Here is a 144,179-nt window from a genome sequence, read left to right as displayed (position 1 = left end):
ACCAACTGGCGATCGACATCGCCTTCCATATAATGCTTCATATGGAGCCATCTGAATGCTCGACTGGTAGCTATTATTATAAGCAAACTCCGCAAGTTGCAAGAAATGATCCCAAGAACCTCCAAAGTCTATAACACAAGCGCGGAGCATATCTGCCAATGTCTGAATAGTGCGCTATGACTGGCCGTCTGTCTGTGGATGAAATATTGTACTCAACTCCACCCGCGTGCCTAACTCATGCTGTGCAGCCCTCCAGAAATGTGAGGTAAACTACGTACCTTGATCTGAAATAATAGACACGGGCACACCGTGAAGGCGGACAATCTACCACTGGAATGAAATGTGCTGATTTGGTAAACCTGTCCACAATGACCCAAACTGCGTCAAATTTTCTTTGAGTCTGTGGAAGCCCAACAACAAAATCCATAGTGATACGCTCCCACTTCCACTCAAGAATTTCTAACTTCTGAAGCAAACCACCAGGTCTCTGATGCTCGTAATTAACTAGCTGACAATTCAGACACCGAGCTACATATGTAACTATATCCTTTTTCATTCTCCTCCACCAATAATGTTGCCGCAAATCTTGATACATTTTGGCGGTACCTAGATGAATAGAGTACCTGGAACTGTGTGCCTCTTCAAGAATTAATTCACGAAGCACATCTACATTAGGCACACAAATACGACCCTGCATTCGCAGAACTCCGTCTTCCCCCACAGCAACCTGTTTAGCATTATTGTGTCACACCGTGTCCTTAAGGACAAGTAAATGAGGATCATCATACTGCCTCTCTTTGATGCGCTCATATAAAGAAGACCAAGCGACTGTGCAAGCTAAAACCCGACTGGGTTCTGAAACATCTAACCTCATGAACTGATTAACCAAAGTCTAAACATCTGCAGCTAATGGCCTCTCACCAACTGGAATATACACAAGGCTGCCCATACTCACAACCTTTCTACTCAAAGCATCGGCCACCACATTGGCCTTTCTGGGGTGATACAAAATAGTGATATCATAGTCTTTCAACAACTCCAACCATCTTCTCTGCCTCAAATTAAGATCTTTTTGTTTGAACAGATACTGAAGGCTGTGATGATCAGTAAATACCTCACACAAGACACCGTAGAGGTAATGCCTCCAAATCTTCAGCGCATGAATAATGGCGGCCAATTCTAAGTCATGAACAGGGTAATTCTTCTCGTGAACTTTCAACTGCCGCGATGCATATGCAATTACCTTGCCATCTTGCATTAATACTGCACCAAGCCCAATGTGAGATGCGTCACAATATATCGTATATGATCCTGAACCTGTGGGTAATACCAACACTGGCGCCGTAGTCAAAGCGGTCTTGAGCTTCTGAAAGCTCAACTCATACTCGTCTAACCATCTGAATGGGACACCTTTCTGGGTCAATCTGGTCAATGGGCTTGCTATAGATGAAAACCCTTCTACGAACCGACGATAATAACCTGCTAAACCAAGGAAACTCTAGATCTCTGTAACTGAAGTAGGTCCAGGCCAATTTTGAACATCCTCAATCTTCTTAGGATCCACCTTTATGCCTTCTACCGATACAACATGCCCCAAAAAAGGCAACTGAGTCTAACCAAAACTCATATTTTGTAAATTTGGCATATAACTGATTATTCTTCAAGGTGTGAAGCACACTTCGAAGATGTTGCTCATGTTCCTCTCGACTGCTGGAGTAAATCAAGATATCGTCAATGAATACAACCACAAAAGAATCCAAATAAGGCTTGAACACCCGATTCATCAAATCCATAAATGTTGTTGGGGCATTTGTCAACCCAAATGACATCACTAGGAATTCGTAATGCCCATACCGAGTTCGAAAAGCTGTTTTAGGGACATCAGATGCCCTAATCTTCAACTGATGGTAACCAGACCTCAAATCAATCTTCGAAAATACCTTGACACCCTGAAGCTGATCAAATAAATCATCAATTCTTGGCAACGGATATTTGTTTTTGATAGTGGCCTTGTTCAACTACCGATAATCTATACACATCCGCATAGAGCCATCTTTCTTCTTTACAAATAATACTGGTGCACCCCAAGACGAGACACTGGGTCTAATGAATCCCTGATCAAGCAAGTCTTGTAACTGTTCTTTTAATTCTTTCAACTCCGGTGGGGCCAAACGGTATGGTGGCATAGAAATGGGCTAAGTGCACGGAGCCAAACCAATACAGAAATCAATATCTCTGTCGGGTGGCATCCCCGGCAAATCTACATGAAATACTTCTGGAAATTCACGAACAATTGGTACTGAATCCATAGAAGGAACATCTGCACTGGGATCGCGAATATAAGCCAAATAGGCTTGACACTGTTTCTCTACCATACGCCTAGCTTTCATATAAGAAATGACCCTGCTGGCAGAATGACCAGGAGTTCCTTTCCACTCTAACCAAGGTAACCCCGGCATAGCTAGGGTCACTGTCTTGGCATGACAATCCAATATAGCATGATAAGGGGACAGCCAATCCATACCCAAGATGACATCAAAATCTACCATATCAAGAAGTAAAAGATCCACACTAGTCTCAAGATTACCAATAGTAACCACACACGAATGATAGACATGATCTACTACAACAGAGTCTCCCACCGGTGTAGATACACATACAGAAACACTCAGAGAATCACAGGGCACAACCAAATATGAAGCAAAATAGGAGGACACGTAGGAATAAGTAGATCCTGGATCAAATAGAACTGAAGCATCTCTATGGCAAACTGGAATAATACCTGTGATCACAGCATCAGATGACTCGGCCTCAGGCCTAGCTGGAAAAGCATAAAATAGAGGCTGGGCCCCACCACTCTAAACTGCATCCGTGGGACGGCCTCTAACTGGCTGGCCTCTACCTCTAAGGCTGGCCTCCACCTCTAGCGGCATGACCTCTACCTCTAATGGCCTAACCTCCACCCTCTAGCTGCCTGACCCTTACCTCTAGCTGGCTGAGCAGAAGGTGAAGCAACCGGTGCTGGTATGATGGCACGTGAATCCTGCCGAGATCTGTTACTCGCCAATCTAGGGCAATACCTCCTGATGTGACCAATGTTCCCATACTCATAACACCCATCCTGATGTCGTGGCTGCTGAAGATGACCCAAATGGGTCGGATAACCATTGTAGTAACTCTGGAGTGGCGGTGCACTGATAGGAGCTGAATGTGCACTGAATACTGGCTGCCCAGAGTAAGGCATAATAGGATCTTGACTCCCTAAAGCACTGGGCGATGCATGAAGTGCTGAATGAAACGGTCTGGGAGGATGGCCCCTAGCAAAATTACCCCTTCCTCCAGACGAGGCACCACTGAAACCACCGAACTCACGAGGCCTCTTATCAGACCTCTGCCCTTTCTCCTGTGCAAGAACTATCTCGATCCTCCTTGCAACGTTAGCAGCCGCCTGAAAAGAAATCTCACTTCTGGTCTCCTTGTCCATCTAAAGTCTGATAGGGTGAGTGAGTCCCTCAATAAACCTCCTCACTCTCTCTCCCTCCGTAGGTAGTAAAAGGAGAGCATGACGGGCCAAATTCACAAAACGGGACTCATACTGAGTAACAGTCATACTGTCTTGCTGTAGACGCTCAAATTGCTTGCAGAATTCCTCTCGCAGTGTGATAGGAAGGAACTTCTCCAGAAATAGCTGAGAGAACTGCTCCTAGGAAAGTGTAGGCGATCCAACTGGTTTGGTCAATGAATAATCTCTCCACCATCTCTTGGCGGAACCCGTCATCTGAAATATAACAAAATCAACCTTATTGGTCTCAACTATACCCATGTTCTACAGCACCTCGTGGCAGTGTTCAAGATAATCATATGGGTCCTCAGAAGGTGTACCACTGAAGTGAACTGGAAAAAGCTTAGTAAACTTATCCAGTCTCAATAAGGCCTCAAAAGACATGGCGGGCCTATCACTGGTCTGTGCCGCAACAACTGGATGAACTACCCCAACTGGCGGGGCTGCTGGAGCCTAATTCTGGGGAGCCATCTGCTCTGGAGCGGGAGTAGTGGGAGTTTGTGCTCCTCTCCCAGCCTGTGAGACGGCTGGTGCCACTGGAAATATACCATTCTGGGCCACGCCCTCCATAAGACTCACCAATCGGACTAGAGCGTCCTGAAGCACTGGAATGGCTATGAATCCTTCCGGGACCTGAACTGATCCAACTGGTACATTCTGAACTGGAACCTCCTCCTGAAGGTTTACCTGAGGTTCTACAACAGGTGCAGCTGCTCGAGCTCTGGACTGAGCTCTACCTCGGCCTCTAGCACGACCTCGGCCTCGACCTCTACCCCTGGCCATAGTTGCCACCAGTGGTTCTGATCCCTGTCCATCGGTAGAGGTATTACGTGTTCACATCATCTGCGAGATAATAAGAGTATAATGTTTCAATTTTCGATAATAGAGTAATATCACACGATAGAATAAGAAAAAAGTGATATTGTTCCTAAACTTCATAGCCTCTGAGAGATAAGTACAGATGTCTCCGTACCGATCCTTCAAACTATACTAAGCTTGCTCGTGACTCGTGAGACCTATGTAACCTAGTGCTCTGATACCAACTATCACACCCCGAAATTCTCACCCCATGTACGGGTAAGTGTTAAGCCTAACCTCGATGAAGTAGTGCCGAGGCTAAGGCGGGTCACTTACATTAACCTGTACGCAATTTTAGTAACAACAACAAATAATAGAAATAAATCGGGTAACTCATTTATAATAATTGAAGCCAACTCAGCAGTCATAACCAATTAACATTTCCATCAATTTCCGTTGCAGCGTGCAACCCGCTCTCACAATATATTCATATTCCATTCTGTTGTGGCATGCAACCCGCTCCTCCAATATACTCATTTTAATCAAGTCTGTCATATATTTATTTCAATCAAGTATATATAGACTTTTAATTAAGTCTGTTGCGGCGTGCAACCCGATCTAATATTGACTTTTAAATAAGTCTATTGTATATTTATTTCAATCAAGTATATATAGACTTTTAAATAAGTCTGTTGCGGCGTGCAACCCGATCCCCCAATATTGATTTTTAAATAAGTCTATTGTATATTTATTCCAATCAAGTATATATAGACTTTTAAATAAGTCTGTTGCGCCGTGCAACCCGATCCCCCTATATTGACTTTTAAATAAGTCTATTGTATATTTATTTCAATCAAGTATATATATACTTTTAAATAAGTCTGTTGCGGCGTGCTCTATTATATATTTATTTCAATCAAGTATATATATATATACTTTTAAATAAGTCTGTTGCGGCGTGCAACCCGATCCTTCAATATGGACTTTTTAATAAGTCTGATGCGGGGTGCAACCCGATCCCCCAATATATCCATTTCAATCAATTTTGTTGCAGCGTGCAACCCGATCCTCCAATATATCCATTTACCAATTCTTATAGAAGAAGTTTTCCCAATAAATGTAACAATTAATATAAGATTATAAGACAACAAGCATACAATAATTATGATTTAATTATAAAACAAACAATGACAAATAGCAAATTATTATGAAAATCAGGGAGAAAATAGGCAGTTTAATATTTAATATGCTAGATGTCAAATAACAATTAAGACACATAATTCAAATAGCATGTAACAATTAATGCAGGAATTCAAGAATTAATATTTGACAAAGAATAGGAGAGAAATAATTATTATAATAATTAATTCATGATTTAAAATAATTTATAAAATTTTTTCAAGTAATTATGCAAACAATTAATTTGATGACGTATAGACACTCGTCACCTCGCCTATACGTTGTTCACATGCATTTCAAAATGAGAGTAAAAATCATAAATATTTTAATCTCGTAATTAAGTAGAAAGTCACAAAAACTTTAGTCTCAACCAAGGAGTAGAAAATGCGAAGATTTTAGTCTCCAAAATGAGAGTAAAAATCACTAGGATTTAGTCTCCCACAAACAAATTATAAGTTGAATACAAAAAAATTAAGTTCCTTAAGCTTGTTAGCAATTTGTATTCGAAAATATATTAAAAAACCAGAAGCAAATAAAATCAGAAATGAAAAAAAATAGAAAATTAATCCGAGCCCACTGAATTCATAGTGTTTCTTTAAGTAACTTAATCCCTTCCTAGTACCCAAGGTTTAGGATTATTTCATCTCAAGATAGAACAGAATACCCTCACCGGTATAGCGGTACTTCAAACCCTAGTGACCAACGAACTCAAAGATCGGTAGCAATTTTTGTAAGAAAAATCTATGGGAAAGATCATATATTTATAGCCAAAAAATTGGTATTACCGAAGAGTTACTCTTCATTTAAAGGCTGCAACTCAAAATGGATGTTTTATAAAACGACCATTTACGCAAACCGCCAAATTTAAATTCTAACGGGAAAGTTCAAAAAATGAATCAATCAAGTCATCCGAAGCCGAGTGACGACGACGCTAGACTTGTCTTCTTCTCAACTCTTTAAGAGCTAGAAGAAGTGTAATTGTATATATACCCATCAAACATCTTTTCCTCTCCAATATGGGACAATGTCCTTTGTCAAAAGATGAAAATTTAAATATTTTATTTTTTCTTCCATTTTTCACTCACTCTATTTTAAGCTATAACAAGCTTAAACCTAACAAAGAAATCATTTTATTCCTAAAGTGGAACTTTCCAATGCACATCCGGATTAATCGATCCTCAAAATGAACACCAAACGTTGACGGATCGACAAAAGAAAAATTAAAAAGAGTTTACTATATAAGTGTTCCTTACCCTATTAATCAATTTTCTTTACCGTTGTCTCATTTAGAAAAAACAACTAAAAAGATATATGCAGATGACCAATTTGAAATTTCAAAATTTTATTGGTTTAGACTTTAAAACAAAAATCAGTAAAATCAACTGATAACACGAAGTTATAAATTATCATTAGGATTAAATCGTTGAAAATTCTAAACTGAAAATATCCTTTTCACCCATATTCCTAAGGAAAAAGTCCATAAAATGAATGGCGCAGAATGAAGCACTCACTGGTTGACTTGAAGACGAATATTTATGCATGGTTATTAAAAAGCCTAATCATTTCTAAAAATATTTTTCTTCTTTTTTATAGGAAAGTCATTTTCTTAAAATTGGATGAAACCGAGTTCATAAAGAAAACAGTTTCAATCATTTAATTGAATTAAACATGAAAAAAATAAATTCTGAAAATATTTTCCTCCGTATCAAACGCACGGTTAAACACAAAAAAATATATCTTACAGAACATCTCTCATTTGTTTTGATAAATTAGTTAAAGTCTCTATGTTCTTTGTTAATCCCTAAATGTATTTCATCATTTGGAGATGAAATACATGTACCTCAATAAGAAATGGATTATATCCAAACAGTCAAAAAGCAAAAAAAAGGTAATATAAGATGCTCTCAAGCTATATAAGGACAAAATCTATTGTCTATAATGGTTGGTGGTGAGGATTTTTAAACGATAACTCCAAAATGTATTGTTATTTTTTTTTTTTTTCGGTATCTGATATTCATTTTATAATCTTGTATGTTTCGTTTTTGCATTGCGTGAGAGGAAAATGTAATACTCTATAAATAATATTTTTTAAACTTAAACCCGATAATTCTATCCTTTTACTATTGAACATCAAGAAAACTCTCATTTGATGACAAGGACCTGACCTTGTCTCTTCCAAGTTTCCCACATTTAATTTATTCAATATTAATAAAACATGCATCCAGCACTAATCCTCATAAAAAACAAAACAAATAATTGTACGTACATGAATTCTTTAGGTCTAGGTCCCCACTCCCTAGCAAATCTTATGCCATCCTAACCCAACCCAACCCAAAATCCCTCGTCATCATCCTCTTCGAGTATATATAATTTTTTTCGTCTTAATTTTTATGACGGTGTTCAGTTTAGTAAAATTTTAAAATTATTTTGATTTATGTATTATGCCAATAGTAGTGAAATAAAATAATAAAGTAACATTCAAGCAGCTAATTTGTAAGTAAAACATCACATTGATATGGTGCAAAAGTTGTGAAAATTAATGAAAAAGAATTGTGTTAGATATTTCAGAACGTCATATTCTTAGGAAACCATGGTTTAAATTCAAACAGACACAAAAGGGATTGAATTATTTCTTTCTATATGTTTAAGCATTAGTGAACAACATAGTAAGTCAATACGTCTAACGGTGAAAAATAACAAGGATTATATAATAGAATAATTAAAGTGTGCACAAATCCATCCTATCACTGGTATATGAGCAAGGGAACTATCATTTTTAGCCCGCGACAGAAATTATTTATATCTAGTAGTCGCAAAATTGTATAAAATTTATCTATTTTTATATATAACATACATAAATGTATATCTCTATCTATCTATCTATCTATCTATCTATCTATCTATCTATCTATCTATCTATATTATTATAAAAGCACGAATAATTTATGTTAAATGTTGAACGACTAAAATATTGCCGAAATATTGATCGACTTTTATGCCCTTAAATATTTGTGTAATTTAATAATTTAATTATAAATTACCTAATGATGGAATTCTTTTTTATTTAAACTACACATACACCGACCCTACAAAGTTGATCATACTTGTATTAGAAAGATATGTCCATAATTGTTGTTATTGCTTGTAAGGTTGTGTTTGTTTCTATTCATATTGTGATGACATCATAGATGTATAAGAACTATCTTATGAAATATAAAGTACGAAAAATATAGACTTTTGGATGTCCTTTGGTGTTCAAATTTTAAGGTATTCAAGGGAACAATTTCTATTATATGATCTTTAATTCTATCTGATTTGGCGAAAGGTCTATTGCTTAATTTGGTTCTCCAAATTTCAAACATAACCAACTGATTATGCGTCAAGGTATTCTCTCTCTACTTGAGAAATTATCTTTCTTTTGCACTTTCTATGTTATTTATCTAATTAATAATCAAAATTATAGTATATGTCCTTTTCTTTTTTATAGTATTTCTTGCGCATAAAAGAAAGAAACCCTTAAATTGTGTGGGACTAAATATTGTTGGCTCATTAGAGTGAGGGTCAAGGTATGTGTTATTTCTAATATTAAAGCTCATGTAATATTCTCTTTGATGTTAATTATATTATCTTTTTATTTTATGGAAGATGAGAAAGTTCGCTTTAATTTGCTTAATGATTCATATATTTAGGGCACTCTATTTATTTTGACATATTTTCTTTGCTTATTTTATTATGTAACATCTGTGTCCGGTGAAATTCTCTCACGATTCTCATCGAACATAGCAGTTAATTTTTCTTTTGAATTTTCAATCTTCTTAAAAGATGACTTCTTTTTTTTTTTATTAAAGTCAGTAATATTGTAGATATGCTTTCAATAAATCTTGAGTGTATATAATATTTTAGCGGAAGGGCAGTAACAACTAAAGTTTCTTCTTTAAAGATATCGGATAATTAGAAGTAACAAATTTAAGATATATATATATATATGCTTATTATACGGGATGATGTAGTTATCGGGAGTTTGTTCTAGCTGCATGTTGAAACCAAAAACAGGTAAAAAAAATAGAAGGTTAACGATACAAACATAGTTGATTAATAAAATCATGATTGATGCAAATATGAGGTAAAAGAATTTGGAGTGACGTAAAACATGTGATGATGAATATGGTGTCTGCAAACGCACATTAATTTGTTATATTAATTGGAGTAGTATTGTATAAGATAAAAATTAAAATGTTCTGTCAGATAAATAATTGACTTAAGACTTACGTGCAACGCACGTACATAGAGACTAGTATTATTATAAAAGCATGAATACAATGTCGGTTTACAAAAATAACCTTATAATATTAAGCATAATAACTCATAATAAAATGACATAACCAAAATTCTAGATATTAACCTTATAATCATATTAGTTTTAGGACATAATACTACACATTAGGAATCCTATTAGTATAATTACTTTCCGGTTGTCTAATTCATATAAAATTAAATAAATAAATATCTTTAGTCATGTAATCCTATTTCTTTTAGGATATACTTCTTAAAAATTCCTATTAATAATTTAATTTAAAAACGAATTATAATGTTCTATTACTAATTTAATTTGATAATGTATTATATTGTCCAAATCCATTTAGAAAAAGGAGAGCTTATATTATTATATAAGCATAAATGCAATATTAATATACCAAAATAGCCATTAAATGGAAGAACTCATTGGGAAAGGACATAATTGCAATAACTTATTTTTTGGACTACAATACCTTCTATGCTAATTTTTAATATTTAATACTTTAAAATTAATAAAATTTTATCTATTAAATTCTTATTAAAAATATGTAGGAAGATTTAATAAAGTCAATTTCATAAGAATCCTCCGTATTGGAAATACATTGTCATTCCATAATGACCAATACCAAAACAAATAAAAGCAATATTGAATAGACTGCATAAAGAGCTGAAATTGAGGGGGGGGGGGGAAAAATACCCCAACAATAATATATTTTTATATTATATTTAAACTATTTTCATACTCAAATAATATTTTTTAATTAATTTTTCGTGTAATATTAAAAAATACCCAATTATTAACAACAACTAAGAAAATATTTAAGAATATAAATATGTGAGAAAGAGAAAAATAATGGTTGGTAAGAGTCAATACCACTAATGATTCTACAGACATAAAAATCTAAAAGCGAAATGTGTGATGACCCAAAATGTCATCTTTAAATTTAGTAATTAATTATGTGTTCTAAAACCTCAAAAAGTACTTTTTATCATTCCTCGACTTGCGTGCGCAATCCGTAAAGATTTTTGGAAAGTCTTTATGTGAAAAATGGATTAAAATGTGAATTAGAGCTTTAAAACTCAATTGAGTTGACTTTGGTCAATATTTTGAGCAAACGGACTCAGATCAGTATTTTGACAGTTCCGGTAGGTCCGTATTGTGATTTGGGACTCGGGCGTATGCCCGGAAATAAATTCCGAGGTCCCAAGCCCGAGATATAGAATTTTGATGAAAAAATTAAAAGTTTAAGTTCAAATAGTGACCGGATGTCTAATTATATGCAAATCCCCGAAATAGAATTTTGATAATTCCAACAGCTCTGTATGTTGATTTTAGACTTAGGAGCGTGATCGGAATTTTATTTGGAAGTCCGTAGTGAAATTAGGCTTGAAATGGCTACAATAGGAATTTAAAGTTTGAAAGTTTGACCGGGGAGTTGAGTTTTTGATATCAGGGTCGGAATCCAGTTCTGAAAATTTTCATAACTCTGTTATGTCATTTATGACTTGTGTGTAAAATTTGAGGTCAATCGAAGTTGATTTGATAGGTTTCGACATCAAGTGTAGAAGTTAGAAATTTTAAGTTTCATGAAGCTTGAATGGGAGCATAATTCGTGGTTTTAGCATCGTTTTATGTGATTCGAGTTTTCAAATAAGTTCATATGATATTTTAGGACTTTTTGGTATATTTGGTTGAGGTCCCGAGGGCCTCTGGTGAGTTTCGGATGGTTAACGGATCAAAAGTTAGACTTAAAACAGCTGCTGCAATTTTTCCTTTCTGTTGGAAATTCTGGCCCAAAATCGAGGTTCAAAAATCGATCTCCCAAAAATCGAGGCCGAGGATCGATGCCGAGGATCGAGGCTGAGGATCGAGGCCGAGGATCGAGGGCTGCCTAGGCAGAATTATATAAGAGGGCATTCGTCCCATTCGCCATTTTTAACAAATTGGAGCTTGAGCAGAGGCGATTTTTGATAGATTTTCAAGGAAACGACATTGGGGTAAGTGATTCTAACTTGAATTTGCTCTATAAACATAAATATATCAATGTTCTCATCATTTAATTAGTGTTTTGAGATGGAAATTTGGGAAATTTTTAGAAATCTTATACAAACAAATTTTTGAGATTTCGGTATCGATTCGGAGTCGGATTTGAGTGAAACTGGTATGGTTGGACTCGTAATTTAATGGGTTGTCGGATTTCGTAACTTTCGCCGGATTCCGAGACTTGGGCCCCGCGGACAATATTTTAATTAATTTCGAGATTTTTATTAAAAATGTAGTATTTTCTTATAGAATTGATTCGTATAATTTTTAGTGATTGTATCGAATTATTTTGGCTAGATTCGAGCCAGACAGAGTTAGATAATCGTGAAAAAGGCCTTCTAGTGGATTAAATTGGAGCAAGACGAGGTAAGTCTCTTGTCTAATCTTGTGAGGGGCAAATTACCTCATAGGTGATTAAAATTAAATAATTGTTGCAATTTGTGGGGACTACGTACGCACGAGGTTACGAGAGTCCATGCGTAGTTACTATTAATGCTAAAGTCCGGGTAGTTTAGGACTCAAAGTATGAATTAATTGTGTAAATTGTATTCTTTGTTTAATTAATATTATTTGACATATATATACATATATTATGAATTGTAAGATAAAAATATTAGAGGATGGAAATCTCATATACTTGATTTTTTTTGTTCTGTTTAAGTTTATTTAATTATTAAGAGAAACTGTTCTTCCTCCTGAATTTATCTTATAACAAATATACTCTCATTCCGGAGGTACATAAGAAAATGTCCTCCTTTCTTGTGGAGCGAGCCGAACGCCTCGGCATGATAGATGCATCTATGGATCGTGCCGCACGTCCCTCGACAGTGTACACAATATTCTGGATCGGACCGAACGACCTCGGCAGAAATCGTGCTTAATAATAATAAGAATTACATGATACTTTGACGGTTTATTGCAGCTTGTAAAGCTATTTGATAATTTGGAAATTCATTGAAATTGAATTGCAGCTTGTAAAGCTATTTGATATATTGGAATTTTATTGAAATTGAAGGATATATATATATATATATATACGGAGAATTGTTGCATTTTGAAGGAATTTAATTATTTCTGCTGGTTAAATAAATTATTGTTATATTCTGGGAATCATGCTGATTTAAATATTCTAGTCTTATTTCAATTATTATTATTGACCCATAGTGAGTGTCAAAGTTGGCCATCTCGTCTCTACCACTTCGAGATTAGGCTTGATACTTACTGGGTACACGGTGTTTACGTACTCATACTACACTTGCTGTACTTTTTGTGCAGGATCTGAGACAGGTACTAGTGGAGGACCTATCATCACATATCCACGTCATCCCGAGGCATAGTGGTGAGCTGCCTTTCTAAGCCGTTCTGCAGCTACCAGTATCTCTTCTTATATTTACATTCTGTCTATTTCATTTCAGACAGTATTCGGAGTTTTGTATAATCTATTAGATGCTCATGCACTTGTGACACCGGGTCTTGACACACACATTGGTAGAATTTGGTATTTTATAATTTTTTGGATTAAAAGTTTAACCAATGTACGTTTAATTTATCAATTGGCTTGCCTAGCTGTAGTGTTGGGCGTCATCACGACCTATAGGTGAAATTAGGTCGTGACAACATGGTATCAAAGCACTTGGTTCACGTAGGTCTCACAAGTTATGAGCAGACCTAATAGAGTTTTGCGGATCGGTACGGAGACGTCTATACTTATCTTTGAGAGGCTATATGGTGTTAGGAAACTACCTTTCTTCATATTCCATCGTCCAATTGATGTAGTACTAAATATCCTTCTCTTATTCTCTCACAGATGGTGAGAACACGCTCTAATGAGATTCCAAACCAGGGAAGAGCTACTCCCCCAGTTGCTAGAGGCCGAGGGAGGGCTCCAGGCGTGGTAGAGGGCGAGGACGTCCCATTATGCCGCCAGTGGGTCCAGCAGAGAATCCCATTATTGAGGAGCAGGGTGAGGTGCCTGTGGTAGAGCCAGCTCTGATGGATTTCACATCTGCACTAGGATTTCAGGACGTCATGGGTCGTATGCTGCGGTTCATCGACAATATAACTCAGGCCGGTTTATTTTCGGCAAACCCTGCCACATCTCAGGTGGGCGGGGGAGCACAGATCCCAACTGCACAGGCTCATAGACAGGCAGCTGCTGTATATCATACCCAGGGTGCACTACCCGTGGGTGGAGCCCAGCGAGTGGCAGCAGCTACACCTGAGCCCAGGCCAGCTGTAGCCTCCGATCCTCAAAAATTATTGGACCGATGGACTAGACTACATCCTCGTGTCTTTGGGGGTGAGCGACATGAGGATTCACAGGACTTCATTGATCATTGCAGGGACAGACTACATAACATGAGGATATTGAAATCTCATGAGGTAGACTTTGCTACTTTTCAGCTAGAGGGCAGAGCCCGTGGATGGTGGCAGTCTTATGTTCTTGGCAGACCAGCAGATTTTCCTCCCATAACTTGGGACAGATTCACCCGTATCTTCCTGGACAGGTATATTTCACCCTCCTAGAGGGAAGAGTTGAGGTTTCAGTTTGAGCAGCTCCAGCAGGGTCAGATGTCAGTGACCGATTATGAGGCGAGGTTTTCTGAGTTATCTCGCCATGCACTTATGATACTCCCTACTGAGGCGGAGAGAGTGCGGAGGTTTGTTGCGGCTTTACATACTGGCATTCAGGCCACTATAGCTCGAGAGATTGAGATGGGTACTTCTTACGAGCTAGTCGTGGAGATAGCCCGGAGGATTGAGGGTGTACGTCAGCGTAGCCGAGAGCAGGTTACTAGAGATAAGCGGTTTAGGTATTCTGGAGAGTTATGAGGTGCTCCGTCAAGGGGCAGAGGTCAGTTCGTGAGAGGGAAGTCCAGCAGGCCCCCAAATCCAGCACCCCCGCCTCCTCGGGGTGCTCCAGTACGACCTTATTTCAGTGCTATACCAGAGAGTTCTTATCTCCTACCAACTATTCAGGGTTTTTCCCATGGGTATTCAGGTCCCCAGGGCCAGACACTTAGTCAGTAGCCCATCTCATCGAAGAGTTGTTATGAGTGCGGGGATCCCAGTCACATGCGGAGGTTTTGCCCCAGGCTTCGGGGTAGATCAGTACAGCAGGGTCAACAGCCTATGCTTACCGGACCAGTTGCTCCACCAGTAGTCCGACCACCGAGAGGTAGAGGACAGGTGGGTAGGGGTCATCCTAGAGGTGGAGGTCAGCCAGGCGGAGGCCAGCCAGTTGGCGCTCCAGCTCGGTTCTATGCTTTTCCAGCTAAACCAGATGCAGAGGCCTTAGATGCCGTGATTACAGGTATTATTTCTGTTTGTGGCAAAGATGCCTCAGTATTATTTGATCCACGATCTACATATTCATATATGTCATCTCTATTTGCTCCATTCCTGGGTGTTTCTCGCGAGTCCTTGAGTACTCCTGTTTATGTATCCACTCCTGTGGGCGATTCTATTGTTGTGAACCGGATCTACCAGTCATGTATTATTACATTCTGTGGTTATGAAACTAGAGCAGATCTCTTATTGCTTGAGATGGCCGATTTTGAAATTATTCTAGGTATGGACTGGTTATCTCCATATCATGCTATTCTAGATTGTCATGCCAAGACTGTTACCTTGGCTATTCCAGGATTGCCTAAGCTGGAGTGGAAGGGTTCGCCTGTTAGTTCATTTAATTGAGTTATTTCTTTTATAAAGGCTCAACACATATGGTTGAGAAGGGTTGTTTGGCTTATCTAGCCTATGTTCGGGATACTACTGCAGAGACTTCGGCTATTGATTCAGTGCCTGTAGTTTGGGAGTTCTCCGATGTATTTTTGTCAGATCTTCCAGGTATGCCACCTGATCGTGATATTGATTTCTGTATTAACTTGGCTTCAGATACCCAGCCTATATCAATCCCACTGTATCGCATGGCTCCGAAAAAATTGAAAGAATTGAAAGAACAGCTTGAAGAGTTACTAGCCAAAGGGTTCGTCAGACCGAGTGTATCGCCTTAGGGTGCACCAGCATTATTTGTGAAAAAGAAGGATGGAACAATGCGAATATGTATTGATTATCGCCAATTGAACAAAGTCACTATTAAGAACAAGTACCCGTTGCTGCGTATTGATGATCTATTTGACCAGTTGCAGGGTGCTAGGGTATAGACTTGAGGTCGGGGTACCATCAGTTGAAGAATCGGGATTCGGATGTTCCGAAGACTGCTTTTCGGACTAGATATGGTCATTATGAGTTTTTAGTGATGTCTTTCGGCTTAACTAATGCCCCGACAGCGTTTATGGATCTGATGAACAGGGTATTCATGCCATATATTGATTCATTTGTCATTGTCTTCATTGATGACATATTAATCTATTCGCGCAGTAAGGAGGAACATGAGCAGCATATGAGAGTAGTGCTTCAGACATTGCGGGAACAAAAGTTATATGCTAAGTTCTCTAAATGTGAGTTTTGGCTAGAGTCTGTAGCATTTTTGGGACATATTGTATCGGGCGAAGGTATTAAAGTTGATCCCAAAAAGATTGAGGCAGTTCAGAATTGGCATCGTCCCAGCTTCGGTGACTGAGATCAGGAGTTTTCTGGGTTTAGCAGGTTATTATCGTCGATTCGTGGAAGGTTTTTCATCTATTACATCACCTTTGACCAAATTAACCCAGAATGGTGTTCAGTTCCGATGGTCCGATGATTGTGAGTCAAGCTTTCAGAAGCTCAAGACATCACTGACTACAGCACCCGTGTTAGTGTTACTATCTGGTTCGGGAATATATACAGTGTATTGCGACACGTTACGCGTTAGCTTGGGTTGTGTATTGATGCAGGAAAGGCGAGTTATTGCATATGCTTCACGTCAGCTGAAGCCCCACGAGAAGAATTATCCAGTACATGATTTGGAGTTAGCTGCGATTATTTACGCTCTAAAGATTTGGAGGCATTATCTTTATGGGGTGTCTTGTGAAGTTTACACTGATCATCGCAGTTTGCAGCATTTGTTCAAGCAGAGGGATCTAAATTTGAGGCAGCGCAGATGGCTGGAGTTACTAAAAGATTATGATATTACTATCTTGTATCATCCGGGCAAAGCAAATGTGGCTGCAGATGCCTTGAGCAGGAAGGCGGAGAGTATGGGTAGTTTGGCTTTCATTTCAGCAAAGGAAAGGCCATTAGCCTCGGATATTGAGTCCTTGGCTAACAAACTTGTGAGGCTGGATATTTCAGAGCCCAGCCGAGTTCTTGCATGTGTGGTGGCCCAATCTTCACTATTTGAGCAGATCAAGGCTCGCCAGTATGATGACCTATACTTGATGGTTCTTTGTGAAACGGTACTACGAGGTGGTGCCAAAGAAGTTACTATTAGAGCGGATGGTGTTCTGCTACTCTAGGATCGTCTATATGTTCCTAATGTGGATGGACTGAGGAAAAAGATCCTGGAGGAGGCACATAGTTCTTGGTATTCTATTCATCCAGGCGCTACTAAGATGTATCGTGACTTGAGGCAACATTATTGGTGGCGACGAATGAAAAAGGACATAGTTGAGTATGTATCTAGGTGTCTAAATTGCCAGCAAGTTAAATATGAGCACCAGAGACAAAATGGCCAACTTCAGCAAATGACTATACCAGAGTGGAAATGGGAACGAATTACTATGGACTTTGTAGTTGGGTTGTCGCGGACCTTGAGGAAGTTTGATGCAGTTTGGATGATTATTGACAGGTTGACCAAGTCGGCACATTTTATTCCTGTTGTGACTACGTATACTTCAGAGAGATTGGCCCAGATTTATATTCAGGAGATAGTTCGGTTTCACGGTGTGCCAATTTCTATCATATCAGATAGAGGCCCTCAGTTTAATTCACATTTCTGGAGAGCAGTACAGAGTGAATTGGGGACCCGTGTAGAGCTCAGCACAGCTTTTCATCCGCAGACCGACGGGCAGTCAGAACGGACAATTCAGATTTTGGAGGATATGCTCAGGGCATGTGTGATCGAATTTGGAGGTCAGTGGGATCGTTTCCTGCCTTTGGCCGAGTTTGCTTATAATAATAGTTACCAATCCAGCATCGAGATGGCTCCATTTGAGGCTTTATATGGTCGGCGATGTTGTTCACCTATCGGATAGTTTGAGCCACGTGAGGCTAAGTTATATGGTACTGATTTGGTAAGGGATGCCTTGGAAAAGGTAAAGTTGATTCAGGAGCGACTTCGTACAGCACAGTCCAGACAAAAGAGTTACGCAGATCAGAAAGCGCGTGATATATCATTTATGGTAGGTGAAAAAGTTCTCTTGAAGGTTTCGCCGATGAAGGGAATTATGAGATTCGGGAAAAAGGGCAAGTTGAACCCAAGGTTTATAGGCCCATTTGAGGTGTTGAAACGAATTGGGGAGGTTGCTTATGAGCTTGCATTGCCTCCCAACCTATCGGGAGTTCATCCGATTTTCCATGTATCTATGCTCCGAAAGTATCATGCCGACCTATCACATGTGTTAGACTTCAGCACAGTTCAGCTAGATAATAGCTTGGGTTATGAAGAGGAGCCAATCGCCATTGTTGATAAACAGGTTCGCCACTTGAGGTCCAAGAGGATTTCTGCAGTAAAAGTCCAGTGGAGGGGCCAACCAGTCGAGGAAGCGACTTGGGAGGCCGAGGAAAACATGCGGAACAGATATCCACACTTATTCAGCACTTCAAGTATAATTCTAAACATGTTCGAGGACGAACGTTTGTTTAAGAGGTGGAGAATGTGATGACCCAAAATATCATCTTTAAATTTAATAATTAATCATGTTTTCTAAGACCTCGAAAAGTACTATTTATCATTATCGACTTGCGTGCGCAATCCGTAAAGATTTCTGGAAAGTTTTTATGTGGAAAAATGGATTAAAATGTGAATTAGAGCTTAAAACTCAATTAAATTGACTTTGGTCAACATTTTGAGCAAACGGACTCGGATCAGTGTTTTGACAGTTTCGGTAGGTCCGTATAGTGATTTGGGACTCAAGCGTATGCTCGGAATCAAATTCCAAGGTCCTAGCCCGAAATATGGAATTTTGATGAAAACATTAAAAGTTTAAGTTTAAATAGTGACCGGATATCTAATTATGTGCAAACGACCCCTGAATAGAATTTTGATGATTCCAACAGCTCCGTATGTTGATTTTGGACTTAGGAGCATGATCGGAATTTTATTTGGAAGTCCGTAGTGAAATAAGGCTTGAAATGACTATAATAGGAATTTAAAGTTTGGAAGTTTGACCGGGGAGTTGGCTTTTTGATATCAAGGTCGGAATCCAGTTCTGAAAATTTTTGTAGTTCTATTATGTCATTTATGACTTGTGTGTAAAATTTGAGATCAATCGGAGTTGATTTGATAGGTTTCGATATCAAGTGTAGAAGTTAAAAATTTTAAGTTTCATGAAGCTTGAATGGGAGCATAATTCGTGGTTTTAGCGTCGTTTTATGTTATTCGAGTTTTTTAATAAGTTCGTATGATATTTTAGGACTTTTTGGTATATTTGGTTGAGGTCCCGAAGGCCTCGGGTGAGTTTTGGATGGTTAACGGATCAAAAGTTGGACTTAAAATAGCTGGTGCAATTTTTCCTTTCTGTTGGAAATTCTGGCCCAAAATCGAGGCCCAAAAATCGATCTCCCAAAAATCGAGGCTAAGGATCGAGGTCGAGGATCGAGGCCGAGGCCGAGGATCGAGGCCGAGAATCGAGGGCTGCCTGGGCAGAATTATATAAGAGGGCATTCGTCTCATTCGCCATTTTTAACAAATTGGAGCTTGAGCATAGGCGATTTTTGATAGATTTTCAAGGAAAAGACATTGGGGTAAGTGATTCTAACTTGGATTTGGTCTATAAACATAAATATATCATTGTTCTCATCATTTAATTAGTGTTTTGAGATGAAAATTTGGGAAATGTTTAGAAATCTTATACAAACGAATTATTGAGATTTCGGTATCGATTCGGAGTCGGATTTGAGTGAAACTGGTATGGTTGAACTCGTAATTTAATGGGTTGTCGGATTTCGTAACTTTCGTCGGATTTCGAGACTTGAGCCCCATAGATGAATTTTTAATTAATTTCGGGATTTTTATTAAAAATGTAGTATTTTCTTATAGAATTGATTCGTATAATTTTTAGTGATTGTATCGAATTATTTTGGCTAGATTCGAGCCAGACAGAGTTGGATAATCGTGAAAAAGGCCTTCTAGTGGATTAAATTGGAGCAAGACAAGGTAAGTCTCTTGTCTAATCTTGTGAGGGGGAAATTACCTCATAGGTGATTAAAATTAAATAATTATTGCTAATCGTGGGGACTACGTACGCACGAGGTTACGAGAGTCCGTGCGTAGTTATTATTAATGCTAAAGTCCGGGTAGTTTAGGACTCAAAGCATGAATTAATTGTGTAAATTGTATTCTTTGTTTAATTAATATTATTTGACATATATATACATATATATTATGAATTGTAAGATAAAAATATTAGAGGATGAAAATCTCATATACTTGATTTTTTTGTTCTTTTTAAGTTTATTTAATTGTTAAGAGAATTTGTTCTTCCTCCTGAATTTATCTTATAACAAATATACTCTCATTCCGGAGGTACATAAGAAAATGTCCTCATTTCTTGTGGAGCGAGCCGAACGCCTCGGCAGGATAGATGCATCTATGGATCGTGCCGCACGTCCCTCGGCAGTGTACACAATATTCTGGATCGGGCCGAACGACCTCGGCAGAAATCGTGCTTAATAATAATAAGAATTACACGATACTTTGACGGTTTATTGCAGCTTGTAAAGCTATTTGATAATTTGGAAATTCATTGAAATTGAATTGCAGCTTGTAAAGCTATTTGATATATTAAAATTTTATTGAAATTGAAGGATTTGTTTGTATATATATATATATACACAAATCCTTATTGCATTTTGAAGGAATTTAATTATTTCTGCACGGAGAATTATTGCATTTTGAAGGAATTTAATTATTTCTGCTGGTTAAATAAATTATTGTTATATTCTGGGAATCATGCTGATTTAAATATTCTAGTCTTATTTCAATTATTATTATTGACCCATAGTGAGTGTCAAAGTTGGCCATCTCGTCTCTACCACTTCGAGATTAGGCTTGATACTTACTGAGTACACGTTGTTTACGTACTCATACTATACTTGCTGCACTTTTTGTGCAGGATCTGAGACAGGTACTAGTAGAGGACCTATCATCACATATCCACGTCATCCCGAGGCATAGTGGTGAGCTGCCTTTCTGAGCCGTTCTGCAGCTACAAGTATCTCTTCTTATATTTACATTCTGTCTATTTCATTTCAGACAGTATTCGGAGTTTTGTATAATATATTAGATGCTCATGCATTTGTGACATCGGGTCTTGGCACACACATTGGTAGAATTTGGTATTTTATTATTTTTTTGGATTAAAAGTTTAACCAATGTACGTTTGATTTATCAATTGGCTTGCCTAGCTGTAGTGTTGGGCGCCATCACGACCTATAGGTGAAATTGGGTCGTGACAAAATGTCACATCAATCGTTTACTCTTTAAAAATAAAATTTATGGTGGATAAAGTTATAGTTAAGATTAACTATTCAAAAGAAGATATGAAGTAATATTAAGATCTGAATCAGCATAGAATAAATTATTTTTTATGTTAAAATAAAATAATTAAATCTTTTAATTAATTATTTAGTGAGAGAATCCAATTCAATTATTTTTTAAATTCATCATATGAGTAAAATTCTTATTCAAGTTTAAAAACAAAATTTAGGGTACACCAATTTATTCCATAAAAAGAGCGTTAGAACACAAAGTAAAAAGATTAGTATATTATTAAGAATCAAAATGCTATACAAGTGTCTGAGTAAGCACAATCGAAGTTAAATCCTAAACAAGAACACGTTTTCAAAACTATATTATAAAGAGTCGACTCTGCTATAATGGGATTATTCTTTGTAGATGCCTCCGGCGAAATCGAAATAATATTTATATGTCATGCATTACTTGCAAATATCATATCAAGAGGCATGACACTGTTAGCAATAATAGCAAGTGGTGTACCAACAACGATTTTATTGTGAGACCACCCACTTCAGATTTGATATACCTCTTCAAACAACTAAAATAACCCTCACAAATATATCAAAGCAGAGCAATGGTGCTAAATTTATAAGAAAAGCAAAATCGATAATATAGGATGAAGCACTTATGACTAAGTGTCAAACGATCGAAATAATTACCCATAGTTCTAGACATATATTGGATATTAATGAACCGTTTGGTGGAAAATTAATGGTTTGGGAGGTAATTTATGTCAAGTTCCAAAATCGACAAAAGTAGAGACCGTAAAAACTAGCTTGCCAAAGTTATACTTCTGGCCTCAAATGAAAAATATTCAACTAACAAGAAATATAAAGTAAGAACAGATTCATTATTCAGTATCTTCTTACTTCGTGTTGGAAATGAAGAAGAGTATCTAATAAAAGATGATTTAGTTCTTCCTGAACACTTGGTTATCGATCTCAATAGTAATAGTAGTGCATTTAATAAGAGAAATATTTGCATCATTAAATTAAAATACAATTTGTGCAAATCGCATGATACAATTAAAAAGATATCTTAGCTAGCAGAAATGAATATGTTGATCAACTAAATAAAAGGTTGATTGCAAATTTTTATAGTAAAAATAAAATATTTTTCTGTTTTTTACTTTAACAGAAAATGATACCAATAATTACTACTAAGAAAAATACTTAAATACTTGAATACTAAATGGTCTTCTACCACACATGTTTGTTGTCGAGTTTATTATTTCTTACGTATATTAGTGTCACAGCATATATAATAAACTAAACTAAAATTGATCTTCCATTGTATATAGGTTGATTTTGAAGAAAAATATGCATGTCATGCTACTGAAAGACTTAGATACGCCAAATAGCTTATGTAATAGCACACAAATGGTATATAGAAGTTTTGACAATAACGTCATACATGCAAAAATTATGATACTGGTCAATGTCCCGCTAAGTATATTCTTATCCGTGAATTCAACTTTCGTCTTTTGAAACTAAAGAATATCCTTTTAAATTTGTGTGAAAATAATTTTTAATATATTTATGTTTTGCAAATATAATAAATAAAGCACAAGGACCCTAAATATTGGACTATACTTACCGCAATATATTTTCTTGCACGAACAACTATATGTTGCACTTTCATAGGGATATCAAGATCGACAACAAGAGTTCTGGTTAAGGCAGAGTAACCAAAGCATTAGGAAGAAACATACACAAAAGAATATTATCCACAAAGAAGTGTTCGTTAAGATACCATTACATTAAACTCTTTTAAACTATAATACATAATTATTTAACTAACATGATAAAATTGATCATTTGTATATGTTTTGATGATGTCCTTTTATTTTAAATTCATGTATTATGCTGATGTAATAATATTTTTCGATAATTAGATTATTGTTGTATTATTATACATAAAATTTCTCTCATTAATTAAATTTGATTGTTTCTTCATATAAATAAATCTTTAAATCACCACATGCCATTATTAACGTGCAACGCACGTTCATAGATACTACTATATAACACATATACCAACAATATACATTATTAACTATTATTTTAAGAGCGGCTATATATTTTCCCGTAAGTAAGTAACCTTAAGAGCCTATTTGGAAAATCACCTAGGAATTGGATTTGGGTGTAATTTGGTGTAATTACACAGTTTGGCATGTTTGTCTGGCCAAGTAATTACTTGGTCAGCATGAAATTTGGTGTAATTGGAGGGGAGTAATTACACTCACTAATTCTCAAGGGGGGTGAAAATTGGTGGTGATTACACTGTGTAATTACAATGTTGCTTTTTAATTCCTTAATTTTTTGTTTTTATTTTAATTTAATTTCTTTATAACTTTTTATTTCTATTATTATAATTTTTTATTTTATTTTTACTTCTTAATTTCTTTTGAAATTTTAAAAAATATTTTTTTATACATTATTTATCTTTTATTTCTCTATCTTTACTTCTTGTGATTCCATGTAATTGCTTATATTTTATTTTTTTTATTTTTTTTATTATTCTAGTTTTCGAAACTACATCTCCTAATATTAGAAATAATGAGTCAGTAACAAACTTGGCATATAATGAGTGATGCAATTAAAGTAGAATTTCATTGTTGAATGTGGTTATAAACTTATTATGTTTCATAATCTTAAGTTATGTTGGAATTTGACATATGTTAAACTATTTTTTTTTGTTGGAATTTTGAAATTGTGTTATATTCTTTGTTCCAATTTACTTATTTTAGTAGCATCGGCTCACATTGCATGTTGTTCATTTTTTTAGTTAGAATTGATATATTAGTTTGGTCAAATATTTGAATAATGTTATGACATTATATTTATAAATATTAATTTATTTTATCAAACATGCATTTCATGATATTCTTGCAAAACGTATGTTTTTAGTTTTTGTAAGCAACTAAACCAAATATTTATTAATTTGAAAAATATATAAAAATTATTTTTACAATATTAGTTATAAATATATGATTAATAATTAATGTATATTCACGAAAAAATATACATCTTAAATACCCAATCTAATATCATTTATACTTATAAAAATTATTTATAGGCATATATTTATTATATTAACTTTTAAGTCTTGATAATTAGTTTATTTAGAATTTAATTTAATTGTATAATTACACTTGTGCAATCAAACAGTAAATTTGTAATTACACTATAATTACACTATGACAAACAAATAAGTCATCGTAATTATAATACTATATAATTACTAGATTGTGTAATTACTATCCTAGTAATTCTACCGATTCTAATTACTTTGGCTCCTAAAGCAAGCAACCAAGCATTGCTAAATGAAGTACAAAGTCGAGTAAATACAATGAGGCCATTATACAGTCTTTGTCTATCTTTTTCTACTATCCCAAATTCCAAAAGAAGACCCCCCAAGAGCTGACAAAGAAGTATATATCAAATCAGCTACAATGATTACCTAATTGACAATTATGTATATAAATGATAATGATGATTCGTACTCACTCTCTATGTCCAATCATTCTTTTGAGATCTCTCTTTAATTTTCTTGGGTGGACAGAGTTTTGGCATTGGCCTTTTGGGCAGAGGATTGTGACATTTGGGATTCCTCTTTATGGTCCAGGCCTATTCACGAATTCTACGCCTTGGTTACACCAATTTTTTAAGAAGAATTAGCGTAAATAGAAGAAAAAAAAAATAATTTGGTGCACAAAATATCTCGTATTTATACAGGATATGGCGAAGAACCGTACCCTGAAGGGGTGTGATATAGACAAATTACCCTAATGATAGCATTAACGTCTGTTTCTACGCAGGCCAACTCTAACATTGTTCCAAGTAAGGCTTTTTGCCTTTGTTCCCAATTTTTTTTTTTTTTTGGGGGGTGGGGCATTTTTTTTAATAGAAATAATAGGTTTATAAGTATTTTAAAAAAGTAATATTTAATATTTCTCATCAAAAAGTAGAGTTTTTCTATAACAGTTGCATCAAAGGAAAAAAGTTTTTCAAGATTATAATTAATATTACCTAAAATTAACAATGTCTTAAGATATATTAAATGGGTTGGCTATATTGTTAATTGAAAAAGAATTATCAGAGAAAATCGATTATAAAAAAGTTATTAACAACTTTGCATCTCGAAAAGATAGAAAAATGATCAAATAAAAAAATATATATCTGGCCTTACTTTTAAAAATTTAGGTCTCACATTAAACTTTGGCTTTAGGTCACACATGTGTTTGAGCCGCCCCTGTTTCTACGGCTCGAACCGGTGACCGATAAGTCACACAGCCGATTAAACTAAAAAACTGCCATCAGGATGTATTATATATATATATATATATATATATATATATATATATATATATATATATATATATATATATAAAACATACTCGCTAAGAATAAGTAAATCATAAACCCAATCGGCAGATCATTTTTTTTTAATTTTTCATCCAGTGATCGATACCCCTATTAGGGTTTGATTAATCTAAATTAATGCCAAAAAGTTTATTGGATAAAACGCTCCCTAACAAAAGTAACAACACATCCCAGGCTCGAACACAAGATTTCTAGTTAAAGATTAATGAGTATTTATTGATCACCACAACCCTTGTTGGTTTTATACCATCATTGTATATAAGTTAAATCCTAGTATATGAACTTATGTATACTCCAATTATTGCATTTTTTTTTCACCCGATATTTGGTGTCCAGATTGGGATCCGATTAAATTCATATTCGATACGAGAAGTACTACATTGGTGGGTAAAATATTCCCTAACAAAAGTGAATTCATACCTAGGGCTTGAATCCGAAACCTCTGATTAAGGATGAAAGAGTATTTATCACTCTAACACATCCCATGTTGATTGCTACCGGATACCTTTATATTAGGCACGGTAGCATTTTAACAGGTGACTTATTTTAACATTTTTGTAGAATAAAGGGAAACCCAATTGTTGGCTGTCGCCTTTAAGCTACACGATAATGAACTTAAAATCCACAGTGGGATACAAAAAGGAAAGTCTTTTAGGAAAAAAGTAAAAAAAAAAAAAAAAAAAATATCACTATCCATTACAGTAATAAATCCACTCAGTTGCTTAAATTGAATTTTGGAGACAACTTTTGTGGATGATATATAAAAGAGTGAAAGATGTAGACATTGATTCTTGGACTTTCCATTAAAACCAAGGATGTCTAATCAATATGCCAATGTTTTGCATAGACTGCCTTATTTGGTTTTAACGAGGACGAGGATTGTTAGACCTATGGAAAAGTAGTTAGCACCAAAATTTCTGAAGTCTCATTTTCTATGAATAAAGGAAAAGAAAAAATGATCAAATTTGTCTATATACTATCCGAACTACGGAAATTTTGTCCTTTGTTAAATTTTTTGTTGCGTTAAGAAAAGTTTTGTTCTTGCTTTTGACTCGTGATGGAGCTCTAAAGTGAAGGTAATTTTAAGGCATAGTCAAAAGTTTAGGTGTAAATTTGAAACTTTTTTCCTCCAAGAATTTGGACACGTGAAGATTACTTGTTTAACGTTGGAGTCTGTTAAAAACAACGGCTAATATAAGATATTTTATGACAACAAGGATATAAATGAACCAAATGTGTGATAAAGGGACCAAACGTCTGATTGTTCTTCCTCAAGATCAATTCGTAGTGCGGCCGGACACTTCTTGATAATCATATACTTCAAGAAGAAGATCCACATAATGCTCGACTTCTATGGAGATCAAATACATCTCAGAGAGGTCTGTGTCATTCAACATTCGAGAAATACACTAATCCAACCAACCCTCGAATCACGAAGAACAAATAGAGTTGTACCCACAAAGATTCATTAATTAAATTTTGAACTTTTTCTGTAAAAGTAATAAAAACCAATGTATTAAAGGAGATCATTCAGAAAATCAAACTAGATAATTCAATCGTTAGAGTAACAAGTTAAAGTGAAAATACTCGCGTATTACTAACCATGATTAGTGAAGATTTATATACAAAACACGTCTTGTATGAAAACAAAATGAGCAGTTAGAAATGTTAGCGGTCTAGGAAATACTTGCATAAAATTTATAAGTAACATCCAACCAACATCATCTTAACAGTGAGCAGTTGATAAAATCTCTTCTCAACCCCTTAAAAGGAGAGTAGGAAGATCAAAATATAAGCTCATAACTAGGGGGAAAAGAAAGAAAAGCAGAATGCAAACAAAGCAGAGTTCAGTTCTTGGGAGAAAATGAACAGACAAAATCTTTATATATGTATAGTATTTCTTAAGCACAACATACAAATCAAGTAAGTAAACAACAACATCATATTCTGATATATTATTCCTCTCAAAGGTAGATAAACTCCCCTAGCTAAAGCTCATAACAAGATGCTTCTGCCAATTTCCAGAAGTTACAATTCTCAGGCACCAAGAGAGCCAACTACCCCTCAGAAAAACACATTAAAACGGCTTTATATCAAGAAGATCAAACGAGTGATTGCCAGATGGATAAAGATACTCGTATTACCACACGTAATATGCTGACGAGTAAGAGTGAAGTAATTCTAGATAACTACACACCAATCTATTCACTACAGAGAACGAAAAAAAACCCGAGTGAGATGTCAAGCTTCTGTTATGTATAGCTGAAGTTAACTAAAATCTAAGAACAGTTAGCATGGATGAAGCTCGTTATCTCCTCCATTAGGCAAGGAAAGTGATCGTTGTTAGGCAAAAAGTAAAAACCGATTGTTGCCTGTTCTAGAAATAGGAGCTTCACCTCATGCCCGGATTTTTCCAAACCTTCGACGTATGCCAATTGCCAATCTTGACTAAGATCCAAACCAGCTACGACAACTAAACTCTTTGGAAACCTTAGTCCTTCAAGACTACTACTCCTCGGGCCAAATATATTACAAGCTGGATGATCTCTATCTTCTCCTTCTGGTAGATATGCTCTCCAGTACCAATCCCTGTCTTGAACCGTTACAAAGTATTTCCCGTCCAATCTTTTCTCGGATTCTGTCCTCTTTTGCCCACCAAACATTGGATGAAGATGGATATTACCTAATACTTCGACACCTGCTTCAGCAGCCCTTACTGCAACGTGGTGAGCGATATTACCACCAGAACTATCACCAGCTAAGTAGACGTGAACTTTCAAGTCCTTCCCACTTTGAAGCCATGTTCTTGATTGGACCCATTTTAGAGCAGCCCATCCATCGTCATATGCACATGGATATCGATGTTCTGGCGATCGTCGATAGTTCACAGAAACAACAACAGCCTTGCAAATCTTAACAAGGCGACGACAAAACGTATCATAAATAGCACTATTGGCCGAGGAATGAGTAAAACTCCCGCCGTGGAAATAAATTATAACGGGAACGATTTCAGTGGTGCTCAAAGGTTTCTCGAGTTCTAGTTTACCCCAATCAGCCTCATTCTCAGGAGCAGATCGATACACTCGATTAAGAAGGCTCGTCACCCGATCAAATACATCAAAAGAATAAACCCCATCGACTGGAATGGAGTTTGTAGGGACCTTCCGATCTAGGAACTCAGCTAAATCACGGTCAAACGTGCCATCAGGCCGACGAAGCATGTTGTAAGAAAGCTTGAAATTGGATATAAGTATCCATGTATTAAGTGGAACCACCCTCTGCCAAAAGGAACAAAATGCAAAGTTATTATAGAAGTTTACTGATTCAAGATACTAATAGCCAACTCCTCATAGCACTAGAAGAAAACTGATAATAGCCAAATGCATCTTATGATAATCCAAATATAGTTATTTCCAACGAAGGTAAAAATCTGTAGATTTTTTGCACAGCCAGAAAAAAAATGTAGTAAATGGAAAAGAAAGAAACAACCCCAAAACAGCAACAGAAAAGCAAAAGAGGATTTCACAAGGAGGTTGAATCAAACAACAACAACAGCAAACACAGTCCCACTAATAGGGTCCGGAGAGGATAGTGTGTACGCAGACCTTTCCCTTACCCTTAACCTTGGGAGGTAGAGAGGCTGCTTCCGATAGACCTCGGCTCAGGAAGGAGGTTGAATCAGTATAGGCAAAGAAACACTAGTATGACAAATCATATATATTAGGAAAGGTCTTATCATAAAACTAGAGGTAAAGATTCATCCTTTGTCCAAACTCAGAGTTTGGTTTCTCAATAAAAAATATTTTTACATACATAAAGTAACCCCTGTAATATGTTATGAAACTATAAGAAAAATCAAACAAAGCATATACATAAGCAAAGCTCATGTCCTAATTAATACTTAGTAAAAGATTATCCTTTGCCCTGAATCAGATTTTGGATTCTCCAAAAATTCAGCCCTCCTTACACACTTAAAGTCAAACCCCTATATCTGATTAAGAGACTATGCTAAAAATCAAACAAAGCATGACAAATCACATACATAAAATTAGTCCTTTGTCCTAAATCATAATTTGAGTTCTCAAAAAAAAAAAAAAAAAATTATTTAGACACCTAAAGTCAACCCCCTATATTAGATTATGACAAAGCAAATACATAAGCAGAGCTCAAATCCTATAATTAATGCAAAAAAGATTAATTTTTGCCCTTAAATTTTGGGTCCTAAAAAAACTAAATCTTTCTTACAACACCTAAAGTCAAACCCCTATAATAGATTTAAAAACCATGAATTAACAAGCAAAATGATCCCATGATTAGCAAAAAAACCAACAAATTAACACAAAAAACAAAATGATAAAAGGGGTACCTTAGATTCATTAGCATTAATTTCATTACTGCCAGCCATGACTATTTGCTCAAATAAAAATCAAATCTTGGGACAAAACTCAAAAGAATGGGCCACTGATCTTGAAAAAGATCAGTTTTTTAGCTTTCATACTTCACTTTTGACTGAATATGGGATAAAGGGTATGCAAAAAATAGTGAATTCTATTCCTAGTTTTTTGGGGTTTTCAGAAAGAAAGAAGAAAAGACAGTTTTCTGAAACAAGAAATATAGCAGTAGTAAGACAAAGGGGGGTTGCTAAAAGGGAAGAAGAAGAAAGGGGGAGAGAAAATAAAAGAAGAAAGTGAAATTTAAAGCAAAGAGATGGATATGAAGAGGGAATAGAAAGAGGAGAAAAAGACAAAGGGGAGAGAGAGAAAAAAGAGTCAAGAAGAAAGGGACAACAAGGGTGGAAGAAAAATGAGAGAGAGACGACAAAGCAGGCGGCCGAAATAAACTGTTCAAGTAGGACCCACTTTTTATTTAGAAAATACAAACAAAAATAAAGAATTTTTAGCTTCTCACGTCTTTTCTTTTTTAAGTTGAAATGTTTGGCTAAATTTTTGAAAGGAAAAAAAATGTTTTGAGTACAAGTAGAATCAGTTTTGGAAAAGTAAAAAAAAATAACTTCTCTTCGAAAGTACTTTTGAGAAAAATACGTTTAGAATTAGTTTTTAAAAAATTGGTTAAATACTAATTGCTATTCAGAAGTATTTTTTAAATTAATTAGTCAAACACAACTGTTTCTCACCAAAAATGCTTTTGAGAAAAAAATATTTCTCAAAATAAACTGATTTTTGCAGCTTGGCCTAACAACTATTAGTCCGAAAAGCATTGGCCCGACTAATTAAAATTGAAATTTGGAAACGATTACGTGACACAACAAACATATATACTGTATTTACTATTTGTAGCTTTACTTTCAGAAAATTACCAATTGCAGCTATATTTATATTTTATAGCAAATCCATATCTTATACTGAAACAATAGATCAATTGTTTTAAACTGGAAAAAGAAGAAGCAATAAGCTCTCGTAATTCAGTTGGTTAGAACACTCACTTCGTAAGCGGAGCTCTTGACTCTCGATGAGTGCATTCTATTTTTATGTATTTTTATATTTCGCCTTGGTTTTATTTGCTGCGAGAACGAATACAATCGATACAGGTTGTATCCTTTGTAAAATCCCCCGTATATTTCCTTGATTGTATTTGTTGTGCGAATAAATACAGTTGATACAAGTTATACTTGTTGTTTGAACGAATGTAACTGCGCAAACGAATACAGTTGATACAAGTTGTATTCGTTGTGCGAACGAATACAGTCGACACACGGTGTATTCGTTGCGAGTCTAAACACAAATGATATAAGCCTGTAACAATTAACAGTAATTATGTATGATAATTAGGCAAACTATAGTTAACGTATTGTAATACTTTATGAAATTTTCTCTTGAAAATTTTACATAATAACTAATTATAAATTATACACATACATATTTTAATTGGTGGTCTCTAATTTTCATTAATAGTAAATTCTTAATTGCAGTGGGCAGGTGGTGTGTATACACTTTTTTTGTACTGTATTTTCCTTTTTTTCTTTGTCAAGAAACTCATTTTTAATTTAATGTTAATAAAAAAAAGTTGATAAAGCTAACCCAGACCTTTTTATTGTTTCATGAGAAAAGCTAATCAAGAACTTACTTTACCAAAATGGCCAAATCCATGAACTTAAGTTGCGTTTTGGATTATATCTTACTATGTGACTTTATGAAAAGGAGGCTGAAATTTGAAATACTACTATACTAGTGTTATTGTATAGTATTATTTTTTGTGTGAGTTAAGATATTGATATTTTTTTTTAACAAAACAACTTTATATATTTATAGACTTCATAAAAATATTGTAAATCAGGTTCTTTTAGAGATTTTATGGTAAGAATTCCATAATCTTTTGCATTAATAAATGGTTTCTTTCCTTCTTTTTTTTTTTTTAAATATTACATACATGAAACATCTCCGTATCATTACATTTTTATGTGCTTTTATTTTGCACATTTCTGTAAAATCGATACAAGAAAAGTTAGAATAAGTAAGATTGAGTTTAACTGAGCTCAGTTGAACTCGTCTTAGCTCGGGTTGGAACCCAAGCCTATGCAAAAATAATAGAAAAATCAAGAACAAAAGAAAAATAGGACGAATAAGAACTTAGTTTCCTAATCAAAGCTCATATAGGAATAAGATTCCTTCACTTATAATATACTAAAAATCTCGACCTAAACCCTTTGAATGAAAAAAAACCCTGATAGCAAATATTTTCATTATTTCGGGGATATAGCGGGGAGAAAAAATAGAAGACCAAAGCTCATATGTATCAAAAACACATGTCATAGCCCAAGTATAAGAATAAGAAACGTGTATACGAGAATTAATTAAGATGTAAGCTCATTGATTAGATATTTATCACAAGGTCCAAAATGATGAAGTAGGACCATCCAGATTTGAAGGAAATTGTGTTCGCCCTTTGGTTTTACCAATTCTGTGGGTAATGAAATGAGAAAAAGAAAATCGAAAAGAGTTTACGTTCTATTTCTATGTACTGATAAAAGCGAATTTTAAATTTAACTTTTATAATAACTATAATATTATAATAGTAGAAAAAAAGATTCAAATTTGTCTTTTAACTCTGTGAAAATATTTAAATTAGCAGTCCGTTCATATGCCCCATGTCGTTGCAAGACTGGCATACATTTGCTCTGAGTTGCTAAGTCAGCTAACGAAATATCATTAAAGTATAAAGAAAAATAATTAAAAAAAATACGAGAAAATAGATAATGAAATTAGAAAGATAAAAAAGAAGTAGCTTTGTTTCATATCAGAAATAACCTCTCTAAGTATGATCAGTCAGAGTTCTTAATATGCATTAAAATTAAACAATCATAATTTAATCCCAAAATAATAGTCACATCACCACCGTAGTATTAGTAGTACTATTTTTAACACCACATACAAAAAGTACAAGTGCCATCCCTTTCCTTCTCACAATCCTCCAACTGTTATTTTTTGTCAATTTGTCCTGTCCTTATTATATAGATCATTATTCCTCAACATCTTCTTCTTTTTTATTAATAATCATGATGTCCCGTATTATATTACGCAAATCTTAATTAATCTTATGCAATATCTGTTATATCACACCAGTATAGGTAGCACATAATTTTGAAATCACATAGTAATATTTAGGAAAAATAATATAAGTATATATATTAGCTTTGATATTATTAACCCTCTTTTGACAGTATATTTTAATCTATGTATAACTAATACAAGTATTAGTTATACATCTTATTCAATTCTATTTTTATATATAGCAAATTATAGCCTCAACAATATCATAATTTTTAATACATGAATAAAGATAGAATTGGTCTTTTAAAACCTTTAATACACCAAACTAAAGAGTCTATAAGGTCGAAAATTATTAATTCCAATATTACTAATAAAACGTATTTAGTACTATTCTTATACAGGCGACTAATGCTTAACCTCTTTGTCTTTTTCCCTGCGCCTTCTTAAGATATAGAATTTTTTGTGACATCGGACAACTACAAGGTATATATAAACAATTAACAGTCATAGACTTTTAGCAATGAAGCGATGAGTGGGTACAAGTCTTCCTTTAAAACTATATATATTTGGTGATTAGATTTTCCTACTTTTTAATATTTTTTCTCCTCTCTTTTGGTAAACTACACAAAAGCATTTCCAAAGACCCCTTCCCTTTAACGATGACTTTCAGACTGTTTTATTAAGTACTTGCTATTTTCACACATGAAGGGTGTTTGGTACGAAGAAAAATATTTCTAAAAAGTGCTTTCATGGAAAATGAGTGATTTTATCACTTGTTTTTCCTTGTTTGGTTAGTGAGTAAAAACTTTTTTTCGGAAAATATTTTTTAGTCTTTGGTTAGAGAGTAGAAAATATTTTTTAGGAAAATAATTTTTTATGCTACTCTCCTCACCCCCCTTCCCCCAAGTCCTTATGTTTCCTGTGCTCTCTCCCCACTCCTCCCCCCCCCCAAAAAAAAATACCCAACAGTTTCATGACTCTATTTTCTTCAAAAATCTAATTATTCTTCTAAAAGTTCACACAAACCCAAAGGAACTAATGTGTTGCTTTACTTTTTTACGCAAAAATAACGTTAAAATTTGTGCTCCATAACTAAAAAATACTCTCTTTTTTTGGTTGAAAAAGAAAGTATTATTCTACAACATGAAAATAAAGTACTTATTTTATTGAAATGAAAGAAAATAATTTTTCTACATCATGAAAAAAAAATATTTTTTTTGTTGAAATAAAAAAAAATACTTTTTACTACACCATTTTGTTGAAATGAAAGAAAATACTTTTTACTACATCATTTTGTTGAAATAAAAGAAAATACTCATTTGTTGAAATGAAAAAAAAATACTCTATTTATAACATGAAAAGAAACTACTATTAATAATATTTCTATTTAGGGTGGGGGCGGGGCGAGGGTTGGTGGGTGTGTTGGGGGGTTGGTGGGGATGGGGAATGAGAGGAAGGTTGGAAAAGAGTTTTGAAAAATGTTTCTCCTTCTCTTGATAGGGAAAATATTTTCCTCCAAGGAAAATATTTTCCAAAACACTTAAGCCAACCAAACATTAAAAAATGGGAAAATATTTCCTTCGTACTAAAGACACCCTAAATGTATTGGATAATTCTGTTTTGACTAAGACTGAAACAAATTTGTATAGGTCGAAATCTGTCTCAGTACTTAGGGCAAAATAACATCGAGAAAAGAGTCATTTGAGGTCGACAGGAGATTGCGAGGCTCGTGGTCGAGATGCAAATGATGATCGATGTCGAGCATCGCAAAAAGAGTTGTAACGGCTAGTTTATTAGAATAGGGAATTAAGGAGAATATTCCATTGAATATTCTCTGTACTTGTACTACTAGGGTTTACCGGGGGTATGTCCCATATAAATAGGAAAAAAGTTAATGAAAGAAGCATGTGATATTCATTGTGATAAGAGCAGACCTTGCTAAAAGATTCTCTCTCTCTCTCTCTCTCTCTCTCTCTCTCTCTCTCTCTCTCTCTCGTAATGATACAAAGACTACCTTTTTATCAAGATTTTTGCTCATATTATTCCACACTTTTCCATCAGATCCGAGAATATTTCGAATGTTCTAAGATCTGTCCATCACTCGTCATTGTCAGAAGGAATAATCTCCTAGCTCATTATTTATTGGGTGAACCACTTCTCCTATTTACCTAATGGCATTTATTGTTATTTATTGCTAGTTACTTCTCCATTAATACAGGTCTCTTTCGAAACACATATTGAATACTATTGTTGATTCTCTACTAGACCGGTCTAAGCGTTAGCTATTTTGTTAGAATCCACATCTAGAGATATTATTATTAATGAGGTTTAACCCGTTATTGTATAAATATAATTGTTTTAACCAGAAGTTGATCTTCTTGGTCAAATAATTTGGCGCCTTCTGTGGGAATTTCCTAGTTAAATTTTTAGTTTCCTCTAGATCTATAACTATCACGAATCACTAACGTAAAAACAAAAAGGGAAGAAAAAACAAGAACAAGATCCTTTTCTCTTTGTATACACAGATCTAATATGACAGGTAACAGAGAAGAAAGAATGAGAATAATAAGTGACCTCCCGACCAACCCAATGAACATCATCAATGAGAGCTCTGAAGCAGTGGATGAGGACGCAACGCCCAATGCCTCCCCCAGGCGAGGTAGGTCACCCCTCTCCACTGCAACATCACAAAATCTCTCGGTAAGGGAGCCTCCACATCCGTGAGGGAGGAGGCGCCACCGACTGTAAAAAAGCTCCTTGAGGCCTGGCTTACTGACACGCTAACCAGCGTCCTCCATAAGCCCGTTCGGGACACGGCTACAGAAAACGCAAGGACTTGCGTTATACCATCAGCGGACGAGCAACATGATCAATTCCCTCCTCATCCAACGGCAGGTATTACTCACAATGTCACTAATAGTGCAGGTGACGACACTCTCACAACCATTTTGAAAAGGATGGAGGAAAATGGAAAATGAAAACAAAGCACTTTGGGACCAAATGAGAAAACACCAAGAAAGGGTCGATAAGATACCGGGCGCCCCTAAGCTCTTACCGAAGAGAGATGCCAGTCAGTTCGTCGAGCAGCCATACAGTGATGATGCCGCCCCACATGCCATATCAAAGACCTTTAAAATGCCGCCCTATCTAAAAATATATGATGGTACGACTGACCCCGAAGACCACGTGACTCACTACGTCACCGCCGTGAAAGGCAATGACCTCGCCAAGGAACACGTATCCTCCATTTTGTTAAAATAATTCGTCGAGACCCTCATGGGAGGAGCATTAACATGGTATTCACAACTGCCTGCGCATTCTATTAAAACCTTCGAAGAAATGGCCGATAAGTTCGTAACGGTCAATGATGGGGCCAAAAAGGCAGAGGCGAGAGTAAATGACATATTTGCTATTAAACAATCTCTGGGAGAGGTATTGAGAGATTTCCTCACCCGGTTCAACCGAGTAAGAATGACCTTGCCGAATATATCGGAGGGATGGCAGTCGCAGTTTTTCAAAACGGGCTGAGCAGAAATGGTTCGAGGGAAACAAGAAAATTACTAAGTCAGCTTATGAATTACCCCCCAACTACTTGGGATGAAATACACAATGCATATTGCGCCGAAGTCCGAGCAAACGAGGACGACCTCAATGGAATGACCCATCGACTAACCCCGGTGCAAGCCGAATCCATAAAAGATCAAAGAAATGATATGAAGAGATACCTCGCAGCCTCGCGACCTAACCGGGAATGGCATCTACCATATGTTAGAACCGCCATTGCGTCCTTCTCCCACCATAAAGAGGGCCCGCTCCGATCAAGAACAGAGACTCACCGGAATGAAAGAGGTATGCCCATTTATTATCCGCTCACAATTTATTTTGTATCACCTATAGAAATAGTCTACGCCTTGGAGAAGCTCGGACCGAAGGTGAAGTGTCCACAAAAGATGAGGTCAGACCCAAATACCAGGAAATCAGACGCCCTTTGCGAGTTCCATCAAGAGCGAGGACACAAAACCAAGGATTGCATCACCCTAAGGCATGAGGTCGTAAACATGCTACGATAGGGACACCTCAAAGAGTTGTTGAGCGATCGGAGAAGGAATAACTTTGCTAGAGGACGTGAACAACATCAAAGAATGCCGAAACTGCCCTCGCCAACCCGCACCGTCCATATGATAATTGGCGACAGCGACGATACTTCTATTAACAGTGTGAAGTTCAGCACAACCCACATTCTCTGTCGATCACCCACGAATGGTATGATAAACTCGAAGAAAGTATCACCTTTGATAAGTCAGATACCAACGGTTTGGCTTTCCCTCACTATGATGCCCTTGTTATCACTTTACAAATTTTAGATACCGACGTGAGACGCATTATGGTAGACGATAGAAGCGGTGCATGCATTATCCACCATCGACTATTTGCACAAATGAAACTCGAGGATAAGATAGTATCGCGCTGCATCATACTAACGGGTTTTAACAATGCAGCTGAGCGAACATCCGGCGAGATCACACTCCCCGTCCTAGCCGGTGGCGTTACTCTGGAAACCACATTCCATATCATGGGCCAAGACACAGCATACAACACCATAATAGGGCGACCATGGATACACACCATGAGAGCCATCCCCTCCAGCTTGTACAAAGTCATCAAATTCCCAACTCCATAGGGAATATTCAGTCTACGAGGGGAACAATGCACATCCTAGGAATGTTACCGCATCGTTCTAGACTGTATGGTCACTCAACAAACAAAGGGCAAAGAAACAAAGGCATAACAATCAACATGGTCGAGGTCGATATGTGATGACAATGAGGACGTCATCAGAGACCCCGATACAGTCGAAGATGCAGGATCGACCATAGATGACCTCGACCCCGTTCATTTAGACAGTAATGACAACAACAAGAAAGCTTACATCGGTTGCAAACTTCAGGAACCGGGTAAGTTTCGTCAATTCTTAACTGTTAACATGGATTTGTTTACTTTTAGCCATGCAGATATGCCAGGTATCCCAAAGGAAATCGCCACCGGTCCATTCCACCCCCGGTGAGGCAGGTTAGGTGTAAGTTTAACTCCGCAATTAATGATGTAGTATGCGAAGAGGTGGAAAAATTGTTGGAAAATGGCTCTGTCAGGGAGTCAAAATATCCCCAATAGGTCGCCAACGTGGTTATGGTGAAAAAGAAGAATGGAAAATGGTGGATGTGCATAGATTTCACAGATCTGAACAAAGCATGCCCCAATGATTCATTTCCATTACCACATATCGACCAACTCATCGACGCAACGGTCGGGCATGAACTACTGAGCTTCTTGGACGCCTACTCGGGCTATAATCAGATCCTCATGGAAGAAGAGAATCAAAAAAAAACCACATTCATCACCCATCAGGGGACGTACTGCTATAGGGTCATGCCCTTACCTTCATCACCCATCAGGGGACGTACTTCTACAAAGGACGTACTTCTTGTACTGCTACATAGGGGTAACTTACCAAAGGTTAGTGACGAGGATGTTCAAAGAACAACTCGGTAAAATGATGAAAGTCTATATAGACGACATGCTGGTCAAGTCCAAAAGGAAAGAACATCACATCGACCACTTGAGAGAAACCTTCGACATACTCAAGCAATACAGAATGAAACTAAACCCCGAAAAGTGTGCACTCGGCGTGGCCTCAGGAAAATTCTTAGGTTTCCTAGTGTCACAACGAGGTATCGAGGTCAATCCCGACCAAATCAAAGCCATCGAAAGGATACTAGAGTACTTGACCACCAAAAAGCAGGTTCAGAGGTTGACTGTGTCACGACCCAAACCGATGGGCCATGACGAGTGCTCGGGTCCTACCTGTCAAACACCCCTCCCTAAGCATGCGTCTAAGATATAAACATGAATTAAGGGTAGGTCATGAATAACCTCTGTCAATAAACTGCTGAATCATGCGAATAACATACTTGAGGAAAACATGTCCAAATGACATATATACATATACATGCAGAATACAGTAGGGCGAGCCGACCAAGCTGCTATAGACAACTATATATCCAAAACTAGAAGCCGACAAGGCCACATACTATCCAACTATACATAACTGTCTACATACCTCTAATAGATTGTACAATTATATGAAGGACGGGACTGGGCCTTGTCATACCCATATCTACATACAAAATCAGCGTACCAAAACTAATAATAGCTCCGGATCAAGTGGAGCACACCAACTCTCGCTGATCAAGGATCCTCAAAAGGGGGACCGTCAGTCTGTTACCTCCACCTACGAGCATGAAACACATGCCCTGGGAAATAGAGGTGTCATTACGGATAATGTACCGAGTATGTAAGGTATGAAAATTTGTACATAAAAGATATAAAAGAAACATGAGTAAAGGAATCCGCCTGTAAGTCTAAATAACTTTGTGAATCCTGAAATATTTATAAAGTCATGCATGTGCATATAAATTTCGTACCATGCATAGGTATATGTGTACATAACATCATCAAGCCTCTGAGGGCATCCCATCATATCATCTCGGCCTCTGTGAGCGAAATCATCAACGTATACCAACTGATCAGGTGGTGGTGCGTATATAACATCGTAACCTTTTCCCATATCCCATTTACATATAATATACGCGTATATAACGCCATCTGGTCATGGTTCAATGTACATGTATAAATGAATGAAATGCATAAGAAGTAAGTTAATAAGACTTCACAGAATGTCATAAGATCAATATGCCTTCAGATAATCTTTATCAACTACCTATTTTTCTGAGACCCATGAACAGAAGATATAATAATAAGACACATGGGAATTCACGAACATAGGCACCCTAGTGCTTCTACGAATATAGACATTTATGAAAGTTGTGCGTTTGCTCGTTTCGTTTGTATCATATGGATCATGCCAAAAGGAAAGAAGGGATAGCCTTAACATACCTGAGTCGATTCTCTTGACAATCCTCGTAACACACGTCAGTCACGACAAAACACATAACGACGAGATCGAAGTAGGGAAAAATTCGTATGATATTCTTGAGAAAGGTTATACCGGGCTCCCATAGAATTACAAATCATGTTGCTATTACATTATGTAGTCTCGTATGAATTTTTTTGTAGCTTCATCCGTTACTTTGTTGAAGCTTTCACCATCTCCCTTTAATGAATTAGGGAGGTTTCTTATTTTATTGGTTGTGGGGCCCACTTGATAAAGATTAATTTGCCAACATCCCCCAAATAATGCCACCTAGCCAAAGAGTCACTATTAGGTTTTTGATCCATATTTTCACTTGCTGCCACGTAGGGGTAGTGATTCCACCAAATATTTATCCACAAATTTCTAATTAATTTGTTAACTTCCCACTCAAAGTAATAATTAACCAATTACCCACATAATTAAGAATTATCTCAAATTACTTAAAATACCAATCACCTTTAACACACTTTATATACCTTACTATTATGATCATGTGGTACCTTGTATGGCACTAGTCCATAAATACGGGGTATTATAGCTTGGACCATATTTTATCCCAAATCGACAAATTTCAATGAATACTCATTCTTTGATTTGTTTACCCTCTAATCTTCACGGCACTTACTTATCACTTGTTACAAATAACATAAATACTTATAACCTCAAAAATAATCTCATTCCCGAGCTTACGTCGATTAACTTACGGCGAAACTTTAACGTACGAAATGCGGGATGTAACATGCTTTCCCCCTTAGAAATATTCGTCCTCGAATATTTACCTCCCCAGGATCTATATAAATTTTTGGCAGAGTCGTCTTTGTAACAGTTCTATTACCAACCCTTCCTATAGAAAAATCAATAATTCAATGCCACATAGGGGCACAATCATCAATAACGACAATAGCCTCACACGACCAATGATAATAACTAACACAAGAATCCATACATGAACCTTAAGGCTGTGATGTCTCAGTTGGATCTTCCTCTGGAAGAGGAAACAAGTGAGGATACCTAGACTTCATGTATTCTTCAGCTTCCCAAGTCATTTCTTCCACATTATTATTTCTCCAAAGTACTTTCACCGAAGCTACGTCTTTAGTCCTCAATCTCCGAACCTGTCTATCTAGTATAGCAATGGTAGCTTCCTTGTATGATTACTGCTCTGTGACCTGAACATCATCAACTGGCACAATTCTAGAAAGATCTCTAATACATTTACGGAGCATAGACACATGAAAGGCTGGATGTACAGACTCCAAGTCAGAAGGCAAGTCTAACTCATATGCTACCTGGCCTACCTTGCGTATGATATTATATGGTCCAATGTACAGAGGGCTAAGTTTTCCTTTCTTACCGAACCTCATAACGCCTTTCATCGGTGATACCTTTAGGAATACCCAGTTGTCAACCAGAAACTCCAAGCCTCGTCGTCGATTATCCGCATAAGACTTCTGACGACTTTGAGCTACTAAAAGCCTTTCCTGTATAAGCTTAATCTTCTCGATTGCCTGTTGTACCAGCTCTAGTCCTACTAACTTAGTTTCCCCAACATCGAATTAGGCGACCTACACTTCCGTCCGTAAAGAGCTTCGTATGTAGCCATCTGAATGCTGGAATAATAGCTATTATTATAGGCGAACTCAATAAGCGGCAGATAATCATCCCAACTACCCCTGAAGTCTATCACACATACCCGTAACATATCCTCAAGTGTCTGAATAGTACGTTCAGCCTGTCCGTTTGTTTGGGGATGAAATGATGTACTAAGACTTACCTGAGTTCCCAATCCTTTTTGGAAGGACCTCCATAAATTGGCTGTAAATTGAGCTCCTCTATCCGAGATAGTAGATATATGGACACCATGAAGTCGTACTATCTCCTTGATGTAAAGCCTTGCATAATCCTTTGCGGAATATGTAGTCCTAACAGGCAGAAAATGGGCTGATTTTGTAAGTCTATCAACAATCACCCATATAGAAGCGAACTTATGCTAGGTATGAGGTAAGCCTATGATGAAATCCATATTAATTACTTCCCATTTCCAAGTCGGAATCTCTATAGCTTGCAATAATCCACCGGGTTTTTGATGCTCAATCTTAACCTGCTAGCAGGTAGGGCACTGAGCAACAAACTCCGCTATATCCTTTTTCATTTAGTCCCACCAATGTATTTCCCTGATATCATGATACATCTTTGTTGCTCCTGGATTGACAGAATAACGAGAATAGTGTCTCTCCAATAACCTGTCGGCACAGCCTTGCAATATTAGGGACACATAATCGTCCTCGATATCTAAGGACTCCATCTCTTATAATCTTAAATGGTGTCTTCTCCTTCTGAGGGGTTGTATCCCTATAATGAACTAACACAAGATCCTCGTACTAGCATTCCTTCACTTCAGTTACTAAAGAGGATGTTGTTGTGTCCTGAATAGTAACTCCGGTATCACCTGAGTCCAATAATCGAACTCTAAGACTAGCTAGCTGATAAATCTCATGGGCTATCCCCCTCTTCTCTGGCTATAAATATGATAGGCTACCCATAGATCTACGGCTGAGGGCATCTACTACTACATTCGCCTTCCCTGGATAGTATAAAATATCAACGTCATAGTCTTTCAGTAGCTCCAACCATCTCTTTTGACATAAGTTCAATTCCTTTTGCTTGAAGATATACTGAAGGCTTTTATGATCCGTATAGATATCAACATGAATGTCATACAAATAGTGCCTCCACATCTTTAGTGCATGAATCACCGTGGCTAACTCTAGATCGTGGGTCGGGTAATTCTTCTCATGCTTTCTTAGTTGTCTAGAAGCATAAGCTACAACCTTACCATGCTGCATCAGTACACAACCCAATCCAACGCCTGAATCATCACAATAGATAGCATAACCATCGGTTCCCTCTGGGAGTGTTAGAACCAGTGCTGAAGTTAGTCTGTCCTTTAATGCCTGGAAACTCTGTTCGCAAGCATCGGTCCACTACAACTTAGCTCCTTTCTGAGTCAACTTTGTCAATGCTACTGAAAGAGAAGAAAATCCCTTTACAAATCTCCTGTAATAACCTGCCAAACCGAGAAAGCTACAAAACTCCGTCGGTGTCGTAGGTCTAGGCCAAGTCTTTACTGCCTCAGTCTTTTGTGTATCAATCCAGATACCTTCACTTGAAATAATATGCCCAAGGAAAGCTACATAATTCAACCAGAATTCACATTTAGAGAATTTTGCATATAACTTCCCATTTTGTAGAACTCTGAGCACAGTACGCAAATGATCTGCATCCTCAGTATCTGAACGAGAATACACCAATATATCGTCAATAAATACAATCACGAACATATCTAGAAAGGTTCTGAACATACGGTTCATCAAATCCATGAATACTATTAGGGCATTGGTCAAAACGAATGACATAACATGACACTCAAAGTGTTTGTATCTGGTCTTGAATGTTGTCTTTGGAATATCTTTCTCCTTAACTCTTACCTGATGGTACCCGCACCTCAAGTCTATCTTCGAGAAATACTTGACACTTTGTAACTGATCAAATAAATCATCAATCCTCGGGAGCGGGTATTTATTCTTGATCGTCACCTTATTCAACTGTCTATAATCAATACACATCCATAAGGAACCATCTTTCTTCCTCACAAATAACACAGCTGCTCCCCATGGTGATGTACTAGGTCTGATAAAGCCTTTTTCAAGCAAGTCCCTTAGTTGTTCCTTTAACTCTCTCAGCTCTGCAGGTGTCATTATATAGGGAGGAATGGATATTGGCTGAGTATCTGGTAATATGTCAATAGAAAACTCAATTTCTCGCTCTAGCAGAAGACCCAAAAGCTCATCGAGAAAAACGTCGGGAAACTCATTAACCACAGGGATATATTGAATGGTTGGTGACTCTACTTTCATATCCCGTACCCGAACTAAGTGATAAATATAACCCTTTCTAATCATCTTCCCTGCCTTAAAATAGGAAATAAACCTACCTCTCGGCGATGCCGTATTACCTTTCCACTCCAAAACAAGCTCCCCTGGAAATTAGGATCGAACCATCTTTGATCTACAATCAATGTGCCAACCAATCCATACCTAGTATAACATAAAATTCTACCATATCTAACTCAGTTAGGTCTGCTACTGTAGATCGACTATGAACTACTACTCTACAATCTCTAATATACTCGCCTAGCTATCACTGGATCCCCAACAGGTGTGGACACCTCAAAAGGTTTAACCAACTCAGGTTCTATTCCAAACTTACTAGCAACCAACAGAGTAACATATGATAAGGTGGAACGTGAGTCAATCAATGCATATACATCATATGAGGAGACTAATAATATACCTGTAACAACATCAGGTGACGACTCCTGATCATGTCGACCTGCTAATGCATAAATGCGGTTCTGAGGACCACTCGAGCTAGATGCTCCACCTCTGCCTCTACCACGACTGACTGGTGCTTGTGAACCTTTCCCAGGGGGGTGTACTAATGATGACGAACCAGCTACAGATCCCGCTGGCTGAACTATGCTTGCTCCACTTCTCATCGGATAATCTCTCATAACGTGGCCTGGATAACCACAAGTATAACAAACACCCAACCCCATACGGCACTGCCCGACATGCTGCTTACCATACTGAGCACATCGTGGCAAGGGGGACCTTATCTGACTTGACTCACCCCTATACTGAGAACTTGAGGCCCTGGAATTCTGACTAGGACCTAAATATGTGGAACGATCAAATCTCCTATCGACAAACTAAGGTGTGTGCTAGTTGATGGCTGGGTTGGACACCTCGGGTATTGTTGTCTCTAACCACCTCGAAACTCACTAGAAGGACCCAAAGATATCGCTCTCTAACTCTGGCCCCTATCATGCTCATGATCGGCCCTCTACTTCTGCTTACGCTCCTCTACACCCTGAGCGTATGCCTGAATACGAGAAATATCCATGCCTGGCTGAAGTGAGACTAACATACAGTCGTTAACCAGGTGCGGCTCCAACCCCATCACGAACCGGTGAACCCGATCCTCCATCTTAGCTACAATAGTGGGAGCATACCTAGCCAAACAATCAAACACAAGATTGTACTCCCGAACACTCCTATTACCCTGTCGAAGGGTCAAGAACCTATCAACTCTGGCCCGTCTAAGTTCTGGTGGTAGACAATGACGAAGAAAGCCTCTGTACACTCATGCCATACCGTTAGAGGGGCATCCTCACCTCTGGAAAATTCCCAAGACTCGTATCAATTAACTGCAACATCCTGAAGCCTATAGGAAGATAGCTCAAATGACTCAGTCATAGTGGCCTTCATTACCCTCAAAGTCCTCTGCATCCTATCGATAAATACCCGAGGGTCCTCGTTTGGATCTGCTCCAGTGAATACCAGAGGGTCCAAATTAATGAAATCACGAACCCTCGCACTGATGGCCCTATCTGCATAACCAATACCTACTTCCTGACGCCGAGATTGTACGACTACTAATCGAGTCAATAGCTGAATAGCATCCCTCATCTCCTGCCCCGGTGCATCTGGCTGAGGAGCTGGGTGTACAGGGGCAGGTGCTGGATTTGGTGCCCCTCGGAGCTCCTTTGGAGAGGGCGGGGTATGTGAAGTCTAAGATGGAATCTCACTATGAGACTCTCCCCAAGCCCTGGTAACTCGTGGCACTCGACTAGTAGTCTCATCAGCCACAGACTTGCCCTTCTGGGCGGCTGTAGCCTTCTTAGGCTTGGCTGAAAACATAACATATCGTTAGGGAAATGAATCCTTATATCGCACGATCTAAGATAAGAAAGGAGGATAACATCCTATATGTCTTGTAGCCTCATGTTTATAAATGTGGTGCATAACACACTCATAAACAAGACTCTACTAGACACGATCTGTAGACAACCCTAGGACAGAACTACTCTGATACCACTTTTGTCACGACCCAAACCGATGGGCCATGACGAGTGCCCGGGTTCTACCTGTCGTACACCCCTAAGCATACGTCTAAGATATAAACATGAATAAAGGGTAGGTCATGAATAACCTCTGTCAATAAACTGCTGAATCATGTGAATAACATACTTGAGGAAAACATGTCCAAAAGATATATATAAATATACATGCGGAATACGGTAGGGCGAGCCGACCAAGCTGCTATAGACAACTATATATCCAAAACTAGAAGCCGACAAGGCCACATACTATCCAACTATACATGATTGTCTACATACCTCTAATAGATTGTACAATTATATGAAGGACGGGACTGGGCCTCGTCATACCTATATCTACATACAAAATTAGCGTACCAAAACTAATAATAGCTCCGGATCAAGTGGAGCACACCAACTCTCGCTGATCAAGGATCCTCAAAAGGGGGACCGTCAGTCTGTTACCTGCACCTACGAGCATGAAACACATGCCCTAGGAAATAGAGGTGTCAGTACGAATAATGTACCGAGTATGTAAGGCATAAAAATTTATACATAAAAGATATAAAAGAAACATGAGTAAAGGAATCTGCCTGTAAGTCTAAATAACTTTGTGAATCCTGAAATATTTATAAAGTCATGCATGTGCGTATAAATGTCGTATCATGCGTAGGTATATGTGTACATAACATCATCAAGCCTCTGAGGGCATCCCATCATATCATCTCGGCCTCTGTGGGCGAAATCATCAACGTATACCAACTGATCATGTGGTGGTGCGTATATAACATCGTAATCTTTTCCCATATCCTATTTACATATAATATACGCGTATATAACGCCATCTGGTCATGGTTCAATGTACATGTATAAATGAATGAAATGCATAAGAAGTAAGATAATAAGACTTCACAGAATGTCATAAGATCAATATGCCTTCAGATTAAACTTTATCAACTACGTATTTTTCTGAGACCCATGAACAGAAGATATAATAATAAGACACATGGGAATTCACGAACATAGGCACCCTAGTGCTTCTACGAATAGAGACATTTATGAAAGTTGTGCGTTTGCTTGTTTCGTTTGTATCATATGGATCATGCCAAAAGGAAAGAAGGGATAGCCTTAACATACCTGAGTTGATTCTCTTGACAATCCTCCTAACATACGTCAGTCACGACTAAACACGTAACGGCGAGATCGAAGTAGGGAAAAATCCGTATGATATTCTTGAGAAAGGTTATACCGGGCTTCCTTATAATTGCAAATCATGTTGATATTAAATTATGTAGTTTCGTATAAATTTTGTTGTAGCTTCATCCGTTACTTTGTTGAATCTCTCATCCATCTCCCTTTAATGAATTAGGGAGGTTTTTTATTATAGTGGTTGTGGGCCCCACTTGATAAAGATTAATTTGCCAACATCCCCCAAATAATGCCACCTAGCCACCTAGACAAAGAGTCACCATTAGGTTTTCGATCCATATTTTCACTTGTTACCACGTAGGGTAGTGATTCCACCAAATATTTATCCACAAATTTCTAATTAATTTGTTAACTTCCCACTCAAAGTAATAATTAACCAATTACCCACATAATTAAGAATTATCTTAAATTACTTAAAATACTAATCACTTTTAACACACTTTATATATCTTACTATTATAGTCATGTGGTACCTTGTATGGCACTAGTCCATAAATACGGGGTATTATAGCTTGGACCGTACTTTATCCCAAATTGATAAACTTCAACGAATACTCATTCTTTGATTTGTTTACCCTCTAATCTTCACGTCACTCACTTATCACTTGTTACAAATAACATAAATACTTATAACCTCAAAAATAATCTCACTCCCGAGCTTACGTCGATTAACTTATGGCGAAACTTTAACGTACGAAATGCGGGATGTAACAGACTGCTGTATCGCCGCCCTTTCAAGGTTCATTTCCCGATCGTCTGATAGGTTCCGTAAATTCTCTGGCATACTCAAAAAGGATAACGACCTCCAATGGACCTCTGAGTGCATCCAAGCCCTGAAGGAGTTAAAGGTGAACTTGGCATCGCCACCATTGCTCTCAAAATCAGAACCGGGGGAGTGTCTCCTCGTCTACCTCGCCGTATCCGAAGTAGCTGTGAGCGCGGTCCTTGTCTGAGAAAATAAAGGTACGCAGTCTCCCATCTATTACATTGGCAAAACACCAGTCGACGCCGAGAGCTCTCCCCACCTCAAAGAACTGGCTCTGGCCTTAGTTGTAGCTTCACGAAAGCTTAGACCATATTTCCAATGCCACCCCATACCGGTCATGACGACTTTCCCCCTAAGAAGCATTTTTCATAATCCCGAGCTATCGGGCAGGTTGGCCAAATGGGCTATCGAATTAAGCGAGCACAATATCACATATCGGCCACGAACAACGATAAAGTCACAAGTCCTTGCAGATTTCGTCGCCGACTTCAGCGCAAAAATAATGCCCGAAGTCGAAAAAGAAGTCGTCCATGCTTCTCCCCAAACGCAAGACCTCTAGATCCTGTACACTGATGGTGCGTCTAACACGTCAGGGTCCGGACTGGGACTCATACTCGAAGTCCCAACAGGCGAAGTGATTTGTCAGTCCATAAGATGCCCGGACATGACTAACAACGAGGCCAGGTATGAGTCCGTAATTGTAGGATTACGACTAGCACTCAAATACGGGGCGAAACGGCTAAGACTGCGCTGTGATTGTCAACTCGTAGTCAACCAAGTCACATAGACTTTCCAGATCAAGGAACAAAGGTTGCAAAAGTACCAGACCAAAATCTGCAAGCTGCTACCCGAGTTTGACGAATGTCAACTCGACCAGATCCCCCGAGCATAGAATACCGAGGCGGACGGCCTTGCCAAATTAGCCGCAACCACCAAAAACATTGCAACCGGAGACAGAAGTGTAGTCCACCTTCTCAATTCATCGATAAACCTAATCGAGGTAAGAACTATAAACCTAACTTGGGACTGGCGCAACCATATTGTTACATACTTGAAGGATGGAATACTCCCAGTTGATAAAAAAGAAGCCAAGAAATTGCGAATGCAAGTAGCCAGGTACAACATCATTCACAACAACATGTACAAGAGGACATCTGACGGCCCTCTGGCGAAATCCTTGGGCCCAAATCAAACGCGGCGCGTCCTTGAGAAGGTCCACGAAGGCCACTGTGGAGATCATTCTGGCAATCAGACTTTAGTTAGATGCCTCATACGGGCAGGGTATTATTGGACCACCATGAAAAAGGAGGCCGCAGATTTCGTGAAAAGGTGTGAGTAATGCCAGAAGTATGCCCCAATGATTCACCAATCAGGCGAACACCTACACTCAGTGACTTCCCCTTGGCCATTCATCAAATGGGGAATGGACATCGTGGGCTCCCTCCCGGCAGGACGAGGCAACGTACGATTTCTTTTGGTTTTACTATTTCTCTAAGTGGGTAGAAGCAGGAGCATTTGCCCAAATACGCGAACATGAAGTTATCGCCTTCATATGGAAAATCATCATATGTCGTTTCGGTCTCCCCAAAGAGATCACTTGCGACAACGGACCCCAATTTGCAGGAAAAAAGGTCGCGGAATGCTTTGAAAAATGGCATGTCAAAAGAATACTTTCAACGCCATACCACCCTGCGGGCAACGGACAAGCGGAATCCTCCAACAAGTCGATAATGAACATCATGAAGTACTCTAGGCCTACCGAACAACGTCGAAGGCGAGCACATGAGAGACGCCTTACTCATTGGTCTATGGGACTGATGCAGTAATACCGGTCAAAGTCGGGGATCCCAGTTTAAGATACTCCCACGAATGCGAACCTAATAACGATGAAAGCAGAAGGCAAGACCTCGATGAAGTCGAAAAGCAAAGAGATATGGCCAACGTAAGGATGATCGCCCAAAAGCAACAAGCAAAACGCTATTATAACAAAAAGGCAAAGATCATGCCACTCAAAGTCGGGGACTACGTGCTTAAAGCTAAAACACAAGCGAGCAAAGACCCACGGGAAGGTAAACTAGGAACAAATTGGGACGACCCGTACAAAATTACGGCAACAACAAACAAAGGGTCATTCTAACTAGAAACAATGGAAGGAAAGCTACTACCAAACAACTGGAATATTGCACACCTCAAGTACTTCAACTTTTAAGAGATAAAGCGTCCCCAAAGTCGAACTCTGTTTCCCTCACTTGAGTTTTGTCCCAATTGGATTTTCTCAAGGAGGTTTTTAACGAGGCGACGGAGGAGACACTTCAGGTTGAAGTGTGCACAGACGAAAACACAGGACGGCTAATTCATTGCTCGACCTCTCAAGACTTCTCTAGATCGACCAATGAATGGACTAGATAGACTGGGACTAGGAATGGAACGCTAGCCAATGCAAAAAAAATTATATAAATTTCTCCAAGTGTATGAACAAAGCATAAATGCGTGAAGTTTATTTCTATTTCTCCAAATGTACAACCAAGGAAACGTTGCCTTAAAGTTCACAATGTCGATAAATGTCGCACCTAGAGGCATGCATAACTAAGTATAGGTTATATTCGACCTCATTCGAATCAACACCTAACTGGCCCTTTGCCATAACTAAATATAGGTTATATTCGACCTCGTTTGAATTAACACCTAACTAGCCCTCAACCGTAACTAAATAGAGGTTATATTCGACCTCGTTCGAATTAATACCTCACCGGCCCTCGGCCATAAATAAACATATATGTTCGACCTCATTCAAACTAACATCTACTGGCCCTCGGCCATGATCAAACTTAGGTTTTGCTTCGACCTCGTTCGAACTAACACCTGCTAACCCTCAGCTAAGGATATGTTCAACCCTATTCGAGCTAAGTGATCACGGCTAAGAAAACCAAACGACAAAATCAAAAAGCATACAAGCACGAACCAAAGAAAAATGAATCAGGTACAAATAACAAAACTAGCATTTCATACTTAGAATATTTTTTACAAAGGCTCGTAAAGACGCACACAAAAATGTACAAGTTTACGGCCAAACAAAAAGAGGGAAAAAGAAAAACTACTGGTTGTCGGGACCAGTAGTGCCATCGGCTTGATCACCTAAACCATCCCCATCTTCCCTTTCACTATCACCATCGCCCTCAGGATACGCGTCCTCATACCAGACGTCCTCTTCAATTCGATCCACGCCCACATCTCCCTCATCTTCACCGGCCTCCGGTGTAGCAGGATTATAACCACAGGTGACACCTAGCTTCACATGCCTTAACATGAGCATCTTCAAAGACGGCTTCTGAAATGGTGCCCTCCCTCATCAAATCTCTAAATATATCCAGCCGGGCCTCGGCGTGAATCTACTCCTCATACAAATCTCGAGGAACATCAGGAAAATCAGAAGTGCGGGAAGAGAATGGTCGAGCCAGTAGTTGGGCCTTCTCGGCCTCAAGAGCAGTGACTCGATCACAAAGTCCAGAAGCCTCTTTCTCTAACTCTCCAATTTGTTCATCAAGTCGCTCTTCTTTGAGCCTGGCCGTCTCCAAAGCACTCTGTTGCTCGAAACGAAGAATACAGATCACGATCTCCAAAGCCTCTGTCTTCCTCATAGCCCCCGACCGAGCCAACTCCGCCTTCTCGAGGTCCGCTGCCTTCTCCGCAACCTCGCCAATTAAAGCATCTGCTTTCAATTGACATTCCTCAAGCTCGGCGCACAGTGAGACCACCTGAGCTTGGAGATCGCCACACTGGGCTTAGACCCCCCTGCTAACCTTAAGCTCTTCTTCTTTATTCCTTAGCGTCCCCTCAAGAACGATGCATTTTTTGATGACCCTCACCATCCCATCATCTTTCTCCTTCAGTTCATCTCGAAGAGCCTGGAAATTTCTGCTCTCGCCAAACCGCCTATAAATTTCTTGGTGCTTATCGCGGTACTCGCGGTACTTTCGCTTCAACTTCATAAAAATAGCCTTGTGCCTCTCCTCTCTTCGAGCTCTTTTAATTTCCAAAATTACGGTCTGCAATTACAAAAAGACAGTCAAACACAAGAACCTCTCCGCCGATAAAGGCAAAGCACTAAGACATATCAAAAATCTGAATAAAGCAGGTAAGAAAAAAAAGCCTTGAAAAACTTTACCCTCGGAGCGAGGCCGGCTATGCTCCTCGATAAGGTGATATCATCCAGCTCTGCAAGGGTTACATCCTCCACGTCGGAACAAAGGGGACAAAGAGCAGAGACCAAGTTCTCCGTGTTTTTTAGTAGATCACGGTCCAATGGTATTGCGATGGTCCGTGTAGACCTCTCTAGGCTCACCTTGAGCTGGGTGAACCCCTCCTCCATCATCCTCATTTCATCAGCATCGAGATCAGAACCTGTCACGTAACCACCCTCGGCAACGTCTTTGCATTTCCTGTCGGCCGACGAAGGAGCATCGTTTGCCGGCCGCGAAGTCGACGACCCGTCCTTCTGCAAATTATCAGAAGCCACAACAGCCGACCCTTCAGCTCGTCCATTATCGAATCTACAGCCCGGGAAACCCCATCACCAAGGTCCACCGACCTTCTCTTGCGGGGCACCAAATTCCCATCGCTTGGCAGAAATTCCTCTTCCTCATCCACCAAACGGTACAAAGGGGAAGTCGGAAGCCCCCCTGTTAAGATATTTGCAGACGGATAAGAAGCCGATGATGAGTTAGCGGTAGCCGGGGTCGAAGACCAAATAGACCTAGACGCTATCAAGCAGGGAACGGAAATGGAGGAGCGAGTAGTTCTAACCTCGACTGCAGAAGGAATAGATGCCAAAGAAGAGGCCGCCTTCTTCTTGCGGAATGAAGGAGGGGAGCTCTCGGCCTCCTCGAAGGTCCCCGGCCTGAAGAAGAAATAACCAAAAAAGTTTATCACCATCGGCGGAAGCAAACTAAAAGTAATAAACGACTAAAGACCAAAGAACAAAAATGAACTAGCTCACCGGTCGAGGAAGGAGTAGGCCCAAACTTCTTAAGAAAGCTCGGCCACTCGCGAATTCCCACGATGCGAGGGAGAACTCGACCAACCCAATCAGAAATATCCCCAACCAAAGGAGGGGGCGTAGTCTTGGCTGCATAAGAAGAGAACCTGAGTTCAGGATCTACGACCAAAACAAGCAAATTGAATGTTGTAACGGAGAAAGGATCAAACGCTTACGAGTGTAATTCCAGGTCTTGGGATAGCCGTCCGTGTTCGCCACCACGTCTTCGCTTCTGACAAAGAAGAAATTGTGCCAAAACTAGCAATTCGCCTTGTCATCCATTTTAACCACCAAGCATTTGCCCCCTCGATAGCGAAGATTTAACATTGTCCCCCCTGTAGAAACTAGGGGCGAAGAGATACATCAGATGCCGAAGCGTGACCTCAACCCCGACCAGTTTCGCATAGTTAGTAAACATCCTAATAAGCTTGTAGATATATAGAGAAAGCTGGATCGGGCAAACGCCATAACTCCTCCGGTGGAATAAGGGGAAGAGTGTAGCCAACACGAAAAGGGTAAGCGTAGAACGCACAATACCCGGGAATCAAATCAACATGAGCGGGAATGTTGAATTTAACCCTAAGCTCTACTAGATTGGCCTCTTTCATCGCCGACTCCAAACCTCGGGCTCATCTTCAGGATCTTTTGAGAAGTCAAACCTAACTTTCTCGCCACGAGGAACTATCTCCTCCACTGTGAGGAAGTTCGTATCCTCAATAGCAGCCGAAACGCCCACGACATGAGGAGGCATAATCACCGCCAAAGGGACCGGTTTACTTCCCTCACGAGGACCAGAAAACACGTTGGCCATAGTTCCAATAAAAGAGAGGATATTTAAGTGCATGAGGGTTGGAAGCAACTAGGATTGCCGAAACCAGGAGAGTAGACACACAATAATGAAGTAAGGAGAAAAAGACACAGGGATTCGATATGAAGAATATGCAAAACATGAATGAATGCCCTCGTCTCCCTATTTATAATAATTAAAGCGTCAGAATCAAGAAATCAGGCCATCATTACCCAGTGCTGGTATTGAAATGGCAGATGCACAAGAAACGACGCAAAACATTGGGAAAATACACCATAATGACGTATGATGTCATGACATCATTCTGAAGTAGAAACGATATGACCTCGAAAGTCGCGGCTCACGAAAGGTCATGTCCTCATCTCATCTAAAACACTACTCGGCCTGCTCGCCCAATTTTGCCAACCACGATAAACAAAATCCGCTCAACAAGGTCATCTAGGGTCGGCCTTAATAAGCGAAGGGACTAACTATATAGGTCGAAATCTATCTCAATACTTAGGGCAAAATAACATCGAGAAAAGAGACATCTGAGGTCGACCAGGGGAGAGCAAGGCTCGTGGTTGAGATGTAAATGATGGTCGATGTCGAGCATCGCAAAAAGAGCTGTAACAACTAGTTTATTAGAATAGGGAATTAAGGAGAATATTCCATTGGATATTCTCTACACTTGTACTACTAGGATTTACTGGGGGTATGTCCCATATAAATTGGAAAAAAGTTAATGAATAGAGGCATGTGATATTTATTGTGATAAGAGCAGACCTTGCTAAAAAATTCTCTCTCTCTCTCTCTCTCTCTTGTAAAGATACAAATACTACTTTTTTTATCAAGATTCTTGCTCATATTATTTCACACTTTTCCATTATATCCGAGAATATTTCGAATGTTCTAAGATCTGTCTGTCACTCGTCATTGTCGGGAGGAATAATCACCTAGCTCATTGTTTATTGGGTGAACCACTTCTCCTATTTACCTAAATGCCATGTATTGTTATTTATTGCTAGTTACTTCTCCATTAATACAGGTATCTTTCGAAACACATATTGAATGCTACTGTCGATTCTCTACTAGACCGGTCTAAGCGTTAGCTATTTTGTTAGAATCCACATCTAGAGATATTATTATTAACCAGGTTTAATCCGTTATTGTATAAATATAATCGTTTTAACCAAAAGTTGATCTTCTTGGTCAAACAAAATTCACTTAGCAATTTTTTCTCTTATTGTGAATTGAATTCTATTATTCAAGATTCCACTCATATCATTAATCATTATATCACACTCTTAACGTGACGCACCAAAATTTGTAGTCCCTTTTCCCTTGCAAATTCACCCAATATCATTTATACATAATTCTATATGATATATTCTTCTTAATTTACTCAATTGGTACTCGTACAACAATGTAAAACAAGACTTCTGCAAATCACATGATAAGTTATGTATCCTGTTATGTTTTGATGATCTGACAAACTTAATGTTAAGAACCAGATGGGGAACCTGTTCCACATCCTCTGAGTACTCAAAGATCAACAAGTCTCAAGTCCGGGACATGCTCCAACTTTCAAAGTCCAAGAAACAACAGAGGAAACAGATCGACATCAGTTCCCTTGCTGACAGTACCAGTCAACCCCCCACAACTATAAAGTGACTGCAATTGTTCCTCTGCACACGCAATAGTGTAAACAGTGGAGCAGTCACTTTATGGGGAATGCCTTTGTGCCAAACATGCTTATATCATTCAAGTGATGACACTTATGCAATATTAACATGAAGGAAAAGGCAAAACAACACTCGCACACTCCAGAATTCATCAAGCTTTCTCTCAAGTGTATTGCTAACCTGCAAGTGACATCAAAGGCGTCAAGAACAAAGAGCAACATAACAAAGGACCAGTTTCCTGTATTGAGTCACCATATGTCCTTAGTTGTGTAGCATCTTTGTCAAAGTGATTTACTAGTAGTTCCTACTTAGCTTATTTAGAAGCATGTTGTAGGAAACTGGAAACCTTTGTAAAATCATAAACCATAGGTTTGTGTCTTGGCTAGAGTTAGTCGAGTTGTAAGCTTTGTAATAGCGTTATTACAAAGGGGCTTGTAATAGAGTTATTACAAGTTAGTGAGGGATTAAGAGGTTAATTCCTAGGTTACAATAGTTTGTAATCTGAAATTTGCTTAGTAGTGAAGTTGAAATCCTACAAGGGTAGGTCGTGGTTTTTAATCCCGTGAGTTAGGAGTTTTCCACGTAAAACTTTATTGTGTTATTTACTTAGAGCTGTGTGAGTATGTTCTGTGGGAACTAATAGAGAACCTGGTTTTCTATATAAGTTTGGTGGACCCTTAGTTTCTATCAATTGGTATCAGAGCAGGTTCTTTCTATCAGGCTAACACCTAGAAAGGATCCCCATGGCTACTCTACCAAACTTCGAAGAAGGTCAATCCACCTACATACCACCAAGATTCAATGGCCAATACTATGGATGGTGGAAAACAAGGATGCATAATTTTATCATGGCTAAAGATTCAGAGCTCTGGGATGTTATCTGTGATGGTCCCTTCATTCCTATGAAAACCATTGGAGAACCAGCAGTGACTGTTCCCAAGTCTAGGAAGGAATACAGCGATGCTGACCGCAAGGCTATAGAGAAGAACTTTCGAGCAAGGAAAATCCTCATCCGTGGAATTGGGCCAGATGAATACAACATGATTTCGGCATGTCAATCTGCCAAGGAGATCTGGGAAGCTCTCCAAACAGCACACGAAGGGACAACTCAAGTCAAGTAGTCGAAGATTGATATGCTAACCACTGAGTATGAACTCTTCAGGATGAAGGACGATGAGTCCATTCAGGACATGCACACTCGTTTCACCTCTATCATCAATGAGCTCCATTCCCTAGGAGAAATCATTCCAAGAAACAAACTTTTCAGGAAAATACTCAGCGTATTACCTAGATCCTGGGAAAGCAAAGTAAATGCTATCACGGAGGCAAAGGATCTTCAGAAGCTAACCATTGATGAACTCATTAGTAATTTGAAAAATTATGAAATGAAGAAGAAAAAGGATCATGAGAGAAGAGAGCCCAAAAAGGAGAAGAACCTAATCCTCAAGACAGACAACAATGAATCAAGTGGTGAGTATGCTGATATGGCTTACTTGACAAAGAGATTTCAGAAGATTGGTCCGCAGAAATAGAGGTATTCCAAAGAAGGGAAGCTCCAGCAAGCCAAGAGGATATGACTTATGTCATAAGTGCGGGAAGCCAGGACATTTCATCATGGATTTCCCTCTCCTCAAGCAAGACCAGTACAAGCACAACATAGACAAAGCAGCCAAGAGGAACCCGGTTCCTGACAAAAGATTTAAAAGAAAAGAAGTTATTGATAATGTTATGAAATAAGCTCTTGCTGCATAGGGAGACTTTTCTAGCGAATCTGGAGAAAATGATACACAAGGTGACACCTCCATGATGGTAGTAGAAAGTGAAGGAGCTGATTATGATTCCATCTTTGCCCTGATGGCAAAATCTGACAATGATGAAGATAATGATGATGATGAGGTAAAATTTCTAGACGTTCTGATGGCAAAATCTGACGATGATGAAGATAAAAATGCCTTAACTATAGAGTTAGGAGAGGTAGAAAATGAGAGAGATGATTTGGTAGTTGTAGTGGCCGACCTAAAAGAAACCATCGAGAATCTAGTGAAAGAAAAAAGTGTTCTGATAAAAAAGGTTGAAAACATAGAGAATGAGAGAGATGACTTGTTAGTAGTCATCATGGACCTAAAAGAAACAATAGAGGAATTAAAAAGGGGAAACAGTTCTGGGACTGTCCAAAAGGGGAAGGAAGTTGCAAGTGAGGCACACATTATGCTTGTAAATGAACTACAATCTGTGAAATTTAGTATGTGTGCTAAACTTAAAAGAAACAGACAGCTTCAAGAAGATCTAGGCATAGCTAAAAATGACCTCGAAAAATCTCTAAAGTGGACCTGGTCCTCTGATACAATTGCTGCCATGTATACAAGCAATGGTAGGAACATGCAGGGAGTCGGGTTCCAAAGGGAAAAGACTCCCTACAATCCACATAGCAAGTATGTTACTGTCCCTGATAACTGGCTTTGCACTCACTGTGGCAACACTGGTCACTTTAAAGAAAACTGTAAGGCTAGAATTCAGTCACAACAGAAAAATAAAGTGTTTGTTGAAAAAGTAACTATTGCTAAGGAACCTGGTGCCTATGTTAAAAACGTATACTGCCTGTCTGGACAAAAAGAATTTTAATTCGACCCTTTCCTCACTACAAGGGACCTAAACTTGTTTGGGTCCCTAAGTCGAATCTTTGATTCTCTTGTGTAGGGAGCAGTGAAAGGAAGTAGCCAAAGTCGAATCCTTGATTCTATTGATTCCTAAGCCGTTCACATAGTGGTCGTTCTAAGCACATGACTGGAAGCATCGATGATTTTCTTTCACTCAAAGCTCTGCAAGGAGGGAGTGTGTCCTTTGACAATGGCAAAAAGGGATACATTCGGGAGTAGGAAGAATTGGGAAGTCACTCACTCACTCAATTGAAAATGTGTACTATGTGAACGGATTGAAATATAGCCTACTGAGTGTTTCCCAAATCTGCGAAAAAGGAAACAAAGTGGAATTTGTGTCAAAAGTCTGCACAGTTACAAACCTTGTGAATAGTGAAGTGGTCCTAATGGCAAAAAGATACAAGAACATTTATGTTGCTGATTTTGAGTCCCTGCAAAATGGGGATCTCACTTGCCTGAGTGTTGTTGATAATGATGCTGAACTATGGCACAGATGATTGGGTCATGCAAGCTTTACGTTGCTGAACAAACTGGTCAGGAAGGACCTGGTTCGTGGCCTGACGATGTCAAGCTTCAAAAACCACAAGGTGTGTGATGCATATGTAAAAGGAAAGCAAGTCAGGTCTTCTTTCAAGCCCAATAAGGATGTTAGTACCTCAAGGCCACTCGATCTCCTCCATATGGATCTGTGTGGACCTATGAGGGTGCCAAGTAGAGGAGGAAAGAAGTACATTTTTGTTATAGTGGATGACTACTCTAGATTCACCTGGACCTTGTTCCTCAAGACCAAGGATGAAACTTTTCTAGTGTTTGTTGCTTTCGTGAATAAGATCCAAGTAAAGGTGAGCCACAGTGTTGCGTGTATAAGATCTGACCACGGCACAGAATTTGATAATGCAAAATTCGACAAATTCTGTGTCATAATTTCTCAGCTCCAAGAACACCTCAACAAAATGGTGTTGTGGAGAGGAAAAATAGGACTCTTGAAGACATGGAGAGGACAATGTTGATTGATAGTGGCATTGCTAAAAACTTCTGGGCAGAAGCAGTTAACACTGCATGCTATTTGGTGAACAGGTGCATGATCTGGTCCCTCCTGAACAAGACTCTGTATGAACTTGGAAAGTACCTAGACCCTCTCACAATGAGATTCAGGTGCCTAACTGGAAGCACAAAAGCTCACACCCTCTTCAAAATGTGATCACTCCTCTCGACTCAGAGATTCAAACTAGATCGAAGTCGAGAAACTCACTTGCCTTCTTAGCCTTTATCTCTGAAGTTGAGCCCAAAAATATCAAGAAAGCATTAAAAGATGCTGACTGGATTACTGCTATGAAAGATGAACTCCATCAATTTGCGAGGAACAACGTATGGCACCTGGTTCCTCGCTTTGCTGACAGAACTATTATAGGAACCAGGTGGGTATTCAGAAATAAACTTGATGAGTTTGGGAACACAATAAGGAACAAAGCAAGGCTGGTAGTTTAAGGGTACAATCAAGAATAAGGGATTTACTATGATGAAACCTTTGCCCCAGTTGCTCGAATGGAGGCCATCAGAATCCTCATTGCATTTACATCTCATATGGAATTCAAATTGTTCCAAATGGATGTTAAAAGTGCATTTCTAAATGGCTTTCTAAAAGCAGAAGTCTTTGTCAAGAAACCTCCTGGCTTCGAATGTCATGAGCATCCTGAGCATGTTTTTAAACTCGAGAAGGCCTTATATGGGCTGAAGCAGGCTCATCGCGCATGATATGAAAGGTTATCTAAATTTCTCCTAGAAAATGGTTTTACAATAGGAAAAATTAACAATACCTTATTTCTGAAGAAACGGGGGAAGAACCTTCTCATTGTGCAAGTTTATGTTGACGGCATCATCTTTGGTTCAACAAATGATTCTCTGTGTGAGAAGTTTGCACAGCTAATGGGAAGTGAGTTTGAAATGAGCATGATAGGGGAATTGAATTTCTTCGTAGGCCTGCAAGTCAAGCAAACTCCTAAGGACACAATGATAAGTCAACAGAAGTACATCAAAGAGCTTCTGCAGAGATTTGAAATTGAAAGCTCAAAAGTCATTGACACTCTTATTGCCATTGCCACTGCCACTCGACTGGACATGGATGAACCCGGTTCCCCTGTGAATGAGACCATGTACAGAGGTATCATTGGGTTACTCTTGTATCTCACAACAAGCAGACCAGATATCGTATTCAGTGTGGGACTATGTGCCAGGTTTCAATCAAATCCAAAGAAATCTCATCTAAAGGCTGCAAAGAGAATCCTGAGATATCTAAAGGGAACGCAGGACCTGGTTCTCTACTACCCCTCAGGAGACAACTTCAACTTGATTGGGTATACTGACGCTAATTATGTTGGTTATCTGGTGGATAGGAATCACGACCCAAACCGATGGGCCGCGACGGGCACCCGGTACCTTACACAACCGAGTACCAACATTACATATCATTCTTATCGTACTGTTATTGGTAAATGGGCCAAACGGGCCGTCATGTGTTAACCAGAATAAACATAAGGGAATACTCAATATAAGACGACCCAATCCGATATAAAAACTTATACCTATGACATAGTGCCTATAAGACCAAAATTACACTAAACATAGGCCGACAAGGCCGTACAATCTTTCACGTACACGACATATGTCTACAAGCCTCTAAGAATACATATATGTCATAAAGGTCGGGACAGAGTTCTGCCATACCAATCAATACATGTCCTAATCATACTGACCAATAGCAACTCCATAGCAAATGGAGCGCACCAATATCTTTTGCTGAGCTAATAGCCTACTTGGAGGAATCTCGACCTGTCTATCGGGACATGCGAGCATAAAATGCAGCGTCCCCAAGTAATAGGGACGTCAGTACAAATAATGTACCGAGTATGTAAGGAATGAAACTCAGTAAACAATAGACATGAGAAAAACATGGAGTAAAAGACTCAACATATAAGTCTGAATAGCTCTGTAAATCATTTCATATTCATAATGTCATGCATATGTGTATAAATGTCATACCATGCATAGGTATATACATTCATAACATCATCAAGCCTCTGAGGGCATCCCGTCATATCATCTCGACCACTGTGAGCAAATCATCAACGTATACCAGCTGATCAGGTGGTGGTGCGTATATAACACCGTAACCTTTTTCCATATCCCATATACATATAATATATGCGTATATAACGCCATATGGTCATAGGTCAATGTACATGTATAAATGCATGAAATGCATAAGAAATACGTTAATAAGATTTCTCAGAGTATTATAAAATCAATATGCCTTTCGGATAAACTTTATCAAATACGTATTTTTCTGAGACCCATGAACAGAAGATATAATAATAATTAACATAGGGAATCAAGAATATAGACACCCCTAGTACTTCTATGAATAGAGTCATTTTTGAAAATTGTGCGTTTACTCGTTTTGTTTGTATCGTATGGATCATGCCAAAAAGAAAAAAAGGATAGCCTTAACATACCTGAATTGATTCTCTTGACAATCCCTTTAACACCCGTTGATTGCGACAACACGTAACGGCGGATCGAAGTAGGGAAAAATCCGTATGATATTCTTGAGAAAGATTGCACCGTATTTCCTTATAATTGCAAAATCTCACAATAGTAACATAAAACCAATGCCTACGAAGTGCTCCATCATGTGTTATTTGGTATTGGGGTAGGAAAATATTATGATTTCCTTCAATATATTCTAACGTGAGTTTCTAATAGAAAGAACAGTATACTTGAATCTCTTGAAAATCTCAGAGACCAAATGAAGCAAAATGGTCACAATTCTTTAAGTGTGTTTGAATGGGTATGGGCCCACTTCAAGTGGTGACTAAGCCACTTTAATCTTGCACAATATGACATCTATGCAAGACTTTTAAGAGTCATTTAAATTATAAGGGGGGCTGTCACGTTTTGGGGCCTCTTAGGCCTTATCCCATGGTCTTAATTATCCATTAATGTCTTATTTAACTAATTAATCCCCCATTAACCATTAATCAACTAATTACCCATATAATTAAGAATTATATTAAATTACTTAAAATACTACTTACTTTTAACACACTTGGTATACCTCACTATCATGGTCATGTGGTACCTTGTACGGTACTAGTCCATAAATACCAGGTATTATAGTTCGGACCGTATTTTATCCCAAATTATCAAACTTCGACGAAAATTCATTTTCTTCAATTTGCTTACCCTCTCACCTTCACGAATTTACTCATCACTTGTTTGAAATATTATAATGCCTATAATCTCAAAATAATCTCATTCCCGAACTTACGTCGATTAGCTTACGACGAAACTTTACCGTACGAATATGCGGAATGTAACATCTCATTTCCGAGCTTATATAAATTTACTTATAGTGTACTTTCACGTACGAAAATATGGGGTGTAACAAAAAGCACGTCGGACATGGCACACTTTCTGGGATTGTGTCTCATTTCATGGGGTACAAGAAAATAAAACTCAGTGGCTCTCTCAACTGCAGAAGCTGAATATGTGGCGGCTACCTCTTGCTGTGCTCAACTGCTGTGGATCAAGCAGCAACTAGATGATTTTGGTGTATTTTCTGATTGTGTGCCATTACTATATGACATCAATGCAAGACTTTTAAGAGTCATTTAAATTATAAGGGGGCTGCCACGTTTTTGGGCCTCTGAGGCCTTATCCCAAGGTCATAATTACCCACTAATGTCTTAGTTAACTAATTAATCCCCCATTAACCAATAATCAATCACTCACCCATATAATTAAGAATTATCTCAAATTACTTAAAATACTACTCACTTTTAACACACTTTGTATACCTCACTATCATGGTCATGTGGTACCTTGTATGGTGCTAGTCCATAAATATCGGATATTATTGTTCGGACCGTATTTTATCCCAAATTATCAAACTTTGACAAAAATTTATTTTCTTCGATTTGCTTTCCCTCTCACCTTCACGAATTTACTCATCCATTGTTTCAAATAGCATAATGCCTATAATCTCAAAATAATCTCATTCCCGAACTTACGTCGATTAGCTTACGACGAAACTTTATTGTATGAATATGCGGAATGTAACATCTCATTTCTGAGCTTATATCAATTTACTTATGGCGTACTTCCACGTACGAAAATATGGGGTGTAACATCATTCCTCCTTTGGAACATTCGTCCTTGAATGTTGACTGATGCACTTATCATTCTCATAACTCATAGCTCTTGTGAATACTTTTTACCCTTCTTGCCATTTAGGAAACTGTTCTTTGATTAAATCCAAAGTCCAGGGCATTCCCCCCTTTAGGCCTCTTTCTCACACCATGGTCTGTGGTCGGAATTCTTCCAATCTCGTGACTCTTGCTACTTTCTATCATGCAGCCTGTACGACTTTTTCCTTGTATGTGTGCCTATGCGACTCTTCTCTCCTTTTTCCTCCAGTTTTTAGCCAATCTCTAGGCCTCACTTTTTAAGCATATACAGAGCTTGATAAGATGTCCCTCTAGGCATCTATAAGTAAAATGAGGTTCTTCGCTCGGTACTTTGTTGAACTTACGAATATTGCTATATCTTGTTTCATAGATTCGTTTATCCATATGTATGACTTTATTGCACCAAGGTAGGTCATACTATACCATAACTCTTACTTCGATTTATCGTTACTGAGGTCTGCTACCAAACTCCAGTTACTTTCGTTGCTTATCCCATATGTATAAATCTAAGTCCTTTTATGCTTTCTCATTACTATTCATCTTAATAATGCTGGCCTAATCTCATCTCATACTTTGTGACTTTTGTCCATCCATTGTTGGTTCACCTCAATATTGATCTACTATCTATCACTGATAACTTAAAACCTTTTACGTAATCACTAGGGCTCACGTTGCATCGTGGAATATTTGAAGTGATTTTTCTTGATCCACCTGGGGGCGATACTATACTATACTTCCATAATCGTATTTCATAGCATCCCAATGTGATTTACCTTACGTGGGTATTTTAATCCTGTACAATTCATGAAAGCATTACTCAATCGAAGGCCCAATCATCATCCTTTATCTATTACAATTACACCCTCATTGTACTTTCAGGGCGCATTCCATCTCTTCTAAATGCCATTAGTCTTAGACTTCTTTGAGTTCATTCCGGCGATACTAAGCTTTCTATAACTTAGATAAATCATCAGCTCTCTTATTTTCATGGGCTTAATCCTGAGGACTTATCCATTCTCATCACCTTCTCACTCGCCCTTTCATATCCTTACTCCTGTCTTCCTAAAACCTTATTGATTTACCATACTTTAGCTTGCGACCTACACATATCTATTTATACTACTTGCAACCTTCCTTCAACTTGCTTGCATCATAGGTTTACTTATGTCATCCTGGAACATCAAGCGAGACATCACATCGTCTCTAACTCTTCTTTACTCTCTTAATTAGACCTCTCGATACTTACAAACCATAGGTTGGAAGATATACCACTGACGACACCGCTACCATTCCTGGATACTGAATCCCAGCGCTTCTAACCTTCTATCTGTTTTATGTATTATTCGCAATCTTCTGCATTTGAGTATCTCGTACGTTGTTCACCTTTACCTTACTTACCTTAAAATCTCGCATAAAGTCTTCTATCTCTTTCATGACCTCGCTTTAACACATGTATAATTCACATCCATAACTTGAAGCTCTATTATAATACTTGCACCTCTGGTTTATACACAATCCGGTGAGAGCTTCATGTTGACTTCTTATGAGGTTGGTACTCTTCTGACTGGCTTTATCATATAGCCATTATAAAATATGGGTATTGTACTATCTCTCTTGTACCTCTGATATTTAAAAGTGATCCTGCAAGGTTCTCAATTGCGAGGTCTATAATTTTCTGGGTCCAATAATCAGACTCCTGATTTACTTAGTTGGTGTAACTCTTTAGTTTCCTCTTCCTTCTAATCAACCTTTATGTAGGCTTAAGCTATCTTCCAATCTACGGCTCATGGTATGAGTTATTACTTTAGTCTTTCATAGATGCTATGGAATATCCGTGATACCATCATCTAACAATTCAATCCCTTTTCTATTAACCTGAACTCAATTCTTTCTTTTAACTTATATCAGAGTTTTCTACATCTGTATGATTGTCAACATACATGCTGCATGGATAATACTCCAAAATCTTGAGTGCGTTCATAACGTAACTAACTCCGGATCATTGATCGAATAATTCCCTTCGTTCTATCTTAGCTTTCTTTAAACGTAAGCAATTACTTTTCCTGGTCTTTCAGCCCCCTTGTTGCGTGCATACTTAGCTTATCTTAGTTCCCATACGTGTCGGAACTTTGTGCAATTCATATGGTCTCAAATATTACTTTTGGTTTTATTTCCCGCTAGGTGCCACTTCCTTATGGAGTGCATACAATGTTGTTATGAGATTGTTGTTACAAGACCATTTCCTCTTTTGGTCACTGTGCTTAGGTTGAAGCCTTCTTCTTTATTTCCTCAGCTAGTATTTCGTTGTAGTATTTAGGGAGACCTTATGGATCTTGTAAAGTTACAAACTTATCATATCTTATACTTGACGAAATTTTTTATGTTCTTCCTCGCCTATAATTATCCGTAGTTACTTATTTCCACGCCCTTGTGCTTGTAGGGTTGCTTCTGAACTAATATTTTGACTGTCTTCCCAGTGGCATTCTCTTTCATTTACCTTTAACTACCCCAACTCCTATCTGAATATATCTCAAGGATCACGATGTCATATCTGCGAGACTGAATTCCCCATGTTGGGGTTTACTAAGTTCGTCTTGCACAATTTGTTGATTTGTCTGTGTCCTCTTGTTTAGCCATAACTAGGCTCTTCCTGAATCAACTACTAACTACTCGTTGGCCCATTCTCATATCAATATTTCACGTAATCATTCTTGGGTTATTTTCTTTGTCTTAACTTACGTCTCGTACTAGTTCCTTATCTATCAATAACATCTCGGGTAGGAACCCTTACTTCCTCTCCTTGACGTTGTGCTTGCATAATGTTCTGGAATCATAGCATATCTGTAGGATTTGAATGAGTGCAATCTCATCCCTTTCTCATTTTTATCGCATTCTTCCTTTATCATTCCATAGTTACTAGAACCACTTAATTCTGATTAATGCCACATCACACCATATTCCCCCTTTAGGGGAGCACTAAGATTTAGTGCTACAATGATCTACGTATAGATGTTTTACCTTCTCATCTTTGGCATCTTTTCACATCATCGATGATCCTTACTCGCCTCGCGGTAATCCTTCTGTACCAAGGATAATGAAATTCCTCACTCGTGAGGGTGACACTTAGTGTAACTGGTACATACAGTCCCTTAAGCTTAACTTTACTTACCTTGCTTGTTTTAGGGAAGCGTCTTCCTGAATGATCTTTAAAGGGTATTCTTCTGTCGTCCATTCTATTATCGCCGGGACGCAATCTCTGAAATTCTCATGATACCGACTATTACTCAGTCCCTAGTTCATGTTTAGTTTATCTTATTCATCAGTCTATGCTGATTTCTTATTACTCTGGGGTCTAATTTTTCCTTTTGGTAATCACGTTGGAGTCACGAACTTATTTCTCAAAATGAGGATATGACTTTATGGCCTATACTCTTTTGTTGTCTCAAGGCCTGTCACCTCTCGTCTTTTTCTTCACTTGACTATAGACTCTGTAATATTGTCATTTTTTTGATCTACCGTTTTCATCCATGTATCACATCTTACTCATAATGCTTCATTAACTCTCTTCTTATTTCCCGTTAACATTTATGTCTGTCAGTTTATGTTGAAAACTCGAACAAGACATTATTTTGCTTTTATCTCCCCTTGCTCTATCTATTGGCTCTTCGGGTTTCCTAACATTCTTTCTCTACTAGGGACGGAAGTCACACTAAGATAATATTTATCCCTTCCAGGTTTCCAGTGCCTATCTTTGTAGTACTCATATCTAGTTGTACTATTATAGAGTGCACCATCTCGGTGTCTCACAAGGAGATCTATTACCACATTTGCGCTATCCTTCAGAACTATCAACTAATGCTAACAATCCATGCACCATTTTGGGTTACTCTAACCCCAACTTGATCCCGATATCCCATCCTTCTCTTAAACTATATCTATCAGCTCCCATAGGGCATAACTGAGATGTGTGTGACCAATTGTAGATACCTCTGTTACTGTTGAAGGTAACTCAAAATGCTTATATTTCTCTGCCTGAATTGTAAATACCGATAATCCTCTTTAACTGGGTGCCTCATACCCTTCTTCACCTTGTTTCTTTTACTCATTGAAGTTTGTATCTACCTTCTGAATCTCTCATTGCTTTCTACCATATGGGTGAATAAATATTCATGCCTTATGGCTCCTTTTCCAGAAGCTCACACGTCTTAGTACACACATGATCTGCTGGAGACCTTACATTTACTCATCATAAGCATCATGAAAAATTGAGTTCCTCTGACTCAACTCTTCCACAGCCACATGCAATCTCTTACCAACTATCTTTCTGGATGTAAGTATCGCCGTATTATGAATAAGATAGAGTTTAGGAAATTGAGTTCTTACAACTGAGTTCTACCACACGATCTAGAGTAAGAAGAAAGAGTGATAGTCCTAAATGCCCTGTAGCCTCCTGCTTATAAGTGCGGTGCAAAACACACCCATAAACAAGACTCTACTAGACACGGCTTATAGACTCCCTAGGACAGAACTGCTCTGATACCACTATTGTCATGACCCAAACCGATGGGCCGTGATGGACACCCGATACCTTACTCAATCGAGTACCAACGTTACATATCATTCTTATCGTACTGTCATTGGAAAATGGGCCAAACGGGCCATCATGGGTTAACCAGAATAAATATAAGGGAATACTCAATATAAGATGACCCAATCTGATATAAAAACTTATACCTGTGACATAGTGCCTATAAGACCAAAATTACACTAAACATAGGCCGACAAGGCCGTACAATCTTTCACGTACACGAAATATGTCTACAAGCCTCTAAGGATACATAAATGTCATAAAGGTCGGGACAGAGCCCCGCCATACCAATTAATACATGTCCTAATCATACTGACCAATAGCAACTCTAGAGCAAATGGAGCGCACCAACATCTTTTGCTGAGCTGATAGCCTACTTAGAGGACTCTCGACCTGTCTATCGGGACATGCGAGGATGAAACATAGCGTCCCCAGGCAATAGGGACGTCAGTACAAATAATGTACTGAGTATGTAAGGAATGAAAATCAGTAAACAATAGACATGAGAGAAACATGGAGTAAAAGACTCAACATATAAGTCTGAATAGCTCTGTAAATCATTTCATATTTATAATGTCATGCATATGCGTATAAATGTCATACCATGCATAAGTATATGCGTTCATAACATCATCAAGCCTCTGTGGGCATCCCATTATATCATCTCGACCACTGTGGGCAAATCATCAACGTATACCAGCTGATCAGGTGGTGGTGCATATATAACGCCGTAACCTTTTCCCATATCCTATATACATATAATATACGCGTATATAACGCCATATGGTCATGGGTCAATGTACATGTATAAATGCATGAAATACATAAGAAATACGTTAATAAGATTTCTCAGAGTATCATAAAATCAATATGCCTTTCGGATAAACTTTATCAAATACATATTTTTCTGATACCCATGAACAGAAGATATAATAATAATTAACATAGGGAATCAAGAATATAGACACCCCTAGTACTTCTATGAATAGAGTCATTTATGAAAATTATGCGTTTACTCGTTTTGTTTGTATCGTATGATCATGCCAAAAAGAAAGAAGGGATAGCCTTAATATACCTTAACCGATTCTCTTGACAATCCCTTTAATACCCGTTGATTGCGACAACACGTAACGGCGGATCGAAGTAGGGGAAAATCCGTATGATATTCTTGAGAAAGATTGTACCGTATTCCCTTGTAATTGCAAAATCTCACAATAGTAACATAAAACCAATGCCTACCAAGCGCTCCATAATGTGTTATTTGGTATTGGGGTAGGAAAATATTATGATTTCCTTCAATATGTTCTAACGTGAGTTTCTAATAGAAAGAACAGTATACTTGAATCTCTTGAAAATTTCAGAGACCAAATGAAGCAAAATGGTCACAATTCTTTAAGTGTGTTTGAATGGGTGTGGGCCCACTTCAGGTAGTGACTAAGCCACTTTAATCTTCCACAATATGACATCTATGCAAGACTTTTAAGAGTCATTTAAATTATAAGGGGGGGCTGCCACGTTTTTGGGCCTCTTAGGCCTTATCCCATGGTCTTAATTATCCATTAATGTCTTATTTAACTAATTAATCCCCCATTAACCAATAATCAACCAATTACCCATATAATTAAGAATTATCTCAACTTACTTAAAATACTACTCACTTTTAACACACTTGGTATACCTCACTATTATGGTTATGTGGTACCTTGTACGGTACTAGTCCATAAATACCATATATTATAGTTCGGACCGCATTTTATCCCAAATTATCAAACTTCGATGAAAATTCATTTTCTTTGATTTGCTTACCCTCTCACCTTCACGAATTTACTCATCACTTGTTTGAAATATCATAATGCCTATAATCTCAAAATAATCTCATTCCCGAACTTGCGTCGATTAGCTTACGACGAAATTTTACCGTACGAGCTTATATCAATTTACTTATGGCGTACTTTCACGTACGAAAATATAGGGTGTAACAAAAAGTACGTCAGGCATGGCACACTTTCTGGGATCGTGTCTCATTTCATGGGGTACAAGAAAATAAAACTCAGTGGCTCTCTCAACTGCAGAAGCTGAATATGTGGCACCTGCCTCTTGCTGTGCTCAACTGCTGTGGATCAAGCAGCAACTAGAAGATTTTGGTGTATTTTCTGATTGTGTGCCGTTACTATGTGACAACACCAATGCTCTCAACATGGCAAAGAACCCAGTTCAGCATAAGAGAACAAAGCACATTGATATGCGACAACATTTTCTCACAGACAATGTTGAAAAGGGGCTTATCTACATGAAGTTATGCAGCACAAAAGATCAAATTACAGACATCTTCACCAAAGCACTGAGTAGAGAGCACTTTGAAAAGAATTGTCTTGCACTAGGGTTGATAAAATCAAGTTGAGCACTCGGTTCCTCGATGATTGGCTATGAAAGAAATGTGCAGGTAAAATGGCTAAAAAGTATTTCCTGGCAAAGTCTAACTCATCTCTATACCATTGCAGGTAGACACGCATGACGATTACAGAGCAAACAAGTAGCCAATGATACTGCATTTCAGTCAAAAGGATGAAGTTCACATTTACAAAATCTGTCAGGGAACCTGGTTCCCTTGACACAGGTTAGTAGTTTTTATGTACTCCCATCCATATCTTTTTAACGGCTAAAATGGTGCCACATCATTAAAATGTCAATCTTTTCTTTCTCTCTCTTTTTGGAACTCAAATGTCCTATCCGTTATGAAATGACCTGTCTACCCAAATTGATACCCGTTCCTAACCGCTCCCTCACTCCTCTTAAATAACTTCTCTCATTGTCACTTTCATAAATGTTCACATCACAAGCCAAAATTTCCCATTTTCTTCAACAACCAAACACTCACTTTTTCCATCAACTCTTACTACACTACACCATGTTTGAAAATCTCGAAGCCAAAACTGTTCCAAGCATCATCCCCATTGTATCTTCATCTGTTGAAGCACCTTACGCTATGACCCTTACGCTATGACCCTTACGCTACCCAGTCCAAACCCTAAGCTAAAGTCACAACCACTCACTGTCTCTTCTCCAACCCAATCCAGTACTGTTCTCATCGGAGTCGCAAAACCTCGACTCCCAAGAAATTTGTGGCTAATGGTCGAAGAAGATTCAGTTGAGGGAGAAGAAAATTAGGAAATTTCTAGTCTGCCAGTGGAAGAAAGTTCTGAGATACAACACGGCGTGGGTGGTAATAGTGATGCATCAGCAATGACTACCCTAGGCCCTGATTTGAATGTCGCCTATTCTACAGGTAACGCTCCTCCTATGTCTTCTGAGTTTACTTTAGGGTTGCAAGAACAAGAGGCCATAGAGAATATGTTGTCCATAGTTGCTAAGGGGTGTTTGGATGAAGGTGTGTCTGATACTCATGGGTCTCTGAGGGAAGGTGATAGTCTACAGGAAGAGGGTAGGGAACTGGTGCCTATCGAAAATTTGGCACCTGAAAGTACTACTGGGGAACCACTCGAGGGACCCGATCCTTCCTCCCAAGAGGAGCCCTCTGCTCCTACTTGGGATGAAACCCCATGTTCATCAAAAGAACCCAGGTCAGTGCAGATCCCGCTCCTTCTCCTTGTTTCTATGCTGAGTCATTGGCTATTGTTGCTCCCGAGATGAGATCTTTTTCTGAGAAGGAGAATGACAGTAGTGAAGAAGACTATGATAATGTGGCTCTTGCAACCTTTATTAGTGCTAGGAGTAGCATGGCAACTCCCAAAACACCCACTCCTAAAAGAGCTACTACTAGGCTGCAACAAAAGGAGGCTCTTGAGTCATCTCTGAAGAAAAATAAGAAAGAAAAGAAGAGGAGAAGGTTTGTGAAGGGTGGAAAGCTAGTACATGAAGAGGTGATGCCTACAGCTCTTGTTGTAAATCCTCCAAGAAACCTGCTGTTCAAAATTCTAGAACAAAGTCATCTGTGAAAGTGATGGAAGTTCGTAATGTTGAAGTGGATGAGTCTAGAGAAAAAGTGGCAGAGGGGTCTGGTAAGAACGTGTCTGAGAAATCTGTGTCTGAGAAGGTGTATGAGAAACCTGCTGAGAAATAAAAAAGTGTAAAGAAATCTGTGAAGAGGAAGGCTAGTGCAAGTGAGGGACCTGGTTCCATGAAAAAGGCCAAGGTCAAACCAGGGATGTTGGAAGGGAAAATCTGAGGAAACAGAAAGTGCTTTGGGGCAGAACCTTTGCCCCTGATATTCTTGACATAACTTGAATACGACAACTGGTTGAAATTTGTAAATTTCAACAGTGGACCCATCTGTTCACACATGAGAGTCCAAAAGTGTATGAGGTCGAGGTACGTAGTTTCTATGCCGATTTGTTCACTGTTGAGGATGATAACATCTACTTGAAGGTAAATGGGGTTGACTTTGTGATTGATGAGGCTGTGTCGGAAACCATCTTGGAAGTGCCCACAGATGGTATATCCTTCATTAAAGGGACTTGCTCTTCAAACTTCAGAAATGCCATTCTGAAGGATGATGCAGTCCAGCAGGGGGAACGGGTGCACAAGAAGGCCCTCCTTCCAGTGAACTAACTGCTATTCGAAATGGTGAACAATGTGTTGCTCCCTCGTGCAGAAAGGCATTCTATTACATCACGAGCAGACTTATTCCTCATGGAAGCACTGGATGCATACTCCACTATAAATCTGCCGGAAATCATGATTGAGCAAATGAAAAGGTAGCAGATTTCAAGGATGGTAATTATGGGCTGCCCTATGGGTTTCTTCTCACCAAAGTTTTGAGTTCTTCAAAGTTCCCCTGGAAAAGGCCCCCATGGGTACTCGCAAGCAGAGTTTCTCCAAAATCACCTTGGAAGAGTGTGAGTGCATCGATAGGAAAGGAGGGGTTAGAAGCAATTCCACTATCTCTCAACTAATTGAAGCACAGAATATTGCTACGAAGAGATAAGGAAGTTGAAGGCAAGAAATGTTATCCTTGAGGGTTAGCTTAGTCAGGCCCAGGAGGCACCTGGTTCCAGTGGCTCACCAAGCGTAGAGGTTGCTCGGCTGACAAACGAAAATGCTGATCTTAGGAAACAGGTCGGGGACTTGAAGGAGAGGTTGCTCAATTAGCAAGGATCTGCAAATGCTCGCATAGATATCCTCCTTAGAACTCTTGCCTCTTCCTCTCTGCCTCCCCCTTCCCGTGCTCCTTAGAGTCATTCCCTTCCCAATCTCAAGTTCAAATTCTAGTTGTTTTTGTCTCCTGTGTTTGGCTATGTTTTGTGGTGATTGTGTAACAATGGACCTGCTCCCTGTTTATTTCCAAAATTAATGAACTTCTCGTCCTTTTGCTGTGCATACCTTGTTCTTCTGCTCTGTTTTTAGTCATGATTTTGTGCACACATGTGGCATGAGTTTACCAAGCTAGACTTCTTTTTGCTTATTGCTTGTGCCTAATCTTTTTATGATGCCAAAAAGGGAAAAAGTAATTGAGGGGGAACAAGAGCGCACAGACTCAGGGGGAATTTCAATTACAAGTTTGTCATCATCAAAAGGGGGGAAATTGATAAGTTATGTGTCCTGCTATGTTTTGATGATCTGACAAACTTAATGTTAAGAACTAGATGGGAAACCTGTTCCACATCCTCTGAGTACTCAAAGATCAACAGGTCTGGGACATGCTCTAACTTTCAGAGTCCAAGAAACAATAGAGGGAACAGATCGACATCAGTTCCCTTGCTGACAGTACTGGTCAACTCCCCACAGCTGTAAAGTGACTGCAACTGTACCTCTGCACACACGCAACAATGTAAACAATGGAGCAGTCACTTTATGGGAAATGCCTTTGTACCAAACATGCTTATATCATTCAAGTGATGTCACTTATGCAATATTAACATGAAGGAAAGGCAAAACAACACTCGCACACTCCAGAATTCATCAAGCTTTCTCTCAAGTGTATTGCCAACCTGCAAGTGACATCAAAGGCGTCGAGAATAAAGAGCAACATAACAAAGGATCAGTTTCCTGCATTGAGTCATCATATGTCCTTAGTTGTGTAGCATCTTTGTCAAAGTGATTTACTTGTAATTCCTACTTAGCTTAGTTAGAAGCATGTTGTAAGAAACTGGAAACTTTTGTAAAATCATAAATCATGGGTTTGTGTCTTGGCTAAAGTTAGTCGAGTTGTAAGCTTTGTAATAGAGTTATTACAAAGGGGCTTGTAATAGAGTTATTACAAGTTAGTGAGGGATTAAGAGGTTAATTCCTAGGTTACAATAGTTTGTAATCTGAAATTTGCTTAGTAGTGAAGTTAAAATCCTGCAAGGGTAGGTCGTGATTTTTAATCCCGTGAGTTAGGAGTTTTCCACGTAAAACTTTATTGTGTTATTTACTTAGAGCTGTGTGAGTATGTTCTGTGGGAACTAATAGAGAACTTGGTTCTCTATATAAGTTTGGTGGACCCTTAGTTTGTATCGTCACATGTAGAAAGACAACATTAACGTTGACAAGTTAGTGAATTTTCAAGTAAATAAAGATGCCAAGTTAAAAAACTTCGTGCATGCTTCTAAACAAATTAACTACTCCTTAATCCTTAATAGCTGCGAGCCAAAAAGTGCAATCAACCTTATTCTCTAACGTTATTCTTCCCTTTTTATTTCTTTTCATACTGGGAAAGTAAGAGAAAAAAAGAGAGGGCATTTAATTTATTTACAGTATTTTTTATAGGATACTGATAATGAATAGGTTCAAGGAACTTTCAAATGTTTCTCCGACATTTACTATGCTTGAACTTGTTATGTTGGAAATTTTGTCTTGCTGTAATAAGAAACAAACCGTCCAAAGTCATTCATCCGACTAATATTATAAGTTTAACTTTATCAAGCGCTCTTACGTGCGATTTTGATTTTCTTTTATGAGCAAAACATGTTATTTTTTATACGGCAAAGAGTCAAATATACCTTTCTATTTTCGAAAATGGTCTAAAAATATCCTTCGTTATACTATTGGGTTATCTATGCCCCTGCAGTCATACTTTGGGTTCAAATATACCCTTCATTTAAACGGAGGGACACATGTCATCGTCCTGTTGGTCAATTTTAAATATCTCCTAATTAATTAGAAAGACTCATTACCCATACCCGAAAAATAATATTTTTTTTTTTTTGTAAAAACTGAAAAAAACTAATAAAAAAGTTTTACTAAAAACTGAAAAAAAAAAAAAAATTCAGTTTTTACAAAAAAACTGCCTTAGAAAAAACTGAAAAATATTTTCTAAAACAATATTTTTGTAAAAACTGAAAAACAAAAACTGAAAATCAATTTTCTAAAGCAATTTTTTTTTAAAAACTAAAAAAAACTGAAATATTTTTTACTAAAAACTGAAAAAAAAACGAAAATATTTTTTTTTCCAGTTTTTACAAAAAAAACTGCTTTAAATAAAGCTGAAAAATATTTTCTAAAACAATATTTTTATAAAAAACTGGAAGAAAAAAAACTAAAAAGCAATTTTCTAAAGCAATATTTTTGTAAAAACTGAAAAAACAAATATTTTCTTTTTTTTCAGTTTTTAGTTAAAAATATTTCAGTTTTTTCCAGTTTTTAATTGCTTTAGAAAATTATTTTTCTATTTTTTTTCTGTTTTTACAAAAATATTATTTTAGAAAATATTTTTCAGTTTTTTTAAAGCAGTTTTTTCGTAAAAACCGGAAAAAAAAAATATTTTTGTTTTTTCAGTTTTTAGTAAAATTGTTTTTTTAGTTTTTTCCAGTTTTAACAAAAAAAAATTATTTTTCGGGTATGGGTAATGAGTCTTTTTAATTAATTATGATATATTTAGAAATGACCAACAGGACGATGACACGTGTCCCTCCGTTTAAATGAGGGGTATATTTGAACACAAAGTATGACTGCAGGGGTATAGATAACCCAATAGTATAACGAGGGGTATTCTTAGATCATTTTCGAAAGTAGATGGGTATATTTGGCCATTTGCCGTATAAAAAATAACATGTTTTGCTCATAAAAGAAAATCAAAATCGCACGTAAGAGCGTTTGATGAAAACATAATTAAATTGAATAAAGATGTGATCTCTTTAATAATTGCTTAACGTTACACATTTTAACATTTTTTAAATTTTAGGAAAATTACTAAAAACACTATTTCTAGCTAGGAATATTTTAAAAATAATATAAAAGTTACACCGAAAGAAATTTGGAATAATATTTTAAAAATAATCTAAAAGTAATTATAGTAAAAGAAATTAAGAATTGTTGGATTCTTCAGATATTACTAAATTTATTGTTTATGGGACAGGAAATACTAAACAAATTCTTCTGGTCCTTTGGTTGAATGAATGAATCCAACCTTCCAACAAATTTACTTGTTCTTGTGAACCAATATGAGTTGCAGTGGAGTTATAAATATTCTTTTATTTTTAATTAGAGGTTACATATTTAAATCTTGGATATAAAATTATTTTTGATAGAGAATATTTTATTTATTTTTAATGTGAATCTAAATTTAGTCGAGCACACAGTCAAATATTGAACATCGAGAATAGGAAAAAGTCACGTACAACGAATGTGATGAACAAGAAGAATACATGCATCTCTCGTCTTTTCTCTCCCTTTATAGTCCAGTCTTGTCTTGTGTCTACACAAATATAAAACTCCATCTTTAGTAGCACTATCTAAGTGTGGGACTATTAATTAAATACTAATGCCATTAATTAAGTATTACTTTCTTACTCGTGACAGCCCATCTTCATGTTTTCATCTTTCGGCACTGCCGGCCATTAACACTATAGTCACGGGTTAATGCTTTCTTTTGGTTTATGTTAAACGCCGATAGTATAAAATATTATTTGGAAAATATGTTTTAATGAAAAATATGTTGTTTATCACTTATTTTCCTTTGTTTGGTTGGTAAGTGAAAAACTTTTTCCGAAAAATATTTTATAGTATTTGATTAGAGACTATAAAATATTTTTATAAAGATAATTTTTTATGCTACTCTCCTCAATCCACCTTCCCCAAAACCCTCATATTTACTATCCTCCTCCCTCCCCCCCCCCCCCCCCCCCAAAAAAAAAAACCTTCCCCTTCCGAGGCTCTATTTTTTTCAAGAATTTTATTATTCTTTTTAAAATTCACACAAACTCAAATGAACTAATATGTTATTTTACTTTTTCACACAAGAACACGTTGAAATTTGAGCTCGATAATTAAAAAGAAAATACTTTTTTTGTTGAAAAAGAAAGTATCATTTCTATAACATAAAAAGAAATTACTTATTTTGTTGAATTAAAGAAAATATTTTTTCTACATTATAAAAAGAAAATACTAAGTTTGTTGAAATGAAAGAAAATATTTGTTTAACATCATGAAAAAAACATTACACGTTTTATTGAAATGAAAGAAAATATATTTTCTACGTTATGAAAAAAAAAATTACTCTTTTTATTGAAATAAAAAAATTACTTCTTCTACATCATGAAAAGAAAGTACTCATTTTGTTGAAATGAAAGAAAATATTTTTTCTATATCATGAAAAGAAAGTATTCGTCTTGTTAAAATGAAAGAAAATATTTACTTAGTTTGTTAAAGAAAATATTTTTTCTATATCATGAAAATAAGTACTCGTTTTGTTGAAATGAAAGAATATATTTTTCTATATCATGAAAAGAAAGTACTCATTTTGTTGGAAAAAAATATTTTTTCTACATTATGAAAAAAATAAGTACTCGTTTTATTGAAATGAAATAAAATATTTTTTATACATCATGAAAAGAATACTCATTTTGTTAAAATAAAAAAAAAAGTACTCCTTTATTTACAATATGAAAAGAAAGTGGTCTTAATAATATTTCTATTTGCGGGGTGGGGGTGAGGTTGGGGTGGGTGTGGTGTGGTGGGGGTAGGGGTTGAGGTGGTTTGGGGGTATGATCAGGGACAGATCTGCAATTTTGATTGCGGGTTCGGTCGAACCCAATAGTTTTTGTTCAAATCCTGTATTTATATTAAGAAATCCAATGAATAAGTACACATTATTAATTTAGAACCCAGTAACTTAAAAAGATTTTAATCTTGAACTCATAAAGTTCAAATACTAGCTCCGCCTCTGAATGTGATGGATAGGGTTGGTGGGGTGGGTTGGTGGGGTGGGTTGGTCGGGATGGGGAATAGGGTGGAGCAGGTTAAAAAAAACTTTTGGAAAAATATTTTCTCTTCTTTTGATAGGAAAAATATTGAAGGAAAATGAGTCCATGAGAAAAAAAAATTCCAAAATATTTAAGCCAACCAAACATAAAAAAGTTGGAAAATATTTTCCAGCCTTCGCACCAAACACATCCAATATTACGTTAAATTTTCTGTTTTAGTTTATCAAATCATGTTTGTGATAGGTCACATGTTGTTATATGTAATTTAACTTGATTGTGTAAAAATATTATATATTGTTTAGTGTATAAAATTTAAATCGTTAAAATGGACTTGGCTCCACAAGCCGGCAACTCTCTAGCCCATTTAAAGCTGGGCCTTTTCAGCTCAGCCCATGACCTCATGCTATTGAGTTGGGGCTGGCCTGTGAGGCCGAAACACCTAAATATTTTTGAGAAATTATCACCTTATTCCCAATAAACCTAAACTATTTAGGAAAACTACCAACTATATCCGTTTATAACTAGTTTATTATAAAAATTGGTTAATTCATAAAATATTATTAATAATAGCCAAATATTACCAATATTAGCCAATTAGTTATTTATAACAAAAAAAAGGGTCAAATTTGTGCTTTCTTTTGAGTTGGTGTTATTAGAATAGATTGAGTACATCTTACGGAGATTGAATATCAGTTTGGAGATGATTTGATGGAGTTTTGAGATGGTTTGAATTGAAAAGATTGAATTAGAAAATGAACATGAAAAAATGATATGTGTATCACACCGTGTATCATTTGTGTATCACACATGTATCATATTTGTATCAAATATCTACCACATGTATACCTGTGTGTGAGATACATGCGTGATATATGTTTCATACATGTGTCGCAGAACAGAATTTTGAACTCGATTTTAACTATGAATTCTGATATCAAATCAATCCAAATCACCTCCAATCTTCGAATTTTATATATTAACTCATCTATATATTTTCAATGAATTTCAACCATACCCATGAAAAAATGTCCTTTTTTTCCCTTAGATTTTTAGAATATTGTATATATATGTATATTTTTGTATTTCATCACCTTATTTGCTACCTCATCCATGAAATTTCATTTCCATCTTGCATCTAATGTTGGCAATCACGCTTAAAAATATGGAAGAAGATCATTACGTGTAATTCTTGGAGAGAAAGAACCTTATTTATTTGGGTTTTTAATTTTTATATGTGCTTGGCTAGTTTTGGTAAGTCTACGATTAATGACTTAAGGTTGGTAAGTGTAACGATCCAATCGACCATTTTGTGTATTTGCATCCCGTTACCCCTTTTATTGCTTCACACTTGTGTGTTTATGTCTTTATGACTTGCAGGGTTGATTAATTTCGTTCCGGGAGGCTTTCAGGTTGATTCAGACCCTTGATTCTAGACTTAGAAGTATTAAATTTGAAAATATTGACCAAACTTTAACTTTTGTGAAAATGACATTGGAACTGTATTTTTATGATTTTGATAGCTTTGTATCACGATTTCGGACTTGGGCGTATGCCGGAATTGATTTTGGAAGTTCGTAGGTTGAGTTGTGTTGATTTGCCGAAATTTGGCAATTTTAAGTTGAAAAGTTTGACCGTAGACTGACTTTTAGCTATTGAGCTCGGAAATTAACTTTGGAACTTGAAATGGGTCAGTTATGGCATTTAGATCTTTTGTACAAAATTTAGCGTCATTCGGAATTGATTTGATAGGATTCGGACGCTTAGTTGAGATTATAGAAGTTCTTGAAAATCTCTTTGAAAATCATGTGTTTTAGAGTTTAGTTCGTAGTTTTAAATGTTATTTTTGTGTTTTGATCGCGCGAGCGAGTTTGTATGATATTTTTAGACTTGTGTGGATGTTTGGTTTGGAGCCCCGAGGTCTCGGATGAGTTCCGGACACGATCCAGAGAGGTTTGGATTAAAATTACAGAAGACTGATGTCTGGTGCTCTGGTGTTGCAAATGCGAACACCAGGCTCGCATTTGCGTAGGCGACATATATGGGCAATTGTCGCAAATGCGACCTCACCTTCACATTTGCGATGCCAGTAGGAATTGTTCAGAGTTCGCAATTGCAAACATTTCTCCGCTTTTGCGATGTTTCCCTAGTTCGCAATTGCGAAGGCTTTATCGCAATTGCGATATATGTTGAGCCTGTCAGGGTTCGCAAATGTGAGCCCTGGTTCGCTATTGCGACGGTCGCAAATCCGAACCGTGTGTCGCAAATGTGACATTTGCAACTGGTTAAAGGGTTGGGAGACGGGATTTTTGAACTTATTCTCTCATTTTTGAACCCTAGACTCGGTAGGAGACGACTTGGAGAGGGAATTTTTACCTACAAACCTTGCGTAAGTGATCCTAATCTATTTCTAATTATATTTCATCAACTTTTCTTAGATTTTAACATCAAAATCATGTGCATCAAAGTATAAATATGTGAAACTACTTTGTCAAGTTTTTGAAAAATAAGAAATTGAGTTTTGAAAGTTGATTTGGACTCGGATTTTGAAACTAATCACATATATGAACTCGTGGGGTCAAGGGTAGACAAAATCTACTATTGGATTCGGGTTTCGACCAGGCGGGCCCCGGATTGACTTTTGCTGACTTCTTGGGAAAAGTGAAAAATTCGTAACTTTATCTATTGCAATTGAATTCCCTAGCATTGATTGATGTTATTGAGTCGATTTTGGTTAGATTTGAACCATGTGGAGGCGAACTTTATGGGAAAAGCTATTTTCGAGTACTGAATTGGCCTAATTGAGGTAAGTGTCTTGCCTAACTTCGTGTGGGGGAACTATCCTTTAAGATTGGTATTGTTTGATTCAGTTGTACTAAGTAAAATCCGTGTACACAAGGTGACGAGTGGGTACACGGGTTGTACGTAGTATTTGACCGGTTTAGGCTACTTAGACTATTTTCATACTTTAATTGAAATGTCATATTATGTTCTAGATTCTCATAGTTAAATCATCCTTAATTGTGTTAGACTATCCTTAAATGCTTTAGCTTGATTGTTTAGCAATTATCATACATCTTACTTGCTAAATTGCTCCAACGCTTTAGTTGAACCTGTTGCCCCCTTATTGTCACATGTTTATCTCTTCATTGTTAATTATCATTGTTGAATTAATTGTTCATGTTGCCCCTTATTTGTTGACTCATGTTATTTGATACTCATTGTTGAAGATTATTCCCTTTATTGTGAGTTAGTCTTATCTAATATTGTGATTACACGTTGTTTTCTCATTGTTGAGCTATTTGATGTTAAGGTTGTGGAAGTTGTTAATACGTTGAGGCAATGTTGGTTATTATTGGAACATCTATCATATTGAGCATTTTCCATCCATTATTGTTGTTGATATTCTTGTATACGTTGTGTTAGAGCCATGGGTTATTGTGTGGAAATATTGATATTGTTGTTGTTGAAGAGTTGTGATATGTGGGAACTTGTGGTGCAAGTTATTGTTGTGTTATGGTATTGATGCGTATACGGCGGTATAAGGTTTGGATTGATGTGCATGCGGCAGTATAAAGTGGGACTTATGTGTGTGTTGCTTGTAGGGGAACTACGTGAAGCCACGCTGCATCATAAGGTAGGCTAAAGTGCGTGTAGCTATTTCGGGAAAACTGATTTCAAAACCTATTTTTCAAATATACGACTCACACATCGGTATAAGGAAAGATTGTGGTTGAAATTGAGAAAAGTGAATACGAGGCGGTACCTCTGTTGTGATTCTTGATTATGCGAGGCAGTACCTCAGTTTTGATTTCATTATACACGAGGCGGAACCTCGATGTGATCCTTGCTGTTTATTCCACATTGCAAAGTCTTTTGGTGGGAAATATATCTGCTCTTTCATTCTTGTTGTACAATCAATTGTTGTCTGTATATGACCATTGTAGTCCTTTGGTTGCTTCTTTATGTTATTTTTACTGATGTTTTTCCGGTATTAGATCAAGCTATCATTTTTTTCCGTATTAGTTACTTCTTTCTTCTACTTTATATCCGTATGTTATTTTCATACTGCTTATTTATATCCTAGTGGGTATCTCGACCTGGCCTCGTCACTACTCTACTGAGGTTAGGCTTGACACTTACTGGGTACCGTTGTGTTGTACTCATGCTATACTTCTGCACATCTTTTTGTGCAGATCCAAGTATGTCAGCTCGTGCCGGCAGATAGAGACACTTGCCAGCAGCTTTTACCGGAGACTTCAAGGTATGCCTGCTCGGCGTCCGCAAGCTTCGGAGTCACCTTCCCTTATTTTCATTATTGTTGTATTTCCATTTCGGACAGTGATGTAGAAGTACTCTAGTAGCTACCTATAGAGTTTATGACTCAGTTCCACCGATTTTGGGGTGTGAAATTATGAGATTCCGCTTTGGAGGATTTTATCTATTGTTCAGTTATTTTTCGCAAATTGTTAAATTCATATCTACGGAGGGGAATTGGGATCGTGACAAGTTGATATTAGAGCTATAGGTTCATATGTGTTACGAGTCATAAGCAGGTTTAGTAGAGTCTTGCGGATCAGTACAGAGACATCTGTACTTATCTTCAAGAGGCTACAGAACTCTTAGGAAAAATTTCACTTATTTGATTTCTTATCGTGTGAATTGGTTGATTACGAAAACTAAATCTTTGACTTTATATTCTCCCACAGATGGCGAGGACACGCACCGCAGGATCCAACGATCAGACACCCGCACCCCCTGCTAGAGCCGCGAGAGGTTGGGATAGGGACAGAGGCCGAGGCCGAGGACGGGCACGTGGTTCAGCCAGAGCACCTACTCGAGCTGCTACAGAGGAGCCACCAGTAGCTCCAGTCGGGGGTCAGACACCCGAGGCGCCTATTGCCACCCCAGCACTTCAGGAGACCTTCGCATAGTTTATGAGCATGTTCAGCACCTTAGCTCAGACGGGGTTGATCCCATTTGCACCAGCCACATCTCAGGCTAGGGGGAGCACAGACTCCCGTGGCTCGTACCCAGAGCAGCGTGTCTAGGTTGATAAGGTCCCAGAGGTTATACTAATACAGCCTGTTGCTCCAGTTCAGCCCGTGGTTAGGGAAATAACATATGAGGAGGAGCATCTCATGCTCGAGAAGATCAAGAAGTACCACCATCCTACTTTTAGTGGTTTGGCTTTAGAAGATGCACATGAGTTTCTTGAGGAGTGTCACTGCATTCTCCACACTATGAGCATTGTGGAGACGAGTGGGGTTGCCTTCACTATGTTCCAGCTGAAGAGAGTGACATATCAGTGGTGGTGGGCGTACGAGGTGGTTAGCCCAGCCGAGGCAGTTTCACTCACATGGGATTTGTTTTTAGATTTATTCTTGAGAGAGTTTGTTCCTCAGACCCTTCGGGATGCTTGGCGCTCGGATTTTGAGCGGCTGCACCAGGGTACTATGTCAGTGTCAGAGTATGCTGTCCAATTTAGTGGTTTGTCCAGGCATGCACCAGCCTTAATTGACACAGTCAGGGAGCGAGTCCGTCAATTTATTGAGGGGCTCAACCAGAGTATTAGATACAACATGGCCAGGGAGTTGGAGTCAGAATTCCGTATCAGCAAGTGGTTGAGATTGCACGGAGGCTGGAGGGTATACGAGACTGTGATAATGATGATAGGGAGGCCAAGAGGTCTCGTGGCACAAGGGGATTTAGTGGTGGTCACGCTACGGCTTCAGCCAGTCATGGTAGGGGCTATGTGAGCTGCCCAGTTCATTCAACACTTCCAGCTTCTAGTGGTGCTCCGGTTGTATCGAGGTCCCAGGTTGCACACTTTGCTCAGCCACTTTCTAGTACACCTCCTACACGGGATGCCTTCAGTGGTCAGTCCAGCCAACCAGGCCCGAGTTAGTCCTAGCCGCCACGTCCTCCGAGAGTTTGTTTTGAGTATGGTGATACTCGCCACATGGTCAGAGATTGCCCAGACTTAGTAGGGGTGCACCTTCCCAGACTACTCAGGGTCTACGGATCTAGTCAGGTCCGCATACTTCACAGGCTATGGTCGTTGCCCCAGTTGCCACTCCACCCGCTTAGCCAGCTAGGGGTGGGGGACGGTCAAACAGAGGTCGCCCTAGAGGAGGAGGCCAGGCCAGATATTTTGCTTTTCCTGCTAGGACAGAGGCAGTTGCTTCAGACTCAGTCATTACAGGTATTGTTCCGGTCTGTCATAGAGATGCATCGGTCTTATTTGACCCAGGCTCCACTTATTCCTATGTATCATCTTACTTTTCTCCATATTTAGGTATATCCCGTGATTCCTTGAGTTCTCCTGTTTATGTGTCTACACTTATGGGACATTCTATTATTATGGATCGTGTGTATCGGTCGTGTCTAGTTGTTATTGGTGGTTTTCCGACCATATTTGAGCTGTTGCTACTTAGTATGGTAGACTTTGATGTTATCTTGGGCATGGACTGGTTGTCGCCCCATCATGTTATTCTTGATTGTCATGCCAAAAACTGTGATGCTGGCTATGCCAGGTTTACCACGGTTAGAGTGGAGGGGTGCATTAGATTATGTTCCTAGCAGGGTTATTTCATTCCTAAAGGCTCAGTGGATGGTTAAGAAAGGGTGTAATACTTATCTAGCCTTTCTACGGGATGTTAGTGTTGATACTCATACCGATGAGTCAGTTCCGGTAGTGAGGGACTTTCCAGATGTATTTTCAGCAGATCTTTCGAGCATGCCGCCTGACAGAAATATCAATTTCGGTATTGACTTATCGCCGGGCACTCAGCCCATTTCTATTCCACCATATCGTATGGCCCCAGTAGAGCTGAAAGAGTTAAAGGAGAAGTTACATGAGTTGCTTTATAAGGGATTCATTCGGCCTAGTGTGTCGCTGTGGGGTACTCCGGTCTTATTTGTTAAGAAGAAGGATGGAACTATGCGCATGTGTATTGATTATCGTCAGTTGAACAAGATTACAGTGAAGAACAGGTATCCATTGCCACGCATTGATGACCTATTTGATCAGCTACAAGGTGCCAGAGTATTCTCCAAGATTGATTTCTCGGGTTATTATCAGTTGAAGATTCGTGATCTAGATATTCCGAAGACTGCCTTAAAGACTCGGTATGGTCACTACGAGTTTCTCGTGATGTCTTTCGTGCTGACCAATGCCCCAACAACATTTATGCACCTAATGAATAGTGTGTTCTAGCCTTATCTTGATTCATTTGTCATTATGTTTATTGACGACATCTCGGTGTACTCCCGCAGTTGGGAAGATGATGAGCAGTATTTGAGGATTGTGCTCCAGACCTTGAGGGAGAAGAAGTTATATGCAAATTTCTCAAAGTGTGAATTCTGGCTCGATTTGGTGGCATTTTTGGGTCATGTGTTGTCAAGTGAGGGGATCAAGGTAGATCCGAAGAAGATTGAGGCGGTGCAGAGTTAGCCCAGACCGTCTTCAGCTATTGAGATCCGTAGTTTTCTTAGTTTGGCCAGGTATTACCGTCGATTCATAGAGGGTTTCTTGTCTATTGCTGCACCTATGACCAGATTGACCCAGAAGGGTGCTCCATTCATGTGGACCGAGGAGTGTGAGAAGATCTTTCAAAAGTTCAAGACAACTTTGATCACAACTCAAGTATTGGTGCTGCCTATGGGCTCGGGGTCTTTTACTATGTATTGTGATGCGTCACGTATGGAACTTGGCGCGCTGTTGATGCAAGACGGTAGGGTGATTGCTTACGTATCTCGACAGTTGAAGACTCATGAGAAGAATTATCCAGTCCACGATTTGGAGTTGACAGTCATTGTTCATGCATTGAAGATCTAGCGGCACTATTTCTATGGTGTACCTTATGAGGTCTTTACCGACCACCGGAGTCTACATCATCTGTTCAAACAGAAGGATCTTAACTTGCGGCAACGAAGATGTCTAGAGTTGCTTAAGGACTATGAAATCACCATTCTTTATCATTTCGGGAGGCCAATGTGGTGGATGATGCCTTGAGTCGAAAGGCGGAGAGTTTGGGTAGTTTAGCATACCTACCGGTAGCAGAGAGGCCATTAGCATTGGAGGTTCATGCCTTAGCCATCTAGTTTGTTAGATTGGATGTTTCGGATCCCAGTCGAGTTTTTGCCTGTGTGATTTCTCGGTCTTCTCTTTATGATCGTATCATAGAGCGTCAGTATGACGACCCCCATCTGCTTGTCCTCAAGGACACGGTTCATCACGACGATGCCAAGTAGGTCACTATTAGGGATGACGGTGTGTTACGGATGCAGGGCAAGCTATGTGTGCCCAATGTAGATGGTTTGTGTGAGTTGATTCTTTAAGAGGCTCACAGTCCGCGATACTCCATTCATCCGGGTGCCGCCAAGATGTATCAAGACTTGAGGCAACACTATTGGTGGAGGAGAATGAAGAAGGACATAGTGGAGTATGTAGATCGGTGCCTAAATTATCAGCAGGTGAAGTATGAGCATCATCGGCCAGGTGGATTGCTTCAGAGGCTAGAGATTCCAAAGTGGAATGGGAGAGGGTTACTATGGATTTTGTTGTTGGGCTTCCGCGGACTCAGAAAAAGTTCCATGCGGTATGGGTGATTGTGGATAGGTTGACCAAGTCGGCTCATTTCATTCCAGTGGTGACTACTTATTCTTCAGAGCAGCTGGCTTAGGTTTATATTCGCGAGATTGTCAGACTTTATGGCGTGCCGGTATCCATCATCTCTGACAGGGGTACGCAGTTTACATCGCAGTTCTGGAAGGATGTGCAGTATGAGCTAGGCACACAGGTGGATCTGAGTACAACATTTCACCCTCAGGCGGACGGACAGTTCGAGCGCACTATTCAGATATTGAAGGATATGCTTTGTGCATGTGTGATTGAGTTTGGGGGTTCTTAGGATTAGTTTTTGTCGCTTGAGGAGTTTATCTACAATAACAACTACCAGTCGAGCATTCAGATGGCTACATATGAGGCCTAGTATGGGTGGCGGTGTTGGTCTTCAGTGGTTTATTTTGAGTCGGGCGAGGCTAGGCCACTGGGTACAGACATGGTTCTGGATGCTTTGGAAAAGGTCAAATTGATTCAAGATCGGCTTTGCGTAGCCCAATCTAGGCAGAAGAGTTATGCGGATCAAAGGGTTCACGACGTTGCATTCATGGTTGGGGAGCGAGTCTTGCTCCGAGTTTTGCCCATGAAGGGTGTTATGAGGTTCGGGAAGAAGGGTAAGTTGAGCTCTAGGTATATCGGAACTTTTGAGATTCTTGAGAGGATTGGAAAAATGACCTACAAGCTTGCACTGCCACCTACTCTAGATATAGTTCATCCAGTATTCTATGTTTCCATGCTCCGGAAGTATCACAATGATCGGTCTCATGTGTTAGACTTCAGCTCAATTCAGTTCGACAATGATTTGTCTTATGTTGAGAATCTAGTGGTCATCTTGGATCGACAGCTCCGGAAGTTGAGGTCACGAGATATTTCTTTAGTGAAGGTTCAATGGAGGGGTCATCCTGTCGAGAAGGCGACCTAGGATACCAAGCACGACATGCAGAGTAGTTATCCTCATCTGTTCACCGCTTCAGGTATGTCCTTATGCACGTTCGAGGACGAATGTTTGTTTTAAGAGGGGGAGAATATAACGACCAGATCGGTCATTTTATGTATTTGCGCCATGTTATCCCTTTTATTGCTTCACACTTGTGTGTTTATGCCTTTATGACTTTCAGGTTTAATTAGTTTCGTTCCGGGAGGCTTTCGGGTTGATTCAGACCCTTGATTCCAGACTTAGAAGTTTAAATTTGAAAATATTGACCAAACTTTGACTTTTGTGAAACGACGTCGGAACTGTATTTTTATGATTCTGATAGCTTCGTATCGCGATTTCGGACTTGGATGCCGGAATATTTTTTGGAAGTCCGTAGGTTGATTTGAGGAAATTTGGCAATTTTAGGTTGAAAAGTTTGACAATATGTTGACTTTTAGCTATTGATCTCGGAAATTGATTTTGGAAGTTGAAATAGGTCTGTTATGGTATTTTTAACTTGTCTACAAAATTTGGCGTCATTCAGAGTTGATTAGATAGAATTCGGACGCTTAGTTGAGATTATAGAAGTTCTTGAAAATCTCTTTGAAAATCATGCGTTTTAGAGTTCAATTCGTAGTTTTAGATATTATTTTTTGTGTTTTGATCACACGGGCGAGTTTATATGATGTTTTAGACTTATGTGGATGTTTAGTTTGGAGCCCTGAGGGCTCAGATGAGTTTCAGACACGATTTGAAGAGGTTTGGATTAAAATTGCAGAAGACTGATGTCTGGTGCTCTGGTGTCGCAAATGCGAACACTAGGCTCGTATTTGAGAAGGCGACAAGTGTGGGCAATTGTCGCAAATGCGACCTTACCTTCGCATTTTCGAAGCCGGTAGGAATTGTTCAGAGTTCGCAGTTGCGAACGTTTCTACACTTTTGCGATGTTTCCCTAGTTCGCAATTGTGAATACTTTATCACAATTGCGATATATGTTGATCCTATCTAGGTTCGCAAATGCGAACCCTGTGTCTCAAATGTGACATCTACAACTGGTTAAAGGGTTGGGAGACGGGATTTTTGAACTTATTCACTTATTTTTGAACCCTAGACTCGGTAGGAGACGACTTAGAGAGGGGATTTTTACCTACAAACCTTCGGTAAGTGATTCTAATCTATTTCTAATTATATTCCATCAACGTATCTTAGATTTTAACATCAAAATCATGTGAATCAAAGTAGAAATTTGTGAAACTTTGTCAAGGTTTTAAAAAATAAGAAATTGCATTTTGAGAGTTGATTTGGACTCGGATTTTGAAACTAATCACATATATGAACTCGTGGGGTCAAGGGTAGACGGAATCTACCATTGGACCCAGGTTTCGTACGGACGAGCTTCGGGTTGACTTTTGCTGACTTTTTGGGAAAAGTGTAAAAATCTTAACTTTATCTATTGCATTTGAATTCCCTCGCATTGTTTACGGTTATTGAGTCAATTTTGGTTAGATTTGAGCCGTGTGGAGGCGCACTTTAAAGGAAAAGCTATTTCTGAGTACTGAATTAGCCTAATTGAGATAAGTGTCTTGTCTAACTTCGTGTGGAGGACCCCCTTATGATTGGTATTGTTTGATTCAATTGTGCTAAGTGAAATCTGTGTATGCAAGGTGATGAGTGGGTACATGGGTTGTACGTAGTATTTGACCGGTTTAGTCTACTAAGACTATTTCCATGCTTTAATTGAAATGCCATATTAGGTTCTAGATTCCCATAGTTAGTCATCCTTAATTGTGTTAGACTATCCTTAAATGCTTTAGCTTGATTGTTTAGTAATTGTCATACATCTTACTTGCTAAATTGCTCCATGCTTTAGTTGAACCTGTTGCCCCCTTATTGTCACATATTATCTCTTTATTGTTAATTATCATTGTTAAATTAATTATTCATGTTGCCCCTTATTTGTTGACTCCCGTTATTTGATACTCATTGTTAAAGATTTTTCCCTTTATTGTGAGTTAGTCTTATCTGGTTACACGTTGTTTCTCATCGCTGAGCGATTTGATGTTGAGGTTGTGGAAGTTGTTAATACGTTGAGGCGATGTTGGTTATTGTTGGAACATCTATCCTATTGAGCATTTTTCATCCCTTATTATTGTTGATATTCTTGTATACTTTGTGTTGGATCCATGGGTTATTGTGTGAAAATATTGATATTGTTGTTGTTGAAGAGTTGTGATATGTGGGCATTTGTGGTGCAAGTTGTTGTTGTGTTATGGTATTGATATGCATGCGGCGGTATAAGGCTTGGGTTGATGTGCAGGCGGCGGTATAAGGTGGGAATAATGTGCGTGTTGCTTGTAGGGGAACTACGTGAAGCCATGCGACATCATAAAGTGGGCTAAAGTGTGTGTAGCTATTTCGGGAAAACTGATTTCAAAACTTATTTTTCAAATGCAAGGCTCACGCGGCGGTATAAAGAAGGATTGTGGTTGAAATTGAGAAAAGTGAATACGAGGCGGTACCTCTGTTGTGATTCTTGATTATGCGAGGCAGTACCTCAGTCTTTATTTCATTATACACGAGGCGGAACCTCGATGTGATCCTTGCTGTTTATTTCACATTGCAAAGTATTTTGGTGGGAAATATATCTGTTGTTTCATTATTGTTGTACAATCATTTGTTGTCCGTACATGACCATTGTAGTCCTTTAGTTGCTTCTTTATGTTGTTTCTACTGTTGTTTCTCCATTATTAAATCATGTTATCATCTTGTTCCATATTAGTTACTTCTTTCTTCCATTTTGTATCTGTATTTCATTTTCATACTGCTTATTTATATCCTAGTGGGTGATTCGATCTGGCCTCGTCACTACTCTACTTAGGTTAGGATTGACACTTACTGGGTATCGTTGTGGTGTACTCATGCTATGCTTCTGCACATCTTTTTGTGCAGATCCAGGTACGTTGGCTTGTGCCGGTAGATAGAGACTCTTGCGAACTGCTTTTACAGGAGACTTCAATCTATGCTTGCTCGGCGTTCGCAGGCCTCGGAGTCACCTTCCCTTATTTTCATTACTGTTGTATTTATTTTTCGGATAGTGATGTAGTAGTACTCTAGTAGCTATCTATAGAGCTTATGTCCCAGTTCCACCGTTTTTGGGGTGTGAAATTGTGAGATTCCGCTTTGGAGGATTTTTATCTATTGTTCAGTTATTTTTCGCAAATTGTTAAATTCATATCTGTTCAGTTTTTATTGTGGATAGGCTTACCTAGTCGTAGAGACTAGGTACCAGCACGACATCCTACGGAGGGGAATTGAGGTCGTGACAGTAAGTTGGGACTTATTTGGAATATTTCTGTAAGATTCCCAACTATTTACCCTTTAATACTGAGGCCTAAATGATTTACTTTTCCTGTATATACGGCCTAAACTATTTACCCGGCCTACCCAATCCCCTTTCCCTTTTCAATTTCTCTAAACAAGCATAGTCCCACACCCGAATGTTCTTTTCCCTTTTCAAAAAACACAAGTAGCTCATTCTTTTTAGTGGATGATGAAAATCCAGTACAAACCCATGCATATTTCCAATTTTTTGTTTTAGAATTTTCTATATAAATTTTAAAAGACAAGTTTTTATATTATTTTATATGAGTTTCAATCCAAAATCCTCTTTCTATATTAGTATATTTTTTTTTGTGTATGTATTTGTATTTCTGAACCCATGCATTGTTGTGGTTATATATTAAGTTTCCCAGATTAAAAAATTTGTGTGTGTTTGAAGACCCATCATTATTGAGCTTAAAGCTCCTAAATTTGGAATTTCATTTTGAAGATTTGATGTTTAATTCGAAGTGGATGTTGTAAAATATTACTTATAGTACCTTCAGAAAGTTCGTAATGAAATTTGGTTCACATTTGGAGCTGGTTTGAGGTACTTGAGAACGAATTTTTCAGCTGAAAGTTAAAGAAGAACACAGTTACCGAATAGTATATTGTTATGGTATACAATATAGAGGAATTTTTAGAAACCACTATTGTTTAGTGGCTATTAACTTTTTATAACTACCATAAATATAATTAATTCCTATAGCTACTATTTAGTTGTTACGCGACTGTATTCGTGCTACTGTATTCATGAATACAGTAGCGGAATTCGCCTAAAAGTAGAGGAGTCCAGCTGTGCGACTGTATTCATGAATACAGTATACATTGTATTTGACTGTATACATTGTATTCAATTCACAGATATTCATTATTCACTATTATATATTGTATTCAATTCACCATATTCAATTCGGTTGTATTCAAACAACAAAAAATCACAAAAACACAGTGATATTCGGCTGTATTCAAAAAGTACAGACCTTCGGAATACATAAATACAGGCAAAAAAATAATATATTTATACAAAAAAATAATGTATTTGAGTGTATTTGTATAGAATACAATGTGTTTGTGTCATTGTATGTGACTAAATAGCAAAGAAGAGAAGAAAGTTAGCGGAGATGGCATTTTCCAGCCAAGCAAAATACTGTATACATTGTATTAAAACTAAAAATGGAGACGAACAAAAACCTAGCCCTCAAATCTTCTGCTCGTAGCCATGGCTAGATCAAATCTTCTATTTTTCTCTTTTTCAATTCTTGTTCTTCTTTCGGTTGGGAAAGTCAGAAAATTAGAAAAGGACTGAACTTAAATCAAGTATGCTTGCACGATTTTCCAGTCACGAGAAAAGGATAACTAAAAAGGAAATTTTGAGGGGGAAGAGAGAAGATTGACAATCTTGCTGATAGAGAGAGAAGAAAGAGAGAGAAAAAGAATATAATTGACGTATTTCATGCCTCAATTTTAGGTATAAATAAATACCTATTTTGCTATAAAATATAAAAGGTAGCTATATGTAATAATATTTTAAAATTATTTTGGTTTATAATAAATAAGATGTAATAGTTTGTTATAGGAGGTAAAATTTCCTACAATATACTATTATACTGCAATAGTATACTGTAATAGTATATAATATACTGTAAATGGTATACTGTAATAATATGGAATATACGATAACAATATACTGTTATAATATATAATATACTTCAATAGTATACTTCGACTGCTATTTGTTAAATCATCTGGGTGCTATTGTGCAAAGCTAAAATCGTGGTTATAGTCTAAATTCGATTGCTGATAATTTAAAAAGAATGAAAATTGTCCACCAGTAAAGAAGCTTTGAAGCTTTGGTTTGAGAATTAAAAGCGTAATGCAGTTACCCAATTGTATACTGGTACGGTATATAATACTACTATAAGAGTATACAACTATACTATAATAGTATACTGTAATATTATATAATATACAACAGTGGTATACTATAATAATATATAATATACTATAATAATATATTATAATAATATATGATATACTATAACAACATACTTTAACTGTTATTGTTTTGTCATCTGGGTGCTATTGTACAAAGTTAAAATCGTGGTTATAGTCCAAATTTGGTTGCTGATAATTGAAAAAAAACAAAACTAATCCACTATTAAAGGAGCTTTGAAGCTTTTTGTTTGGGAATTAAAAACTTAATAATTGTTTGGACGTTGGATGCGGGTGGATTAAACTTGTTGCAAATATTTGTACGAATTTGAATATGAAATTTGAGTTTATTTACAATTGATTTGAAGTGGATTTGGTCGAAAATTTCAAGTTAAAGATCTCCTCCATCACTTTGTCTCCAATTTAAAATTTTCGTTATGACTATATGAAATATAGTAAGATTTTATTTAGTTCATTTGAAATTGGTGCTGATTTCAACCTCTTTCAGCTACAATAGGTATAATGTAAATAGTTTGTGGGTAAGAATTCTTTATGGGTATAGACCAGTAATTACTTTCAGCCGCATGGGTAATTGCTTAAGATCCCCATATTTTTTCTTACAAAAAGAGAAAAGTATCTAGTTTATCATTTTAGAATAAAAATGCAATTAATATTAGCGCAATTGACTATTTGTACCTAACCTAAATTAAAGTATACATACTCTAAATACACTAAGTATTAATAATCATACATAAGATATATATACAGTCAAATTTCTATATAACAATCTCATTTGTTCTCATATTTTTGGCTGCTACAGTGAAGTATTGTTATAGAGGAATTATAGCATAACAAAAAAATTGGTTCCGATAAAAGTTTGACTCTTACAGTGAATGGTTGTTTACCTATTTAGAAATTACATCAAATAAACATAAAATATGATAATAACAAACATATAGAAAATAAATAAATATTGGTTAACTAACTATGTAAAAAGCATAACCAATGAAATCTAGTAGAACATGTAAATGTTAGTGGCTTCACACCCGTTGCCATATAGCGCAGTAGCCCTATGCGCTAATGTTAGTTATGTTCTTCTTATCTTTTCATTCATTAATATGGTTTTTCTGTCCGTTCTTTTACATCATTTTGGTTTTGGACTCCCTTAATTATTGGGATACTATTTGTTACGGATATTAAATAAAGTTGCATTTATGTTTTTTCACAATTTTGGTAAAAGAATCTGAAGCCTAAATTGTTGGTTCAATTTCGGCAATTATTCTTTTTGTAAACCAAGCTATCAAATTGTCAAGTTGGTTTTTGCTCATGAAGGTGAAGAAAAGCAATAATATTCACTCGGTTATGAATTTCTCGCTCTTGGGGTTGCGAGTGATTGAAGTACTTATTGTTGGCGAGCCGTTAAGGTACCCACACCCCCTAACTTAAAGCACCATAACAATCATAAGAGAATTCAATTTTGTATATGGTATGTTGAGATGGAAGATGACGATGTTGATATAGAAGTTGATATTTAAGATATGGTTAATGAGAGTTATATTGATCATACTACTTTCCCTATGGGTAGAAGTTTCATCTCAAAGTTGGGCAGCGCTAATCTCCTTGATTGGAATGGCTGCCTCTCATTCGCTCAACTAGTAAAAGATGAGCTTCATGTCCTGGTTTTCGATGATTATAAAATGTTGAAATGGGCTGAAAGTAAGCAGATCATCAAAAAACTAAATTTACGTCTTTCCTTGCTTCCTTGAGTTATAATATATTTTTTGTACTCTTTATCATTGTGAATAAAAACTTGATCGTCTACGTTTTTTTGGAAAATTCCCAGGGAAACTCGCGTATCTACCCTTCGTCGTAGGGCCGTTAATATGGGCTTGGCCCGTTAGGCCAGGCCAACGGTGATTTAGCAGGGTTGGACTAGAATTTTTGGAGCTCATTTAAAAATGAGGCTTTTAAGCCCGACCCGAGTAAGCCTATGGCTCATGAGGCTTGACTGAGGCTGGGTTGGGCCGGCCGTGAGCCTAATAAAAATATTTATTTAAAATATATACAGTAAAATATACAAAGTATACTGCCTATAGCGATGGAAAGTCAGAATTGGATCTTTACTTAGAAGAACCAAAGCTTGATTTTGAGAAGTTTCAAGAGATGGATATGTTGTCATGTATTGGAAGGACCATTCTAGAAAATATCCCGATCTTTTAGTGATGGCGCACGATGTACTTAGTATTCTTATTACCATTGTAGCACCGGAATTAGCATTTAGCATTGGTGGGCGTGTTATGACAAAGTACAGAAGTTGCATCCATCATGAAAAAGTCTAAACACTTATTATTACTTGAAATTGGTTGCACAGTTTTTCCCAAACTCAACTGGTAATATTTTTGTTTATGTGAATTTGAATATTATTAGTTTTTAAAATTTAATTATTCTTAATATTTATCTAATTAATATTGCACATGAATTGTAGATGTAGATGAAAGTGAAGATGTCAAGACAACCTTGTCACAAGCGGATTCAAATGTGTTTGATGAAGATGATGTGTTGGATATCCCATAAGCGTCATGGACGTTCTCTTGAATAGTTTGTTTTAAGTTTTGACTTTTAGTGAATGAAATATAGTCTTGTCTTTTACTTTTTTAGTGTTTATTGTGATATATTGGAATAGTATAAAAAGTTATTAAGTTTTGCGAAATTTTTCCAATAAGATATTTTTTAACTTTTAATTTTTTTTTTGTTGGTTAGAACTTAAAGAAAAAATATAAAATTATTTTAACAAAATGATGGGCCGGCCCATGGGAGCCCGCGGCCCACATAAGGCAGGGGTGGGCTGACCATTATAAGGCCTATCAAAATGGTGGGCTAGCCCAGCCCATCAATTGTTAAAGCCCATGTGGGTTGGGTTGCCTTAACCCGGCCCATATTGACAGCTCTATCTTAGGGTGCGCACTAGTTAACTTGCTTGTGCAATAGCTCGCAAACCACACAAAAGATGTAAACCGATCTAGACAAGCCTGGTGCGACGAGCTCTAACTGAGGAGGGTACTGATAAGGGGAATCGATCACAGGTTTTCTATGTGGGAAACTACTCACCCAACCAACTCAACCAATAATATTGGAGTAATTGAGCGATTGAGATTATGTAATCATCAATCTATAGTGGTGTATCTTTGCTTATGTATCCTTTTGTTTATGCCTCTCGAGGTGTCTGTCATCCTCCTCATTTTGGTGATTCAAAATTTCGAGTACCTTTTGAATAAGATAAGTTGTGAAAAGATACTACCCATTATTTATGAGATACACCTATTCTTTGTGAAAAGATGTTACTTGGAAAGGTATGCTTCACTCTCTATAAAGAATTGTTTCCCTTACAGAAAATTTGCACTTGAGTTTCTTCGGTCCTTGGCTCCTTATCATATCACTTCCTTCCAAAGACACATACGTGTCAAATTATTCTAAATTCCTATAAAATCAATTGAGAGATCAAAGAGTCTTTCAGAACTTCTATTTGAGAGCACATTAAAAGATTTCTGAGTGATCCATTGTATCTTGAGAGTAGTACGTCATTTTGCTATATGCATCTAATAGCAAAATCTAATCTGAAGTTAACGCCTTCCATTATGTATGGGCAAAAAATTCCAATTTATGTGTTTGACCCGGTCAACGGCGATAAAGCCTTTGAAGGCTGTGACGAGTCAGCCTGACCCCAAAAGGTCGAGGTCAGGTGAGAAAGATAAATCGCAGTCGAGGTCGAAATGGCTTAGTAGAAGACAAGGACTAGGGCGAGCACCCGTTTTCAATACGGAGTGACAACCAGCTTAGGATTTAGATTCCTTAGGGAATATTCTAATGGATATTCTTTTCTGTTGTACTACCTAGGATTTTGTGACCCATGTATCCTTATAAATAGGAAGAGATGTAGTTTAAGAAAGGGATCATACCTTTTTTGTAAAGAATATCATTGATAGTCTCTGTGCAAGATTCTCTCTTTATTGAATAGAAACAAAGCCTAACTTTAAACTTCCTTTTTCTTCTATCTCTCGCTTACCATCCAACAAGAATCAAAATATTCAACTGCTTATCACCATCGATCATTGTCAGAAAACATCTTTGAAGATCTTACCTTTGTCGGTGAACTTTGTTTCATTTATTATTCAAAAGCCATTTATTATCATTTATTTCTATTATTTACATTTTTAAGCTTTTATTGTTCATCATTGTTCCTAGATAATCTTTTCAAATATTACATAGTGAATACTCACCCCAAAAGTGCTAGATCTGCTACTGAATATTGATATTGACTATGATTAACCCTAGTTTTCTATAAATCTAATTATATAAAAACCTAGATCTAATTTTTGGGTCATACAGTTTGGCGTCATATGTAGAGATTGTATAGTCAAACAATCAGTTTTCATTCAGATCTGCATTATTCGATAACTTGTTAACCTAACATACTATAGAGCTATCCTTTTTTCTTCGCATACAGAGATACCATGGCAGGTAACTAGGGAAATATCGATCAAGGAAAGGGAACAAAAGGGGTGGACAACGTTCCACTCAACCTTATGAGTGCCATCGATGAAGGGTGCGAAACTCAAGATGAAGAAGTAATCCTCATGACATCCCCCAGGTTAGGGAAGTCGCTGACACCCTTCTGTAGCACAACCAAACCAAACAGAAAATAGGCTTCCACATTCGCGGAGGAAGGAGCACCACCCACTATGAAAAAGCTCATAGAGGCTTGGCTAACCGACACTTTGGTCAGCGTGATGAGCAAGCAGGCCCCGTGTACGACCGAGGAAACCCTAAGGATCCCTACAACACAGCATAAGAATGGACGAGAGGATTAACCGAACCCTCCTACTTCAGGTAATACTCATGCAAGCTGACAGTTCAGGTGACAACGTCCACGCCGATGTGTTAAAGAGAATGGAAGAAATGGAGAACGAGAACAGGGCACTCAAGGAACATATGAAGGATCACCAAGAACGGGTAGACAAGATACCATATGCACCCAAATTATTACCAAAACGAGACGCAGACAGGTTCGTGGAACAGTCGTACAGGGAAGAAGCAGCTGATCCCGAGGACCATGTGACCCATTACGTCACTGCAGTGAAAGGCAATGACCTCACCAAGGAACAAATATCCTCTATCTTGTTGAAAAGGTTCGGTGAAAACCTCACAGAAGGGGAGTTGACATGGTATTCGCAGCTGCTAGCCTATTCCAACGAAACATTCGAAGAGATGGCGGACAAGTTCATAACGGCGCATGTCGGGGCCAAGAAATATGAAACAAGGGTAAATGATATCTTCACCATCAGACAATCCCTAGGGAAAGGACTGAGGGACTTCTTAGCTCGATTTAAAACGGTGAGAATGACCTTACCAAATGTCTTCGAAGGGATGGCTGTAGCAGCCTTCCAAAACGGGCTGAACAGAGAAGGTTTAAAGGCGACCGGAAAGCTACTGAGCCGATTGATGAAGTATCCACCAGCTACCTGGGACGAGATCCACAATGCATATTGTGCCGAGGTCAGGGTAGATGACGAAGACCTCAATGGGCCAACCCAACGACTCATCTCAGTGCAATCCGAACCCAGGAGGGAATGTAAGGACGACACACGGAGAGACCCTCCAATGCCGCGATCAGGCAGAGATCAGCATCAACCTTATATCAGGCCACTCGTCCCCAACTTTTGCCGTGAAGATGGCCGCTCTAAGCCAAGATCAGACGTCCACATAAACAACTGAAGTATGGTCCCCTTACTATCCGCTCATAATTTTTGTGTGTCACCTACAGAGGAGGTCTATGCACTCGAGAAGCTCGGACCAAAGGTGAAATGGCCACCAAAGATAAGGTCCGTCCCAAGCACCAAGAAGTCAGATGCCTTCTGTGAGTTCCACCAAGACCGTGGACACAAGATAAAAGACAGCCACGCTCTAAGGTTAGAAGTGGCGAACCTGCTGCAACAAGGACACCTCAAAGAGTTGCTCAGTTGACAAAGGCAATAACACCTTAGCAAAGGGACGAGAACGTCCAGGCCCGCCAAGCCGCCTTATCCCGCTCGCACCATCAACATGATTATTGGGGGCAGTGACGACGCCTCCATCAACGACATCAAGTTCATCGCCACTCACAAACTCAAGAGATGGATCACTTATGAACAGTATGATGGCCTCGAAGAGAGTATCATCTTCGATGAGTCAGATGCCGACAATTTGACTTTCCCTTACAATGACACATTTGCCATCACTTTACAAATTCTTGATACTCATGTTAGGAGAATTACGGTGGACGACAGAAGTAGAGCATGCATTATTTATCCACGTGTCCTCATACACATGCGCCTTGAGGATAAGATAGTGTCGCACTGCATTACACTAACCGGTTTTAACAATGCAGTTGAACGAACTTTGGGCGAGATCACACTCCCCATCCTCACTAGCGGGGTGATGCTGGAGACCACGTTCCATATGATGGATCAGAACATAGCATACAACGCTATCGTAGGTCGACCACCCCATGAGGGCAGTCCCCTCCAACCTATACTAAGTGATCAAGTTCTTAACCCTCTGGGAAATATTCAATATACGAGGGAAACAACACATATCCCGAGAATACTATCGGATCGCCCTGGATAGTGGAACTACTCAACAAAAGAAAGAAAAATATAAGGAAACATAGCAATCAGCAGGGTCGAGGTCCCTACAGGTCGAAGCCAAGGACACCATTACGGATCCGAAAATGGTCGAAGCTGCAGGATCGACCATAAAGGATCTCGATCTCATCCAGCTAGATCAAAGCGACCCTAGAAAAAAGGCCTACATCGGTTGCAAACTCAAAGACCCAGGTAAATTTAGTCAATTCTTAGTAGCTAACGTAGATTTGTTTGCCTTTAGACATGCAGATATGCCAGGCATCCCCAAAAATATAGCCACACACATGTTAAATGTCGACCCTACCACCCTCAGTAAGGCAAGTTCGGCGAAAGTTCAACCCCACCATCATCGAGGCCGTCCAAGAGGAAGTGTAGAAATTGTTGGCCAATGGCTCTATTAGGGAGTCAAAGTACCCCAAGTGGATTTCTAACGCAGTAATGATAAAAAGAAGAATGGGAAGTGGAGAATGTGCGTGGACTTCACCGATCTGAAGAAAGCTTATCCGAAGGATTCATTCACATTATCGCACATCGATCAACTTATCGATGCCATAACTGGACATGAGCTTCTGAGCTTCCTGGACGCTTACTCAGGCTACAACCAGATACTCATGGAAGAAGATGAACAGGAAAAAACTACATTCATCACTCATAGGGGAACGTACTGCTACAAGGTCATGCCATTCAGGTTGAAGAGTGTGGGGGCTACCTATCAAAGGCTGGTAACAAAGATGTTCAAAGATCAGCTCGGCAAGACCATAAAGGTATACATTGATGACATGTTGGTTAAATCCTTAAGGGCCGAGGATCACATCGACCATCAGAAGGAAGCATTCGAGATATTGAGGAAATACGAAATGAAACTGAACCCCATGAAATGCGCATTTGGCGTGACTTGGGGTAAGTTTATGGGTTTCCTCGTATCACAGCGTGTAATCGAGGTCAACCTAGATCATATTAAGGCTATCGACCGGATATCGGAACACCTAACCACCAAGAAACAAATTCAAAGACTGACGGGTCGAATCACCGCCCTATCCAAATTCATCTCGAGGTCGTCCGACAGGTGCCATAGGTTCTTCAACGTACTAAAAAGGATAACGGCCTTGAATGGACGCCCAAATGTATACAAGCGCTAAAGGAACTCAAGGAATACCTGTCATCGCCACTCTTGCTCTCTAAGCCCGAGCCTAGGAAATGTCTCATCATCTACCTTAGTGTTTCAGAAGTAGCAGTAAGTGCAGTCCTGGTTCGAGAAGAAAAAATACGCAATCTCCAATTTATTATATCAGTAAAACACTTTTCGACACCGAGACGAGGTATCCTCACCTCGAGAAACTGGCCCTGGCCCTTGTCGTAGCTTCAAGAAAGCTCAGGCCATACTTCCAGTGCCATCCAATCTCGATCGTCACCATGTTTACTTTAAGGAGCATATTGCACAAAGTCAAGCTGTCGGGGAGGCTGGCCAAATGGGAAATTAAATTAAGTAAGCGCGACATCACTTACAAGCCTCTCACAACGATAAAATCACAAATGCTCGCTGACTTTGTTGCGGACTTTAGTGCCAAGGTAATGCACGAGGCTGAGAAGGAAGCCACTAGAGCTTCTCACGTGACTCAAGACCTCTGGGTCCTGCATAATGACGGTGCATCCAATGCATGCGGATACAGACTAGGACTCGTGCTCGAAATCCCCAATGGCGAAGTTGTTCGCCAATCTATAAGGTGCCTAGATATGACTAACAATGAGACCGAGTATGAGGCCGTAATTACAGGATTGAGGCTAGCACTCGAATATGGGGAGAGACACCTAAGGCTACGTTGTAACTCCCAACTCGTCGTCAACCAAGTTATTGGGACTTTCCAGATCAAAGAGCAAAGGTTGCAGAAGTACCTGTCTCAGATATGAAAACTGTTACCCAAGTGTGATGAATGCCAGCTCGATCAGATTCCACAAACTCAAAACGTCGAGACGGACGGCCTCGCAAAATTAGTCATCGTAACAAAAAGCATAACTCCCAGGAAATGAGCGTGGTAAATCTCATCAGCTCAGCCCTAGATCACGTCGAGGTAAAATCTGTAAACCTAACCTGGGACTGGCGCAACTGCATTATAAACCCAATTGCAGGGCAGTACTTTCCCAAATGATAAAAAGGAAACCAGGAAGTTGAGAATACAAGCGACAAGGTACAACCTCCTTAGCAACAAGTTGTAAAAGAGAACATACGGTGGCCCCTTAGAAAAGTTCTTGGGACCAAACCAGACTCAATGCATCCTCAAGAAAGTCCACGAAGGCCATTGCGATAGTCACTCCAGTGATCGAGCACTTGTTAGGTGCCTCATACGGGCATGATACTATTCGCCCACCATGAAGAAAGACGCCTTGGAATTCGTAAATAAGTGTGAATAATGCCAAAAGTACGCCCCAATAATCCACCAAGCGGGCGAACACCTCCATTGCGTCATTTTGCCACGGTCGTTTATCAAATGGGAGATGGACATTGTGGGACCGCTTTCGCCGGGACAAGGTAATGTTAAATTCCTTTTAGTTTTGACTGACTACTTCTCTAAATGGGTGGAAGCAGGCGCATTCGTCCAAATTCTCGAACAAGAAATGATCACCTTCATATGGAAGAAGATCATATGCCGATTTGGCCCGCCTAAAGAAATAAGCTGTGACAACGACCCAATTCACGGGAAGAAAAACCACCAAGTTTTTTGAAAAATGGAACATTAAAAGGATACTCTCGACCCCTTACCACCCAGCGGGCAACAGGTAAGCAAAATCCTCCAACAAATCAATATTGAACATCATGTAGAAGAGACTCAAAGATGCTAAGGAACTATGGCCGGAGACAATCCTAGGAGTGTTGTGGGCACATAGGACGACCCTAAAAACAAGCACAGGAGAAGCACCTTACTCCTTAATCTATGGGACTGAAGCATTCATATCAGTTGAAGCAGGATAACCCATCCTAAGATACACCAACAGGAGCTGCAACGACAATGACAATAATAGAAAACAAGACCTCGATGAAGTCGAAGAGACATAGCGTATATAAGAATGGCCGCATAAAAACAAAAAGCAGAATGCTACTACAACAGAAAGGCCAAGGTATGGTTACTCAAGATTGGGGACTATGTGTTGAAAGCCAAAACCCAATCAGGAAGAGATCCTCAAGAAAGGAAATTAGAAGCCAATTGGGACGGACCATACAAAATCATAGGCAAGGCAGACAAGGGTTCATTCCAACTAAAGACATTGGAAGGAAAGCTCTTACCAAACAATTGGAACATCCGCCACCTCAAGTACTTCAACTTCTGAAAAATAAGAAATGCCCCGTAAGTTGTACTCTTTTTCCCTCACTCAAGTTTTGTCCCAACAGGATTTTCTCAAGGAGGTTTTTAACGAGGCAACGAACGAGACATTTTGAGTTGAAGTAAGCAAGAACAACCATATTTCATTGCCCGACTTCTTAAGAATCTCCGAGTCGAACAATGAAGGGACTAAATATATCGGGATTGGGACTGGAATGCCAGCTAGCACCCAAAACTTGTAATTTTCTCCAAAAATGCCTCAGGGCGAAATGATTTAATTGATATAATGCTGTTGAAATAAATAAGATACTCGTTTATTGAAACTGCTCTCCTAAGTCTCCCAACTAAGAGGTATGATTCGAATAACTCGAACAAAACTCCTCGGCCCTCAACCACATCTCAACTTAGAGATACACTCGACTAGTTCAAACAAAACCCTTTGGCCCATGGCCACATCTTAACTAAGATGTAGGTTCGACCAGCTCAAACAAAACCCTTCAGCCCCTAGATACATATTAAATAAGAGGTAGGTTCGACCAGTTCAAACAAAACCCTTCGGCCCTTGGCCATGTCTTAATTTAAAGGTACATTTGACTAGCTCGAACAAAACCCTTCGGCCCCAGGCCATGTTTAACCAAAGAAGAAGTATTTTCGACCAGCTCAAACAAAATCCCCTCGGCCTATGGCCACATCACTCATACATAAAAGGCATGCACTTAATCCGCTTGAGTAGAACTCCTCAGCCCCATGACCATCGCAACCCAAAAGGCAATAGCAAAGGAGAGATGCGCAGAAGTAAATCACACAATCACAAAAAAAAAATGCAAAGATAAAATATGTACGTATGAAACAAAAGCTAACTTTTATATTCAGATAAGGGTCTTCAAGAAGGTGCATGAAAACGCCAGCAAAAAAAAAGGACAAAGTATAAAGTACAAAAGCTAAATGAAAACAAAAACATAATATCTAATGATCATCACCGCCTTGATCTCCATTATCCCCCTCAACCCGGCTGTAAGCAGAGTCGCTCCAGGCACTATCTTCAAGCTGGTTGAAGCCTCCCTCATCATCGTCCTCTGCATCAGGCTGAGGCGTGTCGGGGTTGTAACCGCAGGCTAGCCGAGCTCCACAAGCTTTAGCTCGAGCTTCATCTAAATCTATCTCAAAGACGAAAATTGTCTAACCCAATTCTCAAACCACCTCTACTCGGGCGTCATCAAGGATCCATTCCTCGTACTACTCCCATGGAATGGACGAAACTCAGAGGCATGATAAATGGAGGGACGTTTGAGCAGTTTAGCATTCTCGCCCTCCACATCAGAAATCCACTCTTGCAGCTCGGTGTTCTCTTTCTCCAACTTACCAATTCTCTCCTCGAGCCTAGTCTCCTTAGCTTCAGTTGTCGACCGAACATTGTCCCGATCAGCATGAATGCTTTTATTCGCCAACTCTAAAAGAGCAGCCCTTTTTCGAGTTTCCCTTCAGGCGGACTCCGCTTTCTCTATCAGCTGCTGCTTACTAGGACCTCCCCCTTGAGCCCGTACACTTCAAACTGGCGCTCATCCAACTAATCTTGCAGTTGATCAACCCGACTCTAGAGGTCACGGCACTGGGCTTCTACGCCACTGCTCAGCTCGAGAGCCTCCTCTTTTTACTTCAACGCCCCCTCGAGAGAGCTGAACTGCTCCACATACGCGAGCAACTCCTCGTCCTTCTTTCTCAGTTCCTCCCTCAGGGCAGGCACATCGCCCCCTCACGGAGCCGCGTCTTAGCCTCCTTATATCGCCTTCTGAACTCCTATTTACTTCGACCGTATTTCTAGTAGACCTCCTTCCGCCTTTTCTCTCTCTGCACGCTCTCAATCTCCAGGATAACTGTCTACAAGTAAGAGGAAAAAGAGTAAGTAAGTAAAAACTCGAAAGCGAGCCAACACAAAAAATAAGAAGAAGAGAAAAGAAGTAAATGAAATGATTTACCCTAAGAGCAAGGCCAGCGATGCTCTTGGAAAGAGTACTATCACTCAGCTCTTCGAGAGTCCCGTGCTCGACATCAAAGCAGAAGGAGCTAAACGTCTGAACCACGTCCTCAGTGTTCTTGAGCAAATCATAATTTTCTAGGATCGTGATAGTCTGTGATCCCCCCTCCACTCTGACTTCAATATGAGTTGTCCCACTGTTAATCATCTCGTGATCTTTAGGGTCGAGGTCGGAATCAGATTCATCGCCAAAAAGCTCAGCTCGATCCTCGACCTGCTCGGTGTGCATCTTGTCTTTCCTCTTGTCATCAGGGGAAGCTTCCCGAGTTGGTCCAAAAGTCGAAGTCTCCCCATATCCGGGACGTACGGGACATCATCAACAACATTCACAACTGCCTCATCCCCGTCGAGTAGAAGGGAAGCAGCAACATCGAATCCCTCCAACCTAGGCATCTCTGAGGCCATCCCTACACCTCCACCGGCCAATGTCACCACAATATCTTGCACCACGACCTGGGGAGAGACTTCTGATAGTTCAACCGCCACTGGTACACCAGCTCCCCCATCTACAACCTTCCTTTTTGTGGGCCTCAGGTCCACGTCACGTAGAGAAACCTCCTCGTCTTCAACACATAAGGGAGCCAAAGGAAGAATGGGCATATCTGACAAAATGGGGGCAGGAGTACTGGAAGCAACACCCCTACTTCTCCTGAAAGAAGGCGTCGACGCCAAGTTCCTTTTAGTAACTTCCTTGGCGGGGCCTGGAAAGAAATATAAAAGTGAGCATAATAAAATTGGTGATTACAAGCACAACACCATCTAAAAATGATGTTACATTTCGGAGGGGGAGCCAGTTTGTACTTCTGCCAAAAGCTCGACAATTCACGGATCCCCGCAGTGCAAGGAAGGACCCGCCTGACCTAGTCAGTGAGGTGCGTCACCAATGGAGGCTCTGAGTAGTAGCTGCAAAAAGATAAAAGTTATTCCACAGAGTTAAAACGCACAATCGTATGAAGAAATGCAGACAAGAAAAAACACTTACGAGCGTGGTTCCAAGCCTCTAGAAAGTCTGTGGTGTCGGCCACAAAGAACTCAGTCTTGACGAAAAAGAAGTCGGGCCAAAATTGTCGACTACCCTTTTCATCCGTCTTGACGACCAGGGATTTACTTCCACGGTGGCGAATGTTCAACATCATCCCACGATAAAAAGTAGGCATGAACAAATGTACGGGATATCGTAGAGTGATCTCGACATTGGCCAACTCTATGAATTTGGATAATGTCTTGACCACCTTGTAAACTAAGGGCGCAAGTTGGAGCGGGCAGACCTGGTAGTGGTGGCAAAACTTCTCCACCAAATGGGGAAAAGGAAGAGAGTAGCTAATGGTGAAAGGGTACGCGTAAAGGGCGCAGTAACTTGGACGGTGGGTGTACATTTCGTCCTTGCCCGCGGGTACGAGCTCTACTTGGTCAGCAATGCAGAACTTAGCCTTTAACTCCGCCAAGCATTTAACCATTAAAGAAGATCAGAAACCCTCTTCCATCGCCTCCGGCTGCAAGTCTGGTTTCGCGTCGGGGTTGCGAGGAATAATTTCTTCTACTAAGGGAAGAACATATGCTTCAACAGCGGTGGAGGCGTCGGGAGGCCACAACCACCACTGGATAGCCTGAATCTCTTCATTCGCGCTAGAAACTTCCCCACCACGAACATCAGAAGGCGAGTTAGACATGATTGTGAAATTCAGGGAATTTATGAAGGGAAAAAGCTGAGAAAATGGAGGAAAACTTTAGGAATGATGAGCAGAGAAGGAAAGTTTGAGAGGGATATGAAGAAAACTTAAGCAATGGAAGTAAAGAAAGAGTTTGAATTGCGGTGATCATCCTTCTTTTTAAAGGAGGGACCTTGGGATTCGAAGCGACTCGTCATGATTACAGCCACAGGTGAAATGGCAGAATCAATCCTCAAGCTACACGTGTCCTGACGCGACGCATCGGAAACCGACGTCATCATGACGAATGACATCCCATCCCATCTACGTCAAATTTATTTCCGAAGATCGCCCGGGTAAATCAAGGCGACAAGAGTTCGAAATATGCAGACTGCCTCTGACGACGACCACGACCATTGATATCCGCTTATCAAGCCCGTCAAGGAGGACGACCTCGGCAAGCGGAGGGACTAACTGTATGGGCAAAAAACTTCATTTATGTGTTTGACCCGGTCAGCGGTGATAAAGCCTTTGAAGGTTGTGATGAGTCAGTCTGACCCCAAAATGTCGAGGTCAGGCGAGAAAGATGAATCATAGTCGAGGTCAAAATGGCTTAGTAGAAGACAAGGACAAGGGCGAGCACCCGCTTTCGGTACGAATGACGACCAACTTAGGATTTAGATTCCCTATATAATATTCTAATGAATATTCTTTTCTGTTGTACTACCTAGAATTTTGTGTCCCGTGTATCCTTATGAATAGGAAGAGATGTAGTTCAAGAAAGGGATCATACCTTTTTTGTAAAGAATATCATTGACATTCTCTATGCAAGATTATCTCTTTATTGAATAGAAATAATGACTAACTTTATATTTCCTTTTTCTACTATCACTCGCTCTCGATCCAAGAAAAATCGGAATATTCAATTGCTTGTCACCATCCATCATTGTCAGAAAATATCTTTGAAGATCTCACCCTTATCGAGTAAAATTTATCTCATTTATTATTCAAAAGCCATTTATTATCATTTATTGCTATTATTTACATTTATAAGCTTTTATTGCTCATCATTGTTCCTAGATAATCTTTTCGTACTCACCCAAAAAGTGCTAGATTCGCTACTGAATATTGATATTGACTATGATTAACCCTATTTTTCTATAAATCTAATTGTATAAAAATGTAGATCTAATTTTTAGGTCATACACGCCGCGTGCCTCGAACTGGTTTTTTTCATATTGAAAACTCTTATTATATCTTTTATTGTTAATAGTGTGTTTTAAATATTGTTGCCTTTTGTTCTTATGAGTGTTACTATTCTAATATTTTTCCAACAATTTAAGAGTTGATAATTCAAGAATAACTAGAGTAAAACTTTAAAAATTGAGTGGTTTATCTTGAAGGAATGCAATGGTTACTCAGTGGTTGGCAATTATTTTTAAAACATGGTTGGCAAACTCTATATCCAAATTTATGCAGATGGGGAATTTGAATATTCAAGCGCAATTTTATCTCTGCTGGAATTTGAATCATGGTCTCCAAGATTTTTCATCACTTGATTAACCATTATATCACACCCTTAAATGGATAAACAAAAAATATCATAAAAGTGGTAGGACAATTTATCGACTGTACATATTTTAAATTTATAAATTACCCAATTTTTGATTAAATAAATCAAGCATCCAACAAGGAATAAGGGTTTTATCATTTTATGCATACTGTACATGTGTAATCCATTTATGAATCTAGTTAAATCTTCTTTTCCTAAAGTTTTCATTAAATCGAAAAAGCTAGAGTTTGTCAAATATTTGTCCTAGATCCAAAGGATTTTCAGTACACTTGGACCAAAATTGCTTAGAAGTAAGGGTGTTTACTGTTTGGTACTAGTCGATTTTCCTAACATGAAAGTAAATTAATTAAGTCAGTTTGATTCGAATTTTTTTTTTTTTCTCTTTAAACAAAATCAAACTATATCGGTTTTTAAAATTAAAAATCAAAATCAAAACCTTAAGATGTAAGTTTTTTTTTTTAAAATTTTCGGTTTGGTTTAGTTCTTCAATTTTCCCTTCACACCTCGGAGTCGGAGCATATTTCAGGGACTATTTTAAACATATCCCAAACCCAAGGGATGTTTTTGTCATTTCCCTTGAACCTGATATTTCCAGTTTTCCACTTATATGCTGTGACACTTTAACCCCTAAACCAACTTTAGCTGTCTTAGGGCTCAGTTCCGAGCGAAGTTATTCAAGAACCTCACTTTTTCTTGAAGGGATTTTCGCTCTTTTGTATACAAAATGCCTCGGTATTTTTAATTTAAGTCAATAAATGTGATTATTTTGTATAATTTCTTCACTCCATTTTCCTTAATTTGATGCCCCTTTTTCTCTCCTTTTATTCTCAGGTATTACTGTGACTACTGTGATACCTACTTGACCCATGATTCTGTAAGTTTCACTTAATCATATTTTAATAATCTTTGGTGAATTTTTTTAATACTATGTTGAAATACAAGATTCTTTTGTTGGGCACTTGTTCTTAGTTAGGTTTGTAACTCATGATGTGTTCTTGATTTGCTTATTGGGGTCTAAATGCAGTCACCCTTTTTGTATTGAGCTTTCTTAGATCACGCGTAATAACATTAGGGGCAGAACTAGGAATTCATATAAGGGGATTCAAAAAACAAAATCCAGTGTCACACCTAAGATTAATATCTATGGCCTAAAGAAAATCCAAGCCGAGGCAAAAATAGTATTCCCTCTGATTTAATTTATGTGACGTAGTTTGATAGATGAAGATGTTGCCCATAGGATTAAAATCGGATGGTTGAAATGGGAAGTGCTACTGGGGTGTTATATGATTGAAGGATGCCTTCTAAGGTGAAAGGTAAGTTCTATATAGTAACTATACGACCAACAATGTTATATGGCAGTGAATGTTAGGTTGCTAAAGTTCAACATATCCACAAGTAAGTGTTGCAGAGATGTGAATGTTAAGATGAATATGTGGCCATATAAGATTAGATAAGATTAAAATTGATCACATCCGCCAAAAGGTGCAAATGCTTACACATTGAGGATATAATCAGAGAAGGTCGCTTGAGATGGTCTGGTTATGTCCTACGCCAGCCTACAGATACACCGGTCGTAGGTGTGAAACTATAGTGGGAAAAGGTATTAAAAGAGGATGGTGTAGTCCTAAATTCACATAGAAATAAGTTATCTTGAAAAACTTACAAATCCTTGGAATCAATAAAGACTTAGCTAAAGATAGGGCACAATAAAAGAGAAAAATCCATATAGGTTACACCTACTAGTTTTTTTTTTTTTTAAAGAGGTAACAACGATTATACCTACTAGTTAGGAATAGGTTCTAAAATTGGTAGAGGACTTTTAATATTATTATTATTATTATTATTATTATTATTACTACTACTACTACTACTACTATTATATATAAATAAACTTTTTTACTCGCACTTTTATTTTATTTTGATAACGAGAATGATATGAGTTGAGCTTAGAAATGAATGAAGATTAATATTGCCGATCCCAACTTGTTTGGAACTGAGGCTTAGTTGCTGTTGTAGTTTGACTCCGACAGAGTTTAAGGGAAAAAAAACTTTTGAAACTTGCCTTAAAAGTTTAAAGGGTAAAGGTTTGGGAGGTCCTATCATTTGTGTGGTTATAAAAGTTTCTATTAAGAGCAAATGGATAAAATGAAAAGCTTAAAGTTATAGACATATGTCATTCTTTTCTTTTTAGATGAAATAGAAATATGTCATTCTTTTTGGAACGAAATAATTAAGAGAGTGTCGAATAAATTGAAACGGAGGGAGCAGGTTATTTCTTCCTATATGTCCGAGCCTTGGTGGATAGAGTTTAACTAGTGGATGGTATCTATGCTAGTAGGAGGTAGCAGGTATCCCATGAAATTAGTCGAGGTACGAGAAAACTGGCTCTGATACCTTGGTTATCAACAAAAGAATCTGTGGCCTAAAGAAATTGTTGAACCCCCTTTGCCACAACACTAGAATGTTCCTTTATGTTAAAGGGATTCAAAAATTTATATATCACAAAAAAGAAATATATTTTTGCCCTAATGGCATAGTATAATTTTAAGGGAATTCAATTGAACCCCTTTGCTTGAACCTGACTCCGCCCTATGTAACATCAACTTGTTCGATCACGTAATCTTTATTGTTCTTTCTGCTTTAAGGGTGTGTAAAGACATAAAGTGTTATTCATGTGAATTCTTTCTTGGAACATGTTAAGCTTGAAATTATTTTGTAGATTGCTCTTTGGTGTTTGGAGTACTAAGGTCATAATAGTATGTTGGAGATGGAGTAAGGGGGTGATCTTTTGGTAATAAATTTCAATATTAAAGTCAAGAGTGCCTAGAAAGATTTGCAATCTCTCGGAAATCATGTAAGCTTAGCGAAAATAGGGCATAATGGAACAAAATATCTTATATAAGCGATATTAATTAGTTGGAAATATGTTTCAGTCATGTAAGTACATTTGCTTCAAGTCCTAGACCTATACTTTCTAGGAGTCTTTAGTCATGACAGATTTATAGTCCGGTAGAAAATATAGAGAACTTCTAGTTCTTTTGGTGTCTTTTTTTCCTTTTTTTGGGCATGAGATGAGGGTAAATGGAGAGACATGGTCAGTGAGGATTCATATAGCCTAAGACAACTTGAATTTGGGATTTAGGTGTAGTTGGTTTTGATGAAATTGTGGTAAGTGAATTGAGGTAAAAAGAAGAGTTAAGATTTTCCTATTTTGGTGAAAAGTAGCTTGTAGGAAAATATTTGGAAGCAGCCAAACTTTGGAATAAAAACAGTTTACTAGAGAACGTTCAAATGAGACACAAGCTTATCCTATGCGTAATATTTTTATAGAAGTACATTTGAGTTGATTGCTAGTTTCTTGTGTTACTACTCTTCGTTGGAGTTTTTACAGAAACAAGATTGTGTATTGATACATTTGTTCTGTACCTTCAACTTTTAACACCACCTTTTGTCTTGTTATTTTCAGCCTTCTGTGAGAAAGCAGCATAATGCAGGCTACAAACACAAGGTATTATTTCTATTTTCCTTGGAGGTTAGGCAAATTATCGCATATAACTAAGTCTCACATCATTATACTGTCAGGGAAATGTTCGAACTTACTATCAACAATTTGAGGCACAATTGAACCAGAGTTTAATTGACCAAAAAGTCAAGGAGCATCTAGGTGCCTTTAGACCAGTTGGCCTCCCTTTTCCCCAGCTAAGGCCCGGTCTTCCTGTTCTTCCGACTCCTCAGATGCCCATGGGAGGTAATCCTCAAATGCCAGGCGGTTCCCAATGGGTTCCTGGTATGCGGCCTCCTGTGCTTCCAAGGCCCATGCCTGGTGTTCCAGGTATCAACACGATTATAAAACTCTAACAGGACCTTGTTGTTTTACATACGTCTTGAAGATATTTTGTGTTATATTAGGCACTCCATCAAGCTCTAAATATGGTCGTTGACTGCGCGATGATTTTCAAGCTTACTTTTTGTTGGGGGGTTAACTCCTAGACTGATGTTGTCTATATATGTAGGTTTAAGATTCTACGACAAATAACCCCCCACAATAACGGGGAAATCCCCGTGGTCACACTATTAGCTTTTCAAAAAGGATTGTAGTTCTTTCTTATCTGGTTTGGAAATTTTGTATGTGAACACTTTGGCATTAGTTTCTTCCAAAATATGTAGGTTCAACTCCATCAACTGCACCATCTATTGAACAAGTGGGTTCACTCAATCAATAACATCACGTATCTATATAATATTATTGGAATAAAATGTACCCCAATAGTGCGAAAAAGTATGAGGATTCATATTGCCGTTACTAATCAGTTAATCATTAAGGCTAGTTAAGTTGGCAATGGTTCTTATTAAATAAAGGAAATGAGAAAAAAAACAATTTGACAATAGATCTGTTAGGAACAAGGGTTGCCTGGTCTCAAGTGTTTAAATTGTTCAGGAAATGGGTTGATGGCGCAGTTGGCTAGCTCGTTAGTCTTGTAGCTTCTGAGTTATCCCGCGGTCGGAAGTTCAAGCCTTTCTCACCCCATCAAATTTTCAATAAAATTTTACCTTGTAAAAAAGGTGTTTAAATCATTGAGGATATTGTTTATTCTGTCAAAGCTACACCATAATATTTGGTGTTCCCTTAATCGGGAGTAAATGAGTTATTTGGGCAAAGAATACAAATTTTATCTTGGGCTGTTATCACTAGTTTTGAACAACTGCAAATGATTCATCACAAAAGGAACAAAAAGGCAGAATGGCCTAAATGGCACTTATACTTGTGTCACTTTGTCATGCCGGTCCTCCTACTTCACTTTTTTTCATCCAGACACTTTAACTTATTCAAAATCTATATTTTAAACCCCTCTGACCGTTGACCAAGCACATGTGGCAAAATAATGGTTGAGCTGGACAAAGTGGGGGTAATTCACACGGATAATGAGCGTGAATTTGAACATTTTGAACCAGAAATAATTAAAATAAGAAGAAAAAATTATTAAAATAAGAATAAAAAATAAATAAGTAAAAAAAAAAGAAAAAACCAAAACCCCTTCCCTTTTCGTTCCCCCCGTACGCTTCTCCCCTCCTCCTTTCTGGTTGTGAACATCTCCCCTACCCGCCCCACCCCCAAATCCAGATAACAGATCCTTCCTATTATCGGCATAGATCACCATAACATTAGCAGATTCTCATATATTTACATCTCAAAAAGCAAAAACAAACTCAATCATTATTCAAGTCAATCTTCAACAAAGATCCAGGTTCAAGATTCAGTTTGATTCTCTTCCGGTTCATCAAAAATTGGATCATTTGCATGAATAGCCACTTTCTTGGCCTGACTAATTTCATCATTTGAGTAAAAAAATATCTAAATGACTATTCATCGGCGGAATAGTGAGACAGAGAAGGGAGATGAGAATGGAGAAGGGATATGAAATGAACAAGGAAGAAGAAATCTGTGAATTTGAGGGAAGAGAGGAGATGAAGGCACTGATTTTCTTTTTCTTTTTCTTTAAGGAAATAGTATATAATAAGTGTTTTTAGTAGATAAAATATAAAAAATGACGTGGAATATGATGTGTCATCCACGTCAAGCAAGTGAGATACACACACGGTCAGAGGGGTTTAAAATATAGATTTTGAACAAGTTAAAGTGTCTGGATGAAAAAAAGTGAAGTAGGAGGACCGTCATGACAAAGTGGCACAAGTATAGGTGCCATTTAGGCTATTCTGCCGGAGCAAAAAAGTATCAACGAAAATATGTTGTTGCATCTAGTTCTGGAGTGCAGCCTGAGATATATCAATCAGCTACATTTCAGTCGTTAATTAGTTGGGGTTGCTTTATATTTAGAGGGTTCATCACAGTTTGACTATGTTTTGGCATGCAGTTAATCTACCATAACTGTAACAGCTCAGCCCACTAGTGATATTGTCCGTTTATGGCCTAGGCATGCACGCCTTTAAAACACGTTACTATGGTCTAAGACCTATTTACTTATATACCCAACATCTCTCCCGTATTTTATTGATGTGGGATTCGCTCAGGGTGTTACATACACCTCCCCTTAAGGACTCAGCGTCCTCGCTGAGGTTTGCCCCACCACCGTTCAAGGTTGCATGCGGAGTGGCTCTGATACTATATGTAACAGCCCAACCCACTAGTGTTATTCTCCGTTTTGGGCCTAGGCCCGCACGGTTTTAAAACGCGTCACTAGGGTCTCCGGCCTATTTACTTATATGCCCAACATCTCTCTCGTGTTTTGTCGATGTGGGATTCACCTAGGGTGTTACAATAATTCCTCCTTTATCGAGGAATGATGTGATAACTCATGTTCTCCAACGGCTTCATTGTTTTGGGAGGAAATAGCGACTAGATCTTTTTGACATTTTCCTTTAAAGAGCAGAATTGATTAATTCAGTTGAATTTCCTTTGGGTTATTTCAGATTTACTTATATTTGCATGTCCTGTAGATGATATCTTCTACATTATTGTTTATGTAGCCGCTCAGATTCTGATTGTTTTGAATGATTATGATGAATAATAGAAAGAGAGTCATGCTGTAGTTTCTGAAAGCTTGCATATTGGTGTTGCCTTGAGAAGTTTCCCCCAATTATTATTCGATCATAGACCTTTACAAATTATAGGATCTTCGTTTGATCTTTCCAGGTTATGCACCTCCACCGATGCCTCAGATGTTGGCACCTCCCGGTGCTCCTATGCCTGGTCAAGTCAATAATATGCAACGGCCTGGCGCACCACCAGGTGCAATTCCAGGAAGTGTGGGAATGCCTGCTTCTACTGGTGGCCCTCCAATGTTTGCACCTCCTGTGTATCAAGGAAGTACCACTGTGCCAGCGAACGGAGGAGGTGATAGTTCCAGTATCAATGCCCAAGCTTTAGACTCTAATCAATAGGCTGGTCTATGTACATAAAAGCCAGATGCTATTCTCCTGAAGCTATTCTTAATCTGGTTTCAGACATGTTTTGATTTTTTCTGTTGTGGTGTTAAGTGCCTAGATCATGATATGTTTAGGTGTAAGGTTCTTAGAAAGACATTTCATTTACTCGGGGAAAGTTTTGCTATCAAAATTGATTCTACCTGCATGGTATTTGTTAGTTCAATATCACTGATTTTAAATGTCATGAACTTGATGATGTTTCTATTTTCTTCTCAAGGAACAAGCATTGAAGGTATTTTAATGGACGACGTAGTTATAAGCAGAAGTAGTTTTTATGCATAGTTGAGGAAAAGATAGTTTCTTGGTCATAGTTTCATTTGCAGAAATACTATTTGTTTGAAGTTACATTAGTCTAGGATTTCTTGGTATTGTTTTCTTACTACCTCTTAAGCTTGTATGAATAAATTCACAGTAGCTTTTCTTAGGACTTTAGCGAACTGCTGTAACTGTAACTTTAAAATTAAATTCCATCAACACCTCTTAAAGGAAAAAAAAAAACCATCCAAAAGAATCGCACTAACTGGAGAAAAGTATCAAAGATGAATCCTTCGAGCTGTTCAACAACAGACTTAAATTTTCAAATAAAATTGAAACAGTCGCGCACAGGCAAACGACTATGGTATTACCTTTAAGAATCAGATGCTCCACTAGAAACAGAGTTTTGTACATAGGAAACAAAAAAAAAGAGGAAAATTTGAATCCAAGATTGATTTCATGGCCCATCATCTTCAGTTTGAAGAAGAGATGCACCGCATCTTGCAAATTGAGTGCGACCGAGGCACCGTGAAACGAAGCGAGAGAACTGGAGCTATGCCGAGACTCGATTTGAAAATGGGATTCATATCAGCGACTTGACCTTTCTGGGTAAATCTTTCACAAAATAAGCAGCTGCTGCACTGGCAGTCTGGCACACGCCACTGCCCATAAATATTTACAGAGTTGTATACAAGTTAAAGGAACCTAGTGCATCAAAACTTGCTCCTGTGACAAAAGTTACAGTTTAAAGTGACTCCCATCAGAATCCTGAAATTCTAGTTCAAGCATTGCAAGATTATGAACAAACATCAAATTGTCCGAAGGAAAGCCAATGAATCCAGTCTTCCTTTTTGTCTCACTAACTGAATATAAAAACTAAAGACTGCCCCATCAGCCTGGATATTTTGGAAGCCATCAGGGTTATTTCCCAACTTTACAGGAAGGAAATGTGAAATACATTACGGGATGGATGTTTTGCAGCAGAGTTTCAGCGGCGTGATGCAGAAGGGCCAGCAAAAGGATACTGAGATAAGACTGACGATGATTTTCCAGGTTCATATCTAGGATGCTGATACATATGGCCGTGATTTGATAGCACATGAGGAGCATTTGGTGGATAAGATCTTTCATTTTCAGCAAGCAACCTTCCTGGATGGCCTCTGGTGTCACCCACATAGTTGGAAGCACTAGCAAACGACTGTCGGCCTGTCAACGGCAACCCTCCAGGTGCTATCGTTGCCCTTGGCATAGAAAGATACCGGTTCACAAGTGAGGTGGTACTCTCATCGTAAGGATTAACATTTTTTAGTAAACTATGATCGACAGCTGCGGCCACTGTATTACTACTTGCTACAGCAGGGGCAACAGTAACAGGTTGCCCATGGAAACTCTTGAGGCCGTAACCACGGTATTCCCTTTCACTTGGAAAGACAGGATCAGAGTAGACATGTCCACTCCGCGCAAAAGCTGCATCACCTCTTACACTAGCAGGTTCCCTCAGGAGCTGCGGCATTCCTTGTTCAGATCCATAATGATCCAATTTAGGGTTAACATGGATTGCGGAAGTAGAGGGCTGCAGATGTTTAGCCTGTTGAAGACCATAGTGATCCAATTTATGGTTAACATGTACTGCAGAAGTGGAAGGCTGCAGATGTTTTGCCTGTTGAAGACCATAGCTTCTGTAATCTTTCTCAGTAAGAAAATTAGGATGATGGGAAACCTCTCTAGGCATGACAAAGTGGTCTGCAAACTGCTGTCTTTGATGATCATGCGGTGAGAAATTCCGCGCAGGTTTACTACTGTTGTAATGCGCTCCATATAAAGGTGGTGCTGCTCCGCTCTGATTAACTGGCTGAGCCACAGGATCCTGGACTACAGGTATGAGAGCTGGATCCAGCAATGGTGTAGGTCTAAACAGCTCCATCAACTTCTCTACCTGCTCAAGGAAAATTCAGGCCAAAATACTGACATCAAAATTTAGGAAAATAGTGAAGAACTACTAATCAGGGAGGTCGCTCGGTACCTGCATAACTGTCAGCTCAGTCTTAAACTTGTGTGTCCTTTCATCATAATTGTCTTTAATTGCGTTCTTGAACACCTTCTCTGGTAATGGAATGCAGCCCTTGTGAATCTTAAAAGGAACCTGTTGGATGACCTATCATCAATAAAAACACCTGACAGATTGGAAGAAGATGAAATCATAAGATAAGAACAGTATAGTTGACCTGAGCAGGGAAGCCCCCACCAAATGCTGCTGGTTCAAGTCTCATTCCACCAGCAGAAGATGCCTCATAAACACCATACATGAGCTTAAGATCAAAATCAAAGAGAAAAATCTTAAGACCAGGTTTGACTCCCATCACAACGTCTTGCTTGCTTGCTTGAACACCCATCACACGATATCTGAAACAATCTGCTTTGGTTTTTGCATTGCACATGAAAATCATTCCACCAAGACTATTTAATGTTTTTGCATCCTTATTGTTCACCTCTTCGCTTCCTCCATTTAAACCAAGGCTGCTCTTAATTTTTTCATCCTTATTCACCTCTCCACATCTTCCACTTATATTTTCCATTTCTTTGTTCCCCGGATTCTTATTCTGAGACCCATTAGCATCTTTTCCACCAACATGATTTCCTTCGTTGCCATCTTTTGCCTTCTGGTCTTTGTTTCTGGCTTGCACTTGTGGCCTGATCTCAGCTTCTTTGGTTTGTGCAGAGTTTAAGTGGGAGAACTTTTTTACAAGTTTACGTTTAGCCTTCACATCTTTTCCACCGGCATGATTTCCTTCATTGCCATATTTTGCCTTCTTGTCTTTCTTTCTGGCTTGCACTTGCGGACTGATCTCAGCTTCTTCAGTTTGTGCAGAGTCTAAGTGAGAGAACTTTTTCACAAGTTTACGTTTAGCCTTCAGTGCCTTGGGTGTTTTCTCTTCAGCAACTACACTTTTAGAACTAGATTCAGCAGCATTATTGCTCTGCTCAGAGTTTAAGTGAGAGAACTTTTTCACAAGTTTACGTTCAGCATTCAGTGCCTTGGGAGTTTTCTCTTCAGCAACTACACTTTTAGAACTAGATTCAACAGCATTATTGCTCTGCTCAGAGTTTAAGTGAGAGAACTTTTTCACAAGTTTACGTTTAGCCTTCAGTGCCTTGGGAGTTTTCTTTTCAGTAACTACACTTTTATAACTAGATTCAGCAGCATTATTGCTCTGCTTCTTGTTTTTCGTTGGAGCCATGGAATTTCCTGTCAAAATCGCAAAAACAATCAAATCCTCCCAATCTATCAGAAGCCACAAAGAGGAGTATGGACACAAGGTTTACATGCTGGGTAGTGCATCTCTTTCAGTTATAGAGTTCATCCAAAGTTCATTACCCTTATGCATGAATTACAAGTAGCAGAAAGAAAACACGACTAACAGGAAAGAGCATTCATACACAGCTATGTACACTTGCTTAACTACAAGTTCATGTCAATCAGGATAAACTGTCAAATAACCTAGCCATAAAATTTAAAAAAAGAAAGTCCCTTAAATTTTTTGTTCAACCAATAAGCCTCACATGTCATGATACATCAATCTACTACTCTTTTGCCCTTCTCCTGCAAAGCTCAGTATAATACCTAATCCTTTCATAATCCATACGTAACTAATTTTTGCATTACAATCCCAGTGTTACTAATCCATGAATAAAATATCTCTAGACCTATGAACCCTAAATGTGAGTGAATAACCACTTCCCATTATTTAGTCATGTCAACTTATACATCTTGCTTACACCTGCAATGCAAGGGAAACAAAAGAATAAATCCCCTCTAACAGAATTTATTCCCCTTGCATTGAAAAGAAAAGGGTTTCATCCCTGCTACAGAGTTGGACATCAACACCTATGCAACAAAAATAATGATTTTTATTTGCAATTTTGTTATAAGCACTATTATTGACGAGAGAGGGATCGCCTAGTGGTAAGGACCCTCCAACCATTAGATTGGGGATTCAAGCAGTTGATGGAGCAATGTGAGAAAAGACGCCGTTGGGCTACACGATAGGGGACTAGTATGGGGTTTCCCATGCCAAAAGATCCATAAGCACTACTCTCTCTTCCCAATTTATGTGGCACATTTTCCTTTTTAGTATGTCTAAAAAAGAATGTCACCTTTTTATATTTAGGAATAATTTAATTTTAAAATTCCTATTGTACCCTTTGTGAGATGGTTTATAGCCACACAAATGACTGAGGCTAGTTTCAGACCACAAATTGTAAAAGTCTTTCTTTCTTAAACTTCGTACCCAGTCAAATAGTGCCACATAAATTGGGATAGAAAGTATTATTTTCTCAACAAGCAATCTTCCATCTTTATATCAAAACAAAAAGCTATAAGAAATTCAAATAACACGGGTAAAATTAATATCATCTTGCAGAATAAAAAAACTAGTTTTGTAGTGTTGTAGCACAGTCCCCACTAATTACTACTATAATATTTGTTTTGGTCAAGTCCATACTAGTTACTACTCTAGTAGACAATCTATTACTCCCTCTGTCCCAATTTATGTGATGTACTTTCCTTTTTTAGTTTTTTATATTTAAAAACAATTTAATTTTCTTAAACTCCATGCTCAGTCAAATACTATCCCATAAAATGAGGGAATACTAATTACTGAAGATATTAATCATCAAGTTCTCTAACATACCACACTATATGTATATAACGTACTTAAAGCAACTGATTACAATTTGAAACAGTTAGAAACTTTTTTTCCTTTGGTTGATGACAATGGTGTCCAAGCTTCGATTATTCCACCAGGTTCCTGCTACCGCATAAATACGAGGCAGATGAGAATAAATCACCTAGTATTTTTATACTCTCTTTTTTTCTCCATACATTCATCAATCAACTACACTTCAATTCGAACCAGTTACAATCTAATATATGAATCATTCGTATCAAATTCCTTCCAATCCAGGCTCATTTATAACAGGGGAAGGAAATTGAACGCTACTTTTTGCGGAGGAAAAATCACAAATTATTATAACAAAATCGAAATAGATACTTTAATTAATGCAGTATGAGCAAATAAGAAGAGAATTGAACTTAATTCCAAATTATTATACTATTAAGAAACCATCGAAAAGAGGAATTAGGGTTTTGTTGTCAAATCTGGAAGTTAATTCATAAGTGAGAGAAAAATAGAAACTTACGAGTTTAATTCAGAGTTCGCCGGAGAGTCGCCGGCGAAAGAGAAGGAGAGAAGAATAGTATGTAACCGAGGGAAATGGTGGTTGTTCCAATCGACAAGGCCACTAAATGGACTATGAAAGGATATAAGAGTAAGAACATGGAGCGGGCCGGATCCATAATCGATTGGGCTTGTCAATTTAGAATCGTAAAAAACAGAAATAGCCCGATATATAACTGATAATTGAAAAATAAACACAATTTCAAAAGTAATCGAAATTTAGTCATTTTTTCATGTAAATATAAATTTGAAAAAAACGCCCTTACAAATCCGGAAAAATTCTAGCATAATATGCTAGAGTTCGAATTTTTTACATATAAGATTCCAGCATAATGTGTTGGAATTTCATAATGTGTTGGAGTAAATATGCTGAAAGTTTTTATGCAGGAGCTCCATAATCTAGCATATTATGCTGAAACTTTCCATGTTTCAGCTAAAATAGTGACTATTTTTCAATGACTTTGCAAATGCTGACTATTTTTTGATTACCGATCCGATAACTGGCTAGCTCATGCTATTCACTTTTATCAATGGGCTTGTTTTATTTGTATACTACACCGGTTCCAATTTATGTTCGTTCGAAAAAGAATAATATATTTTTATATTTTAAAAATAGTTTAATTTTAAGTTTTCTATGTTTTTCTTAACAACATAGTTTTATAACCATAAAAATATCATGACAAGTGTAAAATCACAAGTTTCAAATGTTTTTCTTTCTTTCTTAAATTTTATTCGAGTCATATATTACTACATAAATTGGAACAGTGAGAGTGACTTGGCATGTAATTTAAGAAAAAATAACTTTTGAATTTTGTGTTTTTAAATTTTCATGACATTTATGTGGTTGCAGAAACAAGTCATTGAAAGTAAAATGAAAAATTATAATTATATTTTTTCAATTTTTTTTTTTTTTTTGTACAATAGCTCTCATACGGGCTGATTTTTTCCTATTATCTAATTGGTAAATATTTAATTCCACGTATGAGAGTATGTTTGACAATTTCTATGAATCCTCATTGTCTATGTTATTCCGTTCGAGTAATTTCCATAAAAAAAAAAAAAAAAATTTGCATCACAAACTATTAGCATATTTTTCCGTAACTTAATATTGATTAGCAAACCGAGTGAATTTACAAGGGAATAGATAAGATGGCAACTTTTTTCTGCACAAACAATGAGAGCCTAGTTATCTTACCAATATTCAAAACTTCTGCCCATCTAAGGCTCCGAGTTTCCTGTTACACAAAGATATCATCATTTGTTACTTGGACTAGTAGCATATTTTGGACCGATATACAAGCAGTTGGGCACGGTGTTTTCTTCAAAAAGCTCGTCCTTGTCAATATAAGAGTCTTTCAATCTTTGCAGTTTTTGTCATGAAACTTTGTGAAAAGCTGATTCCTGTACTTGAAATAACAATAATTGAAGTAAACCAGTTAGGCATTCTACTATAGATGATCCAAAAGCCAAATAAAGTGCAGATGACTGAAAATAATCCTAGAACAACGATGTGCAGTAACTGTTACCTTATCTTGGTATATACTCAAATTAAGCAGGAACTTTGTTTAAATTTCTTGATTCCAAATTAGTGATATAATGACGTTGTGCATGACTGTTGCTAGTGTGAATTAGGAATTTCAGAATTACTTTCAAAAGATAATGAAAGAAGATGTCACTTGAAAGCCTTTTGATCAATTGCTCATTGCTAAGAATTCAGACATTTCAACCACTTAGCACAGAAAAACCAAGCTAGCATTTGATGCAGATATGCCAGAAGGGCCAAATATTAGTCACAATTCAATAGGATTTAAGCAAGTAGAGCACCAAAAATTATGGTAATTTTGACCCTAAAGAGAAAACAAATGGAATATGTCGTTTTCTTTTAGCAATACATACCTATTGTACTCCAGTTTCTGGATAACAATCCCATTAAGCAAGAGCTCCGAACTATAAACAAGAGTTCCTGCAACAGTGATACTTATAGCCATCAGTTCCAAGGTAGCAGTTAATTGCTAGAAGGGAGAAAGAAAGAAATGAAATCATACCTTTTTTTAGATATGGAATGCATACTTTGTAATCTTCTTCGCAAGAAAGAATTAATAGATCATCACAAGTGACTTTATTATTCGATTCGTCCCCCACCTGAAAAACATTTAAAAAAATGGAAAACAAGAACCTTAATTGACGTAAATTTGTTATAATATTTCAAATTATTAATTAATAAAAAAGAATTTACGAGCTTGGATAATTTTATCCTGATCATGCACATTAGTCACACATCAAAAGCAGAAACTAAAACAACATTAAAAAGAAGTCAAATCAATGCCATGGTTGTGTACCTCACCCTGCACTGCCTTGACCAAGCTTAGAAGAGTATCTCTATTAGGTTTTACGCTAGGAGTTATAATGACTCTTCGACCCTGTTCACAGGAAAAAGTTAACTAATGATAACCTGAATACTTCTCTAGCAGTAAGTATAAACACATACCTTTAGAAGGGGATACTTTCTGGCATGAGCAAGTGAAGCCGGCATATTAAAACCAAGTTTCTTTTCCTTTTTGGCATCTCTTAAGATATAACTTTTCTCATCGACAAAACAGCTTGCTCTTCCACAGCTCTCAAGCCACAAATGTGTTAAAATTGGTTTTCCGCAGGCAATGGCTTCCAGCATATTCCTAGTTCTAACAAAACTGTCAGTAACAAAGTGTGTTGCATCAGAACAATTTGATGTGGAGATAAATCCCAGTCTTGCTAAAATCTGCATTCACAGGCAATTGGAATAACCTTGAATCATTGCCAAGTACTAGGTTAAAAGTCAAATATATCTCAGGAAATTGGAAGCACTACCTTTTTTTGCTGCTTGATTAATTTGCTATCCAGGCTCTGGCTAAACAAGACATGAATTTCACCTGCACCTTTTCGTCGTCTTGAACCTCTGGGCAGAAAACCAGGTAATTTCTCTGCATAGCCTAATCTAATAAGCTCTTGAGTAAGGGTTGATCTAGAGAGATTTCTCATGTGTTGCCTGCCTTTCTTGTCACCATTAAGACTGTATGATCGATTTGAGTTTCCACTTGAAGTTATGTCAAATTTCATGTCGTTTGTCAAAAGATTAGTGGATATGGATATCACTTCATTTACTTTGGCAGTCTCGGTAGATTCGGCTCTCTTGAAATCCATGGACATCATCTTTTCACTTGTGACTGAATATTTACAAGGTTCATGTGTACACTCAATGGCCAAGAGTCCTGAGTGGTTCTTTTCAGATGAAGACTGAATTCGTCTTTTAAATACTAAGAGTTGTGGTCTCCTCTCTGCCTTATGATTCAAATCAGGATACTTAAAGTTATTATCCTCATCAGCGGAGATTTGTAGAGGATAGAGATCGCTTGATCCATTTGATTGCCGCCGTGCACCTTTATGTGTCCTTTTCCCTTTAGAGACCCAGCTTTCCAATTTCGCTTGACTCAACATTGCTGCTAAACTTTGACGGATTTCTCCTTGTTTCTGCATGTTAACTTTTCTAGCTTTCCTTGATGTGTCAGTACCTGATTTGGAGACTTTTCCTCTCACAGCAGCCACTTTCAACAAATTGTCATTTACCTCTACTAGGTCATGTGGCTTCCTTCTTTTCTTTGGAAAATCAGACTCTGTATTAGGATTGGTTGCTTGGTTCTCCGGGCTCCTTAAATTTGAAGATACTTGATGCCTAGTTCTACGAACAACCGAAGAAAAATTTCTGGTTTTGCCTCTTAACTGCTCTGTTTCAGCTGAGCTACATTCAGTAGGTTCTGATGAATTGCTATCAATGTTAAACTCTCTTGAGAAAGCGCTCTCAGGAAATTCCCCTTCTTTAAGTATGCTGGTTTCTGGAATTTGAAGGGCACAAACAGTGTCACATTTCAAAGGAGGGGCATGTAGCAGGATTTCCATAGCTTCAGCCGCCAGTTGAGTGTCAAAGCCAACATCATATGTATCAAGTGTGTCTGATCGTTTTCCTTCAAATTGTTGCTCAAATTCCCCCACATCAAACTGCTCATCCGACTTCCTTAGGAAGCTGTCTTCAGCATTCATATGGCCTTCCACTAGAAACTTCAGTTCGGCCTTATTTAAGCCTGTCATACTTCCCATTGGCTCCTCACTGGACTGGACACTTGATACCTTTTGTTTCTTCAATCCGGACATCTTGCTGTCAAAGGTCAATATCTTTCTGTGTCTTGAAAAAGATCCGTTTGCACTGTCACTTTGTCTCTCAGGCCAGTCAATAACCCCCAAGTTTTTTACTGCATTTTGAATATTCATTCTGCTTGCCAACTTTTGAGGTCCCCCACGGCTTAAAATGGGACTTGATATGATTTTATTCACTCCTCCAGCTTTGACTTCATTGACTGCTTCTCCATCCGCTAGAAACTTCGGTTCCGCCTTATTTAAATCTTCCATACTTCCCACTGGCTCCTTACTGGATTGGACACTTGATACTCTTTTGTTCTTCAGTCTATAGTTCTTGCGGTCATAGGCCAATATCTTTCTGTCTCTTGAAAAAGAACTTTTTGTGCCATCTCTTTGGCTCTCAGGCCAGTCAAAAACTCCTGAGTTTTTTATTGCATTTTGAATATTCATTCTGCTTGCCAACTTTTGAGGTCCCCCATGACTGAAAATGGGACGTGATATCATCTTATTCACTCCTCCAGCTTTGACTTCATTGAGTACATCTTCATTGTTAACTGATAGGTAGTGGTCCACGAAGTCCAGAGCGTTAGCTTCTGATAGCACATGAGGTACTTGAGACTCAGTGTTGCTTAACTTGGGAACACCTATGCGACAAGAATGAATTGGAAACTCTTTATCTCCATCCACACCCTCCTCTTGATTAACTGATGAAACCCTCTCCTTGTCTAGAGCGTAACCAGTTAAGGCTTCCGTTTCCACATTCCCCTCAAAGATTTCATCCTTGAATATTTCAGCACCCGGCCACAAATAATGGTCCTCTTCAACTCTTGATTTTGTACTAGAAGCTATATTATCCACTTGTCTAGATGTTCTACCGTTTACCTCAGGAAACTGCTTCTGTTGACTAGTATTATCAAAATCCATGGTGCTTCTGGCTGAATCTGAATGCTGAAGTAATTTCTTCGACCTCCGTAGGCATCCTGGTGAAAATATAGACAACATTCAAGGTGCAACAAAAAAAGGAGATACACAATTGGAAGAATCCATGGCATGCACATTGAAAGATGCTATGACGATCAGGCAAGCTATTAAGATAAGAATTGAGAGGACTTCTCTCCACAGATGCAGAAGTTAAGTATGATAGTATGCTGATAGCTACTTATCAACTTCAACACTTACGCAGGCATGTTTTCTCAAGTCAAACTGAAAATTAAACTATGCCATATATCACTCAGAAATCGTAAAATTATTAAGCTTCAGTCACTAAGGCTTCCTAATTTCTATACACTTCTTCCTTTTTATCTAAATACACATGGTTATCTTACAGAATTGTGAGAATAAGATGGTATTCCGTCATTGGCAACAAATATCTAATTGGACAAATAATCAGTAAAGTGCTATTCGAAAGTAAAATATGAGTCCATTCAGCAATTTACAGCCCAACCAACATTTCCAATGGCATTGATGATGCATCTAAACCTATACAATAAGTTGTCCTCCTTGAAAAGTTTACAGCTGCTAGCGTATTGAGCTAATGCTAACGGGAGCACTTTAAGCTAGGAAGATGCTATTAGAGAGCTTAAGTAGGATTCCAAATGAGTAGATGATCATAGAAACCATATATCATTAGTTGGACAAATTAAATTTAGTCAAAGGTAAATAGGTAATGTTCATAAGCCAAATGCTTACCCACGTAGGTTCGTTCGGAAACCGGTGAGAGTTTCCACTTATCCGACCGCTTTGTATACCTTGTATCATCAGAAGATCTGCACTTTGAGACACTTTCCAGTTCAGCACAGTGCATTCTTTCATCGTCACTGTCAAGGACAACCTCTTCCTCAGAGTCGTTCGATAAACAAGAATTCTCATTTTCAACACAATCAGGGATATCCAAAATCTTTGCAGGAGAATCAAGGTTCTCCATTCCAAACGTAGGACTCTCAATGTTAACAGTATCATCCAAGGGAAGTGTATACGCATTCGCAGCTTCCATTCTGCTCCGATTCTCTCCGATTCTGCAGAGCTTTTCGCTTACTATCTGATCACAAGATCATGTATAAAACTTCTAAGATGAAATGGACATAAATAGAGCAGAATGAATGAATGTATGTGTGTGTGTCTATACAGTAGTAGATGTAGCTTATTAGCTAGGGGTGCAATTGGACTTGGAACATGAATATCTGTGTGAAAAGACACTAAATTTTAACAAATAACCCATAATTTCAAAACTAAAATAAGTTCAGGGCTAAGACTTTTAAAGGTTGAACCCATCAAATTTAAATCCTAAATCCGCCTTTACGTTTATGTTTTTAATATAGGATGAATATAATTGACTGCAACTACCCAAAAAAATGGGCATTGAGTCAGTAGTTGATTCCTTGATTAACATAAATTGGTTCATCCTTTTCTTTTTTTGTGTGTTTTTTGTTTTTTTGAGGTGATTGGTTGGGTTGTGAGGACACACTAAATATGGAAGATTTGAGGAACATCCATAATTCCTCTTAATCTCTAACAAATTCATAGAGTTTGTAAATAATTGAAAGCTAAATTAAGCATCTGCACTGTACTTCAAACTCATTTGCCAATCCATTTCAAATACCTAGATATCATGCAAGGAGCCAAAACCTTTTTTTTTTTTTTCAATGTTCGTGCAAAATCAAAAACAGAAATTCAAAAATTCAAAAACTTATACATACGATCATGTTAAAATTTCAACTATTTTTATCTTCATCAGGATCATTATCAACAAACATCTACTAAATAATCATTTTGTGCAAAATAAATAAATAAAATCATGACTAAATGGAAAAAAAAAACCATTAAAGAAAGGACAGTAAAGTACTGGTTCACGATATAAGTTAAATAGTAACGAAAATAAATTTTTACCTGAATAATACACGATTGGAAATGGAAATTCGAAAGATAAAATTAAATTGCAGAAACCGGAATAATCGAGCTTCCTATGGAATATAAGAAAGCCGAATATAGTGTAGTACGTGAGGACGTGAGGTTTATCAATGGCAAAAATGAGGTTTTGAGTCTTTTGACAGGAAATGGAGGAGTCAAAAAATAAATAAAAATAGAAAAAGCGGCAAACTTTTGGAGGGAAATTAGAAGGGACTGGCTTATAGAATGTCCGTCTTTGGGCTGCTATTTAAGTTGCAACCAAGGTATACAAATTATATTTATGGAAAATGATACTTTACAGCCGTTTTCGTTATATTAACCGAAAAAATAAATATTTTTGGATATATATATATATATACATGTTTCGGTAATTGACCTAACTCCATCCATATACACTTTCCACAATAAAAGTTATACTGCTTTCATCTTAACCAACGACAGAAATTTTACTTCAAATTGTTGGCTTTAATTATTCGACATAATAAAAATATACAAACGTGAAATCTGATTTACAAGCTTGAATACAGTTCAAATTTCAGGATTGAACTTTAGGACACAATCATGAATTTTTGAATTTAATACATACATTGGTGGTCATAGAACACTCAATATCGTCTATAAATTCATAAATATTGTAAGTTGAATAGAGTGTAGTGAAATGATTGGAATATTTTCTTAGTAGCATATGCACCAAATATTATAATTTTTATGCGCTTTTTTGCAAAAATATATTATGTCTTTGTAATTTTCATCATTAATTAATTTGCAAAACTTCTATTTGAAAGAAAACTAGTTTTGCACTAATGTCATGAAATGTTTAATTAACACATTTTTAATCATTTAAAGTCCTCTTTTTTTCCCTCTATCGAGTTTATTCACTTTTTCTCTTTTTCATTAACATCATAATGTAATCTATGTCGCCCTATCTTTTTATATATTTCTTAAGATAATTTTCATATTTTCTAATAAGGAAAGCAAATTTCGTTTATCATTTTTTCAGATAAGAATTATTTCATATTTGGATGAAATTTCAGCACATATATTTTATACTTTACATTGTTAATCCTGAAAAGGAAGAATTAGATTTTCCATTTTAGTTATATTTTACTAAAGATTTACTGATTTGAGCAATATAAAAATGGAAACAAAATCCAAACTGATGAAACAAGTTATACAACTGAAAATTTTAAGTTTTTATTAAAATGATGAAACAAGTTATACAACTGAATTTTTTTATTTTGTATTAAAATAAGGACCATATTAGCTCCAAATAAAAGTGAAAAAAGGGCATGAAAAAATGATAACAAAACTATTGAGGGGCGTTCCGAGAATCGAACTCGGGACCTCTCGCACCCAAAGCGAGAATCATACCACTAGACCAAACGCCCATTACGTTTAATGATATGTTCAAAAATATATTTTAATCAATAATATATAAAAATAAAGAAAATCTAAATATCGATTAATTTTTAAGTGATAAAAGTTTGTTTCAAAGGCGTATGTCATATATTTATTAGTTTAACGCAAACATCGAGAATGAATAAAGCTTTTTCTCCATTCTATGTGTGTGAGAGATTCGAGGTTGTTCGACTTTTTGATTATTCTCGCCTTCCCAATGCTAATGTGCAAACTTTCTCTACTTTAAGCATGCAAAAAAATTTGCAGTTGAAGTAGGTGTACAGATTGCAAGAGCTTTAGGCATGTAACATTGTTTTCTAGATGTATGATGTAATATCTCTTCTTTTAGGAAATTGAGAGTCCATGTAATATGGAAAGGTATATTGTCCTTCATAATTCAAGTTAAAAAAAAAAAAAAAAGGAGTAACAAAGGTTTAAAATAAAAATAAGAAAGTGTCACTGAGATGTGTTCATCTTCAAGTTATGTTTTCTTAATTTTCGAAGAACTTTCATATAATTGATGTTGTTCTTTTGAAAATATTAGTACTAAAAGTCCATTCATGAAATACTAGGAGTCGCTCGAAATACAGATGTCGAAGCATAAATAAATGAGCATCCCCTATCTTCGCAGTTTCTAAGAATATACTATACTCGTAATATGTTTTTCTTATATGTCCAAGTTTTAGTGGACGGTATACCAAGGCTGATGAGAGATAGCATGTTCATACCTCCCTCTCTCGTCCGATGTACACTTGAACGTCACTCTCACCCACTTGAATCAATAGCATTTTCGTTGCCGTTTGTCGCCCCACTTGACCACGACACTTGCTCGAGATGAGATGAAGCTAACTCTAATAGTACCACTATCACAGTGAGTATTACGAGATGCTCTTGTTATTCCCAATAATACGACTTGGTAGTAAATCGCTCTTACAAAACCGGTTAGTGCACCCTAACCACCAAGGTAAGGCACGACTCCCAATTCTCAAATCCTAACGTGTACAAGTAATTTTTTTACTCACATTTTGAAAAGTTCTGTTAGATTCGACGCTTTCTCTATACGGGTTAATTTCACTGAACGTCATCTAACTTATCATTTATTTCACAAAAGTCACTTATCTATTTTCCATCACTTAAAAGTCACTTAACTTTACATTTGTAACTTAAAAGTCATTCTAGTTCAAAACCTATAAAATATCCAATAAAAAATATGACATGGCATTATATTTAATTAAAAAAATATAACAATAATGCCACATAAGCTTAAATAGACCATATATAAGTTAAACTCATTTCTTTCTCAGCCCGATTTCAGTCGTTTTTTTTGAATATTAGTCTTAATTTATTTTATATGAAAAACCGACCGATTTCGGTCGGCTTCTTAAAAAATAAATTTCGCGGGATTCTAAAAAATAGTTTCCTACATTTTTGCGCCAAAATCGGTTGGTTTCGTAAAAAAAAATTAAAAAATAAAATATTTTGGAAAACCGACCGACTTCGGTCGATTTTTCGGTCGGTTTTGGCCGAATTTTTAGTAGTGAACTTCTACTATGCAATTTCATTATGGGTGTTTTTTACCAATATTTTGACTTTAATAGAATAGTAATTTGTGAAAAATATGTTCTTATTAGCTTGTTGTTCTTGTCTGTTAGTGATACCTTTATATGTTATGTGAGATTGAAATCGGTCGGTTTTCCAAAATATATATATTTTTTTTTACGAAACCGACCGACTTCGGTCATTTTTTTTTTTGGCGCAAAAATGCGAGAAACTATTTTAGAATCCCGCGAAATTTATTTTTTATTCGGTCAGTTTTCATATAAATAAATTAAAACTAATATTCAAAAAACCGACCGAAATCGGGCTGAGGAAGAAATGGGTCTAACTTAGATATGGTCTATTTTAGCTTATATGGCATTATTGTTAGATTTTTTAGTTAAATGTAATGCCATGTCATATTTTTTATTGGATATTTTATAGGCTTTGAACTAGAATGACTTTTAAGTTACAAAGATAAAGTTGAGTGACTGATGAAAAATCGATAAGTGACTTTTGTAAAATAAATGATAAGTTGGATGACCATAAGTGAAATTAACCCTTATCCTATACCTATCATCCCTTTAACATATCAAGTAGATTTAGATCATAGGGCAACAGTGTAAGCATCAAACACGGACTAACATCAAAATGCAAGCCACAATAACTCATTGATAATGCTTTCGCTTTTGAACTATTCACAAGTAAAACTCTTCATCCACAAACCTAAAACAGTCTAGATCTATGCACAATGCCCTGTTAAATCATAATTACACATTTAACTATTGTACTATATACAACCGTGTAAGTAACTAACGATGCAAAATGGGTGATTATCTACAATATCAGAATATCGTAGTTAAAGAACTGGACACTGAAGTTAGTAAGGTACTTGACAGCATATATACCAGCAATTCAAGAAACTCTTCTGCTTTTAGACTGTCAATATTGATCACATCCGCCTTTAGATAACTCCGGCGCATCTGGCACAAATCCCCTGCCTCCGAATAAGGGCCGCATAAAAGCATCATCGAACTTTCTCCAATAGTAATGAATGGTGTGAGAAGGTTTCTTCAGCAGCATGCTCAAACTGGCTGGTCGACGAAAATCAACATTTCCCATCTCAGCTTCAGGTTCTTGTTTGTTGGTGAGAAGTGGGCATACGAACGATTGTTTAGAAGAAATCATGCTGCTGAAATCTTGTGATGAAGGCAACAAGAACCTTACAAGAGGCTTTGTTATCAATCCGAACACCTAAAAGGGTTCAAAAAAATTAGATTTAGCTAAATAAAAATTAAGTGTCAATATAAGGAAGAACTTCTAGAACTTTTTATTTTAATTTTTATTCTTATCTTGTATAATATTGGCCGGAGATGAGTTTTACATGGAGTAACATGGTTGGTAATAATTCATATAGCCGATCCCGACTTATTTGAGACAGGGACGTAGTTGTTATAGCTGTTATAAAACAAATAACGCAGAGTTTGCCTTCCAATGAACAACAACAACAACAACAACCCAGTATAATCCCACTAGTGGGGTCTGGGGAGGGTAGTTTGTACGCAGACCTTACCCCTACCCTAGGGCAGAGAGGCTGTTTCCGATAGACCCTCGGCTCCCTCCTTCCAAAAACTCCCCACCTTGCTCTTGGGGTGACTCGAACTCACAACCTCTTGCCTTCCAATGAATGAATACAAATATGGAGCATGTTAGAGAATTTGTCCACTGTGATAACCGCCTTTTAGCTCATTTCCGGGCGAGGGCTAGTATAACATACTTATGGAATCCAGTAAATATAACACCGGGGAAGCCAACACCAGTAAGTAAGCAGGGAAGTTGGCCATATGTTTTTTCCAACTACCAAATAGCTACAATATGTCAAAACAAAGGAGAAGGGACGGCCACGCTCAATGAGGAGTATACATGGGTGATCTATATATATAAAAGAAGCAGCCCGGTGCACAAGGCATCCCGTGTTCACGCAGGGTCCGGGGCATGGGAGGATCCACGTTCAATAGAGTGGGTGCTGAAGCACTCATTGTGCTGAAGCACCCATTGTTTAAGAGTTCAAGACGGTATATTTTATATGAAATTCTTGGAAACTATATAATGACAATAAGCACCCACGAGCAAAACTTGGGGCTGGGTGCTTTGGTTTTGAGAGAGGGTTTAAGGTCACTCTTAGCTCTTTATGTCGGACAATCAAAACTTGACTGAAGCATTTTTTTTTTACCTTTAGAAGATCCTCTCTTTATTTCCTTTCTTTTTCCTTTTGCGGTTTTCCTTATTTTCTTTTATTCTTGTTACCTTTTCCCTTTTTTAAAAGAAATTTTTTTTTTTCTTGTGCACGCACCTAACTAATATCATGGGTATTCTCTCTCATTAGCAATAAGATATGAGATAACTCTATCCATCAAAGCTTATACAGATATCCGGTATCAATTATATGTATATTATGTGTTTACCATAATTAAAACTAGTCGAGCACCCATTACATTAAAATCCTGAATCCGCCACTGGTCCGGGGAAGGGCCGCACCCTTAGGGGTGTGACGTCGACAGCCTACCCTAATGCAAACATTAATAGCTGCTTCTACGGCTCGAACCCGTGACCTATAGGTCACATGGAGATCTATATATATAAAAAGTGAAATTAAGTGAAGTTTTTTATTCTTTCTAAATTTATGAAAGATACTTCAAGCTCTGGTCAAAAGAAAGATGATGTTTACCACTGTACTGAAGAGGACAATTGTAATTGTGCTGGTGATCATAACTGCATTTCCTGGTTGTTGAGTGTGGCCAAACCTAGTAAACTGCACACCAGAAATCATTCCTCAATAAAGCAACATCACATTTAAAATACAAAAAAATACTTTTCTCGAAATATTCCCTTCAGGAGAAAGGGGTAAACAAGCTTAAAATAGCTAATAAGATTTAGAAGAAAAGCTGATAAGTTCCAATATACACCTGATTATAAGCCAATGCCATAGAGACAGATCCTCGCATTAAACCAGCCCACCATATTGTAACCTGTGAAGTAGAACATTTATTAGGTTTCCAATACTGAGGTTTGGCAATACAACAGCAAGAAATTAGGAGAAAGTTGAGATATAACCTGCTGTTTGAAGCCAATCTTGTCATGTTTAGATCGCTTCAAGCAATTGCATAACAAAGACAACGGGAACACAAAGCACGCCCTTCCAACCAGAACCAGACCAAGCAGCGCGGCACTCACTCCAACAGATTTTCCAGGACTATGGAATGAATAATCCGCAAAACAAGAATTAATATAAATTAAAATTCCCAAATAAATGGAAATCCCACACACATTTTACGTTAAATAGTTTTTACAAAATAATTGGTACAAAAGTTTCAGGAGAAGACCAATGCATATCTTACTTTTAGGAATAAAAGAAAAATGGATATGAGATTGTACCTGTTTTTGACGAATCTCCATTTCTCAATATCTAAAGCATCCATACCAACATAAAGGAAGATGAAAATCTCAGCAATAAATGACAGTGTTGCAAAAGCATGCCTGTGAAAAATTAGTTAAACTAAGAAACACACACAGATACAGTTCTTTCACAAGTTCCTAAACAAGGATAAAATTTGAATCCAAGTTATAAAGAGACTCTGAGTAAGTGATTAACATGAGTACACTTACCTAGTTGTCACTTTAGAATTATCGGTAACATTATGCCAGGTATAGTGTGACATGACAATCCCACAGAAAAATACTGTAAGTATTCCACTTAAGTCAAACAGCTGAAAAGTAGGGATAATTATCATGATCAATAATCACACAAACTACGAAGAGTGGAGATAATAAGTATTAAGGTGTTCACATCGTACAGAAACTTACTTCTGCCATCACATATGAAAGGTAAGCCATGAGAATCATGAGAGCAACTTCACGATCCGTTGAGTGCCTGCAAGTGGAAAGGGCGGCTTCTAGAGTCACAAATACAGAACACTTATAAATACCCACATTGATATCTGACGAAAACATTTTAAGAAGCTTTAGTCATACCATGTCGTTAAAATCTTTTCCTGAATAATCTATACACTAGGTTCAAAATCAGTATGACTACATAAAAATCAGATCCCACGAGGACTCTGGCTACCTTGAATAGTTCGTGATATATCAGAATGGTAACGTCTAACTCAATAATTAATAAGGCCTAGGAAACCAATTATTTCACAAGGACTACAAATTATTCTGGCGTATTTGAAAATTCTGCTTAATTCTCTGAGGAAAAGGGAAATTTTTCAGGCATTTAATCTTCATGTATATCACCGATTACACTGAGTCTACTATAGTAGGAAAAGCAACCATAAATAAGAAAAAGGCTTTGCTATTAAGAGCCAATAAGTCAAAGAAGTTTTTGCTGTTTTGACAGGTAAGCCACAGACTGAAGGGTGATGTGGGTTGAACAATAACTGGATGGCAACCAAAAGGCATATAATAATAAAACATTACAGTAATTAATTAAATTAAAAGAAAGAACATGAAAGAAAGATAAGCATACCTGCCAAGATATATCTTTTTTATTAGGTACGCACTTAGCAACCCTACCTGCATTTAAGAGCAAGATTTCATACAACTAGTTTCCATTAGGAGATAGAAAATATTCAGACTTTCTCAAACAGAAAACAACAAAAATATTAAATAGGAAATGGTAGATGTCTTGCGGATGAACACAAACTCTTCTGTGACCAAAACAATGTTAAACAGTCAAATAGTGTCAGCTCTTTGGCCATCTCTGATAAAAGAAATGGAATCCATCTCTCAGAACAAAGTCGTGAAGCAAGTCGAATATGAAGAGCATGGATACAAGCTATGTCTTGGAAGGAAAGACAAATCTGAATCTGCTTTGTCTACGAACAAGGAAGCTATAAGTAATGCAACTATAAATCTCATCGAGAGTTCGATCCTGGCTCAAGATGAATGCTGGAAGCATGCTTAACACATGCAAGTCGAACGGTAAGTGGTATTTCCAATGGAGGACGGGTGAGTAACGTGTAAGAACCTGTTCTTGAGAGGGAAACAACAACGGGAGAAGGCTGTTAATACCCTGTAGGTTGAGGAGCAAAAGGAGATCCGCATTGATAAGGAAATAGTTTAAGAAAGCGATAATTAGTGGCTGGTCCGAGAGGATGATTAGCCACACTAGGACTGAGACATAGCCCAAACTCTTATGGGACAAAGGTGTGAAGGAGTGGCCAATGTGCGTAAAACATAAACCAAGAAAGAATGCTACTTACCGAAACTCCCAGCAAAGTGCTTGCAAGAAACAGGTAGAAAAAATTTCCAGTGAACGATAAGGCAACCCTTGAGTTGATGTTGGAGAGGTCCAACTTCTGGATTGCATTAAAAAGCACCACAGATGTTGCATCATTTACCACTCCTTCGCCAAAGACTAGACTGTAGAGTAGAGGTGTCTCGTCCTGATTAAGCACCTGTGATTATACTTAAACCATTCAGTTCACATAAGTTGCTATCTCATATCTCTTTTACTCGCATAATCCATCTGCAACTTTTGGCGGAAATCCGTACCTGCAGTGTGCAAACAGAGTCTGTTGCTGAAAAAATAGCTCCAATCGCTACAGAATAAGAATTTGAAATCATCAGAAGTGAGAGTCAATCAAGTTAAAGAAAGATGCCAACCATGAAAAAGATAGAGGTCAACACTTTACGCATTTCATAAAATGAAATGATTATATAAGGATTGGTTCTTTGACCCTCAAATTCGGATCAAGAAAATAATTTTTACAAGGTTATGGCACGCCGATGGAATTTATTTTGAAATTCAGGTCAATCAGATAGAAAGCACAGAAAGGAAATTGCACTCTTTCCATATTTTTGTGGCTTACCCTCCTATTAGTGATTTTTCTCCTTTGCTTACTCTTAAACAAATAAGGTCTTAACAACCAAAGTTACAACATCTACAATTGATAACCTGAAACATCAACTACAATATGAAGAAGAGGAAAGATTATTACCGAGATAATCTCGTAGCTCCAGAAAACCAATATCAAGCTTCCCAAATAACTCCTTTGCGCCTTAATCAAAAATATTTCTAGTTAGCCCGATCGCGAGAGTGATACGATATAACAAATAAACATAAAACAGTGAACAACTTAAAAAGGAGTGACTAAATGAAGCATGGGTGGAACCTGTAACTACTGACTAGTAAAGTCTTTTTGGCTTCTATACAGTGAAAAATTCAACCATGTTGAAGAAGCTGTGGGAAACCGATTTGCTTTACACAGTGGCAAAAAGGACGAGACATTTGGAATATACAAATACAATAACGTTAATCACAACAGCTGCAAGTAAGCACCCGACATGAATGCACCTTTAGATCACAGAACACAGATACATTTTACAAGTTGCGCCAAACACATTCAAGATCACGTGAATCCGTAAATGTGCAAAATTGCATTCTAACATTGTCTAAAAGCATCTCAAAGAACATGACATTATTGTAGGGAAAGAACAATGTCTTGGTGAAGTAATCTGATGAAAGTAAACTTCGAAATCCTTAACTACTTTTTTAGGTTGCTCTACTACATGCTAACATGAAGATGAAAGTAACAGAAATGAGGATGTTGAGGTGGATGTGCGGGCACACTAGGATGGACAAGATTAGGAATGATGATATTCGGGTGAAGGTGGGTGTTGCGCCTATTGATGACAAGATGCGGGAAGCGAGACTCAGATGGTTCAGGCATGTACAGAGGAGAAGCCCAGATGCTCCGGTAAGGAGGTGTGAGCGGCTGGTTGTGAAGGGCATGAGAAGAGGTAGAGGGCGGCCTAAGAAGTTTTGGGGAGAGGTGATTAGACAGGACATGGCGAGGCTTCAGATCTCCGAGGACATGACCCATGATAGGAATTTGTGGAGGTCGAGGATTAGGGTTGTAGGCTAGGAGGTAGTTGAATCTTTACTTTCTTCGTACCTTTGTGAGGCTAGTCTGGTAGGGTTTTTGTCGTGAGTGGCAATGTTGTGTCTTACTACTCTTTCGTTTCTCATAGTGCCGGGTCTATTTACTGGCTATCGCTTTTGCTTTGCATCTATCTTCTTGTTCCCATGTTGTTGTTACTTTTCTTATGATTTATGGGGTGATACTAATATTGTCTCTTTTTGTCTTTTTGTCTTTTTGTATTCTTGAGCCGAGGGTCTTTCGGAAACAACCTCTCTACTCCCTCGGGGTAGGGGTAAGGTCTGCGTACACACTACCCTCCCCAGACACCACTAGTGGAATTTTACTGGGTCGTTGTTGTTGTTGTTGTACTACATGCTAACACAATGACCTGTCCTTCTATGCTAACTCACAGCTTTCGATACCAATTCAGGATCTCAACTAACTCTAACCTAAGACCAACTCCCCGTCCCTGATTGCTACCGCCATAACAAAAAAGGCCACAAAAATTTAATATGAGAATTCAAATTCAGCTCACTAAACATTGGAATATGTGGAAAAAAGCCTCGCTTAAGCTCACTTCACGCAAGGCATTATCTTTTTTAAGTTGATTGAAGAGCAAGACTGAGAAACCAGGGCATACCAAATGATATGATGCTGAAAGATATTAATGTGCCAACAGCACCAAACAACATAATGGTCATAAAATTCCTGAAAAACTGCTTCTTTTTCACCTGGAAACTGATAAAGTGAAAATACTTATGTGTCAGTCTCATCAAGTACATTAGATGTAACTTGCTAGAATATAGAAATGGCACACTTCTTTTTTCTTTTCTTTTTTCTCTTCTGTCTATTTGTCAGTTATCCAATAACAGCAGCAGGCAATAAGGTGAACATCCTGAGTCAAATGCATAGACACGTTAAAAAGAAAGACGCCAAAAAGAACTGGTGAGATTAATTCTGAAGCTATACCATATATCACACAATCAAAGCGGGGAAAGAATAAACAAGTCTTCTTTCTCTGACATGTTCAAATTGGGGAGAACAGAGCTTATAGTATGCAAAAAACATGGGCATCACAAAAACAACTTACCCAGCATTAAATATGATGGGTGGTAGAACATAAATAAAGAAGAGCTGTTCATCAAATTCTAAGAGATGAGAGCTCTTTCCATTAGTAGTTAACAAAATGATGCCTCCGGTACCTAAACCCTGCCACCAAAACGACCAAAGGTCATCCGTTGCAGCAAAAGCCAAAAGCATAGTTCACAACAAAAATGTAGTGAAGAAAATTCCCAATAAATATCATGATTCATGCACGCATATGTATCTGCACAGACTAAAGTTGCAGTCGAATGGTTACAACTTTACTCTGCACCACTTAGGTGTGGTTACAACTTTACACCGCACCACTTAGGTGTAGAGTTTAAATCTTACAAGGGCATTCCCTCTTCTAGGTCGAAGATGAGGCAATATTATGCATGTATATGTGTGATGTGTGTGCACAGACTAAAGATGCAGCCTAGTGGTTCTAACTTTAACTCTGCACCGCTTAGGTGTAGAGTTCAAATCTTACTAACGACATTCCCTCTTGTAGCTCGTATATGAGGTAATATTATGCAAGTATGTCCGCACGGGCTAAAATTGCAGTTCAGTGGTTACAACATTACTCTGTGCCACTTAGGTGCAGAGTTCAATCCTACTGATTGCATTCCCTATTCTAGCTGGTACAGGAGGTAAGCCCTTTATATACGTGCATAGATACAACATTCACTTAGTAAAGAAAAAAGACTCACGATAGCAAGAGCAGTGACGGACTCGTTAATCCAACGGTTCTCTTCAAGAAGATGTCCAATCACAATGCATCCACAAAGAAGAGCCACAAACAGAGTTATGGAATCCACAGAGACTTGATCATCATCTGCCAACATGCTTACCCCAAATCTTGCCACAACATCCAACCCCATAACTACAACTAGCCACAAAGCAACTTTGTCAGTACTTAAATACTATACCAAAGATAAAAGACATCGTATAACCACCAAATTGAAGAATTGAAGGAGTTTATATGACTTTTAACCAAGAGTTAATCAAGACTCCTAATCAGAGTAAACCCGTTCAAATACACAATTGGTGTAGTTTAATCACTTGATTGTGTAAATGATTTTACATCACCAATGGATAAAAATTAAACCCATACGCAAATATCTACATACTTCTCCCAAAAGCAAATATTTATGCGAAGTTTCGAACAAGAAGGTCACTTTTGGAGTTTTACTTTTCACAAACGCTGGTGGGTTGTAGAGTGCTTGTCAAAGGCGCTAGGGCATTCCCTGGGGTGATAATCACCCCCCTGCACCTCATATTTTGGCACAATAAACATGTAATCCCCCAGCTATTTTATTCGACTACATTAGTTCCTTTACTCTGTAGCTTAAAAGAACACAGCAGCACGGGACAACCCCTTTATACAACCAGCAAGGAGGATGGCACTATTGGCAAAAATCCATCAAGAATAAACAGAAAACGGGAAAACAAGATAAATCATGTATCAAATCCAATACATCAGAAAGTATCCAAATCACATTTGGCAACTTATCTGGATCAGTCAAACTATTAGAAAAAATTCTTTTCTTTTCCTAAAAGAAGTTCCAAGTGTGCTAAAATAAAGAGTTTAACTTCTAAACACTAACATTGTAACAAAACTTTTACATTACCTAAAAGTTAATTATTAGCAACCTGAAAAATATGGCAAGTTACCTACTACAACAGGCCAAAATACACAAATATCTTTTTTCCTTTTTTTGATAACCTTGGTACACAGATAACGGATAACTATAACCTAGTATTTTTGCATCGGTTGGAATTTGAACTTGAGAGCTCATGGTTCTCAATCCACTTCAATGACCGCTAGGCCATACTCTTGGGTGCGTATATATAAGTTAAATCTAGCGGACTAATCACATAATTGATACAAATAAGTGTACATTCCTGATATCACCACAAAAACTCAGTTTATGGAGACCATACATATGAAATTAACGATGATGATTCGCAGTAAAAAATCCTTTTTTTTACCTATAATTGAACTCAAATACTCATATTTTACATTCAATTCCCCTGAGCAACTGCTGGCAAGATTTAAACTGTATGAATGAAATGAGAACAGAACGATAAATGTTTTTCTTTTCTATAACCAAATTGAAGTGATCATACTTTACCTTTTAAGTTGCTGAGCATATGCAGAGAATAGTTCAATTGTGTGAAAGACACGAGAACTGAACCTGAAACTTGTCGAAAAAATGTTTTGCTTAACGAGGAAGGTACGAAGAAGTAATGTCGTAATCTGATAGAATTAAGAAGCAAATTTGGAAAAGGATGTTTTTGCAATACTTACCTCGGAAGCAAAGTAACTGAAAAAATGTGTCAACTTTGGCAGATGCGATAAATTTTTGGACTTCTAAAGTGGGCCATTTGGATTGGGTGCCTCTGTACAAGAGGCAATTTCACTTTTAGCCACTCGGCTGAAACTTTTGACAAGTTCTAGCCCACAAATCTATTATGTAATTTGAAATTAAAAACTAATTATACTAGCTAGCCAGTGAAATAAAAATCCCAGTAGTCGCATTCTAAACCCATATCAAGTATTTCAAGTAATTTTTTATCTTAGAAATCTCATTTACAGTAATAAAAATATATATCTTCAGTCCAAAGCAATGTAAAATAAAACTATTTCAGTCAAATAAGTTTTTAATTATACAAACAAAACAATTCGGTCAAAAGTCCAAAAAGCTAGTGAATTCAAAAAAATAAAATATTTTTCAAAAGAGAAAAACTTACTTAAAAACTCAACTCAAAAAGAAAAAATACACACAGATAACGAGATTTTGTGTGTGTGAGAGAGAGAGATATACATTTCACAATATATACAAGATATACTTTAGATACACACACACTCGGATACACTCAATATACACAAATGACACACTACCAAACTTAGTATACATTGCATATATAGTTTTAACATTGTATAACAGTGTCTTTACAATTTCCATATAAAATTAATATACAAGTACCATGTATATACAACTTTATATGAGTGTATATACAAGTTTTATGCAAAACTACAACTTTTAAGAATTAATTAAAATAGAAAAAAATGAAAGACTGAGAATTCATACAAAAAAATTATTACATAAAAGAAGAAGAAACACAATTGTCTTCTCCACAACCACCAAACTTCTTCCTATTATACATAAATTACAATCTTTTTTTTTTATCTTTTACAAAAAAGAACTAAATTTTTAGTGATACAATCTAGAAAAATATAATATTGCACAAGCAAAAATATCCATGATATAAGAAGAAGAGGAAGAAGGTGATGTATAGATTGCACACGTACTATACATATTATACACTAGCGTAGTGTGTATAGACACTTTTTATACATTGTTGAACAATATATATATTTTTTATACACTTAAAATATACAATACGCTCGGAATACACTAAGAATACATTATCAAACTCTGAAAATACTGTATATAAAATTTTTAACTGTAAATATACATCTTCTATACACATATAACAGTTTATATACAATTTTTATACAAAAATACAATTGCATAATATGTATCAATCATGTATAAATTATGTATATAATTTGTATATACTATATATAACTATTATATAGTATATATACACTATATAATCATGTATAAAAAAAAATCTAATATATGCTTTGGATACACAAACACGTTCGGAATATACTCAATATACACAAAGTACATTGCCAAACTTAGGATACAATGTATATACAACTTTTATACATAGCATAATAATATACATATAACTTTTATATAAAACTATAATACAAATTATCGTATATATGTACAACTATATATATATATATACATATATAATATGTATACAAAATTACATATAAGTATCATCCAACTACCCCATTAAATCCAGACCCACTATCGGGGTGTTATCACTTTTAGCCCGCACCAAAAACTAATTACATCAGGTAGTCGAAAAGTGTATAAAACTGTATAATATTTGTATGTAACATACAGAATGTATATATATATAAAAAAAATATACAGTTTTTATACATTTTTCGGCTATTATTTTTACAGTGTCATTTTTCCCCATCGGATACTCACTGTAAAAGATTTTCACTCACAAAATACTATTATGACTCAAAGAAGAAGAAGAAGAAGAAGAAGAAGCTTGACTAGAAAACCCCACGACTTCTGCATTGGAATTGGATAGAATGAAAAAAAGATAAGAATAGTGGGAATAAATATGGTCCTGGGAAGATAAATGCATTTGAAATAGACAATGGCTACAAGTTACAAGTAAATTGGGTCGGAAGGCCATTTCGGGTCACTAATAAAAATATGGGCTAATAAAATCTTTGAGTGGCCATACAACGTTATTTTCTCTCTGTACAATCAACACTATTCAATCTAAGCAAAGTCTTACTTGAGTTTTAATTAATTAATTACTACTCCCTGTCTCAGTTTACGTGAATGTGTTTAGATTTCGAGAGTCAAACAAATTATTCTATGACCATAACTTTTTATATATACCTTTTAAATATTAGAAATTATTAAATAATTTTGACTTATATTACATTTTATGTAGTTTTTAAATATATGTATTTTATTTTAAAAACTTAAATATTCTATGATAAAATACACGGTCAAAGTTAAAAAATTTGAATCTTTGTGAGCACCTAATTTTTGCCCTAATATAAAATTACTCCTAAAAGATTCCAAAATAGCTTTAAATTATTTTTCTATATTTTTTACTTAGTTTGCTTTGCACGTACTCATGTTTGATGCATTTTTAAGTTGCATTTTAAATCCTAAAGAAAATACAAAAATATTTTGAATCTTTACATTTTTAGATTTTAATTGCATAATTAATTGCATTTGTAAAACACTAAAATATCAAAAAATACATTAGTAACTCTACATGCATTTGTTAGCTAAATGAATTAGTTAATTGTAGAAAAATAGGTCATTAGGGTAATTTTACAAATTAGTTAGAATTAAGAGTGTTAAATAAATTGATTAGTCTTGCAAAATACAAAGAAAGAAAAGAGAAGGCTATGGGGTCTCATTACAGCTTTGGGCCAGGTGCTTCTAGTGGCCCATTTTCTTTTCATTCACCCCCAGCCCACTACCCGCCGGCCCAATATTCCCTCTTCATCTCTAAAATACACCCTAGTTCCCCTCTCCATCAACACTC

The 144,179-nt window shown here is 37.8% G+C and overlaps 6 protein-coding genes and 1 non-coding gene across 13 annotated transcripts; 2 read left to right on the top strand and 5 right to left on the bottom strand.

The window, feature by feature from the left end:
* Positions 1 to 27,748: 27,748 nt before the first annotated feature.
* On the bottom strand, positions 27,749 to 30,549 carry LOC104099228 (gibberellin receptor GID1B-like). Its single transcript, XM_009606152.4, has 2 exons — positions 30,250 to 30,549; positions 27,749 to 29,161 (listed from the first exon to the last, which is right to left on the bottom strand). Exons 1-2 carry the CDS (start codon positions 30,286 to 30,288, stop codon positions 28,163 to 28,165), a joined length of 1,038 nt encoding a protein of 345 aa, XP_009604447.1. The 5' UTR covers positions 30,289 to 30,549; the 3' UTR covers positions 27,749 to 28,162.
* A 56,951-nt stretch (positions 30,550 to 87,500) lies between these two features.
* On the top strand, positions 87,501 to 87,983 carry LOC138906288 (uncharacterized). Its single transcript, XM_070194822.1, has one exon. The coding sequence runs from the start codon at positions 87,501 to 87,503 to the stop codon at positions 87,981 to 87,983; it is 483 nt and encodes a 160-aa protein (XP_070050923.1).
* Positions 87,984 to 109,129: 21,146 nt separating this feature from the next.
* On the top strand, positions 109,130 to 115,693 carry LOC104099229 (U1 small nuclear ribonucleoprotein C-like). The gene is made up of 5 exons (XM_009606153.4): positions 109,130 to 109,276; positions 109,376 to 109,418; positions 112,011 to 112,052; positions 112,127 to 112,376; positions 115,197 to 115,693. The coding sequence occupies exons 1-5, from the start codon at positions 109,269 to 109,271 to the stop codon at positions 115,442 to 115,444; spliced, it is 591 nt and encodes a 196-aa protein (XP_009604448.1). The 5' UTR covers positions 109,130 to 109,268; the 3' UTR covers positions 115,445 to 115,693.
* Positions 115,694 to 116,043: 350 nt separating this feature from the next.
* LOC104099230 (uncharacterized) lies at positions 116,044 to 121,058 on the bottom strand. The gene is made up of 4 exons (XM_009606154.4): positions 120,944 to 121,058; positions 117,970 to 118,991; positions 117,768 to 117,887; positions 116,044 to 117,680 (listed from the first exon to the last, which is right to left on the bottom strand). The coding sequence occupies exons 2-4, from the start codon at positions 118,981 to 118,983 to the stop codon at positions 116,733 to 116,735; spliced, it is 2,082 nt and encodes a 693-aa protein (XP_009604449.1). The 5' UTR covers positions 118,984 to 118,991; positions 120,944 to 121,058; the 3' UTR covers positions 116,044 to 116,732.
* A 932-nt stretch (positions 121,059 to 121,990) lies between these two features.
* Positions 121,991 to 128,256, bottom strand: LOC104099232 (uncharacterized). 2 transcript variants are annotated; one of them, XM_009606155.4, is made up of 8 exons: positions 128,038 to 128,256; positions 126,841 to 127,189; positions 123,829 to 126,131; positions 123,470 to 123,739; positions 123,321 to 123,401; positions 123,027 to 123,123; positions 122,878 to 122,944; positions 121,991 to 122,382 (listed from the first exon to the last, which is right to left on the bottom strand). In XM_009606155.4, the coding sequence occupies exons 2-8, from the start codon at positions 127,142 to 127,144 to the stop codon at positions 122,337 to 122,339; spliced, it is 3,168 nt and encodes a 1,055-aa protein (XP_009604450.1). In that variant the 5' UTR covers positions 127,145 to 127,189; positions 128,038 to 128,256; the 3' UTR covers positions 121,991 to 122,336. The 2 variants fall into 2 exon arrangements, 1 of the variants encoding a protein (XP_009604450.1); XR_001969871.3 differs by lacking the exon at positions 121,991 to 122,382 and having other exon boundaries at positions 122,879 to 122,944; positions 123,326 to 123,401.
* A 1,118-nt stretch (positions 128,257 to 129,374) lies between these two features.
* TRNAP-UGG (transfer RNA proline (anticodon UGG)) lies at positions 129,375 to 129,446 on the bottom strand. The gene has a single exon. It is a non-coding gene; the product is annotated as a tRNA-Pro (tRNA).
* A 2,187-nt stretch (positions 129,447 to 131,633) lies between these two features.
* Positions 131,634 to 141,295, bottom strand: LOC104099233 (sodium/hydrogen exchanger 1-like). 6 transcript variants are annotated; one of them, XM_009606161.4, is made up of 16 exons: positions 141,140 to 141,278; positions 140,997 to 141,046; positions 139,715 to 139,893; positions 139,012 to 139,130; positions 138,562 to 138,659; positions 136,998 to 137,057; positions 136,552 to 136,598; positions 136,260 to 136,454; positions 135,524 to 135,570; positions 134,857 to 134,923; positions 134,659 to 134,759; positions 134,428 to 134,529; positions 134,107 to 134,245; positions 133,959 to 134,021; positions 133,721 to 133,804; positions 131,634 to 132,246 (listed from the first exon to the last, which is right to left on the bottom strand). In XM_009606161.4, exons 3-16 carry the CDS (start codon positions 139,883 to 139,885, stop codon positions 131,935 to 131,937), a joined length of 1,605 nt encoding a protein of 534 aa, XP_009604456.1. In that variant the 5' UTR covers positions 139,886 to 139,893; positions 140,997 to 141,046; positions 141,140 to 141,278; the 3' UTR covers positions 131,634 to 131,934. The 6 variants fall into 6 exon arrangements, with proteins under 6 accessions (XP_009604456.1, XP_009604452.1, XP_009604453.1 ...); XM_009606157.4 differs by lacking the exon at positions 140,997 to 141,046 and having other exon boundaries at positions 141,140 to 141,295; XM_009606158.4 differs by lacking the exon at positions 140,997 to 141,046 and having other exon boundaries at positions 139,715 to 139,887; positions 141,140 to 141,286.
* Between the last annotated feature and the right edge of the window lie 2,884 nt (positions 141,296 to 144,179).

The sequence above is a fragment of the Nicotiana tomentosiformis genome, chromosome 2 (assembly GCF_000390325.3).
Source record: "Nicotiana tomentosiformis chromosome 2, ASM39032v3, whole genome shotgun sequence".
NCBI lineage: Eukaryota > Viridiplantae > Streptophyta > Magnoliopsida > Solanales > Solanaceae > Nicotiana > Nicotiana tomentosiformis.
Note: the sequence above shows the minus strand (reverse complement) of the source record. Positions and strands in the feature narration are given on the sequence as shown.

What these genes read in the sequence shown, in the direction of transcription:
- LOC104099228 (XM_009606152.4), bottom strand. Translation starts at nt 30,288, where the DNA reads ATGGCTGGCAGTAATGAAATTAATGCTAATGAATCTAAG. An exon ending in TTAATGCTAATGAATCTAAG is followed by an intron (nt 29,162 to 30,249) that starts GTACCCCTTTTA and finishes TCCTTTTGGCAG; the next exon opens with AGGGTGGTTCCACTTAATAC.
- LOC138906288 (XM_070194822.1), top strand. Translation starts at nt 87,501, where the DNA reads ATGGTTCTGGATGCTTTGGAAAAGGTCAAATTGATTCAAGATCGGCTT.
- LOC104099229 (XM_009606153.4), top strand. An exon ending in CCTACTTGACCCATGATTCT is followed by an intron (nt 109,419 to 112,010) that starts GTAAGTTTCACT and finishes TGTTATTTTCAG; the next exon opens with CCTTCTGTGAGAAAGCAGCA. An exon ending in ATGCAGGCTACAAACACAAG is followed by an intron (nt 112,053 to 112,126) that starts GTATTATTTCTA and finishes TTATACTGTCAG; the next exon opens with GGAAATGTTCGAACTTACTA.
- LOC104099230 (XM_009606154.4), bottom strand. Translation starts at nt 118,983, where the DNA reads ATGGCTCCAACGAAAAACAAGAAGCAGAGCAATAATGCTGCTGAATCT. An exon ending in GTGGGGGCTTCCCTGCTCAG is followed by an intron (nt 117,888 to 117,969) that starts GTCAACTATACT and finishes GTCATCCAACAG; the next exon opens with GTTCCTTTTAAGATTCACAA. An exon ending in CTGAGCTGACAGTTATGCAG is followed by an intron (nt 117,681 to 117,767) that starts GTACCGAGCGAC and finishes TTCCTTGAGCAG; the next exon opens with GTAGAGAAGTTGATGGAGCT.
- LOC104099232 (XM_009606155.4), bottom strand. Translation starts at nt 127,144, where the DNA reads ATGGAAGCTGCGAATGCGTATACACTTCCCTTGGATGATACTGTTAAC. An exon ending in GAAAGTATCCCCTTCTAAAG is followed by an intron (nt 123,402 to 123,469) that starts GTATGTGTTTAT and finishes TCCTGTGAACAG; the next exon opens with GGTCGAAGAGTCATTATAAC. An exon ending in CAGAAACTGGAGTACAATAG is followed by an intron (nt 122,383 to 122,877) that starts GTATGTATTGCT and finishes TTTCAAGTACAG; the next exon opens with GAATCAGCTTTTCACAAAGT.
- LOC104099233 (XM_009606157.4), bottom strand. An exon ending in GGAGCTACGAGATTATCTCG is followed by an intron (nt 136,599 to 136,997) that starts GTAATAATCTTT and finishes CTTATTCTGTAG; the next exon opens with CGATTGGAGCTATTTTTTCA. An exon ending in TTGTCCTCTTCAGTACAGTG is followed by an intron (nt 132,247 to 133,720) that starts GTAAACATCATC and finishes GAACCCTTTTAG; the next exon opens with GTGTTCGGATTGATAACAAA.